Here is a 111,786-nt window from a genome sequence, read left to right as displayed (position 1 = left end):
GACGGACAGCGTGTCAGGCGTTTATCATTTGCCAAAAAAAAAAAAAAATGCGAAGCTAGTAAATCAACATTACACACTATTAAGAAGCGGTCAACACACTTGAAACACAGCTAGTCTGCAAACTATTACCACAGTCATCATACATAAAAGCAACAACAGGCACATACATGCAGCATGTACTGAAAAGGCGCGACCGATGCAAGTGCAAAACTGACGTTGGCCTCGGTGATCTTACGACTGCTAGGGGAAAGCTACATGCCTCACATTCACACTAAAAATTAATTCAAAGCACTTCTGACACAAACGTAAGCCTTCGATGTCTCTGTAGTCACAATGCCTAAACACTTTCAATGGAGCGCTTTATTTAGTTCTGCGCAGGCAAGCTCAGGACTTCGCTCAGACGACCTCAAGTGCAGCAAGAAAGTAACCTTGCTGCAATGTTGGGCAAGTTATACACAGTTAAACGTCCCGAAACAAATCGTTCCCAGCTAATTTCACACAGCGATTCGCTGAAGAATCGCGGCTCTAGCGCAGGCACCATGCTTACCAACATGGCACTCGAGTACGTTAATGTTTCACAAATCAATATATTAACTCATTTCCTTCCGACTTACCAAAGTGATGATCACCGTGCGAAGTGCGTTGCCTGTGCTGTATAAACACAGAACACAGCCATTTTATGGGTTGTTAGCATTAGCAACAAACAGATAAAGCGCAACACAGGCTCCGAAGAAGGAGAATAACCAGAGTCAATAACGCGTCAAACATTTTTTTAAAACGTTTCATGTAACGCGCCGCAACTCAAATAATTTAGCGGAGGAGGCGATGATGATGATAATGGCGCACGCACCATCGTATCTGAAATTGTTGCAAATGAAACTATACAGTTTCAGTTAAACAAAAGAGGTGGTGACGCATAAACTACAAGTGCGAATTTTAATTATCTAAAGGTTTCCTTTTACTGAATTAATTTTTGTTGGTATTGGACGTTTTCGCCACCTGCAGCGCTGTCATGGTAGAAGAACAAATGGTAGCGTAACTCCCATAGAAGCCTGCGTGTCGACTCTGAGCGAGGCTTTAGTTTCCCAGCGCCCCCTGCGAACTGTGAGGCACAACAAACACGTGACGTTGCTTGTGACGTCACAGTGACGTACTTTTGGCGGGGAATTTGATTGTCTTTTTACTTATGAACGAAAACAAGGCCAACAACGACGGAGGCAGAACGATGCTCGGATAAGGCAGAAAAATGGACACCGTAACTGTTCAGCCAACTTTAATTGACATGGATTTCTACTGTCAAGTTTTACGTTAACTGAGATGCTACGGCATCTTTAACCACCTTATCATAGCATCGTTCTTCCTCCGTCGTCGTTAGCCTAGTGTTTCGTCGCGCGTCATGTAAACGCATTCTGGGGCTTATTTCTTCGGGCACGTTTGTGAACAAGGGCCTCCAAGTGAATTCGGCAAGCACATGGATAGAACCACATGGCTTGAGGCATTTCACTAAGGGCATAAATGAGTGAAGCTGCGCTGCACAGAAAGCCAGGCTTTATTAATTCACGATTACTTACATAGACGCTTCACGACAATGAAACCTAAGTGTAGGAGAGCGACCACCGCTCATTCGTCACGGTCTTCATAAACTCCTCGTGATAACAAAATGACCTGAGCGTAGGTCTCCAAACGAGACGCGGTGAGATTATAAAAGGGTAAAAGATCTTGCTAACAGGCAAAGTATACATATCAGCGTCAAAGAACAACAAAAACAAACGAACGGAATAACTAACGCTAGCGCTAGAACGCCAACCTGTAAGAGCTTAGGTAAGCAATTCAAATTGGGATTGCTAGTATTTAGAAGTTAATGCGTCTGAGAAGTGAAAATATCTACGATATAGCTTCGCTCCAATAAATCTTGCCCTGTTCATGATTCTCATATTTTACTCGCGCTTCATTTGCCACTGAAAGGAGTCAATGTGAGGTTACAAATTTACAACTTAAGCATTTAACTTGTTCATGAGAAATATCCCATTGACAATAGGAACATCACTGTAATAACAGCTAAAGCACGTTCAGCGAACGTTGGTGCGGTAATACGACGCAGTAAGCAGCAAGGGGAGCGGAACGGAAGGCTTTGAGCAATGCGACACGCTTCTTGGGGGCAATAAAATCTCACCTTCACCGCTCAATTAAAACATGCAGCGATACTCCGCTCATGCAGACGTGTATCCGTAAAACAAGCCACCACTTTTGCGACGTGCCTGGGAGGCCAAGCCGAGCCGCCGAGCTGTGACGCAGCATTGTCCCATCGTCCGGAAATGCGCACATGCAGCGGCAATCAGTTTCTCATCGAGCACAGACAGTCTTCGCCTTGCAGTAAAGCTCTACCAAAACCAGCAGAATGAAATACTGTTTGTTACAGATAACCCACTCTGTACGCAGCACGCAACGATGAACGTTGAACCGGGGCCGACGACGCACCCATTCCGCGGATGAAAAAAGCTTTGGTCTGAACAGTCTGAACCATATCTGAGCTTTGGGCAACTACGCAGCGGATAATAAGTGGCCGAGAGAGGCCGTTAGAAACAAGTTAAAATATTAATAAAAACGTGACACGTTTTTTCTTACGCAAGAAACAAAAACTGCATTCATTCCTGAGCGCGAATATTATGTTTACTTTCTAGTTCTTTGGAGTTCTAGCAGATCTTATTTTCTGTGCGTTAGTAATTTGCCTCACAGTTCGCAGGAGCCTTCATCATCGAGTTGATGCCGCTGGCAGTAGGCAGCTGCACGCGTTTTCTTCCGAGTTGCGCGACCAGTTGTACATTGACCTTGGCGCTGTCACTCAACCGTTGCAACGGCGCGCCATTTGAACCGGCTGGTTGTACGGTGCTCGCACAAGTCTCTGCAGTTCTCTCAAGTTCTCTCTTCTCAGTTCAGCTCTCTCTGCAAGCCTTCCAGAGGCTGTATGACATTTATCTCGCACACAAGTAACTTTTAAACCACAGTTCAGCAATGCGACACTAGAGCCATTCAATGAAGGACTACACTTATTCCTAGTCTGGCATTTATTTCCTTTGCGCATTTTCACTCTGTCCATTCATAACAAAAACTTGGAAGAAACATCAAGTGGCTAAGTGGGCTTCCCACAGTGCAGTTACATATCTATAGTTATTTCATAAATTGGCAACAGAGTTTTGATTCATCATCATTGCCTGCATTAGGTATGCTGAAGGGAATTAATGGTCTGCAATCATCGCTGCTTCATGCGTTAGCTGCAGCCGCCAACCTTGGCTCATTGGCCGACATTATCTCTTCATCCCAGTGTCTGGTATCCCTTGCTTGTTTCACTCCCTCGAAACCTAATCGATTAGCTGAAAAGCCCTATTTCCTGGATTACATGTCCCACTCTAATGCTTCTTTTCAGTTTTCTGCATCTTCATACTCAAAGATGTGCACCATGTGCTGCAATCTCAACTGCAGGTACTCTACTGCAAGATGCCCAGCACTGTGTGTCATATGGTATGGTGTTGCGGCAGCATAGAAGTACCACCCACACAAACCATCAGATGAGGACCTGCTTATGCCCTCACCTTTTTGGACCAAGGACGCCACCTGCCCAGGGCAAATAGGGCCTGCTCATTTCAATAATAGCTGATTACCTTGAAACTGTACTTTAATCCACATCTGTGTTTGTCAAGGTTTTCCAATTTTACTTTCTATAACCTGCTGCACTGTCCTTTGCTTAGGTATTTTAAACTAATGCTTTAATATCCACTTTTCAGCCTTTCAAATGATCATACGATAGCAAGCTGCCTTTTATTACATTATATGTACAGCACCTTCCAAATTTACATTCACCTTTTTTTGCTCTTGGGGAAATGTTTCTCATGGTTCAGATTCAGAGTGACTACCTGGCTTAAAAACATTACTCCCTTCCTACGTCCGAAACCTTCCTACCTATGTGCAGCAGTGACTTTGTGGCTATGCATTCGACTGCTAATCCTAAGGTTTTAAGATTAAATACATGGCTACATTTCGGCAGAGGCATGATGCAAAGACACCTGTGGGCTATACAATGTCAGTGCATATTAAAGGACACCAAGCAGTCAAAATTAATTAGCTCTTTCCCATGCTTGCCGTCTTTCATAGACCGTATTAGGTTTTGGCATTCCCGATCCCTGTGTGCCATGTCAATACCTCTACCTGTTGTAAAGTTGCTCTCATCACAAAGGGTTGAAAAATAAACGTTCATCTTGTAGTTTCTTTAGGTCCTTGAGCATGTGCTGTTATTGAGGCAGTGGGCAATATTTGGCTGGGGCCTTAGACGTGCAATAGCCCAAACCAGATTCGAAATCGAGGAAACAGTTTAGCTGAAACAAATGTCGATTTCAGTCTCATCGACATCAACTGCAATGTCCGTTCTCTTTTTCTACAGGAATATAATGTAGACATGATGCAATGCTGTTCTCCCAAATGTTTTCCGATTGTCATGGCTACTACAGTTCAAAATAATGAGACCAAAGAGCACGACACACAAGGAATGCTTATTTGCAATGGAAGCATTTTATTGCAAGCTATGAAGTAAATACATCTGTCGTGAAGAACAAGCAAAAGATTGCAAGAAACCATCAAAACAAAATTTAAAACCCCATCTAGAAAAGCAAAAATCTAATACCATGTTTTCATGGAAAGCAGCCATTTTTCAAAAAAGGCTGCTAATTGAAGCTGCTCACAAAATTATTTCAGCATAAATGCTCATTTGCTACAATCCTCTTTTTTTCCAACTAGACGCAAAGTCTACAAGACCTTGTGTATAAAATGTCACCAACCAGCACGCAGCTGCCATGCCATCAGCAAAACCATGCGCCCAACTGCTCATTGCACACCGGCCAAAACTATGCACTGCCTTTGGGCAAGTGGAAAACAGCTGCAAAGCATCTTAAAACCCATCCACCTTTTGTTTCTATTTTAAGGTGCTATCATTTCTCCTGCTTCAATCATTCCTTTCGTTTTCAGGTGCGATTCCATAAACTGAACTTGTTTATGAACCACCCTAAATTCGAAAATGTGTTCAAACCTGCTGTCTATGAGGCAGCGCCTTCAGAATGCGCGATGGCCAAAAATACTTTTGCAGCAGACTCGTTAATAACAGAGCTACAACCATCAAAACTGGTATGTTTCTCTCCTTCCCTTCCATCACGAAAGAGTCCCTCCCTCCTCCCTGGTTGACTAGCCTCCACAAGAGACAATACGCGTAGGGCTGTACATGTAGGCTCCCTAAATACGCGAAATGCGGAGCGCCATCTCTTAGTGCTTTGAGAAACTATGCCCACCATGTTGGTTCGGTCAACAAAATGAAAACGCTGCCCTGTGCTGGGTAAAAACAGCTACGAGAACGCATCAAATGCAGTCATTATGGCCCCGACTTTTACAGGCATTCTTTTTTTTTTCTTGCTGGTTGGTTTGTGGGGTTTAACGTCCAAAAACGACTCAGGTATGAGAGACGCCATAGTGAAGGTCCCCGACAATTCCGACCACATGGAGTTCTTTCTTTAAGGTGCACTGACATTGCACAAACACTGGTGCCTTGCTTTTTGCCTTCCATCAAAAAGCTACCGCCGCAGCTTTTTTTTTTTTTCTTGCTTTCTGCTACCCAAGCACCACCTGTGACCTTAGTTTGAAGGTTGAGAAGTGAGCTTTGGCTCATCCAGCTACAATGCCAATAAGGAGGAGGAGGGGGAGAGGCTGAGCTCAATGGGTGGCCGAAGCATAGGTGCGAGGCCTCTGGCCTTTCTTAGGAAACCAAGCCCGTGCATGTATGGATGTTCTGTGTTTTCTGTATTCATGGTTATGCATGGTGTACCATGGCTGGATTCAAGTGGCGACGGTGCGCTCTTTACGACCTACGCATGGAGGGTGCTTCCTGTCTACTACAGCTGCGAAATCGTGGCACTGTGTGGCATTGACGCGTCTACTCAGTGATGCCGTCATTTGGTGTGCAACAAGCTGGAAAAAAAAAAAGCGGAGGCTGGCCAAGCCTGCGGCTGCAAGCCTGCACTTTCACCCGGTTGTGATTCTTGCCAACGAGATGTCATAAACTTGAGCGTTCAGAGCGACCTGCAGTGATTTTTGCCGCTGTACTGAGAGGTATAGATGATAGGTGTGCCGGCCATGAGCCATCCTTACAGGCTCTGGCTGTGTATCAGCATCTTGCCGAAGAGCCAAAACCAGGGAAAAACTCGCATAAAATATAGCTAAATTATTGGAACAGAGTTCTCTATCACTCGGAAATTGATGAAAGGAAACACCGCAAGTTTTTCAAACTTGCAGGCGTGGGCACGTCGTTCAGGGGAAATAAAGTTCAAATGTGTGGCAGAAAACATACGTATGGGTCCGGACCGAAGGAAATACCAAAAGCACACTGCGGCCGAGATGCTTAACTATTGTCATGAAGTTAGCTTCGTTACAAACTAGCCGCAGAGTTTAGCAACATAGGTGGCAGGCAAAGACAAGGGTCGGAAGGCTTTCCTACTATCCTTATATGAGGATGGTGATGAATGTCTCCTGTTATTTCGAGGTGATGTTGCGCACGCCTCAGAACAGGAAAAGCAGTTACAGTGAATGCGCTATTCAAAGTGCACAAAAAGTGCAATAAGAGCAGGTTACCCTTTTTTTTTAATTTGCACTAACAACTTAAAACAGGTCAACGACCAGCCTGACTTGCAGACACGTGAAGGCGCCCGAAATTTTGGTGCATGTGCAGAAGCAGACAGAAATGTGCCCAAAAGCGAAAAGATGCCGTCACACTGGCATATCATTTGAAATAATGCATGTAGGCAAAACAGGTACTCCTCCTTGCTCGGCCACTAATTTTAACAGGCCTGGCAGAACAGGCCCGAGAGGCCAAAAATGTTCATGTGATAAATTCCGTGCTTCTGTAGCCATGTCAATGCATTTTTGACAGTTCCCCTCATATCATGAAGGAAACAAAGTTACAGCAGGAAGAAAAAAATCAGCTTTTGTGCAGCATAATGGGACTGACCTACAATAGTATGCTGCTACTTGCCTTACTGCAGACTGATAACCCAAATCACTGTTGTATTCAGATGGTAATTAGCACATGTTGCGCACTGTAAGAAATAAGACAAAGTATTACTACGATCAAAATGTGCTAAATAGTACTGATGCCTAAGCCTACACTGCACCGCTTTTGCGCACACAAAATTGAGACTACATAATTTCTCTAAGTATTTCGCTCACTCCGTAAACTGAACACTTGAACGCTTGAAGGCGCGAACGCAGGTGCGCACCGGGCGCCGCCACAGAAGCGAGTGACCAGGGTTGGGTAAATCCTGCACACACTTCACGGGGAAGAGAGCACTGCTTGCCTAGAAGAGCTGCCATTATATCTGCGGCGAATGCGCAGGCTGTATGAAAGTGCGCGCCGCTGCCACTTGAGTCCAGCCGTTGGTGTATGAATAGCACAGTGCACAGAACACTCTGAAGCATGCATAGACAAGGGCAAGAAACTAAAAGCCTTCTTTCTTGTGTGAGAGTATGCATGAGTGAAAACGAAATGCAAGACAAAAAAGTGTGTGACATCAGCAGACCAAGTGCCATCCCTCGCCCATCAGTCAGAGAGAAACCAATGGATGCAGTATCTGTTGGTACCTCATCGACAAAGTTCGATGGCAAGCGCAAAGGATGAGGAGGTTTGGCTGTCTGAAAAGGACTATGAGAGCTTTGGTTTGCATTTTGTTGCTTTGCAGAGTGTGCATCGCTGCAGTATTTCGCAGAGACCATGTCCAACGCCTTATCGGGCTTGGTTAAAATGTCAGCCTGGTCAGTAGCCCTTGAATATGTAAGCTCTCTTAAATGAACAATCTGAAATAAACAAGGACATAAGTTGTGCTGGCCATATTGTGGACTGCTTTCAAGACAATGTGTGTAATGCCAAATAATCTGAGAAGTTGAATAAACCGTTTGGGGTGCCCTGTTTTGTTTTCTAAATATGCATTGTAATACCATTTAACATAGCTTGGCCACCCAACTTGTGCACACCAGCTAACACAAAGCTTTAGCTGCACTACACTAATCCCTCTGTCACATAAACACTTCCGATCCTCATTGAACTCAATCTGCATTCAGGCTTTCAAGAAGGATTGAAGCATCCGGTGCTACACGGGCGTTTTCAGTGAGCATTGAGAAATTTCTTACGTGGTTCGTCGTCTGCTGTCAGTCGCAATGAGTCTCAAAAAGAAATTTAAGATTGGGGTAATGATAGCACGATTTCAGTGTGCACAGCAGCATTCCGCTTTTGGCGCCTCAGGTCACCTAACCTATCTTCCCAGCGGTCAAGTGGTACAGTGCATTTTCTCTTCCGCTCCACAGTTTCCACGCTGACGTAGTCGAAGAGAACGCCACCTTAGCTTCCACTGGCAGTGGACTACAGTGTCAATATTATAAAATTAGCCGTTCTACGAATGTTCTATCATGCCTTTTAATATATTTATGTGTTATTATGTGCAGTTCTATTGCATTTATTCGTTTTCAAGTTTTAGAGCTCGTTGATGACGAGGTTGTCAATGACCACTTTTGAGTGTGCTTGAAATCTCGAGAGCAATTGAGGAAGCAACCTTGAGTCAAGCAGGCTCGAGCTCAACTGCACTTGACAGTTGCCGTGTGACAACCTCGATCTACAATGAGTTGAATGTAGATCCAGTTCAATGAGGATCGAAACTGTTCGTATGAGAGCAGTTTAACTCGCATCTTGCAGGAACAAGCAATCTATATACACCTTTCTAATAAGTTACTCGGTGCCACCATATTGTTCGCTCCTCCTCTCTGGACTGCTGCAAACCGGCTCTGCTTCCACTGTGCTTGCACCAAATGCACAAAGCAGTCCAGCAGGTAATATGGTGTCACCCTGTGACCACTTATTGGAAAGGTGCACACTACTATGACTATGCTACAGTATGCTAAGGAAGTGAACACACAAAAAAGCCAGGCAATCATGTTACTCTGGTAACGAATGTTTAATTGTGGCTGGCCTTGCATATGGCGGGCAGTAATGCATGTACCCCTGTCTTCGGACAGGACAGCAGGGTTGTAAGCATCTCCAGCAAACACTGTGCGGATGTTCGTTTTGTTATAAAAATTTAGGAGACACTTGAGATCTGTTTTAAGAGTATAGCATGGTAGCGTCAACAGCTCCCGTCTGCAGCTTCCCTCAAAGATCCTTGATCGCATACATGCACCTTGCTATTTTATAAATGAAGAGTTTAAAGAACTTTGCTGCAACCTACAAAAAAAAAAAAAAAGTAGGAAGTGCGTAAGAGCTCTAAGATCGCTAAGGCGAACACAACCCGGCACCAGAATTAGAATATGTGACTAATAGGTACGGTGCAGGGAATGCAGCCTTCTAGTTACACACGTCAAATGACAGATCGAATACCACACGCCCATCCTCCGAGGTCCTGTGTATAAGCGTATAAGTGGCCCGAGTATGCATGGGGTTGCCATTAGCCTCTTTGTCACCTCTCCACGGCGGTTTGCACAGCCAGGATGCCTCCTTTCCTCCTCTCTGCAACGCGGCAACAGAGCACGCACCTGCCAGAGCTCTTCACACGCAAGTTCCAGTATGAAGGACGTTTTTGATGACAATTTCTGATCACACTTTCTGTACATGATGCACATGAGCCAATTAAAATACAGCTATTTAAATGCCCTCTAAACACGTGAATATTGTGAATATAAGCACAATACATAAGATAAATTCTCAGCACTGGGTAAAATATTCACAAAGTATTGTCAAACATGAATATAAAAACAAGAAATTGTAATAAAATCTTGAGGATATACAAAAGGCAGAAAAATGCTCATTTCTTAAACTACAGCTTCAAAATGAAGAAGTCTTTTTTTTTTTTTGCCTCAACTCCTTCAGCACCATGTAATTTGTTTATTAAATAAAATATTTAAACAATCTTGCTATTAGATAATACTAAAATGCAGGTATTTTGATCCTCAATTAAATAAATGCCCATGTTTTTGTTTTGGCTTTATACATAACATAAAAACTTTTCTCCAAAATTTGCAGAAAAAATCCAAGAAGTGAAAGAAAAGGGGGCATGAATATCAAAATAAGACAGCAAGAAAAATAATTCAGGATACTAAAAATATGCTACACTGCCTCTTTTATTACTAGTAAAGATATGGTGCACCTATCGGCAGATTTCTTCTTTTTCATAGTGCTGTTCGGAAACAGTGGTCATTCTTGATTTCCTGCAGCAGTTGTTGAGAGTGTCATGTACCTATTCTCCAAATCACACTAAAAAAACGCAGCGAAGCCCAACCGCCAAGGAAATAATAATTTACGCTCTGAAGTTCATTTTGAAGGTGTGCTGTTCTCTCCGAAATATCGCTAAGTTGCTGAAAACACCCATTTTTAAGCTCTGCCTTCCTCTACTCATTTTACAGTTTATAGCATTGGCATTTCCAAACCTTTCACGATTTATGACTGGATTATTTGGTGATATGTTTTCCACAAGGTGGGAGAGTTTGCCATCAAATTTGAAAATCTGCAATAGGAGCTCGGTGTTCAAACTCCACTCTATTTGCTTGAAAAGTTCCACACTTGAAGTTCTGGAGAAGCCATATCAAGTGTACCAAGCTTTCATTGCTGCTGAAACCCAGCGAATGGAAACAGAACAGTGGGAACACAAAATGAGCACGTGTAACTAACCAAGAGTGATCAGAGATTGAAACTAAGCTTTTCTTGGCCACTAGCTGAAGTTCGAGGCTGGCATTTGACTGATTCATCATCTGAGCTGAACTGAGAGCTAGTAAAATTGTCTTCAAGAGACTTCGCTACTGCTCTCATAAAAAGAAAACTATAGTAGAAGCAGCAGAATCGTGTGAATGGAGCCAAAGACCTCTTTATTTCGAATATTTTTTTAAATGTCACACTGTGCCAGAAAGAACAAAAAAGAAAATAAAAAAATAAACAAGCTGCACACAAACAGAAACTATGGTTGTCACAATAGCCTCACTGCGGTAGTGCAGTGGTTAAGATGCTAGATTACTGTGCCGGAGTACCCATGTCCGAACCCGAACGCTGGCGGCTGCTTTTGATGCAAACGAAGTGGCACCCATGTGCTATGTGATGTCAGCGCGCGTTAAAGATCCCTAGGTGGTCAAAATTACTCCACAGACCTCCACTACAGCACCCATTTCTGTCTTTCCACTTTGACTCCCTCCTCCCTTCCCTTACGACACAGTTCAGGTGCCCACAGAAACAAGTGACAGATTCTGTGCCTTTCCATCCCTGTGAACTAGTTACTATAATTACTTTTGTCATACTATCTGCCTAAATGGGGCTACATGTTCCAAACACGAAAATTGACGTCTGCCAGTGTGTGAGAACCATCATTCATATATGAACGATTGGCTTAAAGCGGTCCTGAAAGGTATAAGCCCTAATCCCTTAATTTGTGCTGGTATAATCTCACACATAATCATCAGCATACAACCATAATCTACCACATTGTGCCTAAGACCACCCGACATGAGTATAAAGCTCTGTTTTAACCAAGCTGTATGAATGTGGAGTAGCACGTCTGATACTGGATCCAGGGTCTCTGAGGGTTCTATTCCACCTCACCCTCTCACCTCAAAGGAGCTGCCTGAGTTAGCAGCTCCAGATAGCATTGTCCTCTCTTTTCTCGATTCTTTGTCTCTTTTGCGCTTTTCCACAATATGAGCTCCAGCCAGTTCGGCCATATCATGTGGCCTCATGACATCGCAGAACCAGACAACCAATCAGTGCATGGCCATGTCACCTGCCAAAGGCATGGTTGTGATTTTTCTCAAGGGTGACGCCTTTTACGCTACCGCAATAAAGCAACCATTCTACAATAAGTCACTTCTTGTGTGCTCCACTACTGCTGCTGCATTGTATGATATGGGCAGTTCAAATTATGTCCCTTCTGTAAATAGCAGTTTGTTTGCACAGCCTCCTATCCGATGTGGATGTAGGCTACAATCCAGCACACAACAGCGGCAGGGCAGACACATTAAAAAACATGGCAGCCCTTACGAAAGCCAGCTGCTCTTTCAGCTGATAGAAAGTCCAAGATTTTCCCAATTCTATTATCTTGTAGGCAATGGACAGTAACCCGATCAGTTTAAGTTTGCAAGTGCTTGACAGCCCATTTCTTACAGATTATGGTACTGCTGGAATCCTTCCAAGATTTTAATATGCTTGAGGTCGTGAGGCACTACACACAGGTGTAAAGACTGGTGTATGGAACTTAACACGCAAAAAACGGTGCTTCTTAGAGTAACTCGTAAAAAGAATTTCAGTTCATTTCAGTATCGCTTACACAACTGTCTCATTTCCGAAGTTTCTAGTTATAAATATCTTGGCATTACTATTACCAATAATCTCTCCTGGAGTGCTCCCATTTCAAATATTTGTTCATCAGCTTTTAAGAAACTTTGTTTTATCAGACGTAAACTCAAAGATGCTCCATCCAATCTTAAACTACTGGCTTACACCACATACGTCAGGTCTAAACTTGAGTATGCTTCGATCATCTGGGACCCTCACACTAAAAAAGACATTTATCGAATTGAACAAATACAGAGAAAAGCGGTGAGGTTCATTTTTAATAAATATCAAAGAACGGACTCTCCTACTAACCTCATGACCGCCAACAACATTCCGCTCCTAGAAACTCGCAGGAAAATGACTCCTTTACTCTTTTTGTATAAAATTTTAAACAACCAAATAAACCTCAGTCCTCCACCGTGTGTAAAGTTCCCAACACTAGGCGGACACGTCATCACCACAGTCACTCACTGCAGCCAATTTATGCAAAATCTAAATCCTTTATGCATAGTTTTTATCCAAGGACAATTTCTGAATGGAACACTCTCCCAGAAAGCTTAATTCAGTCTCCAGACTTTGACCAGGCTCTACAGCAACATCTGTTTGGTTGACAGTAGGGTCGGAGTTTTTTAGGACATGTATTGTTACTTTGATGTCGCACAAAGGTTTTTCATGTTTTCCCTTTTTTTTTTCTTTTTCTCTCCGGCTGTTGGTCAACACATTTCATGTCATTACATTGCCTCTGTTTGTTAGTTTTTTCGGTGCTTCGTATGATTTATTGTGTTTCTTGTGCGCTGTATATATGTATGCCACTCCTGCTAGGACCGGAATACTGGTCTGCAGTATCTTGAAATAAAATAAATAAATAAAAAGCAAGCAGTTTTTCTAGCACAATCTCCCTACCACTCTTCAAAGATCTGCAGTTGCCTATCCATACCAGCCGATTTCCCCCTTTGCATTGCTTCTAAGGCTTTTTTACTTCCTCCATGACCAGCATGACGTACAACCTGCTCACATTACTGCCCGTCATCCTGACTGCTTCAGGGCAACGTCATCAGCAAATTGCAGATTACTGAGGTATTCTCCATCTACTCTTATTCCTGAAGGCATATCACCTAGCACATAGTACAATAGATGCTGTCAAGAGAGTACAAGAAGTGGCCGATTCCATGCCATGTTACCTAAGACAATGCCATGTTTTAGACACCATCACACACGGATAACATTTTCTCGGAGAACCACAGCTGTGTTACCTCCACAAGGGATCAAGTTTCCTTCTATATGACAAACTCTCCAATAAATGTCAGGCCTGTTCAGGTATTAATCTGTTACTTTAATTCGCAAGGCTAGAAGCTAGACTGGCAAAAAATTGCAGTCACACATTTGTGCTTCCCACCTCCCCCCACTGCAAATCATGTGTTCCAAACCACCCAGAATGATTTTCAAATAATAGCATATCAGCAAATTCAAGGGTGACAATATTACACAAGATTAAATACATTGCAAGCAAGGTGTTTTAAACTTAACTGGGAGCACGCTCTAAACCTGTGGAAGCAGTGAGAGTATCCATTTGGTCACACCAGTCGCAGCTCACTGCACTACTGAGGTGGCGGTGTAATCGAACTGACGGAGGGAACTCGTTCGTCGCCACCAAGAATTCGTTGCCTCTGCAGATGTAAATAAATGAGAGCAATACTGCAATTACATTTACTTTGCATAAATTCAGCAAACTCACTCACAATAGAATTTGGTTCGAGTAAAGCAAGTGAGTGTGCCTGCTGCAGAAGGAAAAAGGTAGTAATGAGACTGGCTGTCAATGCTAGCACAAATACAAATATTTAGAACACTTACAAAACACTGAAATAGCAACAAAGAGAATCTAAGTTAAATCACTTGTGCAGTAAGTGCCCAATATGCTGCGGCTTGCATGGAACTGCAATGGAGAGAGCTTATAGCAGCAACTGCCAAGCTCTGACAGGATTACGAGGTACTAGCAATGGTGCCTCACTCTCGCACAAAACATGCCAGCTCAGATTAATTATTGCTCTCTTTTCAAATAAGCTGTCAATGGCCTTGGCAGCAGCTTGAAGCCAAGCACTGCCAACTATTTATGTTGGAGCAGGCAAAAGATATATATATTAGGGAACTCTGCAGTAGCAACATGCATCCAAAGTGTTAAATCTATATAAACAAGCTCAGTGAGTTCCACCAATGCAGTTATTTCGGCAGTAAAAGGACAGATATTGTCACAGGCATGAACCTATGCTAGCTGAGGAGTAATGAAGTCACCCTCATTGCTGCATACACCGAAATAAGTGAGAGTACTTGACAGTGGAAGGTCTGAGAAAATAAGCACATGAATTCGGTCATGTATATAACTATACTTTTGTAGCCATTTCATGCTGTGCAGTAGGCTTGTTGCACTTCGAGGCTCAGTCCGCACAGGGCCTACTTACGTTTAAGCTATCTCTCAGCTGGCCAGCAACCCCCCTTTTAGCAGTGCGCAGATATTACTCATGTATTGCAGCACTACCACGTATGGTCTGTACAGATGAGTGCCACTTACCTTCCAACACTTTTCCGAAAGAAGCCAGACATTTTCTATGGGCCGAGCCGCTCCATCGGTTGAAGCTGCGAGGAAGGCAATAAAACCCCGATTATAAACCAGCGCGTTCACGCTGGCGCACGCAAAAATGCCTTATACTGCCCAAACAAATATAAGCGAACTCAGAAATAGTTTTACGTTATCTTTTAGTCGCCTCATATGTCCCAATACTCAGGACTGGAAGTTGTTCCAAGTGCAATGAAAGGAGATCGTGGACGCCATTACGCAGTCTCGTCTTCTTACGCCTTCGCCCGGAGACTGTCGCGCGATAGCGCCACGTCAATAATTGAGGATAACGCATGCTTGCGCTGCCGTGCAAAATCTCGTTAAAGAAGCTGCAAGGAAGGCGATGGCAGAAAGACGACAAATACTTTACTTAGAGTTCGCGGGCATGTATGTACGACTCACCGCAGTCAGTAGGATTGCACCGAGGGCTGCGCCCTTGAATTTAAGGCTATAATCCACGAACTGAATCCGCATTTCACCGAGCTTGCATCTACCGGGATGATGGCCCGCAAACTGCAGCAGACCGACGCATGAAAGACAACCTAGGGTGCCTAGGGCTCGCCAAGCGCAAATGCTCGTTGTCTGAAAAGCGCGCCAGCCTTCCTTTGGGCCATACTTTGGGCGGCTCAGTGAACATCTGGGTTTGAGGCTTACTTCTAGAAAAAAACAAGCACTAAAAGCTATTTGACGTCACATCCGTCCAGAAGAGCAACATATCCTCCTTTCCACTTTGGTCCTGGGCGCGCATGCGCAGTTCACGGAGCCGGCTCTCTGCAAGTTCAGGTCTCCCATAGGGCCCAGCGGCCCATTTGACTGTAGTGCACCAAGCGGCCGGCGGCAACTACATCCGGTCTTGCTGAAGGGCGCGCGATTTGAATGCTAGCCATGCGCTGCGCCCTTCCCTGCCCTTTTGGCGCATTATTTTGGTTTTAAATGGTCTGCTAGTGTTTCCATTTATTTTCAGCATGCATAACAACAGGAAAAATAGATTCCCAGTTCTCTAAACTGCCCATCAACCCAGCTGCGCCACAGCCTTTGCAAAACAGTAGTGCAGAAAAGACTCCAAGTGCTTCGTGAAATGAATTTATTTTGCTGCATATAAAACAAGAGATGCAACAGATGTAAACGGATGCATTGACAATACTTGACACACATTAGGCGATGTGCACAATACATAAAAATAAAAATGCACAAGGTGAGAAACAGCACTTAGGTAGAGACAAAAAATAGCATAACTGATTTCCGAATTATTGCAAATGATATGTAACAAAACAGGCATTATACATAAACTACACAGTCCCAGTCGCGGCTACTTTAGCAAGGGTAACTTGTATTGTCCAGGGCAGAGAGGAGAACTGACGCTTGAGGAAGGGCCACACCACTCACTCGTCGCATCCGCCATGCTTCGGCTGCAGTCCGTGGGTCCATACAGTGCTGTTGGAAAAGGAATGAACATGATGCAGAAGGTTGCAATGAAATGTAAGGCCACTGCACCGCGCACACATCTGTGCATGTGGGTGGGTACTGAAAACTTGGTGAGCAGCAGTTATGGTCCAGAACAGAAAAGCTGTCATTCGTAAAATTGATACAAAAGCTACTCTTGCAACGTAGAGGTCAGGAAATGCATTTCTACAGAGCGTGAAATAACAGCCACTAAATTAACAATATTCCTCAAGAGCACTGAACAGCTGAAGCAATGAAGCTTGCCGCATAATAGAACATTTTTCACTTTAACGTTGTCCTGTTAAATGTAACGCGACACCACGCAAAACTAGCCGTTCGCAAAACCGCGGCCGGCGAGCACGCCATGTTGGCTTGCCTTTCATACGCGACTTTGTGAAGCGGAGACAACCACGCTGTGCTAAACTGCCCGAAATGCCTCTCAGTTTTACAAGAATGCAACATTTCTCACCTTGCGGTTGCCCTGTTAAACGCGACACCACGCAAAACCTCGCGCCATGTCACATGTCATCGCGGCCGGCGAGCCATATTGGCGAGCGCCTTGTCATGCCTGTTGGCTGCCCTTCATGTGCGACTTTGTGAAGCGCAGACCGCCGTACTGAGATAAACAGCCTGAAATACTGCGTAGTTTGACAAGAAAATCAAAAATGAAACGTTTCTCACTTTACCGTTGCTCTGCTAATCGCGACACTCAGCAAAACTAGCCGTTCGGCAAACTGCGTCACCATGGCCGCAGCGGCCGGCGAACACGCCATTTTGGCGCAATGGCGTGCCTTGATGCCTTCACATGCCACTTTGTCAAGCGTTAATATTACACCTCACCGTGGTTGGGAACCGCCAGAGTTACGGCGTAACGAACTGCGCCTGAACAGCCGGTGCGCCTGTTCACGAGCTGCGAAACTTATTGGCACCAACCGGCATGGTCGACGTAAACTGCTTGAAATGCAGCGTAGTTAAGCAAAAAACGTTGCTCACCTTGCCGTCGTTTCAAACCGCTGTCGTTCTGCGCAGCAGCCCACGAGAGGTCTGTGCCGCACAAGCGCGGCGAGGCACGAGCACACAACCGCTCCCTTCGACTTCTTGTCGTCTGCTCCGGCGGGTTACCGCTGCAGCGAGTGCCGTCGCGCGCGCGTCCGCGCATGCGCACGTTGGTGCCGCCATCCATCAATCGGCGGCAGCGCAAAAAGTGGCGCGTCATTTCCTGGGGCCAGTTTTCGCCGAGTGACCGCTCTTTACCAATCTCTTTCTCTATGGCCTCGGCAGCATAGGCGGCATATAGGTCCGGATAGCGCGCTGCGCTTTTCACTGCGAAACCTGTCTCTCGACCGTTTAAGCGCTCTTTGTGTCTAAAAACAGTCTTGGTGGAAGACATTCACACCGTCCTAGTACTGTGCGGAGAAAATTATACGCTCAAATAGCGCTCGTGGAAGCGTTTAAAAAATACTGTCTGGTCCATGTCTGCTATATCTGTTTTATTTATTCAGCTGAACCGGAAGGTCTTAAGCAGAACACATATTGACTTCCTGATATCCAGCGAGAGAAGAAATTTGAGAAAACCACCTAAAGTTGACACGTTGGTTGCAATAGTTTGTTAGTCTTTGATTAAACGATCGAGTCCGGGCCGGATTCAATATATTGCTATGAAATATTCCGATGACGATTTTATTTGATCTAGAGCCACTCGATTGCGATCCACGCATCGCGATCGCGGATGTTGCGTATCGTATCTATCTTCCTTCTGAGTGAGCGCTCAGTCAGCTCATATCCAGGTGGTTGTCCCGAATTATGGCAACTATATTCTCAATCGCGATCTAACCCGGAACGGATCGACGACGACTGTTATTGTCCGTGTGACACAGGTATCAGAAAATGCCCTTAATATTTTACACTGTTCATTAATCCAACTTTGAATTTTATTTACTCTTCGGTCTTTTCTTATGGTCCATGGTATATCGCGATGCCGCAGTCAAGTGCTACGAACGTCAATACGTATACGGGCCTCATGCTTTCGGATAGGTTACGTCGACGTTTCTGCAATTCAGTCATGCTTATTGCTAAGGTGATATATATCAGGTTAGTGACGAATTATAGCGTCACATATATGCTACAGAAAAGAAGGGCGATCTTGCTTTTTATGTTTTCAAAGATCGCATTCGACAATAAACACAAGCAGTCTGAATCTGACTTCAGTTTTTGTTCTTACTCTTTATTCATTTGTTTTATTAGGAAGTCACTTAATTGTTGCTTCATACATAAATGATTATTATGCGGTGCGCTTTTTTTTGTAACAGAAGGAAAGACAAGAAACAAAAGTGGTGATTGTATCACTGATTCTTTTTTTTTTTTTACAAAGTCTACAATATAGTAAAATTTGAGCAAAAAGTCGCAGCAACAATAAACAAGTAAAAATATAGAAATGAACCGCTAAAGGTTTTGGAGAAAGGCCGCACATATGACACCGCAATAATTTTAAAGTAGTCTGATACCAATTTTTGGTTGTATTTTTTTTTTTTTCACTTGCTAATGATGCGCTAGATATTCCTGTAATTCTCCACGTGGTTTCTCGCTTACCACCGCTAAGTAATTTATAATTAATTTTACTTTCTTCACCAGTTTCGGCTTCGCGGTTTCAGCAGCCGAACGGTTGTTGTACGGTCACAATTGTCTAGGTCACGCGCGGGATTTAAAAAAAAAAAAAAAAGCTTTAACCACAGACTCACTTATTAGCTCCTCATTTTGCGCTTTCAATACAGCCACTTGTTCTGCGCTCCATGCCAGTTTTCTCTTAGCTCTTCTCAGAGCGCGAGAAATGTTGCAGCATTTATTTGGCTAGTTGCATGCTTTTTCCTTCTTTCTGCGCATCTTGTGTAAGCCTCCGCTGGTATTTGCATTAAGCGCAGCTAACCCCTTCAGAGTTGACGGTCAAGCGACACTTTTTCTGCAAAATATATTCCCATGAATGATATGTGCTTCCTGAATCAGCTGGTTGCAGGCCACATTCGGAACAAAGACCCTCCAGTGCACTCTGCCTATATAGCTCTATCTTCAGCTTTAGATATTGTTGTATTGTACGCGCTTGTTTTTTTCTTTTCCGAGAGTATACACTGTAGTGTCCACAAAACTGCGTTCAGGCTTCCAAAAGATATCACTTTTTCTATGTACAAAGTGACAAAGTTCTTTTTTTTTTTTTTTTTTAAATGCTCGATAACGCGCGTAGGCTACAGATCCAGCAGGTGCTTCGGTTAATTTGGTCCAAGTTGCAGGTATGTAAACTGAGTCAAACGGATCCCGATGCTCAAAGCTGCACGTCTGCTGCTGCGGGCATGAGTTCTCGCTCGGCTCTTCTAGCTGCTGCCAGCTCCTTGGAAGCATTGTCAAACATCCTTGACGGTGCGTGCATGGCTGTCGTCTGCACCACTGGCATTACGGCACTGCGTTTTTTGTCGTTTAGCGGCCGGTTGGTCACAGAGGTTCCTCAACTTTCTTTTAGATGTCTTCTTAGGCAGAAGATAGTTCGGATAATGGTCGAATAGCATTGGCACGGTTTCAGGATTAATTCGTGGTCTATCTCATGCGGCAAGTATAGTGCCTAGAATATACTGTAGAATGCAAAAAAGTGGTTATCTGAAGAGGCTTTGCAAATAGCTGAGGAAAGGAGGATGGCAAAAGGTATGGGGGAAAGAGAAATATACTGGATTTTCAGAAAATAGCAAGGAGAGATAAGAATGCCTTCCTGAACATGTGTCAAGCAGTTGAGGACAACAGCCAATTAAGGAACACAAGAGCTCTGTATAAGACAATCAAAGATATCAAAGGAAGCTTCTGTGCTAAGCTGGGCGTGATAAAGGACAAACGAGGCAAGGACCTCACTGAAGCCTCAGAGATAAAGAAGAGGTGGCAGGAATACACAGAAGAACTGTACAAGAAGGACCCGGATGTGCAAACCCAACATAGGACGGTTGTGATTACTGATCTCGAGCCAGGCATCCTGAAGAATGAAGTTGAATGGGCCTTAGCCAGCCTTGCTAAGAACAAAGCTAGCGGAATTGATGGTATTCCAGCTGAGTTGCTTCAAAACCTCAACCACGACGCTGTTAACACACTGCATACATTATGTCAAAAGATTTGGACAACCCTGCAGTGGCCACAGGATTGGAGGATCGAGGTCAATTTACATCCCCATTCCAAAGAAAGGCAGTGCCAAAGATTGTTCCAACTACCGCACGATCGCGCTTATTTCGCATGCTAGCAAGGTGATGTTAAAAATCCTGCAAGGTAGGCTGCAGCAGTATGTGGATCGGGAGCTTCCGGACGTGCAAGCTGGGTTTCGCAAGGGCAGAGGAACTAGAGACCAAATTGCCAACCTTCGCTGGATCATGGAAAAAGCAAGAGTTCCAGAAACCATTTACTTCTGCTTTATTGATTATGCGAAAGCGTTTGACTGCGTAGATCACAGCAGATTGTGGCAAGCTCTCCAAGAGATGGGAGTTCCAATTCACCTCATCTGTCTCCTCAGGAACCTTTATGAAGGGCAAGAGGCCACAGTCAGAACTGGGCATGGTCTTACTGATTGGTTTCCGATTGAGAAAGGGGTGAGGCACGGCTGCATACTGTCGCCCTGCCTATTTAACCTATATGCAGAGTGCATCATGAGGAAGGCCGGTCTGGACGAGTCTTCAGCTGGAGTGAAGATTGCTGGAAAACGTATCAACAACCTTAGATATGCGGATGATACCACTTTAATGGCAGAAAGTAAAGTGGAACTCAAGAGACTTCTGATGCGCGTACAAGAAGAGAGTGAGAAGTTTGGGCTCATTGGTTGTCCTGTCTCTCCGATGTACTGTTTATGACAAAAGGAGCATTCTAGAAGGTAGATAACGTTTGAAGATGTGCAGCTAAAGCCTGATTTTATGTGAAAAGTGAAATCGCTTGCATTGCTTTTAACCGTGGTGTTTTTTTGTATATGACTGCACGTCTTACATCTAGGTCGAGAGCAAGGGTGTGGTTGTGTTGGGTGCTTGTTGTCGAGTTTAGAATGTACTAGAATATCTCTGAGGTTCGCGTTACGTTTGTTTGTCACCCATGGTGCCTCCGGAAATATTTTCTTGAGGCGTTCATTACACGTTAGCATGGAATGGTATTTCCGCAGAATATTGTTTATGTTTGGAAGGGCATTGGAGTATTTAGTTACAAAAGAATTCGGCTGTCGTTCGGTGTTGGCCTTTGGTCGTTTCGTGAGCACATATCGTTGCGGTTTAAAGTGCTTGCTTTTTCGAGGGCCGTATTAAGGGAGTAGCTTCATGTCACTTTTGTGTCACGTGATTTCCCGTGCAGTATCCCCATCTTTACAGTACTTAGAAGAAAAATTTCGACCACCTGCATGGGGATCTTTAACGTGAGCTGACATCGCACAGCACACGGACACCTCTTCGTTATATCTGGATATATCTCGGCGTGGCCAAGTGGTTAGCGCGGTTAGCGCGGAACGCTACGCAACAAGACAAAAGGGCGCCACCAATACATCACGAAATGGACTAACAGAACCCGAAAGCTCAGATTTGTGTAGTTTGGAGATGCACCGCAGCAAAACAGCAGCATTGAAAAGCAAGTAAAGGAGGCAGAAAGGAAAATGTGGGAGGAAAGAATGCACGGAAAATCAGCATTGGGTATGTATAGAACTCGAAAACAGGATATAAAGAAAAAGTTTATTCGACAATTCTCACGAGGGAGCTCATTGCTGTCTGAGGCTAGGACAGGGGCCCTCAGAACAAAAACGTACAGGAAAAAAATTCAGGAAGTAGGTATATTATGCGCGGCGTGCGGAACTGAGGCGGAAACAACGGAACATGTTGTTCTAAGGTGCCAAAAACTTCGTTCTGCCCTTCCCGCGGGAAAAGCGGCAGATCTGAAGAGAGCGCTGGGATTTGCTGGGGAAGATGGACGAATGGATGAGGAACGCGTTTTGATAACGAAAGAGAGGTTAGAGGATTGGTGGAAAAAGTCAAGAGAATAAAAAGAAGAAAAAAAAGGGAGGGGGGCAGATACGGGCGAATTAGAAGCTAAAAATAGGACAGAGATAAATATATTTCTTTTAATTTTTTGGCTAGGCGCCGCAAGCTGCCGTCCGATACAAAGGGCAGAGCCACTATCATCCATCCATCCATCCATCATCCATCCATCCATCCCTAAGGCAACCATTCATCTATCTATACATGGCTATAGTGCTACATGGCAAAAGCGCATGGCAGCTGCCGAGCACGCATGGGTCTAGCATGAGTTTTTAATCCGGCCGTGTTTTTGTCTGCAACGTGAGATCTGCGTTTCGTTCGCTTGATTTTGCAAGATGCCATTGACGCACCAGTACCTTCGGTTCACCAGTGGACCCATATTCGGTGTGCTAGCCAGCGCCGAGGCCCGGGTCGCCTTCGTGCGTTACCAGAACACGGCGTCCCGGTACTACGCCGTGACCGCCTGCGAAAATGTTATCCTCTGGGACACCAAGACCAAGCAGAAGGTGAAGATCTTCAGTGGCCAGAAGCATTCCTCTACGTGCCTGGCCACCAGCCCCGACCACCGGCATGTGGCCGTTGGCTACACGGACGGTGCCGTACGGATTTTCGACGTACAGCAGGACAGCGGCGAAGCCGCCATCACTTTCCAGGGCCACAAGGCCGCCGTGACAAGCCTGGACTTCGACGAGGGCAGGCTGGCGTCAGCGGGTAAAGACGCAGTGATTATTCTGTGGGACGTCGTCGGGGAGGCTGGCATGTTCAGGCTGAAGGGGCACAAGGGAGTGGTGACGCGGTGCCGCTTTATGAAGCAGCGCAAGAACGTACTCGTGTCCAGCTCTAAAGACACGTTCGTCAAGTTCTGGGACCTGGAGACGCAGCACTGCTTCAAGACGCTCGTGGGCCACCGCGGCGAGGTCTGGGACTTCGTGCTCGTCCGTCAGGACACCTGGCTCGTGACTGGTAGTGCCGATAGCGAACTGCGCGTTTGGGAGATCGCCGACAAAGAGCGGGGACAGGAATCGCACGAGGACGCAGCGGACGCAAAGAAAACCAAGCAAGATGCTGAGATAACCGGAGAGCTAGGCGACGAAGAGGCGGAGGACGAAGTAGGCTGTCCGTTGACGTGCACCAAGTTCGGCAGCGTCATGCGGGAGGGCAGGGGCCGGGTGTGCTCGCTCGTCGCAGACCCGTCGGAAAGGGCAATACTGTGTCACGGCGTCGATGCCTTGGTCGAAGTCTTCAAGCTGAACGACGAGACAGAGGTCAAGAACAAGCTGCACAAGCGAGAGCGCAAGCAAAGAAAACGACTCCTCAGATTGACCGCTACAGAAAACCAGCCGAAGGAGGATGTCCACGCAACCGTAACGATTGCCGACACTATAGAGAGGTTGCAGACATTCAAGTGTAGCAGTAAGCCTTGCTGCCTCGACGTATTATCTGCAAAGAATGGCCTGGCAAAGGTGGCAGTCGGTCTCAGAAGCAACCAGGTTGATTTCTACGTCTTCAACATGGCGGACAAGGGCATCACTCCAGTGTTGGCCGACAGCATTCAACATGCAGGCCATAGGAGTGACGTCAGGGCACTGGCCTTCAGTTCCGACAACACAGGAATCTTATCAGTGAGCGGCGAGACTGTCAAGGTGTGGGGCCGCACCAGTCAGCAGTGTCTGCGAAGCATGACGTGTGACTACGGCCTGTGCTGTACTTTCCTCCCTGGGGATAGGCACTGCATTGTGGGCACAAAGACGGGAAGGCTGCAGCTCTTTGACATTGGTGCCAAGAGTCTCATTGAGGAAGTCAAGGCACATGACGGACCAGTGTGGTGCCTGGACTTGTACCCTGACCAGAAGGGGCTTGTCTCTGGGAGTGGCGACAAGACTGTAAAGTTCTGGGACTTTGACCTAGTCGAGAGGGAGGGTACAAAGAACCTTGTCTTGGTCCACGCCAGAACACTTGAAATGGCAGAAGACGTTCTCTGTGTTCGGATAACTCCCAATGGGAAGCTCCTTGCTGTGTCCCTCATGGACAGCACTGTAAAAGTCTTCTTCATGGATACACTGAAGTTCTTCCTGTCCATGTATGGCCACAAATTTCCTGTACTGTGCATGGATGTTAGCTACGACAGCACCCTCCTGGCAACTGGTTCTGCTGATCGCAGTGTCAAGATCTGGGGGCTTGACTTTGGTGACTGCCATCGCTCCATCCTCGCGCATGACGATAGTGTCATGTGCCTTCGGTTCTTGCCTAAGACACACATGTTCTTCACAGGCAGCAAGGACCACACCATTAAACAGTGGGACGCAGACAACTTCCAGAAGGTAGTGACTGTTTTATAATCATGGTAAAGTTGTAAGCTAGCAGCAAAGTTACTGTAACAGCTGCACAATGTTCTATGAGTAATTTAATTGATAGGTTAACACAGCAAGCTAAATGTGGCTACTGCCTTTTGAAGCAAGTAGTCTGTACAGTTACCCCCACCATATTCATCAGAACCAATGAATAATGTGAGTATGTGTCATTCAAAACTATGCTACCTTGCTTAAGGTTATGGTCTCGTAGCATAAGCACAAGGATTGTTGCCTTAAAAGTATTGACCATTTTTATGGTACTGATTGGCAAGAATTGCGCTACCGTTCAGCAGTTGCCTCGGCCGCTAGCCGTGTTCTGAGGGATAATAGTTGTGTCTTAGCTCAACTAAAATTAGCTCGAGGCATCCCAGCTGCATTTAAAGCTTTGCTTTTACAGATTGTCACGTTGGAGGGCCATCAAGCTGAAGTGTGGGCGCTGGCCATCAGTCCTGATGGCCGGTACGTGGTCACAGCATCGCATGATCGCTCCCTGCGCCTCTGGCTGAAGACTGATGAGCCCCTGGTGCTCGAGGAAGAACGGGAAAATGAGAGGGAAGCCGAATCCGAAGCCAATGCAAATCTCGAGGAAGCAGTCATCCCGAGGGAAGGTGGCAAAGATGAAGTAGGCCTTGCTGCCAAAAAGACAACCGAGACAGTCAATATGGCAGAGCGCCTCTTGGAAGGCATAGATGTCTACAGGGAGCACAAGGCAAAGCTGCTGGAATATGAAGCTCAGCAGAAGGCATCCCCAGAACCAGTTGCACCCCCTGCACCTCATCCGTTGATGACTGTCTACCAGACGACCTGTCCAGAACGGTACATGTTGGAAACGCTGAGACGGATGCGGTACAGTGAGCTGGAAGAGACACTGCTTGTTCTACCATTTGGCTATGTCGTGGACCTTCTCAAGGTTTGTTGTTGTGAAGAAAAATGTGAAAAATGCTTGCATTATGTTGGTGACTGTGGCCATACCACAAGAGTTATTAGTTTTCTCTGCCTCAAGCAAGTCGCTAGGACAAGGGACATTCAGTTTATATTCAAGGAATTACTGCTACATGAGTCTGAGAGCAGTGACCACTTGTCCTTGTCATACATCATTGTTTGTCATTATAGTTCCTACCTGAACCGCTAGCATATTTATAGTGAAACTGAGCATAGAGTTTGCATATTGTAGCAACTTCTGCCTCGTAAATTTGAGATCACAGCTTACTTGATTTGGCCGCGTATTATACAAACCTGTAACCACCCGAGTCAGAGGGGCGCCATGTGCAGAGAAAAGCATATTTAAAGGACTGGCGCACCTATTATGCTCTCCTCTTTGCCTGTTACACCTTTTTGTGCAAACAGCAGATGATGCAGCAGTGATTCAGCATTGACAGCTTCTGGTTCCTCATTCTCTGGCAGAAAATTTCGGGTTTGCATCATGTGCAGCCTAACCAGGTATCATTTATTACAGAGATGAAATTTACCACAATGTGCAAGCTTCGTGCGCAGTTTCACCTTGAATGGACCAGCAGTTGAGATGGAAAGTTTTTTTTTTTGTCTCTACGATAAAGGTCCACACGATAACGGGTAATTATACATGTAGCTTTTCTGTTAAAGCATAAGCCTTGAGGGTATCTTAAATGCAACGCCTAAGCAAGGAAAAAAATTGAGAGCACTGTGGAATCTACACTGCAGAAATGCGAAAGCTGGAGTTTTGGTGCTGCATACGGTGCGTTACGTTTGTTCTCAACATTATTATCAACTAAATGCACCGCCATTATCAATGCTACTGTCATACAGCTGTATAACATCACAACACCTGTGGCGCTCCTGGCGGAGAGAGCGGGAGTTAGGCCGCCGTTCATGCGCACCGCCGTCTCTCACGGACGGCGTGAGTTGGTCGCCCAGCTTTGAGGCGCGACGTCACACAGAGGTCATGTGAAAGGTCATTTCATGTGCACCGCCGTCTCACCGCAAAGGCTTGAAAGTGAAAGTAGTATTGCTTTCGCAATAAAAACTAAATACATTTCGTATCGAACACTGCTGCACTTTATGTAAAGTGAACGCACTCATTTCTGTACACGTTAGCTCAAAAAAATGCTAGTGACGTGTAGGGCTTGTTCGAGCTTTGCAAATTTAAAACAGAACCACGGTTACCGTATAAGCACTTTGATCACAGTCGGTGCTGCATGTAACGCTAGAGCACGTCTCAAGAAATATAGGTAGGAAACAACATGCAAAGTACATTGGATACCAGTGGCTAAAAGTACCTCGTGTACACCTCTAAACTGGGCCCACGATCAGAGTGATTTGAATTGGTCGAGTAGTGCAACTTCGCCAGAAACTGAAAACATAAACTATCTAACTGCCATAGGGACCGGATGCTGTTGTCCAGGGCTTATTTAACATCTGGCCAGCCACCTACTGTACACTGCTTACATGGCATACATGTGCGGCAAGCACCTACTTTATTTTAACACTTGCGTGCATCAGATCAGGCACGCAGTGTCTGATGCAAAGAACGGCGAAAAAAGGAACCAATAGTGGAGTGAACTAGCGAAACGATTCTAGGCAAGATTTGCTGCTTCGTGACCATAGTACCAGGTCTTGCACATGACTGTTTTACAAACTGCATGAAAATTATGCGACTGAGCAAAGACTTGTCTCATGGTGACCTATGGTGTTGGCGACTGTATATCTTGCACTTAAATACAAATTATGTGGAATGCTAACCCCATGTAAAATGCGTTCATTCCAGGCACTCGCCGAATTTCTCAGCTGTAACTGGGAGCCCGAACTGTGTTGCCGCTGCCTGTTTTTCCTGCTCCGAGTACACAGTGGACAAATTGGGGCCACCGCAGCCCTTGTGTCAACCGTGGACCAGTTACGACATTGCACAGTCGAGCAACTGGACCAAGCCAGGGATGAAATCGGCTTCAACCTTGCAGGGCTCAACTTCCTGCAGAGAGAGGTCGATGCACGAGAAGAAGTGGCACTCTTCACTGATGCCACGCGGGTTTTCAAGGAGCGGAAAAAAAAGAAGACAAAGAAAGAGCGTGCCATACTCTCGATTGTGGCTTCTTAAATACCATGGGTATGGTGCCAAATGCATAGGTGTGCTGATTGCCGGGGCACAGAACATAGTTCACTGCTTCTCCGCTTCATGAGAGCAGAAGTGGTGCTGCAAACAGTGCTCCATCACAAATTTGCACGTGTTATCAACTAGTGACACTGATTGATCCTACAATAGGGGCTGAGTTTGAGTAAATGGGATCTAGAAATCACATCTTACATAATAATAACCCGAGATAACTGCTTCGAGGAAACACTTTTGCTCCAGTCAATTGATAGTAGTAAATCAAAGGACTTGTCTAATTCGGTCTCTTGTGGTCTGCAGGCACAGGCACACAAAAAATAAAAACACGTGCTTTAGGATAATATAGAGGTAAGATAACTTTACTGCACAGTCAAGATAAGATTAGGAACCAGGGAAGAATGTGATCAATGGACAATTTAAAGTGAAAACAGGTTCCAAGAGCTATTTCATGCTTCTAATTTGGAAGACTGAAAAGTGTGTTTATACATATATATATATATATATATATTTTTTTTTTTTTTTAAGAAAAATACAGCAAACATTGTTTTGGAAAAGCATAAAATGCTATCAAATAAAACCTGGCCTGCGGGCTAATCAGGCTTTCTGCTTTTCTTTGCATTGCCGAGTGCCATGTTTCTTAAGAAATAAACCGCAATGTTTAATCAATGAACTGACCAAACACTTTTCTTTCTTTTTGATGAATGAGTTGGAAAGAAAATGGCCTTTAATACTTAAATTTCTCACCGAAACAACGATCATAAATATCGTGACGTACAAGTCTGTTCGAGCACGAAAAAATTTGCCGACGATTACGTTACTTCGTAATGCGAAATCTGAGCGTAGCTCATCAGCTGTTCCACCTTTTCGATAGATTGAGGCAAAGATTTCGACCAAGACATATGTACAATTACAGACATTTTAATTTTTCACACATATTCTTTCAAGAAACACTCCACTAACAGTTGTTGACTGTCACGAAGAAAGCTTTGTGGTCATCCGAAGCCTTCCACTACGGCACCTCTCTCTCTTTATTCACTGCCACCTTTCTCCTTTTCTTAACAACTTGGTTAAGGTGTCCGTGCAGAATTGTGACAGATACTGTGCCTTTTCTTTGATGTCAACCAATTTTAAACGCTGCTGATGCCTGCTGTACTGAGTCTATTTCTATATGCTCTGTGGTGTGGCGTTTGAGGAAGTGCCTAATGAAAGGTGCCGCACGGATGCCTGGATCGAACGCTCTGCGAGGTCAGCTTCATATATGCGTGAATGTCCTGATGATGTCATGACCGGATGTGACGTCATTATCACTTCTGGTTATTAGACATGGCCGGATGTGACATCTAGATGACGTCACCAGGTTACGAGGCCGACGACGACGCGAAACGCAGGAGCGGGTGCCAAAGAGCTGCGCTTTAAAACAAAACTGCCTGAATGTGGTTTGGCACAGAACATTGCACATACGTCGCAGCATATCACAAACAAAAATCTATGAATACAAAAAAAAAAAAAAAATCGGCCACAATCCAGCTTTACTGCACGCATTGTTGCTTGAGGAGCCTTTTCTTATGTCGCGTGTGCTCAGAAGCCAATACACTATAGCGCAGCAAAAGACGAGGACACAAGAGACGAGAGACGAACACCACGAGCGCTTGTGGTGTTCGTCTCTCGTCTCTTGTGTCCTCGTCTTTTGCTGCGCTGTAGTGTATTGGAATCATGTACCAACAAGCCCAAAAAACCACGCTTCAGAAGCCAAGTTTTTTTTTTTTTTTGACAAGGAAGTGGAAGCGATGGCATGAAATATTATGATGCTGCTGGTGACTGTGCTTTTCACATCCACTAGGCCTGGAGGTTTCAACTGCAGATAAGAAAATTCTGCAAGGCTTTCTTTCCGCAGCATGCTCGCATTGAAGCAGTGGGCGAAAGTGTTTCAATACGTAACAAGCTGGTTGAGAGTGCCCGACGAAAATGTCAACCCTCCATATTACGTGGATTGTCAGCAATGTTTTAAGGGGAAGAGGTTGGCCCAACAATGTTAACAGAATGCCTGAACAAGTTTCACACTTAATTTTTTTTTTGATGAACTTCCTGGCGACATATCCAGCAATGTAGAAAATGAGCCTCGCGTCACTCCTTCAGTTGCCATGGTACTGTGGTTGAAATCACAGGCACTTAGCACTTCGTGCGCTGCTTGTAGGTTCCCTAAGCTCATTAGGTCGTCCACCTTCCTCTGCCATCTCAACATCTGCTCCTTTCCATTGCGGACAGAGAATAATGTAGTCTGAACTTCAGCAGGCACATTGTCAGACTCTGGCCTCCAAACAGCTGTGCCTTTTTCAAGAGCGGATATGACGTGCCTTCTTACGAGTTGTATGAATAATGCTACAGCAGCTTACTGGGCCCAGCCAGACGCCCGACACATTCGTCTAAGAAGGCTCGATCAAACATTGAAATTTTATGTTCCGCGTGATATTCCGCGTCATCAGGCATGCTTGCTACATAGACTTCGTTTAAATGTGGCTTTCACGCACAAGTACTTACATTTAATTGGACAGATAGACTCGCCGGAATGTTCAACTTGTGGCATCCCAGAGACTGTGGACCATATATTATTGGTGTGCCCAGCGTATGCGTGTGGAAGAAGTGTGCTAGTTGCTTCCTTGAAGCGTTTGGACACGAGGCCTCTGTCGGAGGAACTGCTGCTGGGCGCTTGGCAGGACAAGGGGAAGGGTGTCCAGGCAGTGCGTGCTCTTTGCCGTTTTTTGTGCGCCAGTGGACTTGATTTGCGCTTGTAAAGCAAGCTACTGTGTCTGTATATGTATTTCATATGCCTTCTCCCACATCGTCACCCATCATGACCTTATTTCTTCTCTCCTTCTTCTTCCCCAGTGCAGAGTAGCAGACCAGCTTGAATTATTCCGGCCAACCTCTCTGCCTTTTCCTTTCAATAAATCCATCTATCTATCTATGGAGTTTTCTCCAGGTTCATGAATTCCAGCTTGTTGATGGAAAATAGAAACTGGATGGGCTCGGATGATCAGTGGAGCCGGACTTCTGACGCAGGACTCCAAACAACTGTTCCAAAATCTGGTCTTGACATCATAAGGTACTTGAAGCCTGCTTTAACAGTCTGGTGCTCAAGGAGGGCTAGTGTATTCGTCAGCGTGGCTCGCAAATCCTCAGCTGTGCTGGCTGATATGAACCCATGCTATTCAGTAGTATGTTCATATTTATCTAAATATTGGGAAGCTGGAAAGTTTCTCTGCTCCCGGCTTCGGCAGAGTTAGCAGAGAGAGCAGCTGCAGGGAACTTGGAAGTCATGATGCTTATATCTTTCATCAGTTTCACGAAAGGAGCAGTTGCATCAATGGTACCATGCCTTCACTCATGACGTCCTTTGTAGATAAAGAAGCCTCGGCGAACTTTATCTTTAAAAGAAATGCGTAACTGACTTTAATTTTTTCAAACGCACCTGCTTCACGACTGACTTGTGTGCCTTCGGCATTGCTTTCATGGTGACACTGCTTCTCTGGTCATGTTCCCATGCAGCTTCGATGTGTTTTATGGATGCTGTACTTTAGGATGTCGTGAATGGGCGCTGCAGAAAGTTGTTTACAAAGTTCTTAATCGTGAAAAATCTGAAATAAAATGGAAGTGATATCGGGAATCCATAGGATCCATAGCTTTGCAAACAACTTGATCTGGCTTTCCAGAGACGCCGAAAAGACGCCACATGGACTGGTTCCAGCTTGCGGCATCTGTTGTGATGAAGTCAATGGAGAGAGAAGAGCTTTTAGCCAATATCACAAACTGTATTTGCTTTAACATTCCCCTTAGATGCAAAGGTACCAAGAACTTGGTGCCACTTCCCTGAAAACGGTTAAAAAACAACGACCAAGGTGTAGTCAGCCATAACAGACTTTCTACTTTCCATTGAAAATTCTCCGAGGTCCACAAGTCTGTCAACCTGGCTGTATCGGTCAACAGACAAGCTTTCAGATGACTTGATTTTGTTCATCGGTACCCCGCAGGGGGCACCTGTTAAAGCAGGTGTTTGTGTGTTTTGTGCGACACCACGGACCCCGAGCACCCACGCTTAGCCGTGCGTGGCATCGTCGTGTCTGGGGAAAAGGGGATCCTGGTGGTTGAGCCGATGCCGAGTGTTTGGACCTTTAAGGCCCCTCGGCGGAGGCAACACACCACTTTGGCCCACGCTTCCCATAGACGGCACCTCCGGGCTGACCCACCCGGGGGAAATCGGCAGTCGCCTTTTCCTGTTCTCCCCTCCATCTTTCACTTTCCTATTTTCTTTCTTAGAACTGTCCTGTCCTCTCTTACCTTCTTCATTTCTTCCTACTTCCAGGCGGCGAGGGTTAACCTTGTGTGGCTAGCTACCCTGAGTTACGCCATATTGGGTTATAGTTGCGGTGTACAGCTGGCGTGGGCAGGAATAGACAATTTCTGTCCCGTCCCCTCGTTGGGCTCCATGGTGGGTGGCTGGCACTGCAGCCGAAAAATACACTTTTTATGGCATCTAAACACCTTAACCCCGATCGTCCTCCTTCTAAAAGGGGGCGCACCGAGACCACCATGTTCTTCTCAAAGAACATAAACAACTTTCCTCGTTTCCACGTGGTCCACAGTAACCACGAGGAAATCACTGCACGACTTGTGTCCCCATTTGTTGTTTCTCGAACGTTGACTGAGGCCATTGGCCAGGGCTATAAGATAAAGAAACTTGGAAACGGTGACCTGCTACTAGAATTAATATACAACCATCAGTATCAGAAGCTAAGTGCAGTCGAATCATTTGGAGAAATACCGGTACAGATTAGCCCGCACCGATCACTAAACACTGCCCGAGGAGTCATCTCTGATGATGACCTTAGGTACGTCAGTGAACAAGAACTTCTTGAAGGCCTGAAGGAACAAAATGTCACAGATGTTTACCGGATAAAGATCAGACGAGATAACAAAGAGATAGAAACAAAGCACATTGTACTCACCTTTGCTGCAAGCACTCTCCCAGAATCAGTCGAAGTAGGCTACACAAAGATAAAACTGAGGCCCTACATCCCTAACCCACGCCGCTGCTTCAAATGTCAGAAATATGGCCATGGCTCTCAGAGTTGCCGTGGCCAACTCACATGTGCAAAGTGTGCCTCGCACGAACACCCTACAGACAACTGCGAAGAACAGCTGCTTCTCTGCTCAAACTGTGAAGGTAACCACCCAGCTTATTCACGCTCATGCCCATACTGGAAAAAAGAAAAAGAAATAATTACACTGAAAGTCACCGAAAACATATCTTACGGAGAGGCACAAAAGCGGCTTTCTCTTCCTCAAAAGCCACAATACTCCGTTGTGACGCAGCAGGGCGCGGCATCACAGCGGTCGTTGGCACCTGCCCAGGAAGCACACAGTTCTTCCAGGGCAGCGCCACCTGCGCCCTCGGTGGAGTCAGCTAGCGCTACTCCACCACCACCCGCAAAGCTGGCTGCGCGGACCCCCAGGTCAGCCGGCCCAAAGGCCTCGACCCATGAGTCGAGGCCTAAAACTGACAATCCTGTGCTTTCTGCACAGTCGTCCACCGCATCTGAAGATGCGATGGACACAACTTCTTCACCCCAGCTGCCTAGGCGGCAAAGCTCACTGGAGCGAAAAAGAAAGGGAAAAGTCCCAATAACAGGTCCCAAGGACCTACAAACCTAAATTTAAACTTGTCCCTTAAATAACTTTTAATTATGGCGCTCCTCATTTATTGGAACTGCCGAGGACTCTTTAAAAATTTAGATGATATATATGAAATTCTTGCGGACTATCAGCCAAACATACTTTGTCTGCAAGAAACCCATTTAAAACCAGCAGACTCAAATTTCCTTAAGCAATATAATGTATTCAGGAACGACAGGCAAGGCAGCTCTCACTCCTCTGGTGGCGTTGCCATTGTAACACAAAAATCAATCCCCTCTCGAAACATCTCACTCAACACAGACTTAGAGGCAGTGGCAATCAGAAGCTTAGTTTATGGCAAAATAACAACCGTATGTTCCCTGTATATTGCTCCAACTTATAAGCTAAGTAGCGAAAGTTTTGAAAAATTGATTGATCAACTTCCGGAACCTTGGTTGCTGGTCGGAGACTTTAATGCTCACCACCCATTATGGGGATGTACAAGAACGGACTCCCGAGGTGTTCTAATCGAAAAATTCTTATTGTCCTCGGGATCATGCTTACTAAACACGAAACAGCCAACTTACTACAATATAGCTTATAACTCTTACACATCCATAGACCTAGCCATTGGCTCCTCGATGTTCCTGGCAGCTACAGAGTGGACTGTCATTAACAATCTATACGGAAGTGACCATTTTCCGATCTTAATAAAATATACTGGGAACGGAAATGAAAATGTGTCGAATCCCAGAAAATTCAAAGAAAATGCAGCCAACTGGAAGATGTTCAGGGAACAGTCATCATTGGCCAGTTCATCAGTTACTGACTTAGGCGTTGATGAAACTCAACGCTTAATCACGCTGCACATCATAGAGGCAGCAGAAAAATACATTCCACAGACGTCAAGTAAGCCACGAAATAAACGAAGACCCTGGTGGAATGCAGAATGTAAGACTGCTCGTGAAACTCAAAACAGGGCATGGTCGAAACTACGCCGATACCCCACAGCCGAAAACCTAATAGCCTTTAAGCGTGCAAAGGCAAATGGCAGGCGTATTCGACGCATCTCCAAGCGAGAAAGCTGGTCATCATTCCTGTCTTCAGTGAACTCCTATTCTGACGCACACAAAGTTCACAACAGGATAAGAGCACTTAAAGGATATAGCACAGTCCCAACGCCCCTTGTCAGCACCAGTGGTGACTCTCTTGAACATCAAGCAGACACACTAGGGCAACACTTTGAATACATATTCAGCTCAGCACACTATACAGATTCCTTTTTGCGGCACAAGGCAAGAGAGGAGAGGAAGCACATACATGATAAAAGGCCATCCTCAGGAGGATACAATAGCCCATTCACCATGCAGGAGCTGAAGATTGCACTAGACACATGTGGTAACACAGCTCCAGGTCCTGACAGGATCACATATGGAATGCTCAGGCATCTGCATGTGAACACTGTTGAAACCCTACTCTACCTGTATAATAAAGTATGGGCCACAGGACGCTTTCCTAAAGCATGGAAGGAAGCGATCATCATCCCAATATTAAAACCAGGAAAAGAACCCACACTTGCTGCTAGTTATCGGCCTATCACACTAACCAGCTGTCTTTGCAAGCTTTTTGAGAAAATGGTAAATCGTCGCCTTCTCCATTTCCTTGAATACAATGGTCTTCTTTATCAAAACCAAGCTGGTTTTAGAGCTGGGCGATCAACAGCTGATCAGCTCATTGCCTTTGAGTCTTATGCAAGGGATGCTTTTGCACATAAACAACATTGTTTATCTGTCTTTTTCGATCTTGAAAAAGCATATGATACCACTTGGCGCTATGGTATCATCCGCGACCTCTTCTCTCTTGGCATCACAGGAAACATGTTGAGCACAATTCGAAGTTACTTGTCTGAACGGACCTTCAAAGTTTGTGTTGGCAATGCGTATTCAAAGCAGTACATTCAAGAAAATGGTGTCCCTCAAGGTGGTGTTCTCAGTTGCACACTTTTTGTAGTCAAAATGAACTCTTTAAAAAGCGTGCTGCCAAAAACTATTTCTTGTTCTGTATATGTTGATGACGTCCAGATAAGCTTCAAATCTTGCAACTTGGCCATCTGTGAACGACAAATTCAGCTAGGTGTAAACAAATTGTCCAGGTGGGCTGATGACAATGGGTTTAAATTTAACTCTGGAAAGAGTGTTTGTGTACTTTTCTCTAAGCAGCGTGGCATCAGGCCTGACCCCAACATTACACTGAATGGCCAGAGCCTTGCCTTTAAAAAAGAACATAAATTTCTTGGCGTAGTTGTTGACGAAAAACTTTCCTTCATTCCCCACATAAAACAGTTGCGACTGAAGTGTCTCAAAGCGATGAATTTGCTAAAAATTCTCTCTCACCGGTCATGGGGCACAGACCGCGACTGCCTTCTGAACCTTCTGAATAGTGTAGTTCTATCACGCATTGACTATTGCTCGATGGTTTATGGGTCAGCATCATCCTCTGCGCTAAAATTGCTCGATCCCGTGCACCACCTCGGCCTTCGCCTCGCTACAGGCGCTTTCCGAACTAGCCCAATTGCTAGCCTCTATGTCGAGGCGAACCGATGGTCACTGCAACGAAGGAGACAATTTACTTCTCTAACTTATGCTATGAAGGTACTATGCCAACTGGACCATCCATGTCGTCGGCTCCTGCTTGACAAAACTGGCACAGCACTTTTCTCAAAAAAACCATCTCTAACACCACCATATCCAATCAGAGTTGCCACGCACATTGAATACCTGAATGTTTCGGTTACCAGTCTTCATACAACTTCCATAAAAGACCTAATTGCTCCTTGGGAAATGCACGGTGTTAATTGCGACCTGTCGTTTCTTGAAGTGGGCAAACATGCATCCCCTATTGCCATACAGCAGCATTTCATGTCACTTCAGGAGAAGTACACTTGTGATGAATATTACACAGATGCTTCGAAGTCTGCTCAAGTCTCCTGTGCAGCACATGGACCACAGTTTTCACAGTCAAAAACCCTGAACAGAAATACTAGTATATTTACCGCTGAATGCAATGGTATCCTTTTAGCTGTGAGACACATTATAGAAAATAAAATACAGACGTCGATCATCTACACAGACTCCCTCAGTGTTTTAAAGTCCCTATCCTTTTGGAAATGGCAAAATAAGAACCCAGTACTGAACTCTCTTTATAACACCCTTATGTTTGCCCATGAACAAGAAATTAAAATTACACTGTGTTGGGTGCCAGGCCACCGCTGTATACCTGGTAATGAGGCAGCTGATAGGCTAGCTGCTTCAGCTGCCCTTAGAAATGACACAGACATTGATAAGATAACTTATCATGACCTCAAACCACACATAAAAAACATGATTCGACAACAATGGCAAGAGGAATGGGACGCAGCATCAGAAAATAAACTACACACAATAAAGGCAAAAATAGGCAGGTACACCACAGAAAAACAACACAGATTTAAAGAAGTAGCCCTGTGCAGGCTGAGAATTGGCCACACATACATAACCCATACATATCTTTTAACCAACTCTCCTGCACCACACTGCTCGAGATGTGGTGATCGACTCACTGTCATACATGTTTTAATCATATGTGCACAACTGGAACCAGAAAGAAGACGTCATTTTCCCTCCTTGTTCACTCATCAAATACCTGCACACCCATCCATTTTTATTGGCGACAACCCAATGTTTCCTTTAAAACAGGTGCTTAAATTTTTATCACAAGTAGGCTTTTTACATGAAATTTTTTATCGACGTGGGTCTCAGCCCGCTCCTCCTTGAGAGGACGGATGAGATCTTTTAATACATCTACTTACACATTGCGCATCCATTATATATCACAAATGAATTTTAGGCCCTATACACCATTGTTTTTAGCGATATTACAGAGCGAATACATTTTTAGGCCCTATACACCAGTTTTTTATCCCTTCATGAAAAATCACAACTATTCCATCATATAAACTTGAGTGCACCATTAACCTTGAGTTTGGCGCTCTTTGGCCTGAGTCGCCCTTGCGCCATTAAAATCCATCATCATCATTTGTTCATCGGTAGACCATTACGGCGCACGGGCTCTCATGTCACAGTATTTTTCAACCCGGAAAGCACCCTTTTTGTTAAAGCCATACCCACTTCGAAAAGATCTACATACTTTTGTAAACGTGAAACCAGGCAGCAGCATAATTTCTTCCTCGCACTGGTGCTAACATGAGCGTTTACCGGTCATGCAAATTAGTAAGCATTCTAATATCCACTCAGTCCGACCATTGCAGCTTTTATGCCTGCAGGCATAATGAAGTGAGATATCCCATTTCTGAAACAGTTCCGGGTTCCGTGGCCGAAAATAGATGCGAAATCTTGGACCCATAACTTCAATGTCTGTAGCTGGACTTGCAGTTTGCTGCGATGATGTCCCTTCTATTTTTTTGCTAGATCATGAGCTGTTTCACTCGGTCCGGAGTCATCTGGAGGGTGTCATTGCGCTGAAGAATCCATTTCATATGAAACAAGTAGCCATAAAGCAAAAAAAAAAGAAAAAGAAATAGCACAACTACGAGAACAGCTGACTGTGCCATCGATGCGTTAGCAGACAATATGAATGCGTCATTTTGTCGTTCTGCTTATGCAGCATGCATATACCAGTTATGGTGCATCAGTTTCAATAAACTGTTGCTAATAAATCTTTTTTCTGTTCAAAACAGCATCTACGTAAGTATTTACAAGCATTTTATGAGAACGGCCAAGTAGCAGACGACACGCGCAGCATTGAGAGGGGATGGGGTGCCTCGACACTAGTGCCGCCGACATTCGTCGAGGCACCCTAAAAGGGGACTGGTCGCAGCGCCAATTTTGTCATTAAGCGTAGAATCCATGAACTACTCTGGTTGGCACATCTACTCACCTAGCCACCGTACTATAGGTGCCAAGGAGAACTTTCATGATCATGTGGTGGTGTGTGCCAGCGAATTGCTACTGCATGCTCGACTCAATGGCCGTGTGAAACAAAAATGCATTTTCAGAATTATTTTCTTGACAAATAAACCTGGCAGCTTTTGCTCTGCATTCTAAATAGATTCTTTGAAGGCAGCTTCACATTTTTGCAGGACAGTTGGGATGCCAATATAATAATCGAAATTACACATTTGCAAAGCTATGTAGCATATATTCTGCAAGAAAACTGACAATGGTTCTGAGCATTGCGCTAGAGACGGGAAAACGGACATCTTCAATACAAATCCACAATCATATTCCTACCACTTTGTGCACTTGGCAAACGGCATACGCTGCAACAAATGTTCTACACTGCCCATGACGAAAAGCTGTTGCTTGATTCTCGACAATGGAAACATATGAGAAAACAATCATCAACCGTTTTCCTGGGGGCATGAACAGATTTATTTATGTACAACGCTGTCCCCATACAAACACATTCACGATGAGCTCGGCAGGCCGAAAAGCTTCACTGTTCCAGCATCCTGGTCACGCTCCCCTTTGTCGTCACAGGCAAATGCCAGCAGGTGGCGCTTGGGATGCCAGGCTATTGTGAAGGTAGGCGACTCACATGGGACCTCGAAAATTTTCTCCCCTGCAAACAAAGTTGCAGGCTAAGTCATTACATGCTGCAGACCAGCAGCCGCATTTTGCAAAATCTGGCCTATGCTTTTTTTTGAAACTATGCGGTCACCAAATCTGGCATGCTAATTTGTGCTGACTACGTTCTCGCCCAAAAGGTGCTTCACTATGGTGCAAAGTTCAGCTCACAAGCTACCTGGTCAAGTCAAAGGCACCAATAGCCGAATACCCGGCTATTAACCACGTAAAAGCCTCCCGCTGTGACAGTCTGCAAGTGCCATGATTCACAAGACCTACCATTTCGTCCTGCATCCTGCCAGCGCCTCACTCAGAATCAGAATCACTTTATTCGACTTCCTTACAAAGGTCAGGAGCACACACAAAAAGCTGAGGAAGACACAGCTTGACAGGTTCTGTGCTTTTTTACAATGCATATGTAAAGACTGCACTGGCAGTGGAAATCTACGACAACAAATGCAATACAAAACATAAAAAAAATATATAATAGCAATGAGATAAAAATGCCATTAGTAGCAAAGTAACACTTTGATACTAATAGAAGGTATAATAACAAAAATATACAATAGGTAAAGACTGCAACAAAGAAGTGCGGATGAAATTCAGGTCATTTTAAAGTGCCAGCCAGACATGGCCGATCTGGCCATCCGAAGCCCTCTCCCATTTGCACTTTTTTTCACGAATGAGGGTGAGTACCAACTGAGTAGTGTCTTACAACTGAACAGCAGACAAGCTCGACAAAGCAGCCTAGGAGATCACCGACTGAAGCTGCTCCTTCTAAGTAGCACCACTTAATGACAACTCGCTAAACTAAAGCGTGCAACGTGCTTCCATTGAGAAGCAAGCGATGCCGCTGGCATTGAAAATAGAGGACCGTTCCCTGCAGCCTCAAGGAGGAAGACGTGCAGTGAACTCGTAGGCTTTGTGCTAGTTATGCACTGCATGCCAAATGTGAAACAACATGGGGATTTTTTTTCGTATTGGTGCAGATAAGAGAGGCTAAGAATGAAAACTAATAACAGGGCTACTGGTTGTCTTTCACAGCCCACATTTGTTAGCAATTGCACATCCTGTAAGCTACCTTTTAACAGTGTTTGCCCATGGCACCTGCAACATAAGTCCCTCACCAGGTGTGTAAACTGCGTTCAAGTGGAATTGTCGATTCGAACTGGCTCAGTTCAAGCTGGAGCATCTAAGGCCCCTCAACATCAAATGCGCTAAAGAGGCTTCCCTCCGCGAAATTTCACATAATGAAAACAAATTTGCAGAACTACCAGCACTTGACTGCATAACACAAAATTGCAATGGTAATGTATGTATACTCCATATAATGACCAATACCGTATTTGCTCGAATATAACCCACACCAAAATAAAAAAATAAATAAAAAAAAAGCGCTTAAAAACTGGGGGTGCAGGTTATCTGCAAATTTTTTCTCTGGGGGGACGAGGGGGCGAGGAGCGGGCATGGCTAGAGGGCAATGAGCGATCTCCCCGTGTCGTCCGTCATCCCCATCGTCATCGATGCTTGTCAAGCCGATAAGGAGCCAACAAAAGGCATAGAGCTAATACACAAACTCTAGAGGGAAAGCTGAGTAGGGAAACTTGCTTCCCACTGGCTCGCTGCCATCATCAAACTCATCACTGTGGCCAGCACAGTTTCTGTTCACTGCGTTAAAAATGAACAAAGGTTTGAACAAAAGTTTTAAAAACCGCTGCAGGTAACACAACTGTGGGAAATTTCTATACATTGTTTTCAAGCTTCAAGTATATTATATGATCTTTCAGGCACCTTCTTGGTCATAAAGGAATGAAGCAGAACGATCGTAAACCATGTTTGCGAGCAGACGTAGCAAATTAACAGTAAACACACACAAGCACCCTTTGACATTTACTGTGTGCAGCACTAGCCATCCCGGATAGATCAAGAAGGGCTGTTCCTGTGGAATTTGTCACTTTTTTTCTTAATATACTGTGGCCGTCGTCTGGCGCCAAAGCAAATTTCTGATGTGTTTTCAGGTGATCGGGCACAGAGGAGATGCATGTGTGCTCCACGGACGAAATGCATGCGAAGCGCGTAACAATCGCAGGGATAGCTGGCCGGATAACAATTCAGAAGAAGCAGGACACCTATGTGATGTTACATATATATTATGTTGAGGCAGAAAAGGAAAGAAAACAGTAGGTACATGACGCAACATACCACCAGAAATGCCCCAGACACGACGATTCTGCCGTTGTTTACAGCACTTACTCTACAGTAGCCGCCGGTTAACTGAGCACTGCCATCTTCCCACGATCTGCATTGCCAGCTTCAAACCATCTTCAAGTGCCAGATTTAGCAAGTAAAAATCATCTGGTAACCATTAAACAGTATGATGATGGCGGAAATCACGCGGTCACCACTCGAATGCATCGGCTGAACGGGCAGCTTTCCCTTAAAGTCTTTGTATTAGCTCTATGTCTACTATAGTCTGTTTATTCCTCACGCCATTGGTCACACTTTGTTCAGCCAGTGGTTGGGCCTTTTGTCAGGCGCAGTTTCAACATCCAGTCAACACAGTTTGCACTGTTGGCCTGCTTTGTTTTAGCGCCATGAGTGTGACTCGGTGGCACTCTTTCACAGCGAAAGAGAAGCTAAAGAGTACAGTTACTGCCGAAAACATCAACAGAGCTGCAGCAAAACGACATGACATCGATGAGTTGCGCATTCGCGACTGGAGGAAGAAAAAAGAGAGTCTTGAAACAATGAACTGGCACAGGCGAGTGTTTCATGGTCTGAAGACTGGTTGGTATCCCCACCTCGAGACGCAGCTCTCCAAGTTCATTGAGGAGCAGAGGTGTCGTGGCCACGCTGTTTCGACAGAGATGGCTCAAATGGAAGCCCTGAAGCTGACCCAGAAAGTTATGTGAAAGCCGTGGATGGCTTCAGCACTTTATGACACGACATGGATTTTCGATGCAGCGACAAACAACAATGTGCCAGTGGCTTCCTAATGCTTACGAGAAAACATTGTTGAGCTTTCAAACATATGTCATCAGACTTCGAAAGGAGCACAGCTGTTTGCTGTCTCAGGTAGGAAATGCCAGTCAGACGCCAGTGTACATTGAGATGCTGATGGACATGACTATGGAAAAAAGGGTTCCAAATCAGCCAGCGTGCTGATCGGCAGACATGCCAAGCTGCGCTGCACAGTGATGTTATGTGCTTTGGCTGACGGGACGAAACTGTGCCCATATGTAATATTCAAGCGTAAAATGCTACCTAGCACACTATTGCCCCCAGGAATTGTCATGTGTGCTGAAATTCTCGGATGAACACTGGCCTATTCGGTGACTGGATCCAAGTAATCTGGGAATGAAGACCAGGTGCCTTGCTGGCATGCCGGACGATGCTTGCGCTGGATTCCTTCCGATGCCACAGCATTGATGCGGTGAAGCCTCACCTCGCTGAGACCGGCAACGACCTCACTGTGATAGCTGGCGGTATGACGTCCATGCTACAGCCACTTAACGTGTGCATGAACAAGCTGTTCAAGGCACACGTGAAGCAGCTATATGCTCAGTGGATGGCCAACGGCCTTTACGCCCTCACGCCGGCAGGACGCTTGCGAAGGCTTGATGTTCCACTGCTTTGCCAGTGGATCGTGGATGCATGGAAAGCGATACTGGCCAACTTAGTGCGTAAGAGCTTCAAGAAAAAAAGTAACTGTGGTTTAGCTCTGGTTAAACCTGGATGGAAGTAGAAGCTCTTTTGCCTGGCTATGCCTGTGGCCACTTAACCTCCGCCTTTAAGCGTATGACTCGATAGCGTAGGCTAGTCTACCAGCCCACATATAAGGCCCTGCTTTAGCCAAGCCATATCAACATGCCTGCGTATCCTAGGGGTAACGTGAATGCAAGGGTCTTGGCAGGCCGAGTCTGATATCACCCTTCCATATGAAAAGAGAGGTCAAGTTGGCAACTCCGGCCAAATGTAACGTGAGGCAACCTTAAGTCAAGTAAGTGCACAGCTATGTCAGCTGCCAGCTACCGCCTGCCACTGACCCTACTGACACAGACGCTGAAGGCTTGAGCTGACTGGCGTAGTGAAGCCTCCGTTTCAAATTCAAAATGTGCTATCAGTAACAGCTTGGATGGTTCTGAGGACGACTACGTCTTTGAGACTGGCGATGAAGCCTCGGATGGTAGCAGTGAGAGCGGCAATGACTGATAATCGGATACCCAGTGTCGTTTGAATAAATGTTCTGAGAATGAAATGATCACCGAATGTGCAGCTGTATCTTGCTAGAGCTCGATTTTCTTTTTTGTCTTTTTTTTTTTTCCCAGAAAAACATGTGGGTTATATGTGAGGACTCTTTTTTTTTTTTGTGTGGAGTTCAAAGTTAGGGGCGTAGGTTATATGCAAGGGCAGGTTATAAGCGAGTAAATACGGTATCTCCAATAGTGGCTGCAATGTGATTATAGTTCTCTGCCTGGTCAACAAGACTGGATGTGATGAAAAGATGGATTTCATCATATTCCAATCAATCAAATTTAATGTCACCACAAGGCATGTTATTGCAGATCTATACTCTATGACCAAAACAGAGCACTGGACAGGAAAAAAAAATGTACACTATGCTCATACACAGTTACTCCTAACGCTTCACTAGCACATGTGCAGAAAAGGCCAGGTGGGGGTTTGCTTTTCTCTATTCAAGCTCTATTCAGAACAATACTTTCAAAACTACCAATTAAAGATGCCGAAGAGATTGCATCCATCCCTGCTGCCTTTTGACTCACTGCATGCCCTGCTGGCACAAAGCAGCTCTTGCCTTGAGCTAACTGCAAACGCACACTTGTGCCTCGAAGCATTAAACCGATTGGGCACTGATGCGGCAAAACACAGAATGTTGGAGCATTAGACTGGAAGCAAGCAACACTACCAACCTGTTTCCACGTCTGCAATGTCGATGAGCAAGTCCTCTGAGGCCGATGCTAGCATTTTCCCATCGTGGCTGAAGCTGATTGTCCGCACTGGCCACTCAAGCCTGGCATGGATAAGGACAAACACAAAAGAACAAGACCTTAGAGAGCCTCTCACGGCAATAGACTTTACCAGCTCTTTAACAAACATCACCATTTGCCTCTGATCCAAAACAAACAAAAGTTATTATACAGTCAAGTGCTTCTACAAAGAAATGCACGGAACCACAAGATTAGTTAGTATGTCATGATGATCGCACCTCCCTGCAGTCCCCAATAAAGTGGGATCAGCATTGTGACAGCAACCAAGTTTCACTCTCGGTGGGTATCAAATAAAGTAAGCGGAAGACAGCAATTTTTTCGTTTTTAGTGAAGCACTAAATGTGTCGCTTGCAAAAAGGCCGTTATGTCCGGGTGAAGTATCGGAGCCAGTGCAGGCAGCAGCGGGTGCGTGACATGGCTGGGCACAGACTGAGTTGTGAATGTCGAGCAACCCTAAAACACGACCGAGTTGGCATGAGCTGTGCCAAGTTAAAAAGTTCCTTTGATATGGGAGGATAATGGGAATCAAACCCAGGAGACCCTTGGATAGTCAGAAACCGCTACTTCTAGGCCACACAAGCATGTCCGTATGGTTTGGCTAGCTGCAGCCGATGAAGAGAGTGTGTGTCATAGAAGCTGTTACTTTTCTACTTTCTTTTTCAGGTCGCAGAACCATCGATTTCAAGTTCAGAGATACCCATCCACAAGAAAATTTCTTTCATTTCTTGCCCTGTGCTTTGCCGTGTGCTGTGTGGTGTAATGCGTGGGACAGCACTGCGTGCGCGAGTCCGTGGCACTGCAGTCACATCAAGCTCTAGCTGCAGGAGGCCAAGGAGGCTCCCAACAATGGCAACTCAGTTGACGGAGTCTCGCAGTCATCATGACTGCAGCGTTGTGGAGTTGTCATTTTTGTGTAACGATTTCGTGGTTTGCAGGGAATAATATAGGCAAAGTGATCAACTTTATTACCCACCAACTTGATCATCCCACTATATAAGCACACTAATGGACTTCCAAAAAGCCATCCATCCATCTTCAAAGGCCGCACTCGTTCCTAACCCTTCTTCCATCATTATTCCCTGATCAGAGTAGCATGTCAGCCCCATGCAGAGTAGCATGTCAGCGAACATTAACGCCGGCTAAAATCTGTTTTCATTAAAGAGCCTTCTCTCTCTCTCTATCTCTAGGCACAGTGGGGCCATGCGACATGCTGCGTGCCCGGCTGCACAATTGGTTATCGGAAGAACAAGAGCAGCTCAGACCAGCAGTTCTTTTTCACTCCAATCGAACGACAAAGTGCTTCTCGATGCGAGGAATAAAGCTATTCCACATGCAGATAAGAATCTTTCAGCCAAGTCGAGAGTGTGCGATGGTCACTTCCATGACCTGAGAGCTTAGTTCATGAGCTTAGTTCATGTTATGGAAGGCAAAACCGTAGAAATTCCTTGACAAGTGTAACCTTGCCAAAAATGCAGTGCCGCGCATTTTTCCTAACCTGCCATTTTGTTCATCCAAGCCACAAGCAAAAAGGCGCAGCAATAAGACACAGGGAAAGGCAGGAAAATGCTAGATGGGCACCCTTAGCCCAAGAAAAAAACAGTGGTGATTGCGTCCACTTAAAAGAATTCAAGGAGTCTCAAAAGTGAAACTGAAGTCTCAGTTCATCTTCCATAGACAACTGTACATTTCTCCCTTTATAGTAAAGATATTTTTGGTAAAAATTGGTTATAGTAAAGTGCACCTGGCCATGGCGACGACTCCATGATATGACATCGCCGCCTGCACACTACATAAAATCGCGAGGCAAAGTTTTTTTGTATTTGAAAACAGAAAAATAACAATGTTCTTTTAATAGGCTTTACCACTAGGCTTATCAGTATTCAGGAGACGCCTACTTTACGGAGGCCTAGAAGCCGTGAGGGAAAGCATGCAGCGCGTAGGAAAAAAAAGTAAAGTTGTCTACAAGCATGGAAAGAAGGCGGCGCGGTCCGTTCTGAAAGTAAAGGATAGTAAAAGTGCAGCAAGAAATAGGGAACGGGAAGAAATGAGCGAACATTCACAGCACTGTGCAGCATGAAGCACGAGGCAGCAGAGGCAAGAAGTGGAGATGCAGCGTGTGCAGTCTTGCAGCACTTGACTACCACGCGCATTTATCACTTATTGCCTCTTAAAAGACAGAAACAGCCAAAAGTGACACCGTATTCATGCAAAGCTTGGTTTTCCCATGAAATCATACTTGGCTGTATTCGTAGCTACGTTGTCCTCATGCTTAAGAGGTACTTCCACAAGATGCAAAAAAAATTGCGAGATGATAAGGGAGAGATGGAAGGTATTTCAGTGTTTCTTCCATTAAGCAACAATTTTTATTCCATAAGTAGCCATTTAACTACCAGACAGCACCTTCAGGACCACGTCATCACCAACAACTGGTATAGTAAAGATTTTTGCTGCTCCCAGTGACTTTACTATAAAGGGGTTCTACTGTATTGATATATTTGTGATAGAGCAAAGTGAGCGCCGGCTATTACCCTGCAGTCTAGTACATTAAAATGTGTCAAAAACAACCAAGCCAGAGTAAGAAGCAGGATGAACCCTGGCACTATCACGGCCACTTTATTTTGGCATTTTGGCTCTCATCCTTTCATTTTGCACTAGATTAAGTTATAAGCTCTACCAAGTCACCCAGCAAGACATATTGTATTCGTGTATCATTCAAAACTTGCAACTCTGCACACAATAAAGATTAGTACAAACTTCACTGTAAGAGGTCGCCACGCAGCTGCAAAAGATACTCTAAACACTACCTGCTGTACCCACCCTATAAGTGCAATAGGTAGTAGGTACAGTAGGTACTACCCTGTGGTGTCGTCACACTAACACTCTTGAGAAAATAGGTTTAATTTCCGGCCGCATTTCGGGGAGGCGATATGCGAAGGAGTGTGTCTGCTGTGCTTATAAGAAGAAACTCACACCAAAACGACTAAATATTCACGGTATCAGCGAGGCAAACAATATTGGCATTAAAACTTTGCCACTTGGCCCTCTCTTCATTAGCCTGAAGCTTGACCTTTTTAAGGCTTAAGGAGATGAGGATCGTAGCTCATATTCTTTGCGATGAAGCTGAAAATAAGGCTGCTGAGCAATGAAACCACTCATCTAACATGCAGACAGCACAAAGCTCTTGGAGCCCTCTACGACGTCCCCGCCATCTGAAGACAGAACTGAAAAGTGTGCCACTTCCTATGCACGGCTCGAATGGGGATTATGAAAACTAGCCTAGTCTAGCAACATTGACCATGGTGCCACATAGCACCCTGGTGAAACACCTAATGACATGAAAATGGTTTGGTTTAAATGGGTGAATATCCCAAATGTCAGCTCCAACGCAGCTGCCATGGCACTGATCCTGAATATTTCCATCATCTAAAGACCAACCAACACATCATTTGAAGCATTCTCCCCCAAAAATTGAAGACCAGCCTGCGCTTCATGTTCTAATGGAGGAAGTTCTTTTCTCTTTCTTCACCAATATACAGCCATATTCAAGAAGTCATGTTTAGCTTATTTGTGTGAGCTGCCAACAGTGCGAATTCGAAGACGATAGCTACCCTATAGAAGTGGCACCGTGTGTCAGGCAGTGCTGCTAGAACGTACCGAAATCGTGGTCAACATAGGCTAATTAGGGCAAAACCATTACCTTGATGTTACAGTCAAACCCACTTATAACAATATTAAGTGCCATGGAAATATCATTGTTATAACTGGGTTAGGCCAGAAAAATATATATAAATTACACATTCAATGAGGACAAGGTAGCTTACATTTTTTATTTCGTAGCGGGAAGAAACCCGTAATCTGTAAGCGTTGTCCGTTTCACGGCAATCTGGCCGACATCTTTCTGCAGGGCACTCAACTGCTAAACATAGTGCAGTGGAAGGTTCTTAGCAAAAACAAAGTCCCGCAGGGAGTCTATCATTCTCAAAGCCTCCTGGTGAGATGAAACCTGCACAGTTTCCATGCCAGTGACAGCTGCGACGATAGCCTCGTCTGTCAGCTCTTCATCTGTCGCGCCTGTTCATCGGCATATAAAAATTCCTCAAGTCCTTACACGTCGCAGTCACTACCACTCACTGTGGACCAAAATTTGGTCATTGCTGTGTCGGCAGGAGCTTTACAACCTTCTGAATCGCCTGCATTGCCAACGACTGCCTTGTAGACGGTTCCATGTCTCTCCTTGAACCACTGAACCTCACTAAGCTGATAATCGGTGTTGTGCAAGAGGTGTGCGAAGTCTTTCGCCTTCTCCGCTAAAACCGGGTCACTAATCGTCAGGTTTGCTGCACGGGTGTTCAAGAACCACTGGTAGAGCGCTTGTTCTATGTCTTTGTAGGCCCTCTGTCAAACCCTTTTCCAGCCGTCATCTATTGCATGGGCAGCACTGGCATCTCTTTCGTTTTAAATCTTGAGCGCGTTGCAGATGATTGTCGATAATGTCAGTTGCGTCAGGCCGTACTTGTGCACCAAGTTGCACACTTTTACGCCGTCTTTGCACTCAGGTACAATGTTCCGCTTAACTTCTAGTGGTATTGCCATTTGCTTTCTCTTCTGCGCCGGCTGTGTCGTGCTTCCTGAAGGAGGATCCTCCATTGCTGTTCACGGAAAATCCAAGGCCAGCAAGATCGTGGCAATGATGATGACACACTAGGAGAACTATACTAGAAAGATGCGTGCAACAAAGCTGCTGCACTCCTGCCACAAAACATGCATCCGCAAAGAGGGGGCCTGGACAAAACAAATAGTAAAGGATAGTGCAGCACACCACGGTCAGCGCACCCTCAGAATGAACTGCTCCACCATGCAGAGGCAGAGAGGACGTGATGGGGAGTGCTTAAAGCTCTCCCTCAGAACGGCCATGCCTAGCAGCGCCTTAGGCCTTCCCTCCTCCTCCGCATCAGGAAGCGTTCTGCCTTACCTTGCGTCTCCGCGGCATGCAAGCTTCCCCGGCGCACCCAATCAACGTGTTGGCTCGACGTGCTCTGTCCCGATTACTTTTTTTTTATTATTATTGTCGGTGCATTGGTGTTTTCAGAGTCTCCGCGTACGCAGGCGCTTTTGTGGTCACTGCATTTTCGCGTTTTTGTTGACTTCAGTGACCATATTAGGTTGTTATAACCTATAATATAATATGACACCACTGTAATAAGCTGTTTATTTTACCATAGAACACATGGCAAATCTGATGGTGCAGCGGCTGCCCATTATTATATCCGATATATTGTTATAAGTCTACATTGGCATTGTCAGAGTCTCCGCGTACGCACATGCTTTTGTGTCGCCGCATTTCCGTGTTTTTGTTGACTTTCAGTGACCATATTTGATTATTATAACTGATAATATAATATGACACCATTGTAATAAGTGATTTATTTTTTACCATAGAACACATGGCAGGTCTGACGGTGCAGCGGCTGCCCATTGTTATATCTGATATGTTGTTAAAACCTGTTTGTTATAAGTGGGTTTGTAGTAATTTCAACAACTACCACCTCTGAAGTGAAATCGCAGTGAAGCATCGCAACGGCACACAGCATGTTTCAGGAAAACCGAATCAGTCTCCCCCCCCCCCCCAGGGCTAAATTGCTCTAAAAAAAAAAAATACTATAGGAAGCTTTTCTTTGCTGCCAGGTGAATCCTGTCAATTTCTCTCAACATGGAGGTAACAAGTCTAGCTAGCTTTTTTTCTTCAATGAAAGAGAGCTATATATTGCAGATAGTTGTAAAACTGGGCACGGTTAGTCACCAGCAAGCCCTCAAAAATGCATTTCTCTTGGCTAAAAAGATTACACACGTGCAAATGAGACACTGAATCTTGCTCCAAGAACAAAAGTAAAAATTACACCACATTCCCAGACAACTCTAGGAAAAATATTTTGATATGCACAGATGCAAAAAGTAAACAAAAAAAGAAGGGGGACTACACGAGCAGTGGATGTGGCTCACCATTCCCATAACGACTTAACTAAAGAAAGAAAACAAAGATGACCACTTCCTGCCTCAAGCCTACACATACCAGTTTCAAGCAACAGATCTAAAGCAATTGGTACAATCCCCCTCCCCTCATAACAGCACTGCTGCTCACCGCGAAAAAGTTCTGAGGCAGGCCAGCTCCTCGACGTCCCAGAGGCTGACCAGGGCATCCACACTGCCTGTGGCAAAGTACTTGCCCGTCGGATCAAACTCGATGCAGATGCAGTTGGCTGGGTGGGCATTGAGCACAGTCTGCAGCTGCAGGTCTGGGTAGCTGCGCAGAACAGATGGTAACATGACTGACAGACAGCCCCCGTGCAAGCATGTTAACTGCCAGGTTTTTTGTAAACATGTGACAGAGTTTAACATCCCAAAGTGACATGTCGGCTATGAGGGCTTAGAGTTCATTTAAACCACCAGAGCAATTACTCAACATGCCGTGATGACTAAAACCCCTCAAACTTCATAAAGTAAAGACAAGCTTTGAAGATTGCCGCACCTCACTCCACCTTCCGGCCATCCTTCCCCCCAGCGCGGCACGAACCTTTCCGACGCCTCCCCATTGGGCGATCAGCATCATGTGGAGTGAACCAGTCAGTGCGCGCTTTTTGCTTGCATTCTGTTTCTCACTAAAAGAACGCCAAATCTCTTGACCTTAGGTCCCTGTATATGTTTCAGAAAGAACCCTCAACGTGCAGGGGTGACAGCCGTTGGCGGGAGTCTCCTCGGCTGTGCACGAATTTGCAGCTGTTTGCGTGGTTGTGCACTTTGTGTAGTTCACGGTGCCAACTCGTATGACTTCTAGACATCGGGCACTGCTGTGATAAGCTGTTGCGCTTATGGATGCTGAGAGCAGGTTTGGCGAACAAAATGTGGTTAGATGGAAGTTCTGGCTTCATCTCATAAGTCGAGCGCATTTCCACTTTAAGTCCGCCATTCGCCTGTGTGAACTAAGTGTAGAGTGTTTCAATCTGCAGAATTTTCGTCTCACAATGAGCTTGATAAGTTTACCCAATGCCCTGTTGTCATTTTGTCAGACGCGTCGATATTTACACCATTGAGATTACTTTACGTCATTGTCTAACTTGGCCCGGAGGCTACCAAGGCTATGCTAAGTGCAAATACACGTGCTGTGCTTTAGGAATATAGGAACGGCGGCTGAAACAGAAACAACTTTGTCATGGTCACAGTGTCTTTGCGTTCGTGTAGTTAGGCAGTGGTGAGCTACATTCTTTGCGATTTCTCTTTTGTTGTGCAACGTCTGCTGTCACGCTTGCACTTACACTGTAGGTGAATTGACAAAAAAAGAGAAAAGAATGGAAGTATTACTTTGCAATGTTTTTAACCTCCGATAACCTTGCGATCACAGCCTCAATGCTCAGCTGGTAAACGGCTCATCCGCATGATGCATCAACAAGTTATGTCACCACTGCCGTTTCGAGAGGTTTCCAACCGATTATTGGGATTTGTTTCAAAGGTGGTGACAAAAAAATGACGTGGTGAAACAAACTGGCTTCAAAGCACAAGGTTCTTGAGACGGGCATTGCGGTTGTCTACCCCATCTGTATGCCTACTTGCTTACAAATCTATTGTTCTGCCTGCCTTAGATTATGCTGCAATCATTTGGGACCTGTTCACACAAACTAACATGAATAAATTAGAGAAAGTTCAAAAGAGGGCGGCATGATACATATATAACAATTACCAGCATACATCAGTAACACACCTTTTAATTCAAGCTGGCCTTCCGACAATAACTGAGCGAAATCGTTGTACAAGACTTAAATTTCTGTACCAATTAATTAAAAAACACTACAGATCAGAACTCATCGATTTGCTTGTTTTTTCGTCCGGATACGCAACCCGACAACGACACCAGCTAACTTTTAACTCCTTTTCGCGTTCTAAATAACTGATTTAAGTATTCATTCCTTCCACGAACTATTTCCGATTGGAATAACCTCACTAACAATGAAGTGCTGCAGCCATCACTGCCGTTGTTCGCGCAACATATCATCTAGTTTCTTTTTATTGCATTTGTTATTTCACTGCTGTGTTGTATATGTTTGGTTTTATTCCTAATTGTGCAGAACAGCTTCAACTTGCACTGAAATTATTGTTTGTTTTTTTTTTGCCTGTTTTATTAAACTGCTTAGTTTGTATTCCCACCTTGCTAAAATCCCAACACTGGGATTGCAGTATCAATAAATAAATTATAAATAAATAAATAAACACACGTGCTAGTTAGAAGCGCCCGCTAAACGGCAGACGTTTCTGCTATTTCACTGACCCTTTTCCTCACAGCCATCATGCGTCTTTCTGAATTCTGTCTGCTCTGCCAATGTAACTGGCTCGAAGTAAACGGCTTTTATTATTGCGAAAGCAATACTGCTCGCAGTTTGAGCCGTCAGCGTGGCCTGGCGGTGACCACCATTGACCTTTGACCTTTAGATGATCCCAGTAGACGACCCCAAGCTGCCAACTTGGGTCTCTCGTTTCACATGAGACGGTTATGTCAGAATCAGCCTGCCAGGACCCTGGCATTCACGTTACTCCTAGAGCCCAATAAGGCACGTTCATACGGCTTGTTTAAAGAGGGGCTTTATATGTGGGCTGGCAGGAGTTGCCAACTTGGGTCTCTCATTTCACATGGGACGCTTAGAACAGCCTGCCAGGACCTTGGCATTCCGTTACCCCTCTAGGCCACTAAGGCACATTCATACGGCTTGGTTAAAGCGGGGCTTTATGTGTGGGCTGGGGAAGAAGAAAAAGAAGAAGAATCAGAAGAATGCTCGGTCACCCACAGCTATTGCTTTCGCTCAATATTTGGTTCAGCAGCGTTGAACTCTTCTAATTTTTTTTGTTTCAATGCCTGCCACTTGTAGTGCAAAACATCACGGGAAATAGGAAGTGTTTGTGAAAGAGGGCTGCCTTCTGCGTTTTAAGATACAGATTCATTTGCACACAGTCCTACTTCTTTTGAAACAGTCACATTTTGCAAGGCTTCATAGCAATCTAGAGCATGGTGCCCAAGCACTAGATGTGTGCCCAGTATTGCCACACTTTTTTGCCTCTCCAGGACACTTCACGAATGGCCAGTGTGAGCCTCTTTATCTTCAGCTGCATGGTGAAAAGAAGCTGAAGCTGGACGTCATACCGAGCATACTCTTTGTGCGAGTACAATGACAGCTGCCGCTTGTGACAGGTACAAGCGGCAGCTGTCAAGTGTGCACCAGTCACTTTGAATCCACAGTTGGTGCAGGCATCACCCAAGTTCGTTTGATTCCAACCAATCTTCTGGATAGCTGAAGAATTTTTGCAGACGCCAGGTCTAGTGCAAAAGGCAGGTTCGGCTGTTTACCAAATAAGTTTTTGAGTAAGCTTTTTGGCCGGCACAAGGTTGACATCCATGGCAATAACGAAGAACAGGAGATGAATGCTACCTCTTTTCATGCTGCCATCCTGCCATTGCATTGGAAGGGATCAACCATAGTCCAGTAACACATCTTACTGAGATCCGGCATGAAGGTGTAAACGTCACAGGTAGAAAAGCTGCAAGAAAGTTTACACTAAGTGGCAACAAAGATCGCACAATAGAAAATGACATTGGCCTTCAGAATGGCTAGCACACAAGTGCGAGCATAAAGCGCTTAGGAACAAGACACAACAGAGGCATTTTCCCACTCTGCAGTGGGAAAATGTGACGCAGCAGCTTGGCGGCGATGGCAACGTTGCCATACTTTTTGCCATGAGTGATCTCATTCAACTGATCTGCCCAAAAACTAAAAAATAAAGATATGGAGGTTGCAAAAGACACCCAAGGGACAAGGTATGATTCCCAAAATTTTGTATTTCCGCGAACTACTTAAATCTTTATTTGTTCTTTTTCAACAGCAACTGGCATGCGGCCTTACCATTGTGATTCTAGCACACGGATCAATTCTGTATTTTATGTTTTATTCATGATCGTTGTCACGAGATGATGCTTTACCATTTTCTTTGTCACCCAAGATGTGAGCCACTCGCATGTGTTTTTACTATGTTCCAGGTCATGCTACTCCCAGTTTGCGGCTTTATCTAGATCTTTCCTCGCCGCCTTTAAATCCAGCACTGACAAGTGAAACTGACATTCTTAGTTCGACTCCAGACGAGCATGTTCGCTGTTATCGCCGCTGCCAATTGCTTAGTTCATTTGCAGGCGCAAGTCAGCCCAATAATGAGTTGATTCCTGCGAAGATCATCTCCTCATTTGTTGCCAATGGCATTGTCACCACCATGTGACATCTGGTGGAGGTGCTGAATCCCGACACCATGATGTACCCCCGACCATGGTACCCGTCAAACAGAAACCACTCCTGGTTTTTGTCCAGCCCCGTAAGCCCCTCTACTTCCAAGGACGACCAGATGAGGACGCGAAAGACTGGCTCGATATGTTTGAACGTGTGTCAACGTACAACGCCTGGAGTGAGGAAACGAAGCTAAGGCAAGTCTGCTTTGCTCTTCAAGATTCTGCCCGAATCTGGTTTGAACACCAGGAGACTTTTTTGAAGGATTGGGAGACATTTACGAGAGAGTTCTTGACGACTTTTACGCCAATTTCGTCCGAAAAGAAAGAGCCCAGGCCCAACATAATCCCAAATTAAACTCCCTAATGAGTCAGTCCTCAATTACATAGAAGAAATGAAGCGTCTATTTCACAGTGCAGACAATGAAATAACTGAGGAAAAGAAAGTGAATTTTTTAATGCGAGAATTCCTTTTCACGTGCCTCGTGAGAAACCCACCCCAAACAGTGGCCGAATTGGAACGAGAAGCATCCTTAATAGAACAAACCCCAGATGCCCGGACTCAATAGTACAACCGGCCTCTTCAAATGTGCTCTGCAAACAACTGCGACACCGCAGCTACAAGTGGGGATAATCTACATCAGATTATCCGTGAGGTTGTTTGAGAAGAGCTGCGCCGACTCCTCCCATTAGGTTGTGTCGCACGCGGAAGTCGTCCACGAAGAAGTCAAGCAGGCACTGGGCGTCCCTCAAATGACAGCTCCAATGGCTCTGATGGCTCTGATGCAAGAGCCCACTGCAATGAACTACGCTGCTGCAGTAAGCCGTCCCGCGACACGACAAGACCCCCCAAGCCCCCGCCCGCCAAGCCTACGAACGACCCCCAAGCCCCAGGAAGTGCGACGCCTGAAAGACTGCGAACAACGAGCTATTATGCTTCCACTGCAGTGAGGCCCGCCACAGTCTACGGCACTGCCCGTACCAACGAATCGGCTTTCGCGGGTTTGGAGTCGACGCCCCACGAGGTTCGTCACAAGCTCAGGTGCTGGTGACGAACTTCACCAAAGGATATCGACACCTTAACAAGGGCACAATGATCACTTTCCTCGACCCACTAGCAGAAATCCGAGATGTCCTCGCCTTACCCGGCCAGCCCACAGATGATGCAACCACACAAAGAACTCTAATGACGTTCGACATCAACCCAGCATTACCCCGGTGCAGACAAGATCAGAATCGTAGTCTTTTTAAATGCTACAGCGAGTGTTTTTCATCAGCTTCGAAAGTGCAACAAACTCAATTGGCAAAGATTGCATTATCACTGACGAACACGCCCGACCTCTTCGTCAGAGCCCCATTGAATATTGCCACGGGAACGTCAAGCCATACGACAGCAAGTTGATGAAATGCTTCGTGACGACATCATCCAGCCATCTCAGAGCCACTGGGCAGCACCCGTCGTTCTAGTGAAGAAAAAAAGACGGAATACTTCGTTTCTGCATTGATTACTGACGCTTGGATAGCATAACAAAGAGGGATATTTACCCGCTTCCCCGCATCGATGACACACTGGATCGGCTCTGTAAGGCTAAGTACTTCTTGCTGATAGACCTGAAGAGCGGGTACTGGCAAATTGAGGTTGATGACAGAGACCGCGAGAAGACTGCATTCATCACGCCAGACAGCCCTTTCGAGTTCAAGGTGATGCCATTCGGCCAGCGCCATTCCAGTGAGTAATGGATACCGTACTGGTCGGCTTGAAATGGCAAATTTGTCTGGTATACTTAAATGACGTCTTCTCTTCGAACTTTGAAGACCATCTGAGAAGGCTTCGAACATTGCTTGACGCAATCAAGTTGTCATGTTTAACGTTAAAAGCAGAGAAGCGTCACTTCACCTAAGAATAGATGTTGTTTCTGGGACATATTGTTAGCAGGAAAGGAGTACACCTCGATCTACAAAAAACAGCTGAGTTTCCAAAGCCTAGTGACAAGAAAGGCACATTTCACATGCAGAAATTTTTGCCCTGCGACGTTGTGATTCTCATCGTAGAGCCGAGGATGTCTGGTGACGTGAAATGAGATGACGCTGCAGAGCCACGGCCAGTCTCGAAGGAGAGCGCGCGTGTGCATGCTCTCCCTTGAGACTGGGCATGGCAGAGCAGAACTATATTAACTACAGTCGAGCCCGCTTATAACGAACCTGAGCGTCACGTGGCGTCCGTTCGTTATATCCCGAAGTTCGTAGTAACTGGACCACAAACTAAAAAAGAGAGAAAAAAAAAAAGTTGGCGGTCAAAACACGAAATTTATTTCTTGGCAAAAAAGTCTGTGATGCTCGTCTGTTTCTGCAGTGCAGATGCGATGAGGGCGGTCTCCAGTTTATTTAAAGCACTAGCGTGCTCTTCGCCGAGTCCCTTGGCATAGACAAATTGTCTGAGGCCCTCTATATAGCCCATTGCTACAGATGTGCTTACGGGTGCTGGCTCAGATGTTTCATCTTCATCTGATTCTTCCGCGTCGTTCTCGGCCCGCACTTCAGAAACGATGCCTTCGTCCGTGCACGGTTCCGCAATATCCACGTCTTCATCCGCAGAAATAAAATCCTGCCAACCAATGCCAGGGCCTCCCATGTCAGAGTCGACGACGCGCTGCCACAAATCGCCGCCGGAATCATCATTATCGAAGGCATCAGGCCCGACGTCCGGTACTGCGTCTACGAAGCCGGCCTTACGGAAACAGTTTCGCACGCAAGCGGTCGTCACCTCCGCCCAGGCCGCCTTCACCATCTCAAGGGCTGAATACAATGAAACTCGGAGCGGCAAGTTAGCGGCCGGACGGTCAACGGCGATGAGCAAGCGCTGCACAATGCAGCGCCTATACGATGCCTTAAAGGAGCGTATTATGCCCAAATCAAGAGGCTGCACTTTAGAAGTGGTATTGGGCGGCAGGAAAAGTACAGTCACTGCCGTCAGAGACGTTTGCACGTGGTGCGCTGAGCAATTGTCGAGCAACAGTAGCACGCGCCTGCTTTGCCTCTGCATGTCGCGGTCAAACTCGCCCAGCCACTCTGCGAATAAATCCCATGTCATCCAGGACTTAGTATTGTGCCTGTAGCGCACGGGTACATGGTTCCGAAAGCAACGTGGCTTCTTGAATTTTCCGATTACAAACAGCATGCGCCGGTCGCTGCCATTCATATTAGTGCACAGAAGAACTGTACCGCGCACTTTACTGTGTTTACCGCCAGCGCATGACTCCCCTTTCATGGAGTGCGTCTTGTCTGGAAGCATCTGATAAAATAATGCAGTTTCATCTGCGTTATACACATCCTGCTCCGCGTAGCTTGCAATAATGGCTCGGTTTGTTGCAAGCCAATTGGCAACGTCCTGGTCACTTACCGAACGCGCCTCACCGACAATCGATTTAAAAACAATCCCATGCCGCACTTTGAACCGATGTAGCCAGCCATTGCCTGGGCAGAAGTCGGGAAAATCTAGTAGGAATGCGAAGTCTTTGGCTTTGCCCAGCATCATTGGTCCACTTATCGGAATGTTGCGAGCCCGTGCGTCGACGAACCACTCCAGCAGCGCATCCTCTACGTCCGCATAGGTGGCCTTACGCAGGCGCTTTCTGTCCGCTGTGTTGGCGTCGGAGCTGGCGATCTTTTCCTTATTCTTCAGAATTGCCGAGATGGTTGATTTCGATACGTTGTACTTCTTCACCAGCTCGCAATTTTTAGCACCTTGAGACAGTTCCGACACAATTGCTCGCTTCGTTGCCATGTCCAGCGCTTTTCGTTTCGTGACCGCTGGAGGCAGGCAATTCCCGTCCGCCATCCCGAATTATACGACTCAGGCCCGACAGACGAAGCGCTCACACCACACACACGAAAATGACAACAAAGCGTCGCAACTGACGGAGCACGTACGCACATGCGAAAATCACGCGAGGCAAGCGAGGAAGTGCCTAAGGAGTGGAACGGAACGGAACGGACACACAGCGGGGCATGGTGTGCAGCGGGGAGACCAATGAGAGTGAGTGAGTGAAAAACTTTATTAAGTATATTTAAGGGAGGGGGATGTGTAGGTGGGGTCCCTAGTCCGGGACTCCAGCGGCCAATGAGAGGCATCCCTGAGCGTCAGTGCTGCCACCTGTTGGCTCCTACCGTAGTTGCTTTCAACCGCCCATGGCCTCCGAGATTACCTCCGCAAATCTTGGAGGCCATGAACCGTCACCGCCGTACTGAATGCAGCGCCGCGCGCCGCTGCGCACTCAGTCAACGCCTCCTATAGGAGGCGTTGACTCAGTCCGCCCGTGCAAACAGTACAACCGCTAGCGTATGGAGAGGCCTGCCTCCTGGCGCCCCGCGCCCCTGGCACGGCCGCTCAATGGAACACTGTTCGGGGACAGCCGCGCGCGGAGAGCTGCGCCTGGCTGCGCTTTGAGGGAGGCGTCTGCGTGGTAGAAGCGTTTTATTTTAAGGATATACGAGCTCCGCTTAATACAGTTTGGCAACAAGAATTAGTATATACTGTCATGTCTAGTGTGACCATGTCAGCACTTAGCGCTTGCTCGGCAAGGATGTATACTGGAGTGTACCCCGAAAAACTTGAAAAACTTATAGTCACGGTGGTTCAAGGCCACTCGAATGGAGAGCTCGCATTACCGTGATGTTTCATCGAATCCAGTTGTTCGTCACATTAAACTGTGACCCGGCTGTGAACAATTCGAAGCTGTTCAGCAGCCATGGTAGCCTAATGCATAACCACTTAACTATGTCGCGAATTCCATGTGTTATTTTCATACCATTTACTCATTCCTGCATACAGCTTTTATACACAAATTGATGTCAACCTGTTCTAAGCTGCCAGCGCTATCCAATAAAAAAATGTCCTACTATGAGCAACCTCTGTGAAAATGCGACATGTAACCAACCTTTCTATCTCATTGTGACAAATTTTACGGTGAAAATATCGATGTTTATTAGGGGTAATCTAGATGATAACCTGGGATCTTCTACTCAGTTGGAAACCTTAAACTTCTTACGCCAGAACGCTATCTGTCATGGCTTCCCGCATTTTGCATGACCGGACAAAGTTAGCACGCTTGATAGAGCCGGTCTGCCTCAAGGTGCTATGTATATGCGCCGAACGTTTTTATTACTATCTTTATTGGCTGCTCGCAAACCCATACAATTTTGCTGGTTCGTAATTTTCAATGGAAGAACGCGCATCGAGTGTTGCTGTTGTGAAACTCTCAGCTGTGATCACAAGAATGTTCACGCATCAAAGCGCAACTGCAGCCGAGATTCAGCGAGCAGCCGAGTACGCTTATTTAATGGCCACACAAAAAAAGGAAGAAAATTACCAATCGCAGACGGAAAACTTTTCTTGGGAGAGGTTTATGCCATAGCCATACAGATCGCTCCACTGTTGAGTTGACATTTCCAGCCCAGCTCGCTATCAGCGGGGGCAGCAACTTAACGATATCTTGCATAGCGCCTTAGCATGGGCACGATCATTGTTTTTATAGATTAGCTGCAGGTACTGTGTACAATGAGAAAACAGTGATGAAACCAAAAGTTTACACAGCTTGCTTATACTTCACCGGACCTCTTCAGGCTTCATCATCCTGTTAATGAAGGTGCTCGTAAGCTGACAAAGCTTGATTACTTCCTTTGCGGGGTACATCAAGCCTGCATTGTCCTTGGTTTTCATTAACCTGTAACTGGTCCAGTTGACTATATTTCCTGCAACAGGCTCTTGCTCGACTGACATGTCGCCTCAAAACCATTACCAAATATCGCATAATTTAAGCAACAACCTGGTAGTGATAAACAAAACTTGGGGTTCTTAAGTCTCCTTGAGGAGCCTCGTTAGAGTGCCCGCACTTTGCTACCTGCTTATTCACCATATCCCGTAATTGCTGCCTCTGTCACATATCATTAGAATACAGCCTTAAGCCACCGCATTATATGAAATAGCACCCTACACATAGCTATATAAAGCCCCTCTTTAGCGAAGCCGTACGAACGTGCCCTATAGGAGTATAGTGTGCCTGACTTGGCATCTAAGGGTCCCGCTTTCAATAATTCCCATTTCATCCTTACATCTTATTGACTCTCTCTGGTTTGGCAGCTCCTGCCACATTGAACATGTCATGTGTTCTCATTGCGCCAAAGGCGTCTGGCCATATCACCAACTAAAGTGCCTCTTACCAGAGAGGTTTTTCTCCGACTGTTCGCCAACAGAGCGGGCGCCGGATTTTCTGTGGAACGTGGCTTTTCATTTTATCGCATCGGCTCAAACAGTCTCAACAGTATAAACAAATGTATGCACAGGCTTCTTTACTTGCAAGGCCACTCAGACTAGCGCGGCAAAATTTAGAACAAATTGCATGCTTATATAAAAAAAAAACCTTCGTAGCTTTTTCTGATATGTCCTTGCAACATAACCTGCGAGAAAAGCTTCTGGTGCTACCTCATCGTGTTTATTTGCTTCATAACACATCGTTAAAAATCCTAGTTCACTGGCCAGCTCCCTGGTAACTAAATAGGTTAAACAACGTGACGGGAACACAGGAAAAGAGGACGACACAACTACAACTACTCATTTAGAATCAGCAGTGGTCATTACATGTCGTTTCACATATTGGTCATTTCGTAGTCATTAACAGTAATGATGAGACATGCCTAGCTATTATAGTCATTACCACACATCGCTAAGCACTTTTGCTCATTTCTAATCAATTGCGGTCAATACATGTCGTAGAGTGATATACTGGTCATTACAAATCATTTTAGTCATTATTAACCCTTATTAGTCATTAGCATTAGTCATTACCTCTATCAATGTCTATAACATTTGTTGATTACCTATTACCATCAATCATTTTCATTCTTAATCTCCCTCCTTGCACGTCCGCTTTTGCGACTGGCACACCAGTGCACAGATGCGACGCACAGATAACAGGTACAGCTTCTGCGCATAGATTTTCGCTCCAAGAGCCTAGAACGGCTTTCGCCTTAAAAAACAAACGCATCCAGTCTCAACGTTAACGTGCTTGCACACGCGCACACAAAATGTTTGCGTTTACCACGCAGACGCGAGGCGAATGCACCCAGAACGGAAGCAAACAGCGCGCTCAGAGCCGGCGACCCCAGCGGCGACGTGTCCCCGAACAGTGGCGCCCTCAGCAGAAATAGCGGGCGCAACTGTAAACTCCCCAAGGACGCGCTTGCCCATTGACGGCGGCGCGACGCAGCAGGCCGTACCCAGTGCGCTTCCATCGAGCGGCCGTGAGCCAGGAAACGAAACGACGAAACTTCGAAGACTATGCCGGCGGCCGGCGCCGTGGAGACAGGCGAAGACGAGGGAATGGCGAGAGGAGAGGGGGAGCGGAGTTGCGAGGAGGGGCGGCAGCGTGGCCTTGGAGGCTACACCACGCGCCGACACTCGTAGGCAGCGCACGTCAGCGAGCAAAGGGTAGCTCGCTTGCGAGGAGGATTGCGAAAACAGACCAAAAGGGATGGGAGCCCATCGTTATCTCGTATCGGGGCGCAGGGTTTACGCCGTCCGTTCGCTGTAACCGATCGGCAGCGCTCATGGACGTTCGTTATACGTGCGATCTTGTGCCATTGAAGTAATGTATATTTTGGCGGTCGCTCCGGTCTCGTTCGTTATAAGCGAAAGTTCGTCTTAAGTGGGGCCGTTATAAGTGGGCTCGACTGTATATCGACGTCTAGGCAGCCGGTGCTATTTTCACGTCCGAGTGGTTCCAGTAGGCACAGCAGCGCACTTTTTGCATGCTGAAAGACTGCCTGTTGTCGTAAATACCTATGAATTTTCTCTTAGCATCTAAAAATAGCTGTGAGTATATAAATTAAACACACTCTGTGTACGCATTCTCTACAAAAATATCAAACAACCCTGAGGGTACCTCTCACCGAATCACATTTGGGTTCACTGCATGTGAAAGTACTGTGCAAAAATCGCACTACAGCGTCACCGACAGCATCGAAAATTTTCGCTGCAGTCGCAGCATGTGAAACAGGCCAAAGCTGTATGCCGATTCCTTGGACTGTGCGCACATTGTACTGCGGCAGAAGTCGCCTAGTTCTTCGTCGAACGCATTCTGCTGCGACACGGCGTCCCTGAAGTGCTCATCATGGACAGGGGGACATCATTTATGGCAGAGCTGACGCAAGCCATCCTGCAATACAATCTGTATATACAAGCCATCGACGAACAACTGTGTACCATCCTCAGACAAATGGACTTATGGAGAGTCTCAACAAAACAACTGCGGACATAACTGCCATGTACATCGATGCTGAACCCAAGACCTGGGAGGCCATCCTGCAGTACGTGATCTTCGCATATAACACGGCCATCCAGGAGACAACTAAGGCAATTCCGTTCAAGCTTTTGTACAGCAGGGAGTCCACTACAACGCTCGACGCGAAGTTGCCGCAAGTGACGGAAGATAACCTCGATGTAGCCGCCTACCTTCAGCGTGCAGAAGAAGCCCAGTTACTCGCCCGGCTGCGTATAAAAGACCTGCAATGCACCGACGCCCAACGATACAACTTGTGACCACGCGACACAGAGTACATGCTAGGAGAACAAATGTGGGTTTGGACACCGATACGCCGACGTGGACTGAGTGAAAGGCTCTTGCGGTGGTACATCGGACAATACAAAGTCCTTCGGCGCATCGGACAGCTTAACTATGAAGTCGTCCGTGATGGCATGACCATATCGTCGTGGCGCTGGGTGCGCCCAAAAATCGTCCATGTTGTGCACCTAAAGCCTTATTACGCACACCAAAGGTCCTAGTTACTATTTTAATTTATTGTATTTTGTTTACCTTTCTCTAATTATTTTGTAAGCATCGAGGCGACGCCTCTTTAAGCGGGGAGTAATGCCGCGAACTACTTAAATCTTTATTTGTTCTTTTTCGACAGCCGCTGGCATGCAGCCTTATCACTGTGACTCTAGTGTGCGGATCGATTTTTTATTTTGTGTTTTGTTTATGCCCGTTGTTGCAAGACGACGCTTTATCATTTTCTTTGCCATGCAAGATGCATCGGGATGTATCTCGAAGATTCCAGCCGCTCACGTGTGTTTCTACAATGTTCCAGGTCATGCTAGTCACCGTTCGCGGCTTTATCTAGATCTTTCCTTGTCACCTTTAAATTCAGAGCTGACAAGTGAAACTGGAATTCACAGATCGACGACCGCTGACCACAACTGTTGCTATCGCCGCTGACGATTGCTTAGTTATTTTGCGGGTGCGAGTCAGCCTAATAAAGAGCTGATTCCTGCGAAGATCATCTCATTTGTTGCCAAAGGCATTGTCACCACCAAGTGACAATACCCACCAACCAACATTAATTAGAGGCCATGCAAACAACATTATGAACCCCTTGAATGCCTTTTCGTATTTTCAGGCTAAATTATTCATCCAAACTGAGTTCTATCCGAACTTGGCCCTGTTGTGGCGTATTTTGACTCATTTTCCATCAATACTATAGTCTTCTTTGCAATGCTGGCCAATTAGGTTTGGTTTGTGGGGTTTAACGTCCCAAAGCAACTCAGGCTATGGGAGATGCCACAGTGGCGGGCTCTGGAAATTTTGACCACCTGGAGTTCTTAAATGTGCACTGACATCGCACAGCACATGGGTGCCCTGCTTTTCGCCTCCATCGAAAAGCGGCCATCGCGGCCAGGATTCGATCCCGCATATTTGAGCACAGCAGTCGAGCACCCTAACCACTGCATCACAATGGCGAGGCCCCTCCCCGAGGACAGATTAGATAATTTCTACAGAGAGAGCGACTGAAAGACTGACTGCTACCTTCCAATGGTGGTCAGAAGATTGGTACCACGTGACACCAAGCAAAGAAGCGTTAAGGTAGGCAAGCTAATCACACACGTGAAAACCTAGCTCATCCGACTTACTGTCACACAGCTACCTATCACAGCCACTATGGCCAAGAATCTGCAATACAGCCTGAAGAAAAAGAAGAACAGAATGTAAATACACCCTTGATAGCAACCTTTCTTCAATCTGCTGTAAAATTTGCTTTCACTTTATTGAACTTCCATCAAAACCTGCAAATGCCATTAACAAACATTTCATGCTCCCCCAAAACCATGCAGAAAAGCCAAAGAAACAAAGCTGACAGGAAGAAGGTTCACTTACACCTGAAAACACACAATCCAGAGAGGTGCAGAGAGGAAGGGAACAAGGAACAAGTAGCCAAATAAAAACGATGGCTAGACTCCATCTCCTTACTACTGATTGCACTTAACACAGTGCCTGCACTGTCCACGACATTCTTTCTTTGTTCACCATGCCATGTACAAATTAATTTATCAAAGGTAGAATGAATTTTCATGCTATAGAATGGTTTGCCTAAAGCTGTGCCTATATGTAGATTCACTGACAGAATGAGTGCACACACAGTTTGCCCATTTCCACATTCAGTGGTGAGTAAACTCCTTTGGGCAAACTTGGTGCAGTGCTCACCTCAGAATGTGGATGCAGCCTTGACCGCTTGTTAGGAAAAAGTGTGTGTTGATGTTGTTCCATGAAATCTCGTTCACCTCAAACTTGAACTGCTGGTCTGTGCGGACCTTGTGTGACCGAACGTCGATGAAAGACACCAGGTCTTCTTTGTTGCCCACAGCAATCGTCTGTCCATCAGGTGACCAGCAGATGTTGATGTTCTCTCCTGAAAAAAGAAAAAGTGTTGTCAACAAACTGTAGAGCCTAGCCTCACAAATATCAACTAGCATCGTCACAGGGAAAAAAACAGTTCTGACATCAAAAAATATTGCAAGCCATCTGGCAGTAAATATTGAAACAGAGCTTCGGTATGCAGTTGACATGCTCCATTGAAAGTGCCATTGCAACAACTACTAAAGAAAGGATGACATCATCCAGTGAATTCAAGTAATGACTCCACTTGAAGCAACAGTAGCATACCTATAGTGTGCAGTTACAATATACAAATCACTCAAGTCATCAGTTGGTATAGCCTATGAAACTCTCCGTACCGAATGACTGTCATCAGCTGAAACAATTTCATCACCTGAAAGCGTGGCAGAAGATGTACACCAGTAGATGCAACACAATGCAAGATATTCTATGCTGTGGAATATCTTGCAAAGGAGCTTTTTTTTTTCTTTTACATCCTGGATGCAAGCCCAGGATCTAATGGTGTACCATAAATCTAGAGCATTCAGACTTGGGATGAATGTGCTTATATCCTGCACTGTGTGTACAGCTGCCAAGGAGAGCAAAGTGTTTTCGCTGATGTAGCCCTTCGTAAACTTCTGACTGCGGGCATAAATACGACACCGAAGACTGCTCCATGCCATGAGTCGGCCTACGACCATGTGTTCTGAATATAGTACTGTAATATTCAGAAGACACAGGAGTACAAAGGATAGAGATGGGCAAAGTGAGGGGACAGAACAGTACTCGTCCCATCCCCTCACTTCACCCGTGTTCATAAAGTGCACCCCTGTATGTGTCTTGAACATGCACCAACAAGCGAAGCATTAAGTATTGCACTTGAAATAATGCAGGTAAATTCATATGCACAGTACAAATAAGGATTTGCAAAATCCCAGATGTAGTACCTCATGCACTATTAGTGCACGGACGATAAGTCTCCTGCAAGAAAAAATGTATTTAAATATTCATAAAAAGACAGTGCATTTGCTATTGAAACTAAGTTCAAGGTAGTGACCTACACCCGTTGATCCTAAACAACTTAAGGCAGCCTCACAAAAATAAATTAACGATGGGTACAGACACTCAAGAACATGTAATCCTAAATCTATAAAGATGATACACTAAAGGGCTCTTCGATTTGGCTGCACCAGCTGCACCAGTGCAAGGAGAGCAACATTGCCGTCCTTGCTTTGCCGGTGCCACGCATGCAGTCTGCACTTCTCGTTTTGTCAAAGTGCAGAACTAGTTCTGCACGACTTCTCTCCTATCGTGCACTCACTCGGGAGGAGGTGCAAAAGAAGTGCAGCATTGCATACGTGCCGCTTGACCAAGAGCAGTCGAAGCTGCTCATCGTTCTGCAGAACTTTGTCATGTCCATCTGCTTCAGAACTAAGAAGGTTCATCGCTAACGGATGCGAATGGCTACGTATACAGGGTAGTTATACTGCATGCAGGTGATTAACGTTTTGTTGGTGGTCAGGAGCAATATTATATATAGTTGTGGCTACATATGTAGCAGTGGCCATGATACAGCACCTTTGAGCACGCTTTCCTATGTAGGTTTTCACTTTATTGTCTGGTCTTCTGGTCTTGACCTAAGGAGACCGGCAGCTGTCAACAAAAACCAGTTGTGATTGATTCATTTCCGTACTGCCGTATGTGCTAGCATGCATGACTTGGCCACTAAGTGATGTGACAGACCAGAGTCACAAGCATCCGCAGCAACTCTGTGACATCAAACATGGTCCACGGAGTATGGAACATACATGTTTGTGAGTCAATGTATACACTGCGCAATGAGGCACGTCTGTCTTTTCAGCAGCGGAGCTTTTGTACTGAAGACCGCAAACCTGGATTTATTACTGCTGAACCAGTCATACGTCTCCTTAGGCAGTCTGATTTTAAATAATTTAAACTAATATTTGTAGCAACCACTTACAACGTTCTCTCATACCCAGGCACATGACTGGCATCTTTGCAGACCAATATAACGTTCGTACAGCCATGCGTATATGTTGGTGAACTTGTCACTGTCAACGTCACTATCGCCTTAGTCGTCACTTTCAGAGTGCAGTATGTCTACGGCACAACTAGTGCAGCCAGTGCAAGCCAAATCAAAAAAACCTGAAGGGTTAGCACACAAGACAGAGCTTCCTTATGTCAGAGTCAAGCTACAGAGCCCTGTACTCTGCCATAACCATTTTCTGGCACTCAAGGTGAAGCTACGGAGCCAGAACATGTCCCTCTACCTATGCAGCAGAATACAGACCCTGCTTAAGTCATCAGTTTCCTCTCAACATTGAACACAGTGAACATTCATTGTTCAGGGCACACTATAAACACAATGTCAATGAAAAAACTTGTCTTGACGAGAAATTTACCAGGCACGTCTAATTACAAGCTTCAATGGATGGCACCAGTTGTCTTTAGCAACGGCATGAAGTTACTTCGGGAAGAGCTCAGGCAGCACATGTCACTGGCCCGATATTAGGGATTGACTGGTGATTCCTGGCCCCCAAGAGACAGTGTTACTAATGTGCTATCAATAATGGCACAGTCATGTGATAACATATTCATTCATGGCCCAGTGAACTTCATGTGCCCCTGATGTTGGAATTCATCTGCATAACTGCTTATCAAACTGCCTACTGACATTGTATAGCCAACTGCATATGTTGGTAAATATTTCGCAGTCAGTTGCCATGTATTTCCAATATTGTGCACATCATGTCTGGCACACATTGGTAAATATTTTTGTGCTAGTGTAGACAGCTTGTCAACATTCATTATATATTGGCATACATCGGTCACTATCGTCCCACCAGTCATGGCAGCGGCCAACATTGCATACATCTTTTGTGGTTGATGTTGCCCGATAACCTGCGGTGGCTAGCCAACATTATGCACACCATGGCATACATTGTTAAATATAGGCTATTGGCCTGCCAAAATGCATGCTTGCGAACACTGAATATATCTTAGCACCTATTGGTCAATCATCCTGCCAGCCATGCGGGCTTGCCAAATTTCCATACATCTTGGGTTATGGTGGTCCATATTGCTTGACGAGCTTTGACGACCACCCTGCATAGCAAACATCATGGCATAAGTTGACCAACATTGTCCTTTCATTAGATGGCTTGTGAACATGAATATTGCTTGGCATGAATTGTCGACCCTCCAGGCATGATGGCATCCCAATATTGTAGATATATTGGGTTTATAGGTCAATACTGCCCAATGAGCTGTGATGACAGGCTAACATTGTACACATCATGAGATCGGTTTGCCAATATTGTCCATCAGTGACAACATGTGACCGAGAATATATACTGGCATATGATGGTCAACAATGCCCTGCCAAAAGGGATGGCTTGCCATATTGTATAAATTATGGGGATATAGTGGTTGACATTGCCCAGCCAGCGATGACTTGCCAGCATTGTGTACATAGGTCAATATTGTCTTGCCAATATAGATGGCTTGTCAACATTCAACATAAATTGGCACACGCTGGTCAATAGCCAGTCATGATGGTTTCTTAACATTGTATGCATCTTTGGTTATAGTGCCCGATATTGTCAGATGAGCTCTAATGGCCAGGCAATACTGCACATATCATGGCACATCTTGGCCAATAAAATATTGATGGATTCTCAACATATATATTTCTTAATATATTTTTCTAATTTCAGGATAAATACTGTCCTTCCCTTTGCGATGACTTTCAAAAAGATATATGTTGGTGCTTGCAGAAGTGGCGATCAACCATTACGAATCGTGATTTTTTTTTTTTCAATGAACATTTATATATATATATATATATATATATAAGGTACAAATTTTCCACAGAAATTCTATGATTTTCCATGAAAAAAACCCTATACCGCTTCAAGTAGAAAATAAAAAACGTTTTGACATTTCTGAAATTGCAGCTAAGTGAGCATTGCTGCATGCACACTATATTTTGTTGAGTATTTGTCTTTAAATGTCTGAAACTTGTACCCTGGATATGTTACAAGAGACTTTTTTTACTAGCAGTTTTTGAAGAAAAATCAGCGAACTTGCTCTGGGAGCTATGCGCTGCATTTTTTCCTCTCCTTTCTGACAACAGGTCTGAGGTCTTTAATAGGGCGATTTAAATAAGGCGCACCTACTAGGCTGCAATTTATATGCTAGCAATACAGAATGCTCATACGGAAGTGAGAATATGTTCATCGCTGTCTCGCTGGCTTGTTGTGAAGCTATGTACCTGACTCTTATATTGCCTGAAATTTTGCGACAGAGCTCCTTGCGTAGTAAGAAAGATGATCTTGAAGAGAGTGAAATTGAACAGCCAGCGCTATCAATATTACGTGCTAAAATATGTTTGGCTATACCCGATACAGTCCGTGGAAAGATTCGGAATATAGCACGCACCAAGAACCTGAAGCTTCAAAAGCTTGGAGCAATCCTCAAGTGGTAGCAGCACTTTTTGGGCTACATACTTAAGTTTTCGTGCCCCCATAGGGGAAATAACCTGGGCCAGAGGGTGGTGCGCCAGCGCCCTGCATGGAGACATCTGCAAAACCTCTGCACAGAGCGGCCGTGTCTGCTCCACGCTGCATTGAAACGTATGTTGCCATCCGCTCCGCGCTGCATTCGTGGGCATGTGCGCATGCGAGGTTGTTGCTCTTCTTCTGCCACATTCTGCTCGCCATCGCGTTCCAACAAAGGGGACAAAAAAATTTTACAATTAAAAAATTATGCCGTGCTTTTTCATACAACTCGTCTGGTAAACAATAACGGGGTGGTTGTTGGCCCTTTTATTTAAAAGTAGCTCATACTGCTCGTATCTCGCACCGCTGTTTGTCCCTGGCAGTTCCGCAGTGGCCATCACGGAACCGAGATCTCAAACAACAGATATGTCAATCATTCTGTCCTCATATGCAATCCTGCTTTAGGAGCTCAAAGCTGTGCACTAGTTCAAGGAGACAACAGAACTAGGGATTGCACAGACTAGCTGCAGAACTAAGAAGACAGGTTTCCGTGGAGAAAATCCTCGTCTGCATGGAATGTGTTTTAACCAATGAATATTTACTGCCATACAATAGTCAATATTCTACTACTAGTGGAGATGACCTCCCAATATTGTATTCATTGTCTGGTTGATATTACACAGGCAGTTGCGATGGCTTGCCAACATTGCACGCATTACGGTAAGTATTGATCAATATGGTTCTGTTAGTATAGATGGCTTATCAACATTTAATATGTTTTGGCATACACTGATCGATGCTGTTCCACCAGTTTTGGGCGCTTCCAACAATGTATATTGTGAGCCTTCCAAGGATATTCTTCTTTCACGTGTACATACCATCATCAACTTCATCTTCCCACGGTGCCACCGGTGGCACGCGCCCCGGTTGTTCATCGGAATAAACGCCAGACATGGCATCCCTTGCCTTGACATCTCGACCTGGCCTTCTTGCACAAGTGGTGGAGGTGAGACTCGATCCCCTTGCTGTTTTGTGCCCTGCCTCTCGTTGGAGCTACGTTCCAGTCGCTGTTTGCCGCCTGCCACCATCATTATGTCTACCGAGAGTACCCACGAATCGGCAGGACCCTCTACCTCAGCTGCACCGCCCCCTCCGACTGTGCCCACACGACAACGCGACCCGCCGCTGTTCGCTGGTCGTCGCGATGAAGATGTCGATGACTGGCTGGACACCTATGAACGCTGCAGTAACTACAACCGGTGGGACGATGCTCTATTATTTCTGAATGTTTCTTTCTACCTCACTGATGTCGCCAGAACCTGGTTTATTAACCGTGAACCCCACTAACTCGGCCACATTCAAGCAGCATTCCGCCAATACTTCGCAGACCCGGCAGTTCGAACTGAGGTTGCGAAGAACAAGCTCGCTTCCCGCTTACAAGGTCCCGATGAGTCTTATGCGTCTTACATAGAAGCCGTACTTGCACTTTGCCGGCGTATTAGTCCCACCATGCCGGAACCTGAACGCGTACACCACATCTTGAAAGGAACTAATTCTGTGGCTTATAACACCCTAATTGCCCAGAATCCTTCTACTGTTGACGCCATTATTGCGACCCGCCAACGCATCGACCAACTGCAGTCCTCCCGATTGCAGCCCGGCATCGCTACTGACCCGACCTCTGCTGACCTCGATCTGTGGGCACAGATTCGAGCCATCATCCGGGAGGAGCTCCAAGCCCTCAAGCCTGTCTGTCGACACGGGTGCGATCATTCTTCCATACCTTCTAATGACGCCGGTCTCCACAGTATCATTAAAGATGAGCTGGCAACAATCACCCGACCTATGGCGTCCGATCCTCCTGCACCCCACCCAGCACCGACTTACGCGCACGTCGCAGCATCACCCCCTCCTTTTGTTCCACCGCCCTACAATCACATCAATGCAATGGCGACGGCTCAACCTGCATCACCCTATTACATACTTTGGCGCCCCTCCCGACCAGTCTGCTACTACTGTGGCATTAGAGGACACATATCCCGCTTCTGTTGCCGCCGCCTTCTGAACGAGCGCCGTGGTTACTACGCCTTCGAAACTGATCTGCCTTCAACTTCATATTATCAACGCCGGTCTATTCCCAGCTCACCTCGTCGGTCTTCTTCGCCTTCAGTGTCCTCGTCTGGGCCTAGTGAAGCCCATTTACCTCGACGCCGCTCCCCATCCCCATAACGCCGCTAAAAGTCCTTCTGATCGCCCGTACAATATGATTTCTGTTTTCGCTGAAGGATTATTGGTCAAAGCTTTGATTAATACAGGGGCTACAATTTCTGTTATTCACGGTGATTTGTGCTACCGCTTACGAAAAGTGACGACACCATATGATGGACCTCAACTATGTGGAGCCAATGGCGTTCCTCTGTGCCCTTCAGCAAAGTTCACTGTGCGAGTTGTTATCGACGCTGTCCGCCACCATGTGCAGTTTGCTGTGCTCTCGTCTTGTGAGCATCTGATGATTTTTGGATGGGATTTTTTGTCAACTGCTTGAGCGTTAATTTCCAGTGGCGACCGTGTCATCCATATGATAGACAGTGATTTTGCATCTGACTTTTCTGAACGACATTATCCCCTCATTGCCGCAACTGATACTGTTTTGCCTCCTCAGTGCGAAGAACTACTTACCGTTGTTTTTGACCATATCACTGACTGAGACATGCTCATCGCACCGTCTCATCGTCATCTTGCACGCAGCATCGCCTTCCCGTCAAGTCTTGTCCGGTTCCGCAACAGCTCAGCGACAGTAGCGGCCACTAACACCTCATGTGAATCCCTCGTGCTCCCAAAAGGAACTTCTCTGCCTCTCATGGTGGATGTTCAACCTTTGTCGCTGATGGTGCTCACCGCTCCTCTGCCTCAGCAGCGAGTTTTGACAGACATCTCTTCCTGTTCTCTCAAAGACTATTAATCCGAACCTCAAGCCTAACCGCCAAGAACTGCTGACATTGCTTCGACATCACCAAGCCATTTGGATTCCACTTCCCCATCACTGGGACAGACTAGTGCTGCACTGGCTCGGCTCAAGAGGTTGCAAATTTCTTTTTGCGATATATTGTATTGCGGCATGGCGCTCCACGGGTGCTCCTAAGTGACCGCGGAACGACCTTCTTATCAACACTCGTTGCCGAAGTTCTCCACGCATCATCCACCCTTCACAAGACCACTTCAAGCTACCATCCTCAGACTAATGGTCTGACGGAACGATTTCATCGCACTTCATCGGATATGATCTCAATGTACATCACACCGGATCATCGAAATTGGGACACTATTTTACAATTCGTCACATTCGCCTATAATACAGCAGTACAGCGGAATACCGGTTACTCTCCATATTTCCTCGTTTATGGCCACCCTCCCACCACAATTCTCGACAGTTCATTCTTCTCTACGTCCGACTATTCCTCCACATCAGTACCTGCCCAGTTCGTATCCTGTGTGACCAGATGCCGTCACCTTGCTTGCCTCAATACCGAAGCCTGCCAGGAAGATCGCAAGGGTCGCTACGGCTAATCGTGAGGTCTCCTTCTGTCCTGGTGACGAAGTACTACTTTACGCACCTCTCCGCACCCCTGGCCTTAGTGATAAATTTCACCACCGCTACCTTGGTCCATACACGGCCATCGCCCAAACTTCCCCAGTGAACTACAAAGAGACACCTATTCATCCTCCAGCCGATCGACGTCACCGTGGCCCTGAGATAATTCATGTGTCTCGGTTGAAGCCATTTGTGTGCCGCGATGCAGCAGTAGCTTAAGAGCGGCCAAGCTGGCCGCTTCCGATCCCCAGGAGAAATTGTGTGAGCCTTCCAAGGATCTTCTTCTTTCACGTGTACATACCATCATCATATTCCCGCGGTGCCACCGGTGGCACGCGCCTCGGTTCATCGGAATAAACGCCAGACACGGCATCCCTTGCCTTGCCGTCCCGACCTTGCCGTCTCGACTTTGCCTTCTTCCACAATATGTATATGGCTGAGTTTGACTGATTTTGCAGTTTAACGTCCTAAAGCGACTCAGGCTATGAGAGACTCCATAGTGAAGGACTCCTGAACTTTCGACCCTCTGGAATTTTGTAACATCTCGATCGATATTGTCGTGCCCTTCGTGGTGACTTTTCAACATATTTTATACATCATTACTAAAATATTAATAGTAGTTGATTGCAAACTTTATTACTACCAATTAGTAGGTTCATCTATTCCCCCCCCTCAGGTATGCAACTAGAATTAGTAGAGTAGTAGAGTCTAGTAGAGTCCCTACCAATTAGTAGGGACTCTGCAACTAGAAGCGCGCAAGATTACACTGATTCTTCACGGCCGCAGCCGCCAGGCGGATGGCTTCTCTTTGGGTCTCAAAGTCTTTGCTTTGGAAGTACAGATCATTTATTCAAGAAAAATGGCTTAGGTGGCAAGGGTGGTGTTGGTAGGGTCCTCACCCGTGGCTCCGTTGGTTGAGCCTCTGCAGGGGTATGGCTTAATTTTTTTGTCAAGCTCATGCCATGAGATAAAGGCTGACATTCTAGAGCCAAGAAGGCCCCGAAATGCAGTGGCGCTATGAATGCATGTAGGGCATGCTTCGCGCAATGTGCCATTGTCATTGCCATAGAGACAGGCACATGGCTTATGCCGTCTATGAAGCACTTGACTGTTGCGCCGTTCCACTATAACTACTATAGGAGTTACTATAAGGTGGAACGCGCGGTCGTTACAGGCCCTACCATTACTTCGATGCGTCTTCAGCGTGATGCATGCGGCAGCCAATCATATGTAAATTAGAGAATATTTCATCGCACTTCTCGATAAAATCGCAACAAAACAGGCACATAAATGTTGCTTTTCAGACTGACTCCACCCGCTGTCTATGTATAGAAACAAAATACTGCGCATAATGCAAGCATTTGCTTCTTCAATCTGCAATGAGGCAGTTTAGACGTAGCACCTACTAGACCATAGATACTACAGGCTGCCCACGTGGCTTAGTGCATAACGCATTGTTTCTAAATCCGTATCCTGTAAATTTGTGCCCATGACTGCACACACATGTAAATACTTTATTTATGCAATTTTCATTTGAGTGGTGAAAGGAAATTAAGTATGATCAAGTGCTGCAAAACTGAGGTCGAAAGAAAATGCTGCACCATTTCGCCATGAACACTATAGCTGCCTCCGCCACTCGGCGGCACCACCTACTGTATTGCGCCTGGATATTAGCTGGTCTTGTAAGCATAGAAGTTGAGCTAGTTGCGGAATCTTTTGTCTTGTGTGTGGGGATTCACAATTCCCTTCCTCCATTATAATGCCCGTGCGTAATTAACACGCGTGATTACGCCCGCTAGTAGAGAGGTTGGTGGAAGAGAGGGCACGCTGGCCACCCCCCGCTGCCTCCCGGTCTCCTGGTGACGCTGCCGCGGGCTTCCCTTCTTGCTGCCGGCGTAACTGGGAGACCTCCTTTCCCATGTCCGAATCGAGGAGCGCATATGCCACACTGGCTCTGGCGTTCTTCAGCGGCTGAGCGCGCGCGCGCACGGTTTATGATTTTCGCCGAGGACACAACCGCCATTACCGAGAATTGCCCACTCGCCATACGAACTTACCACAATGGGATGTGGGCGCGAAGCCGCATCAGGTGAGCAGACTCTTCCTCTCACCTCCTACGCGTGCTTCCCCATTAGGTGGTTTTATTTCACCCCCGTATGCGGCGTTCGCTCGCTACATGGCAGTTGTATTTCTGTGCTGTTGATTTGCCGTGTACAACTGCTCGGGCAAATTAAAGCTTGTTTGAAAGCGCAACTCATGTTTGTCCCCTCTGGCCCGAACCCACCACAGCGACGACTTCTCGCACCGCGGTTTGGTGGTCTCAGCTCTGTCTGCTAGGGCTGGCACGTCGGGGCTAGAAGGCGACTGTAGCGTCTAGCCCCCCGTGGCGCATTCTTGCGGGAATAACCCCCCTATGTGATATCTACCAAACATAAACTTGCACTTGATTCCTATATGCCGGCACGCTCTACATTAATGTGCGCTTCAGCAAGGGGTGAACGATGAACAAACCCTTTAGACTGTTGCTGCAGCATAGTTCACAGTTATAATTAAGGTATATCGAACTGCCCACAGAAAAAAAATATAAGCAACATTTTCCATACATTCTCTACCTTTGCCTGACAAAGAAAGAAATCTAGCTTTAGCTCTCTCAGCTTTTCTGGAATGAAGTGTATTTAATTCATTAGCATTGTAAGCTACCAAATGTTTTACTATACGCTGTGTAAATGTTGTGGCAGATGTTTAACTAGTTCGGACTTAACGTTTGCCGGTAAAAAAGATTTCTTCCATAATAGAAAACATTGAATAAACTGTAGCATAGCAACCCCACTATCGGGGACTGGAAATACGTGGCAATGAAATTTTTGTTAGAAAGAAAAAAAAAACAAAAACAAATAATGAATACGTGTTCAGGTGACCACCGAAACATTTGCCATAAGAATATTGTTACCTGGTCATGCTGCTCTTCAAGGAATTCATTTTTCGTCCGAAAGCTGTATAAGCGGATGCATAATTCTCGTGGAGCTGCTTTCGAATATCTTTACAAAGTTAGTTTAACCTCAAGCGTTTAAAAGAGTCTTTCTATGCAGTGTTCGATGAAGTTTCTCCATGCTTTTGTTAGATTATTATCGAAACATATTGCGACCAGACCGTTTCAACCTAGAAAATACCTATACGTTCTCTCTAACAGTGTTGGGCAGGCGCCTATTTGCGACGCAGCGGCGCCAGCCCTCACTGTGACAGTGAACGCGTGCTTCGTTCCCATGTATAAGCAGCCGTGCTGTAAATCCGGGTAGAATTCGAACTCAAGGTGCCATATGAAACCATGCAGACAGCACTGCCACGATAACGCGACTGGCGCTCCCTTCGCTTCTATCCCCTCTTCTCTCTAGCAGCGACAATGTGCGCCTCGCGGGTTGCCTGCAGCAGCTCCGCTTCCACTCAAGAGAATAAACGGTCGAACCACCGACATGCCTTGTCCTGTCTTGCGAATCTTAGAACAGTCTGTACCTCAGTGAGTACCACTGGCCGTTTTTATGTTCGTAATGGAGCAGGTTTTGGGGAGCATTTGTTGCTTTATTTGCTTGCCATGTTGCTACACTTCCCTGCCGGAATAAAGACACAGGATCACTAGGATGGACCCTCGTATGCCAATTTTCTTTTTTACTGCTTCGGTAGAGTCTGCATGTAAGGCTGTGATGACCGAATGGTAAGATATCCATTTGTTTGTATACGGTGCGGAGCATTAACTGGAAATTAATCATTTTGTCAGTCATTGGAACCTGATATGATTGACATAACGTGATTATCTGCTGTTTATGCACACCGAAAATCAGAAAAGCTTTTGCTTTAACTCTACTGCACCGATCAGAAGATATACGCTCTCCATGAATTCCTTTTTCGGCACACTCACTTGGACGCATAAACTGTTGCAGCAGTGGCATATTTTATGGCTCACGAACAGTTTGCCCAAATTGTACTGAGAAGAAAAAAATGGTTTCGTATTGTTTTTACATTCAAATGTTTTCTGCAAAAGAACAGATGGTAATATTCAAGCTGCACAAGTATACATCGACAAGGACTGTTGGAAGCTGCTGTCCATATAACCGAAAGTAAAAGGCGCATGCTAGAGATGCTAGCTCGGCAGACACCTGAAGCTGTCATTAATTTGGAGTCTTTCTCGGATCTGCTGACACCTTGTCAAGGGGCTCAGCCACAGGTGAAGTCCTGGAAGACTGAAAAAGTCCTGGCTACCTGCCTAGAGGGTTTTATTATTATTATTATTATTTTTTTCACTATGTACCCCATGCGCACCTAATATCCATGCAATGAACCATTGTTTTTTGTTTTTTTTTTGTGTGTGCATGTATACTTTCAGCATGGTGTATATATATAATTAGCTTCATGTAAAATACCTCTAGAAAAACGAACTCAATCCTGTGTTTGGCGCATGATGGCCTCAGTTTCTTCTGCGCCATAACACCCATCAAAGCACAAAACAGCCACAAATAAAAACAAACATTCAACAATAATGGTATTGGCTGGATTCCAATGATGCAAATCCAGCGAAAAAGCAGCCAATGAGCCTAGCAATGAGTAAGCTTGGTTGCAAGTATTGAATAGCCGCTGAGAGTGGCTGGATGTCCATTGTATACCAGCCAGTGGGTATACTTGGTAAGAAGATATTGGGTAGCCATTGACAGAGGCTGTATGCCAATAAATAAGCTATTATGCAATTGGTGGCCATTGTAGTAAAGCCAGTCTAGATTAGATCAAATCTTGGATCGGATAACGCCCCAATGAAATGCCATTACTGACCCATTATTGATGCCGGTTTTTCGCGATTTTGAGCTGGCGGAGGCCCATTGACGGCACACCACTTGGGTAGTTTAATGTCAAGTGTTTAAAAGCGTTCTCTTAGGCACAGTTCAGAAAACATTCTTCGGGCTTTTATCGTGTTATCATCAAACCATCTTGTCACCCGACCGAAGGTGTTTCACTTGAGAGAACTACACTACTTCCTCTTCCACTGTGTCAGCCAAGTGGCTAATGGAGATTCATATATTAAAGGTAACTGTGTATTTGGTTTACCAGCTTTTGCGCACATTTAGTAAAGATCAGACTCAAAGCATTTAATGTGAAATTGAGACTTAGTTTTTCTTTCTGAAATATTCAGTCAGCTTCGTATCTTCCACGGGCTAATGGATGATTACCGCACCTCCCTCTCCGGCACTATGCGTTGCCCCAATTTCCTCTTTCTTTCTTTGCTTAGCTTATCGCATATTTTGTATTTCTTGTTCTTGTGTATATCCACGTTTAGTTCTTTGTAGATTTTTTTTCTTGCTTTAAGTGTCAGCCCAATTAGAAAAAAAAAAAAAACAATTTCCAACTTCGCAGCACCGCTGGTTAAGCTCGCTTTTGCTTTTCTTTGCCTTAATAAGGAATACAGCAAGTAGGTACTGCTCCATTGCTCAAGGTTGCATGACGACATTTGAAGAAAACTAAGCCATGAACAAGCAGGCCAAATTAGCCGGCAGGCACCGGCCTGTCTACCACTTTACTAAAAAATACCCATTTGTTTCAACCAAAAACGATTTTATGAAAAATGTAGAATGTTTTACGTAAGTTATAAGGCTGAGGTAGACCGCATTTTGCATCAATAATGAAAAGTAGCAGAATTCTCATGTCACTAAAAATGTCGAGGCTACCGAAAAATGCCATCACTTCTAAGGCGTAATAACAGAGCAACATGCTTCCACCTGAACAGAACACACTACAGACAACTGGAGACCCTCTATTTGGAGTGCCTGCGTGCAGTCACAGGAGTGCCGCCTTTGAATGCCTTCATCAATGCGTATAATCAGGGCTGTGAAGTGTGACGACGGAACACAGTGGCAGGGCATGAATTGCTCAAACTACTCCGGAACAATCTCCGACCTGATGCAGCAACACTGCATCAAAGTAATGAGCCACCAATCCCAAGACCCTTTGAGCCATGGTGGAACATGCTAGGAAGGATGCCCAAACCGCCGACTCGGAAATGCAATGCGCAAGACCCCCAGAACGAATGCGAACTGGCAGCAGCATACTTGGACAAAACAAAAAACGCACTGTTTACAGATGTGGCCTGGGATCCGTCAACAAAACTTGCAACGCTTGATGTGGTGTTGCCTCATGGCAACCGCAAAATTAAGCATCAGTACGACCACACTCCCAGCTCCACTCAAACTGAGCTTTCAGCGATCTTGGCCACAGTCCAGAAAATAAGAGAGGAGGCATTACGCGGACTGTGAGGATCCAGAGGCCGAGCAGTTATATATACCAACAGCCGAGAAGCCCTAGAGGCACACCTATAATCGGCACAATGGGAAACATCAAAAGATGGAGCCACATACTCTCTCAAGACCATGGCTTGAAGGTGAGAGTGGACTGAGTACCGGGACACGCGAGCAGCGTCGGCAACAAGGTTGCGCAAGCATTAGCAAGCGAGATAATAGACGACGGCTGCTCCTGTTCCGCCACACTCAGTTCGGCCAGCCCCGGATGACCCCAACCCAATCGCATGTATAAGCGCGGCCAGACAAGAAAGATGACGTGCCCTGGAGGCACACACTCCCGTTAACCTCAACCCCCTACCACTTGGGCTTCTCTGCGGTGCCCAAGTTCTCATACATAGGGCACACATGGGCTACGCACTCACCGAAGTTGTGATTGTTAGATGGCCATCAAATTCAAAGCCCAGGCACCATGACCTCGCAGCCGAGCCAGAAGGTCGGCGACAATACAACGAACACGCAGCCACAGTTATATGCAGAAAATGCAACATGGACGCCCACCCAACAGTGCAAAGCATGTTGTGGGACTGCCCTCGTTACCACAGCATCAGAAAAACATACCGGTGCATGGGCAGCACCGAGCAACGACGACACTCAGGCCTGACCCATGCTGCTATCCCTCTGGAAGTTCGCGCTTGAGGCAAGCACCGACGTCAAAAAGTGCCCTCCCTGACCCTACTTCCCCTCTCCCTTAAATAGGCCTTCGTGCCAGCTCCATTTACTATTAAATGTTACCCACTCACTCACCGAACATACTGCTCGTTGTTTTAGCAAAATGAAGGGCAAAGCTGCATACAGCTTTGCCCTCCACAAGCTTTGCGCGGAGAACATATGGTTTGCATTGCCTCTCCGCTCCACGGTCTTTACTAAAACAATTTTCCAAGCCACTTTCTCATCTTGCAACCTTTTCTCCTGGTGACGCTGTCTTCACAAAAGGGCAGCAACCTGCACTGCTCAAGGCTCTATTCCTTGTTTACCCAGGATAGGTATGCAATGCTCACAATGCACCCCAACTCTACTTTCCCTCAACTCTTCTTCCTCCCCACCAACTTTCCTGGCAGACAAGCTTCTTCTGGGCTAGCGTGGTTATACATAACTCTTTTCTTCCTTTCTCTCACCCTCTTTTGAGCTTTACGACTACTCTTTCGACAGCATCTCAAAGCAAGAAAAAACAGAATTATCCCCCCCCCCCCCCCCCTTCCCAAGCCAAGAAACTAGACTCAAGTGGCTGATTCAGCGTGACCGGCCGCACAATCAATGCTTACACGAGCTGGTCAGGCTAGAGCCATTTTGGCCAGCAGAATCGAAAAGTCAAGCCTTATTTCTCGGAAAAGGGCTGATCCGTTTCAGTAGTCGCACATGAAAGTGGATATTTTAGAGTACAATTGGCCATTTACGTTATGTTAGTAACTGAATAGATTTCTGGGACCATTTCTTGCTTCGTCTGCCTGTCAGGTCGCTACTTTTTCTCGCCAGGTGAAAAGAAACAAACAGATAACTGGGATGTATTTTGCGTGTCAACATTCATTTTGAATTGTTGCAGCTGATGTGTGCAAAGCTGTGCTGGCCAAATGGTAAGATATTCTTCTTTCTTCTTGAACGTCTTGTCTATCATTCAACTGATATGCTTGCAAGAATTATGTAGTCTACTGTTCATGCATGTCGCGAAAAAGAAAATCTTTTATTTCAACCGCACCACGCCAGTCAGAATATGCTTCTTAGTTCTGAACTGAATTTTCAGCAGATTATTTTAGATGCATACACAATGGTCGCAATGAAAAAATTTACAGCGCACAGTTTCCCAATCTGTATTATGCAGGAAACATGTAACCTTGTATAATGTGACGAGCGTGTTATGTGGTTTGAGTTTACAACTTCATCCCACGTGTGTCATGTATCTGAAGTGATTGCTTTCCTTCACATACTATATTCAAAACTCGGAGCTAAGTTCAGCTTTCTTGGACACCACTTTTAGCCGCGAGGTGAATACTTAATATTGAAATTTGCCGTCATGAACGCACTATTGGGAATAATCAAAATGATGCACAGCTTATTCTTGTGTTTGAACTTTGTCCTGCTCCAGTCCCGAGTAGGTAGGAGTGCCATAAAAAAGTAGACGGGTGCAATTCAGAAATCAACCGTAGAAAACTAAGAGTGTCCCAAAAAAGGATCTACTGATGTACTTGTTTTCATATTGAAGTTTGCTTATTTGCAAAAATAGTGCATTCATAAGTAACTTCTCGTTGAAAAATACACTTATCCCCAATTATGGACTGCTATACTGTGCACAGAAAGGAAACTTCCTTGAAACGTGCCACTTTATCTTTGACATGCAAGAGTTTCTATCAACCACGCCAAGACTCCATGAATAAAAATGACAAAAAGAGAATTCCTAATTTAGAATCAGCTACCCTAGTTCTTATGTTTCACATCAAACCTGTTCTCACAACAAATGTGTATGTTATTTTGAAAACCATGAGGACACGCTGACGACATGGAACCGCTTTGTCACCGAACTTAAACAGTGTTTCGGCGATTCGTCAGCACGCAAGAAGCAGGCCGAGCAGACACTAGCCCATCGTGCCCAACGACCTGGCAAGACCTGCACTACCTATACCGAAGCGGTCCTCAAATTGTGCAGAACCATGGATTCTCACATGTCCGAGGAGGACAAAGTTGGGCATCTTTTGAAGGGCATCACAGCTGATGTCTACAACTTCCTCATCGCCAAAGATGATATCTCGACTGTGTCCGCTGTCCTCCGTCACATCCACACATTCGAAGCACTAAAGACCCGTTGAGTAACTCCTAAGTTTGGAAGGCTTGCCAATGTGACAACCGTCACCAGCATTGACGAGCATGTTCCTCCGGACCTTACTTCAGCTATCCGGCAGATCACCCGTGAAGAGTTACTCCGCCTCGATTCCCACTGCCGGAACACGTCACCAGTGTCCTACCGCCCATCTTTTCACTGTGAACCTCCCTACAATCTGCAATCGCAGCCCAAGTTTTCTTCTGTTCACGCAGCACACCCTGCTCTTTTGAAGAATGCTCGTGGCAACATTTCGCAAGCCCTGTTTCTTCTAGACATCTTGATCAGCGTAACGACCTTTGGCCACGAAGACCTAGGGGAGCACCCTGATTCACAGATCAGCGCGATCCTGGCTTTTACCGACAGCATGACATCGAATCCTTTCAGGACCAACCCCTTCTTCGACTTACTCCTCTCTGTTACCGATGTGGCATCCCGGGCCATATTTCAAAACAATGCCGCCATCGTCAACCATCGCGGTATGACCGACCAAAGTATCCAGACCCGACCAGTGATCACCCAGTTGACTCCCGTTGGTACTGGCAGTCTCCTCCGCACGGCCAGTTTCAGCCCGGTGGCGCACGCAACCACTCCCCGGCTTCCGACCAGAGTCTAACTCCACTACCTGGTTTTAGTGCCCGCCGTTCGCCATCCCCGCGGTGTCGTACCCAGTCCCCTCCTCCGGAAAACTAGGCGCCGCGGCCGATTGAGGTGAGGCTGCCGGTGAAAGCTCACTATTTGCAGAAATACCTCCTTCCGTGACTATGCTAAAAATTAAGATCTGTGTGTCTGTTGACGGTACTTCTACAATGGCATTAGTGGACACTGGTGCGACAATATCGATTATGAGTTTAACATTTAAAAACCTACTGGCACCAAAAGTGGCGATTTGGTGTATCCCGTTGGAGTGTGCAGTGCCAAGGTGTGTCTTGGAGGAACAGTGTTTTCTGCGGAATTCGCCGTGCTACCCCACTCTACAGATGATGTAATTCTTGGTAATAGATTTTCTGCACATGTGTGGCGCAACCGTAGACTGCCGCACGGGCGAGATCAGTGTTGACGGCTGCCTACCGCCAGAGTTCTTCGAGGAACCTCTTGTTTATGAAGATGTGCTGTGCGAGTGCGACGAAACTGTAGTGCCTCCGATGTCTATGCAGTACATTCCGGTTTCGTGTTCTCGTCGTGCGATCGAAACGTTTGATGCGACCGTGACACCTAACTATTAGAACTGAGCAAAGAAATCTCTCCTGGTTCCTAATTGTTTGGTGTCAGTAACCAAAGGCTGCACGCGATTGTGGACTATTAATTGCTCCACGCAGCCAGTTCTTTTAGCAGCTGGCATGAAGCTTGCCTCTTACAGTTGACATGCCAATATCAGTGGCTTTGGTTACGGACGCACCTCAGCGGAATGTCGCACCATCCCAAGTAAATGCTCAACTGCGTGGTATGATTAGTAATTCTCTGAACGCCACAGAGCATGATGCTCTGGAAGATCTGCTGTTGAAGTATTCATCCTTTTTTGACTTCTCGAAGCCCATCAGTTCACACTCCTTTCCCGGGTCTCGCACCAGTCATCGAATTGACACCGGCTATGCACATCCAATTCGCCGAAAACCGTATCGTGTGGCGCCGTCCGAGCGCAAGGTTATCAATGAGCGAGCAAGTACGTGAAATGTTGGAGCAGGGTGTCATTCAAGAATCGTGCAGTCCCTGGGCGGCTCCAGTAATTTTTGTGCACAAAAAAGATGGCACATGGCGATTTTGTGTAGATTACCGCCACTTGAATTCAGTCACTAAAAAGGATGTCTACCCGCTTCCCCGCATTGATTACGCCATTGACTGCTTGTATTCTGCATCATACTTTTCCTCCGTCAACCTGCGGTCAGGATACTGGCAAATCCCAATGCACCCAGCAGACAAGAAGACTGCTTTCATCACTCCCGATGGACTGTTTGAATTGAATGCTATGCCTTTCGGCTTGTGCAATGCGCCCCGCAACATTTGAAAGATTCATGGATTCTATACTAGGTGGTCTGAAATGGGAGGTCTGTATGTGCTATCTGGACGACGTAGTCATCTTTGGTTGGACATTCAAAGAGCACAACAACCGCCTAGTCCTCGTGCTGGACTGCTTGCGCCAAGCTGGACTTGTTCTCAATTCAAAGAAGCGCCGTTTTGGTGAGCGACAGGCGTTGGTGCTTGGTCACCTCGTCAATGGTGACGGCGTCCGGTCTGATCCTCAGAAGACCGTAGCCATTGCTGCGTTTCAGCAACCTCGGAATGTGAAGGAGCTCCGCAGTTTTCTTGGCCTTTGCTCATATTTCCGACGCTTCATCCCTCGTTTAGATGTCGCCTACCCGCTCACGTGCCTACTATATAAAGACGCTCCATTCCTGTGGACATCTGAATGCGACTCATCTTTCCAAAAACTGAAGTTCCTCCTAACATCACATCCTATCTTACGGCACTTCAACCCTTCTGCTCCAACTGAAGTACATACGGACACAAGCGGCACAGGCCTCGGTGCTGTCCTCGTTCAGCGCTATGACGACCGTGAACATGTGATTGCTTACACCAGTCGGACTCTCAGCAAGACGGAGTGCAAATACACTATCACCAAGCAGGAATGTCTCGCGGTTGTTTTCGCCGCGCAGTGGTTTTGCTGCTACCTGTATGGACGGCCTTTCGTAATAGTAACCAATCACCATTCCCTATGCTGGCTACTCAATCTCCATGATCCGTCTGGTCGCCTGGCCCGCTGGGCACTTCGCTTGCAAGAATACGACTACAGCATTTCATACAAAAGTGGGCGACGGCACAGAGATGCGGACTGCCTCTCCCGGTTGCCACTTGCCACAACGGAATGCAACGCGGACAACTTCAACCACTACGTCGCTGCTTTATGTCCGAAATTTCCCGATACTCACACCTTTCGAACAGAGCAACACAACGATCAGCACCTGGAGCCGTTCTTGAATGCTGCTCAGAACCCAGCCTCGAACAGCCAGTTTTGCCTCCGTGACGGCTGCTATACAAGAAAGTTTACTCAGACACTGGCCATCAGTTCCTTCTGGTAGTACCTGAAAGCCTTCGTCTTTCTATTTTACGCGTCATGCATGATGATCCAGCTTCGGGACACCTGGGATCTTCGAGAACTTTGCACCGCACTCGGGAGCGATTCTACTGGACGCGGATGCGCCAAACGATTGACCAGTATGTTGCCAGCTGTCCTCAGTGCCAGAGTCACAAAGGTCCTACCGGTGTTGCACCCGGAATGCTTCACCCTGTAGCGCCGCCCAAGGCTTCTTTTGAGAAAGTCGGAGTCGACCTTTTGGGTCCCTTTCCAAAGTCGCAAGGGAGCAATCGTTGGATTGTTGTATGTGTGGACCATCTTACTCACTACTGTGAGACAGCCGCTCTTCCCGCCGCTACAGCATATCAAGTTTCCCTGTTTATGCTGCATTTAGTAATCTTGCGACATGGTCCTCTAAGAGTTATAATTAGTGACAGAGGTCCTCAGTTTACTGCCGACGTAATTGAAGAACTTCTCCATTTATGTGCATCTGATTTCAGACATTAGACGCCTTACCACCCTCAGACAAATGGTTTAACTGAACGCACCAACAAAACTCTCATGAATATGCTTTCAATGTACGTCGCATCGGACCATAAAAACTGGGAACTGGGACTGTGTTCTTCCGTTCATCACATACACCTTCAACACTGCCAGGTATAAGACCACAGAATACAGTCCATTCTTCCTCCTGTACACCCGCTCTCCTCGACACACCCTCGACACCATCCTCCCATTTTCCACTGAAGAGGACCCGTGCTTAGCCGAAACCCTTTGCTTGGCCGAAGAAGTGCGGCGAATAGCCCGGCTGAGCACTATGGCAACACTAGAGCGATCGAAAGCTCGCTATGACGACCATCGCCAGATCCTCTACTTCCCCGGTGACCGAGTCTGGCTTTGGAAGCCAATGAGAAAGCGCGGCTTACACTAGAAAATGCTGGCACGCTACACTGGACCCTACGTGATCTTAGAACGACTCGGCGAACTTAACTACCGGATTGCACGCCTTACGGCCAGTGGACGACGTTCGGCAAAAACTGAGGTTACACATGTCGCCCGTTTTAAGAAGTGCCACTCACGTGACAACACTTGACTCGCCCAGAGGGCTTTGTTTGCGAAAGGGGGGCAAATGTTACAGTCTATATGATAAATGAACGTGAGAAACTCTGTAGTAGTTGGATGAAGAAGAGAGTGGGAGTGAAAGTGCCGCCTGTTTCGTGTGCACCATTTCTTGGGCTCAGAAAGGTTGATTACATAGAGACAACAGTGTTACAATAGTGAGCTTAACTCAGTGGAAGCATTAAGTAGCCACTGATTGTGGTTGTATGCCACTACTGACCACGGTAGAAAAGCCAGCTCAGTAGACTGGCTTAAATCTTGGATTGGATGGCGCCCCAATGAAACACCATTACTGTCATCAGTTTTCCCGATATTGGGCTGGTGGTAGTCCAAAGCTAGCATGCTGCTTGAGGCAATGCCCCAGGTGCATTGTAAAACAGAACAATATAGTATGACAAAGGACACACTTGCAGATGATCCGTACTTGTAGCCATAGTTTCAAATAAAAAAAATAAAATTAAAAAAAAGTTCATTGAATGTTCCAAAATTCAGAGCAAGTTACCTTTTGTGCCCACAACAGTGATCGATTTCTGTGTACGCGCATCCCACAACCGAACAGTCTTGTCTAAGCTTGCTGTTGCCAACTGGTCCGGGTTTGAAGGGTGCCAGCACAGCTGGTCGACACTGTCTCCGTGGCCTTTGAAGACGTGGTCTTTAGCCTAGCAGCAAACATGAGAAAAAGTAATCCTATCAGAAACAAACAATTCAATAAAGTGAGCAGTGCAAATAACTCTTGAAACAGTAATAATAACAGGGTTAGGATGAACAGGACACAGGCTTTGAAATGCAGGAGCTAAGCACAGCCTAATACAGTATGTCTTTGTTCATTCAAGCTTGCTGAGTTCAGCCTTACAATTCATTCATACTAAAATCTGGACCCATGATCAAAGTAACTAACATGGCTCTGTTCAAGGCAAACACATTTCTGGCCATCATTTAATTTCGAACTGCAAATAGTTGACTTTACATGCACTCTCCTCTTGAAAACACAAAAAAACATGGAAGCCAAAACACTCAAGCTTTGAAAATCACTGCTGATAAAAAAAAATAATAAAAAAATATGATGTTTAATCTTCAGTCGTTTGCGGGGTCCTAAGTGTGTTGCCATTTGTGGAGAATCGTAATACAATGCCACACTTAACTCTTGCGTAGTGCGCTAGAGTAACGTGCACCATGTAACCAAAATTGAATAGAAAACCAACCATGTCATCTGGGCAAACTGCTCGCGCCCACATTCCTTGCAGGGCAGACCAAACCTTGCCTCTAAAAGCTAGAAACTGGTGAGGTGTCAAATTTATTGCAGAAAAGTGCACCCCTCGAGCCCTCTACACGAGAATGACGCAGACTAATTACATGCGAACAGAGAACGCACAGGTTGGCAAAACAAGTGTCTCCGACTCCAATGCATGCCTCAAAAATTGCATTCACCACACCACTTTTGCTCTGATAGGAAATTATTTTCTGTTCATCCCTGACGTGCACACTTTCGCTTTCTACTTTCACTCGGCCTCGCTCACAAGCAAGAACAATCGCATAGTACGAAGGCATGTGCTGTCCGGTGTCTTCCGACTTCCCGCATCTTGTTTTCACCCCTCAACAGTTGCAACGTATCAATTTGCACTCGACCTCCACGCTCGGCGTGGTATGTTTCTGACGGAGCTCCCGGCGTTGGATACTTGCCATGCGATCCTTGTCGAGGACAAAGATGCTGACCGTCTTATCGAAGCTTCCGCATGCAAGACGGCGGCCATCGCAGCTCCAATTGACGGAGTGGACTTTGGACGAGTGCGCCTGGTAGTCTTTGACGCGACTGTTGGCCTGGAAAAACGCAGCGAGCTCTTGAACATGGCGCGACTGTAGCTGCTGCGCCCAACTCCTGTTCGGCGCCATGACGCTTTGCTTTGAATGGCCACGGCATAGCCACGGCTAGAACAGCTACCATGGCTAGAGCACGGCCGGTCTCGAGGGAGCGCTCGCGCTCTACCTCGAGACCGGCAATGGCAGGGCCAGCTATCATCATCAAAACCCACTAACGTCGTTTGATGTCTGATGGTTTGATTAGTGTTCTAGAACACTGTAGTTTGATCCATGGTTTGATCACCATAGTTTGATCGTTTGGTCACTTCACCTAGGCCATGGAGGAAGAAAACAACTTCCTCCTAGGCAAATGAGCGTTGGGTATATTTTAACACGGCCGGTCTCGAAGGAGAGAGCGCTTCTCTTCTCTTACGGCCTCTCCAATGGGGGTCTGTTTCCACCGCCCCACTGCCGCTCTTCCGCTACAGCCGTTCACGCGCAAGGGAAACGCGCGCTATCTTTTAGCTTCGCCCGCGTCAGTTGCAACCGGCAGGTCCTGACATTTCGCCCCTTATGGTTTATACAAAGTCCGTAGTGAACATCGTACATTTATCGTGTACTAGGAATAAAATGCAGTCAACAGTCCGCTAACGCACGCGCTCCTTCTTCGGTGCGGCCGTGCACGGTCGAATGGATCGAGCTTCGGGTACACTTCAACATTTTTTACCCCTAAGTTTTGTACAAAAATAAACTTACCAGGCTATGCAATGTGCTTTTGAATGTTTTAAGCAGGTGTAGCGCGACCTGACGTGAGTGCATGGTGAACAGTTGGGTGGAAATTCTGTCAACCGCTACCGTTTTCGTTTAGATCAAAGAGGCACCGGCAAAAATTCGTGGCGCGTCTCAGATTCAGAGTAAAGAACATGCTCACATAGTAAAAATTTCACTTGTCTAGTGGAGTGGGCTGTCCTAGCTTCGTTCAAAACATATCAGTCGGTTGAAAGACCGAGGATGTATAGCGTGTTGCACAATTAGAGACGCGATGTAGAATGCTTCTCTCAGCTAAACTGCGGAATCCTCGCAGTTCAAATTTTGTACAGAAATTGTATTTTGTATTTTTTAATACCAAATTTGTTTGGGATACTTGCCTGATTCGATCAAAAGAAGTCAGATGTTAATTCTCATCATATGCGGCGGCGACGACGCCAGGCGAGCCGCTGACCCAGCGATGGTACTGGTGGCGCCACCTCATGCCGCTTACAACAACTCAAACTTTCTGCCAGAAACGTTCGCCCCCTCTTTTCCTGCTACAGAGTTGTTGTAGCAGCATGAGGTGGCGCCACCAGTACTATCGCTGGGGCAGCGGCTCGTCTGGCGTCGTCGCCGCCGCACAAGATGGGAACATTTGACTTCTTTTGATCGAATCAGGCAAGTACCCCAAACAAATTTGGTATTAAAAAATACTAGCGACAATATGCCCTTCCTGTGCAAAATTTTAACTGCGAGGATTCCGCGGTTTAGCTGAGAGATGCATTCTACATCGCACCTCTAATTGTGCAACGCGCTGTATATGTAGTCTAGCGACTACTTTTAATCAAGGAAATGGGCATAAACAGTTAAGCAGAATCAAAAAGAGCGGCAAACAATAAAAAAAATTGTCCTTCAAAGTTAAACATTGCACTATATATTCATCAATTCATCAAAATACGACCTGCGTCTAGAAGATTCAGTCTCAAAATCTTCCTGTATCGGCTTGTGCACATGAGGAGTTGGCCTCTCGCTCTTCTCTGTCACTTTCCTGGTATAATTAATTGAGAAGAAGAATTCTGAGAAATTTTTCAAATATCAAAGAAGCGGACCTAATGACCTAATAATTAACATAGCTGTTGTCAATTCCTTTCGGGCAACATCAGTGTTGAATTTTGAAATGCTGACTGAATCAGGATATCTTAAGTACTTCAAGAACATTGTGTGTAGTAGGTGCACGGCAGCTTTTTTGAAAAAAAAAAAAAAAAAGCTTGTCCAATAGGGCAACAAGCTCTGGTTTCGGATAATGCAGTCCACTAGAATATTGTCCTCGTAGAAGAGCGTACTACATGGGGTTTCTTCTTTCGCTAGTTTCAAGGAGAATAGCGCAAGCGTCACACCCGAAGTTGATTAACTAAACGATATATCCAGCGACGTAAGGTAAACCGGAATATGTGACAGTGGGAAATGGAATGGTAGGGGATGTCATCACTTCCTTCAGTGCCTTGATTTTGCTCTCAGATGAAACGTCCGTCTTGACAATGTAGTCACGTGCCGCTAGCTGTTACGGCCCTCGCATCTAGCATATGTCATTCCCTTCCGCACATTAACCTTATACTTTCACGAAGAGATCGAGCCTCAATGGGTCGCTATATATAAGGCTTGAAATGAGTCCTCAGTGAGAGTGTCCTTCTTTAACGCTTTAGAAGTTTCTTGCATATTTTCGATATAGCAGCTAGGTGAACTCATTTAATTGTAAGTCACTGCATCGAGTATCACCTTCATCATTTATTGGCCTCTTTTTACCCCTTCGAGCACAAGTGGTGTCATGAATATCAAACCATTTTTTATTGTTTTCATAATAAGCTTAATATCATGTAAAAATTTCATTAAAACAATGTTTTTTTGCAAAATGAAAATAATGTTTATAATACCACACATTGGCTAATATATGAATTGTTATAACATTTAAAACTCAACCCTACAACGTTTACTTTGACTGTTATACTAATACTTTATATCATGCAAGCATTTTGCAATTTACATTACATTTTTATGAAATTATTTTCATCTTCGGTGCTATACATGAATGGTTTCGCATCTAGCGCTGAAAGATGGTTTTGCTGTTGCAGACGAGTTGCTGTCACGTTAGCCTTGAAGAAGCTTCGATGTGATCACTGCTCATTCAGTTTTCTCCTTTTTTTTTTGTTCCTATTTTTGTACAGGCTTGGGGAAAATTTGGATTATAATGGACAAAAGTAGCTACCATGCCGCAATGTATGCCATGCTTGTCGAACGTTTGCTGAACGACAGTGCTTTTATTATCCGTTCACGTGTGTAGTACGTTGACGACATGCCGCTGCAGCATCTACCTTCTGTGTTCTTTAATTTCGGGGCAGCACAACCACGAAACCCGCGAGCGACAGCGCGAAACCAGGCAAAAACCACCCGCCGCCGCTGAAGCAGACGCGGAGCGAACAGTGAGCAGGTCGCGCCGCTTGCGGCGGCGGAGAGCGCCACTCAACGAGAAACGTTCCCATTGTTCCCGCGGCGTTTGAGAAGGCCGTAAGAAAGAGCGCGCGCTCTCTCTCGAGACCGGCCGTGATTTTAAGTAGGATGAAAAACACAAAAGTTTACAAGCTATGATGTGAGCTGCCACTGCCTGTACTATTTTTTTTTTTTTGCCCATCTCTGTAGCCTGCAGTACTGCAGCTGCAGTAGGCGTCGCTGGCGTCGCATGCTGACTGTTCGACTGAGCTATGCTGATGCCGCCGCATCGTGTTCCCGCGCTCGCTTTGCCCGCGGTGCTTGATTCGCTGTGCGCGATAGGTGGTTTTCGTAGTCGTATTTTCCAACGGCAGAAAATGTGACGATTTCAACGGGCATGTGACATGGCGCCTGTGAGCAGGTGACGCAGCAAGGACTGTCCAAGCTACAACCGCCTTGGGTTCGCCAAAATGGACGTGACGGGCAGCCGCAACCAGGATGGCAATTCCTCGAGCTCAACATCGAGCAGCTCGCCTCGCTCCGAAGGCCGGGAGTGGAAGTCGCTTGCTAGGTGGGCGATGACTAGATCTTCATCTTCGTCAGTATCGTCGTCTCTCAGTTCGGGGTTCTTAAAAGAGAAAAGTGATCGGGATGTCTCCTCTAGTCGTCCCGAGCTGTCACCTTTGAAGCAGCCATCGCCAAGAAGGTAAGCATCCTGCGCCTCTCCCAAGTGAAAATCTTACCTGGTCTAGCTGGTTTAAGGAACAAATTCCCAGTTGATCCTAGTTGAATTCCAGTTGGGGATCCATTGTTATCCAACTGGGAACCAACTGGGATGAACTGGAAATTTGTTCCTTAAACCGATTGGACCACAGAATCTTTTGCTTGCCCACTTAGGCGACATGTACTGCATGGCTTTTTGTTTTTTTTTTTGCCATCTGATTTGCACCGGCAGGCGCCATACGCAGTGGCTTTGAGTGCGAGCACGGTTTGTGAAAGTATTCATAATTATACCTGCAGTCGACAGCTGTCAGATTAGCTACCCTCTCGTGGCTAGTCACTTTCGTGGCAGAGCACTTTACTGCAACTTTCTTTTTATTTCCCATCGATAGCCCTGCACAAAGTATTGTGAGCATGAGTTGAAAGACACAGGCATGAAATTTTGAGGCATTTATTACTATAGAAAAATGACGTTTGTGCCTGCTGCATGCATTGCTGTCACGCTTGATGCTCAATATTTCTTCCACATGCAGAACTTTCTGGGGACAAGTAAACAGTGAAGAATCCAGGTCACAAGTTGCAAGTGCTGAAAGGAAGCGGCAGCCAGATTCAAGCCCACCTTCACAACCATCACCAAAGAAGATCATTCATGCCAAATCTGAACACAAGGCAGAACGTCAGAGTCCCAGAAAATTGTCATTCCTCATTCCTCCTGATAGTCCAGATAGGACGCCTCGAGAGACTCTTCGATTGATGCCTCTAGCGACACCTCGACCGACACCTCAGCGAGCACCTCAGCAGGCATCTCCACGGACATCTCTGCATGAAGGCACTGTTTCACAGCTTCGCGGTGCACAGGAGAGAGCGACTCACTCACCTAAGAGGAGCAGTAGAGCAAGCCGGGAACACCGAATTTTAAGTCCACAGCTTCCAGCAACACCTCATGAGTCACCGCAGAGATCCCTTCGCCATGAAGAGGCGGGTCAAAAGTCTCGTCAAACTGCTGCCTCAGCCGCACCATTGTCCCAAACTGTTCAGAGAAGCACAAGGAAGGCATCCAAGATAAAGGCTGTTGGTAGGCACAGTGCGCACCAAACTTCTGCCTCACAGGAACCATTGGCAAGTCCAAGAAAACAGGTTAGTGCATGCAAAAGCACAGTAATTGCATGAAAGCCAGCTGACACTGTCAATGGGAGTGCGAGCAATTATGAGTTTGAGAGGATAGTACCCTGAATGGAGGTGAGCATTCGTGAGTAAGTAAATGATGGGAGTGAGTAGATATGAATGTGAGTGGTCAAAAGTGTGAGTGCCCACGACCGTTCGTGAATTTGGGTGAGTGGATATGAGAGTGAGTGAGCATGAGTGGGTGTACCATTGCATGATTACTATATAGGCTTAAATCAGTGTTAGAAGTAGTTTAGCTGATACGAAGGCACGTCTCCGCCATGCAGCTGCCGCGGAGAACATTGGAATGCACTTCCCAGCAAGCCAAGAAAGGGCGCTACCTTGAGTCGGGCCTGCAACTTCCAGCTGCTGCACTACATCTCCGTGCGCAATGCTCATGTCAATTGCTAGCCAGCGCTTGTTGTTTGAGGGGCGGACTGAGTGAAGGTTGTTTAAAATGGGTTTAGATATTGGCTGTATGGGCCAAAAAAAGAAATCTAAAAAAGACCTCAGGCCATCAAGAGGCTCTGCGAGCAGCTGTTTTCTTCCGCTGCCAGAGGTAGACTCCTGTTCACCATTGCTGTCCGCATATAGAACACTGCGGTCACCTGACTCAGCCATGGGCTCCAGGAAGAGTCTCTGGGTGACCCAGTCGGCGCCACCTCCGTGTTGCAATGCAGGAAGATGAGAAGGCGACAGTCTCTCTTCGTGGCCCTCATAAATATGTCAAGGTATCCGAGCAAGGCGCGAGCACCGCGCCCTCGTCGAGGCTGGCACCCCTTGGCACGGACAGTCGGCTGGTGCGCTTGTGGCACAAACAATTTGTGGCGTTCGCGGGCACATATGCCACCAGCGTCTCAGAATCGCGGTCCTTCTAGCACCATGCTCAGAACGTGACATCTTGCTGTGGTTATCATTTGGCTTCACTGTCGTCCTCTTTATGGGAATCAGCTTACAGAGGAGCGATTTTGTCACCGATCATTGTGCGATGGAAAAATGACGACGTGGGGGAAAATGCTTCATTCCTCGATGTAACTCCGGTTACAATTAAGACGTGCTCTGAGAAGGTGTCCATGTTCGCTGCTCCAAAAGATGAGAGCCGCTTAAAAACATTGGCATGCCATACCTTGCAGGGACCGCTTGCTTCAGCCGACTATGTCTGCGAGAAGCTCTTTGAATTGAGTTTTGTAAAAATGACGGGCTCATTACAACGGGAAGGTGCTTGCTAGTGCGCCACAAATTTCTGTTCTGGCTGGAGAAGCCGTTTCGACGATTTTTCCCGGTTGCCCTGAATACTTGTCAAAGAAGATAATACGAAGAAAAGAACTCATGGACTGTCAAAGCCGTTCCGCTCCCAAACATCAGCGCAGTGCAGAGGACTACCCGCAAACCTGTTTGCAATGACGTCCGCTTTTGCTTTTTATTGCTGAATAATAGGTTGCCAAGAGATGATAACGAGTGTATAGGACTAAAGCCTGTGCACGTCATCAAAGTTGAACGTGAGAGGAATGCTCAAGGTACCAGATCATGTTAGAACACAATTATTACTAGTAAACATGCGAGCAAAGGTCATGAGATGTTCCAACTTTGATACGAATTATTCATCAGGCACTGCGACAGAAGTGAACGTTTAAGTTGGGCTGCCAGACTTCACCACAAGTGCAGACTCTGATGCCCTCACTGGGCTTAAAAATATTTGATTAGTGGGGGCTTACAACAAAGGCATGATTATTTGTGCTTCACATGCAAGCTACGTGTTCCCTGCATAAAATGTTGACAATTCTGCCTTGTGTTACAAGTCATTCTGACTAATTGTTTATTCTTATTTATTTGTATGATATGGCCGCCCTACAAGTCAACAATCTTAATTTTTTTGTGAATTGAAGGATATACAGAAGTACTTTTACAGCACATCATTGCCGTGTGTCCTATCTTCTTTCTGCTCCTACTGTAAATATTTTGTTAAAAATTTCTTTCACTACAGCATGTCACTACCATCTTTATCACTTTTTAAGAAGCGCTAGCATTATTGATAATTACTCCGCTTCACTGGCTTCCCTCAAAATATATCATGTGCATGCCTGACAGTGCCACTTGCTTAATTTCCTCTGCTCTGCAGAACCGCATATGCAGCTTATATGCCTTCACATAAGTACCAGGTCCACTGAAATGGGTCACCAAGAAGGGTAAACAGCGCCATAACACTGTTAGATATTGAACCACCCATCATTCTCCCGCAAAAATTCTCTATCTAGCTTCTGCAACGCCAGAGATATCGGCGATTAAAAATGACCCTTCCAATTTTCCCTCTCAACTCGTACACTGAAGGGAGCCATAAAAAAAAAAGTTGGCAGAGGCTTAGCTTGGTTAAGCCCAGTAGGTTGCGAAAGCATCCTTAGCAGTAGGCGGCATTGTAGTCATGCGCACCGCCGTCTCTCACGGACGGCACAAGTCGATCGCCGCTTTATACAGCTGTATATCGTCACAACACCTGTAGCGCTCCTGGCGGAGAGAGCGGGAGTTAGGCCGCCGTTCATGCGCACCGCCGTCTCTCACGGACGGCGCGAGTTGGTCGCCCAGCTTTGAGGCGTGATGTCATAACACCTGTGGCGCTCCTGGCGGAGAGAGCGGGAGTTAGGCCGCCGTTCATGCGCACCGCCGTCTCACGGACGGCGCGAGTTGGTCGCCCAGCTCTGAGGCGTGACACAGAGGTCATGCGAAAGGTCATTTCATGTGCACCGCCGTCGCACCGCAAAGGCTTGAAAGTGAAAGTAGTATTGCTTTCGCAATAATAAAGGATACAAGCAAGTTCAAAGCTCCGCCCAGAAATACGTCACTTCGACGAACTTCCAGTTGGCGCGCGCTCGCTCGCTGGGCTGGCGTACTCGCGTCAACCCGTCCTCGCTCGCACACGTCAGTTCGCGCAGCGACGGTCAGTGTAACCACGAACAGGTGGTCAGCCCATGTTACATGGCGGACCAAACCATGGTTACACCACTAACCGCGGTTATCGAAAACCGAGCTTGGCGACCTCGGTTTGCGTCGTTAACCGAGGTTATGGCAGTGCCCGAGTGCGCGAAACGTACGAGCTGGTCTGCTTCACAAAGTTATTCATTTGCCCACTGTATCATGTTTAAAGATCGATGTATAGAATATGGTGCCGCCCGACGCCTTTGATTACGGCCGACAGCGCAGCGACTGCGTACTGAAGCCTTGTCTTGCCTGCAGTATCGTTTGAATGGCTTGTTGCTGAGCAGAACGTAAAAAAATGCGCGGCCTCAGCTATCAAAGTACACGAGTTTGCAACGCTTGCAGCACAGGATGCTGCGAGCAGGCTGAAGTACGTTACACAATTACCGCGGGGGTGGGGCTCGCGAGCACGGCGAACGACGGCGCCGTGCGTGACCGTTCCCAGTCATCGCTAGGCCTAAATAGTTTCGCTTCGAAGTCGCAGCGGTCGGCGCTTTGGAACTGATCAACGCTGTCGTAAATGGTCTACTTATGAAACTGCCTTATAGTGAATCCTGTCCTGCTATAGTCAAATAATTATAGGATTAACTCTGGTGACGCATTAATCGCAGAGCTAGTACGAGCAGATCGGATGAGCCGAAATCACCAGCGGCAGCTGGCTTGAGCAGAAACTTGCTTGTATCACGGCTATCGCTCTTACCAGCAATTTGCTGCTGGTCAGTGATCCTCACGAGGGCTTCTTACTTGATATTCAGCTCAGTATTTCAGATGCCAACAAATTTTAGCACGTTTTATTTCGGACATTGGTGCTAACGATCCGCTGTGTCGTTCGCGCACGGTATGCGGGAGGAGGGGCCACAGCGGTGTTTATGGCGGTCGAGGAGGTGCTGCCATCGTGCGGTGCTTGACCGTGCTGTTGACGCCTCGTCGGACGACACTCCGGTACTCCTGAAACCACGTTATATAAATAAGATATTTGTAAATGCAGCTTCGTTCTGCCGATCACTGCGTTGCTTCGGTTGTTGTACTTGATGGGCATTGGCTGCCTAACCGATAAGGGCGGCGAGCTGTGTAACAGCCCGCACAGAGTTCGAGCAGTGCACGAGCAGACGACTTTCGCAGCTACCGGAAGTGTATCCGTGACGTCATGGCTGCAGTGGCCGCAGCGAATGGCAGCTTCTAGCAAGCCTTGCCAGTCAACTCACCCATGACGTCACGGTTTAAGGAAATAGTTCCATGCGATACCGCCAAGCAAAGACTTCTCTGCCCGCGAATTTCAAAAAATGTTGTTTTTAAAAATTAATAATAAATCGCTGGCTTTGTTCCAAGGAGTTATACTTTGGGTTAATGCTCAAAAGGATTTGTTCTGCACACTGAACATGTTTATCAGTGGCTTTTGGTGGCCATTTCAGTGGACCTATATTATCTATATTATGCAGCCTCATGAAATCGATATACAGAAGTACTTTTACAGCACATCATTGCCGTGTGTCCTATCTTCTTTCTGCTCCTACTGTAAATATTTTGTTAAAAATTTCTTTCACTACAGCATGTCACTACCATCTTTATCACTTTTTAAGAAGCGCTAGCATTATTGATAATTACTCCGCTTCACTGGCTTCCCTCAAAATATATCATGTGCATGCCTGACAGTGCCACTTGCTTAATTTCCTCTGCTCTGCAGAACCGCATATGCAGCTTATATGCCTTCACATAAGTACCAGGTCCACTGAAATGGGTCACCAAGAAGGGTAAACAGCGCCATAACACTGTTAGATATTGAACCACCCATCATTCTCCCGCAAAAATTCTCTATCTAGCTTCTGCAACGCCAGAGATATCGGCGATTAAAAATGACCCTTCCAATTTTCCCTCTCAACTCGTACACTGAAGGGAGCCATAAAAAAAAAAGTTGGCAGAGGCTTAGCTTGGTTAAGCCCAGTAGGTTGCGAAAGCATCCTTAGCAGTAGGCGGCATTGTAGTCATGCGCACCGCCGTCTCTCACGGACGGCACAAGTCGATCGCCGCTTTATACAGCTGTATATCGTCACAACACCTGTAGCGCTCCTGGCGGAGAGAGCGGGAGTTAGGCCGCCGTTCATGCGCACCGCCGTCTCTCACGGACGGCGCGAGTTGGTCGCCCAGCTTTGAGGCGTGATGTCATAACACCTGTGGCGCTCCTGGCGGAGAGAGCGGGAGTTAGGCCGCCGTTCATGCGCACCGCCGTCTCACGGACGGCGCGAGTTGGTCGCCCAGCTCTGAGGCGTGACACAGAAGTCATGTGAAAGGTCATTTCATGTGCACCGCCGTCGCACCGCAAAGGCTTGAAAGTGAAAGTAGTATTGCTTTCGCAATAATAAAGGATACAAGCAAGTTCAAAGCTCCGCCCAGAAATACGTCACTTCGACGAACTTCCAGTTGGCGCGCGCTCGCTCGCTGGGCTGGCGTACTCGCGTCAACCCGTCCTCGCTCGCACACGTCAGTTCGCGCAGCGACGGTCAGTGTAACCACGAACAGGTGGTCAGCCCATGTTACATGGCGGACCAAACCATGGTTACACCACTAACCGCGGTTATCGAAAACCGAGCTTGGCGACCTCGGTTTGCGTCGTTAACCGAGGTTATGGCAGTGCCCGAGTGCGCGAAACGTACGAGCGGGTCTGCTTCACAAAGTTATTCATTTGCCCACTGTATCATGTTTAAAGATCGATGTATAGAATATGGTGCCGCCCGACGCCTTTGATTACGGCCGACAGCGCAGCGACTGCGTACTGAAGCCTTGTCTTGCCTGCAGTATCGTTTGAATGGCTTGTTGCTGAGCAGAACGTAAAAAAATGCGCGGCCTCAGCTATCAAAGTACACGAGTTTGCAACGCTTGCAGCACAGGATGCTGCGAGCAGGCTGAAGTACGTTACACAATTACCGTGGGGGTGGGGCTCGCGAGCACGGCGAACGACGGCGCCGTGCGTGACCGTTCCCAGTCATCGCTAGGCCTAAATAGTTTCGCTTCGAAGTCGCAGCGGTCGGCGCTTTGGAACTGATCAACGCTGTCGTAAATGGTCTACTTATGAAACTGCCTTATAGTGAATCCTGTCCTGCCATAGTCAAATAATTATAGGATTAACTCTGGTGACGCATTAATCGCAGTGCTAGTACGAGCAGATCGGATGAGCCGAAATCACCAGCGGCAGCTGGCTTGAGCAGAAACTTGCTTGTATCACGGCTATCGCTCTTACCAGCAATTTGCTGCTGGTCAGTGATCCTCACGAGGGCTTCTTACTTGATATTCAGCTCAGTATTTCAGATGCCAACAAATTTTAGCACGTTTTATTTCGGACATTGGTGCTAACGATCCGCTGTGTCGTTCGCGCACGGTATGCGGGAGGAGGGGCCACAGCGGTGTTTATGGTGGTCGAGGAGGTGCTGCCATCGTGCGGTGCTTGACCGTGCTGTTGACGCCTCGTCGGACGACACTCCGGTACTCCTGAAACCACGTTATATAAATAAGATATTTGTAAATGCAGCTTCGTTCTGCCGATCACTGCGTTGCTTCGGTTGTTGTACTTGATGGGCATTGGCCGCCTAACCGATAAGGGCGGCGAGCTGTGTAACAGCCCGCACAGAGTTCGAGCAGTGCACGAGCAGACGACTTTCGCAGCTACCGGAAGTGTATCCGTGACGTCATGGCTGCAGTGGCCGCAGCGAATGGCAGCTTCTAGCAAGCCTTGCCAGTCAACTCACCCATGACGTCACGGTTTAAGGAAATAGTTCCATGCGATACCGCCAAGCAAAGACTTCTCTGCCCGCGAATTTCAAAAAATGTTGTTTTTAAAAATTAATAATAAATCGCTGGCTTTGTTCCAAGGAGTTATACTTTGGGTTAATGCTCAAAAGGATTTGTTCTGCACACTGAACATGTTTATCAGTGGCTTTTGGTGGCCATTTCAGTGGACCTATATTATCTATATTATGCAGCCTCATGAAATCGAGTGGGAGGTGTTGGGCAGGGGAAAAATAAAGACTATAATGGTGAAAACTTAATATATTAAAACACAATGCGCCACCCCAACAGCACATGATTGTTGCGACTGTAGATCAGTACATCATGATTAACTGCGATTTCGCGTTTAAAACCGCTTATATTCTTTTGGCATGCAAACCAAGGTGTCAGCAATGTTAACAGTGTCATGTTGTCTTAATGGTATCCGCTTAAGGTAAATAAATCTAGAGTAAATCAGTGCAGCAGCGGTAGAGTGTATAGTAGACTGGCGAGTGAGCGGGAGCGACAAACGTGCTGATACATAACACTCAAAAGAGAAGCGCCATGACGTGCCTGCTTCCAGTCGCTACCATTCATCGCCTTCAGGAAGACACAGAACCACAAAAAAGCAAGTCGCAAATACTTCTCACGAATAACTTCGCACGCTCGCATTCTCAAGTTGTGCACACAGTCCACAAAACAAATAGGGCACAGCGTGGAACAGGTCAGGCAGCAGGCGCGGTCGGCCCGACTCCCGCTAGCGCCATCTTAATGTGGGCGAGGGAATTAGGGACAAATGTGTCTCTCCTCTGGAGGCGTCGTCGTATCACCTAAACTACTTCTAACACTGTGGCTTTGTATTAACTCTAGGTGTACATGGACATGGGTCTAATTCAGCGGATGTGAGTGTACGGGACATGAGTGAGTTCTAGTAAGTGGATGTGAGCAGGCACATGAGTGTGAGTGAGTGAATGTTAGTGAATAGGGATCAGTGTGAGTGAGTGGGTGAACTGTGAGTGGTCATAAGTGGGAGCGTGATAATGTGAGCATGAGAGCTAGGGCGTGATTGTGAGTGCATGGATATGTATGCGAGTAAGCACTAATGTAAATGCAAATGAGTAGATGTAAGTGTGAACACGGATGAGTGCGAGTGAGTGGATGTGAGCATGAGTGCTAGTGTGAGTGAGTGGCCATGAATAAGTGAATCTGAGTCTCATTGGGGATGAGTGTGAGTGAGTGGATGTGATTTTAAGCGGGCATGAGTGTTAGTGAGTGGGTGTGAATGTCAGCGGCGATGAGTATCAGTGCGAGGGAGTGAATTTTAGTCTCAACGGGTGTTAGTGAATGGGGGGTGAATGTTAGTGGCAATGAGTGTGAGTGAGTGAATCTTAGACTCAACAGGAATTAGCGAGTGGATGTGATTGTGAGCAGGTGTGAATATCAGCGGCGATGAGTGTAAGTGCGAGTGGATGTGACTGTGGCCGGGCGAACTTGAGTGCGAGTGAGTGGAGGTGAGTGTCACTAGTCATGAGTGAGCCCCTCCTCATGGTGACGACCTATACTTATGTGACGACTGCTTTACCTAGTGTAGTGACTCTTTCGCTTCAAAAGGTAGGGCCCGAATCGCAGGGCCGGGCATGAACACCTAGTTCTACACTCTTAACAGATAGCAAATAATGGCATGCATAATACACTGCAGTTTTCGGGGGCTCTGAAATAACATAGGTAACATAAAGGATATATTAGCTACACACTCACCTGTCGCTTTGTGTTTGCAACAAACCTGGGTCCTAATCACAAAATATACTAAAAAAAAATGCAGTCTTTCACCATGACAGACAACAGGCTAGTAAGCGCTCTGGTGAAGTTGCAATTGTAATACATGGTGGAGTTGAAATTTGTGAACTCAACATTAAAATTAAATTAGAGCAGTAGCAGCCACCATACTTACATTCAAATCAGTTATAGTGTGTTGTGCATACCTTTAGAAGAGCTTTTAAACCTGCTACCAGAACCATCCTAGGTAGTTAGAGATTTTAATGCCCATTCATACTTCTGGGCGATACGAGAAGCCAAGTTATGAAGGATTTTATATTAAGTAATAATCTTTGTCTGTGGAACACTGCTCTCCGAGGTCAGGGAAAATAAGTTGTTTATATTTATCTTTTAGTCCACCTTCCCTTTTTACCGATTTAAGTGGGATGTTGTGGATAGCCCCTACAGAAGCGATCACTTACGTATGGTATCCAACTCATCACCTTCGCCAGAAGTCATCCTAGCTAAACTGCGGCGTTGAAAGCTGCACCTAGCAGATTGGCCACTTTTTCGAAAGAAAAAAAAGCCAGTCTGGAGGAAGTTTACTCAGGGCATCTTAGTGTTCACAAACTAAATGAAATAATTACAACCTGCATCATTACTGCTCCATGCCTAACCGTTCCTCAATCATTGGGAGCTGGAGGGAGAGGTCCAAAGACAGTGCAATATGTAGAAAGTTCACAATTCAGGACAGATGGGAGAAAATAATCCAATTACCTTAGTGCTCATCATTTTTCACTGCTGAATGTTATGTCTTCTTAGTAGCTGTAGAAGCAATTTTAAAGGCATACTGAATAAAAAAATCGCTTTCTAAAAAACTTTCTAATGTTTATGTTTACCTTTTCCTGTTATTCCTTGAACATCAAGGCAATGTTTTTTAAGAGGGGAGTAATGCCGCATACCGTTCAAATTTGTATTTGTTACAGCCGCTGGCTCTTTGTTCATGCTCGTTGTCGCCAGATGCAGCTTTATCATTTTATTTGCCGCGGAAGATGCGCCGAAAAGTATCTCGAAGATTCCGGCATCAGCGTGTGCATCTACCATTTTCCAGGGTATGCTAGTCACCATTAGCAGCTTTAGCTAGATGTTTATTCACCGCTTTTAAATTGAGCTTTGACGTGTGTGACGGTCATTCGTAGATCGGCGATCGCTGAGCATGCTTGTTGCTCAGCCGCCGCCAATTGCTTAGTTCTTTTGCGGGCGCAAGTCAGCCCAAGAAAAAGTTTATTTCAGTGAATTTCAATCCTCCTCATTTGTCGCCAACGGCATTGTCACCACTGCGTGACAATATTATATGAAGAGCACCTGAGGAAAATGGACTGTAACAGGTGAGCAGCTAAAGTATTTAAATATTTATACATAAAAAGCATTGACTCAAAATGGAGGAAACGAACTAAGAAACTAGCCACTAAGTATGCAGGGCACAAGGACAGAGGAATAAAGAGCATTAAGCAACAGGTGAAAAACACAAGGTAAAAATTGTATAAATTCGATGGAGAAGAAACAGAGTGTGGAATTATACCGAAAGTGGAAAATGCAGATCAGGAAAGAAGCTTTCTTTGATAACTCAAGAGGCAGTGCCCTACTTTTTGAAGCTAGATCAGGGTGCCTTAGAACACGCAGCTACAAAAAGAAATTTAACCATTAAGATGACACATGTGCAGTATGTGGTAAATCCATAGAAACAACCATCTTATACTCGAATGTGATGGTATCCACCCAGAAGTCGATGCAGGCCCTAAGGCCCTAGAGTTTAGAGTCACCAGTGGTTGGGTAAATGAGTCTGCGGTGCAAGTCAGCAAAAGGCGATAGGAAGATTGATGGATGGAAAGTAGAAAGATGACAAAAGGGGTCAGGGACCAGGCAGGTCACTTATTCCAGACGTAGAGGCGTCACTCACACAGGTGCTTATACATCGTTCACGGGAAATAAAGTTAAAATGTGTGGTAGAAAACATAAGTCCGGACCAAAGGAAATGCCAAAAGAGCACTCTCGCCGAGAAGTTCAACTGTTGTCACCATGTCAGCTTCGTTACAAACTAGCCGCAGAGTTCAGCAACGCATGGTGTTAGGCAAAGACGTGTCAGGAGGCTTTTCGGCTATCCTTTTAGAATGTCGTCTGTTTCCCCGAGGCAATAAGCACACCTCAGAACAGGAAGGGGGCTATGTTGAATGTGCCAACCGAAGTGCACAAAAAGTGCGATTAGAATAGATTTTTTCAGCTTACGCTAGCAGAGCTTACGAGTCAATGACCAGCCTGACTTGCAGACAGACACGTGAAGGCGCCTGAAATTTCAGCACATGTGCGGAAGCAGGGAAACATGACCGAAAGTGAGAAAATGCCATCGCTCTGGCATATATCCTTTGAGATAATGCATAAAGGCGAGACAGGTACTCCTCCGCACTCGACCGCTAATTGTAACAGGCTGGCAGAATTTGATGAATCGCAACAAACAATGGATGTGATGAAAACAGCATACCACGCGCTTGCTCAGTTTCCGAACAGACCTGAGAGGCCAAAAATGCTCACATGGTAACTTCTTTGCTTCTGTAGCCTTTTCATTACATTTATGATGAACGCCAGTTCCCCTCCTATCATAGAGGAGTTACTGCTGCAGAAAAACATCAGCTTTTGTACAACATAACGGGGTTGACCTTACAATATTGCGCAGCTGCTTGGCTCTGTTTGCGACACACAGAATAACCACAGCAGAGAATTGGGTTTTCAGGTGGTGTTTAGCACATTCCGCGCGCTGTAAGAAATATGACAAAGTAAATATCGCTATTGCCCGAGTCTGTACTGAACCACTTTTACAGACACAAAGCTAACACTACATAATTTACCTAAGAATATTGCTCATTCCATAAACTGAACACATGCCAAAGGCAAATGGGATTCATGTTTAGTTGAATGATTAGCAGCTCATACCAATCACCCAGTTTTAAAAAGAAGTTTATTGCCAATTTTAAATGTGCCACATGAACTAACTTGGATATATTGCTTCCTGCGCTATTCACCGTTAATAGAGGGTGTCCAAGATAACTTTAGCCAAGAGTTAAGAAATGAAATATTTGAGGTAGGCCAGAGAAACCACTTGTATAGAGCTGTTGCATTTAGACAATAAATGGATTTGCAGTGTTGGAGAGCGCCGTCTAAAACCCCTAAAAGTGTTTCCTAACAATACAATTATTGCTGCTGAGAAAGCCTTAGCACATCCAAGTAGCCTCAAAATTGAAGCTACTCAGACGAAACAATGTTTCTACATTGTTTCAGGCTCATCTTCAGCTAAAACCTTGAACTCACTCCTCTTACTTTGTGCCACCACACTATTGGTGAATTCCAATCGCAGGGCTGGAGCACTTCCAGAGCAACATTTTCTGCTCCTTTCGGAGCAATTGTCTTCCAAACGCATGCGGATCGCGTCTTTCAAACACAGATGGGGAGCGATCGTTGAGTCAAGCTCGCTCCGTGGAGCAGTCAAAAGTGCTTCGCCGAAATCGGCAGAACCAGTCGGAAGTTTGCGTAATGTACTCCTTCAGCGGCGCTCTTCATTTCCGCTCGCTTTTCTCGGCTGCGCAGGCTCTGCCCTTTGTGCTTTTTAGCAGACGATCAGTACTTGCCGCCACTTTCGATCGCGAACTAGTGCTCTCTCTTGAGGGCAGCGGGTTGGAGAGCAGCGTCATTTCAAAGGAAGACAGCAAAACTGTCTGTATGTGCTTCAATTTCGTAAACTCCAAGCCATTTAATTACTGCTATGCTTTGGGCGGCTGAAAACGGCGCACCGCGACTGTTTTATTCGAAAAACTGCCGAGGAACGCTTACCTTGTGCAGCTGCGTTGATGTCAACATTTCAAGAATCAGCGGGAGCAACGTTACAGGTTTGAAAACAGACGATACGGTCCGTACGTGAAGCGCAGACAAGCACAAGGAATGACAGGTTTTTCCTCCGTCAGTTCGCGAGCGCCACTGACTTGCTCCAGCTGGAGCATGAGTGTTCGAAAGGCAGAGTCGGAACGCATGCTCTCCGCTGGATTCGGGCGCTCTTTCGTGGAGTGTGCGGGCCGCTCTGGTTCTGTGATTGGAATTCACCGTATGTCACTTTCTTACCTTTCTTACCAAGCATTCCCCATGCTGCTCTGGCACCTTATTCATTACTGTTTTGACCAGTGCAGTGTTTGGATTTCTTTGTTGTATGTTACCACCTGTGCCTGCAATTTTGTGACAGTCTGTGTTGTTCTTAGCACTGCACAATGATGTGCAGCTTATTCCTGGGCCACCTAGTGTGGCATATTGTATTATCAGCGATCTCTGTGCCCCTCAGAAGCTTAGGACATTTATTGGGGTAATAAGGCCGCACTTAACGGTTAAAAATCAAACCCCTCGGTTCGTATATGTGTGACAAAAGCTGTGCCTTGCCTACTTTTATATATGTAATTTTTTTTTTATCTTGCAGTTACTGTTTATTTCTGGAATTTAACTTCCCCTCACCTGATTTCCTGCCAGGTTTGTTTGGTGTAGTAGCAGGCTAATCAAACCTTCACCTCCCTGCAGGGTGCACCGAAGAGACACAAACGGAGGCCTGTGGGATACCAGGTACGTCGTGAAATCAAGCTATACCGAAGCTCCACGAAGCCCCTCATCCCACGACTGGCCTTCGCTCGAGCAGTGCGCGAGATACTGTGGCAGGTGGGCGGTGCAGATTACAGGATGCAGAAGCTTGCGCTTCAGGCACTGCACGAGGCAGGTGAGGCAGTGATTGTGGGACTGTTGGAGGGTTCCAACTTGCTGGCCCATCATGCTCGCCGCGTGACAATCATGAACAAGGACCTGGCTACTCTGCTTTCTATCATCCGAAGTTATGGCGGTTTGCAGCGTTGCTTGGCATAGAGGCTGTGCTTGTTCTAGAAGTGCTGCCAATTATGACCTGCAGGTGATGCTTTGTTCACCTTCAACGTACAGAAAGTGGGTTTTGTCACTAGGGAATGAACAAACAAGCATTTGTGTGAAAGTGAAAAAGAAATGTGATGGGTGCTGGCTAGATCCATCGTCGCCAAGTGCTCAAGTATTAGGCACCACATTTTTTATACATTATCAACTAGATAGGTCACATAAAGTGCATTGAGCCAGTCTGTCCACAGCTTTTTTACTCTTTTATAACTCCATTTTTATCTTGGGGCATTTATGTGCATTGTGTCACCCATGTGGTTTGTGTGTTCCCAGCTGCTGTTGAGTCTGCCATTCCCACCGCCTTGCACAGTCACCAAGTGCTGAGAGTTTTGGGGCATTTTAATGATTTTCTGCTTGTTTTAAAGACCAATTACATATTGTCATACCGTGGTGCAGTAAATGAGCTGAACCAAACTAGTTTTATACATGGGAATGGCCTATCTACCTAGAAGCACCCTGATAAAGGGCATTTACAATTTTTAGGCATCACTTTTGTCCTGTTTGAGAGAGCTTTTGTGTGGGCCCTACTTCCTCGGGGCACAGAATGGATTGCTACTGCACGGGTTCTAAAGGCCCTTAAAAAAAGTGTAATCGCTGCTCTGTCTCGAGTATGTGCCTTGTTCGCATTCAACATAAAGTGTGTTTTTGTCACTGCTGAACTGACAAGCAAGCATTTGTGTGCTGCCAGAAAGTGAAAAGAAATGCGGCTACATACACCATCGTCGAGCATCGGGCCAGTCTGTTCACAATCTTTTACTCTTTTATAATGTCATTTGCATTTTTATCTCTAATGATCGGGCATTTATGTATGTTCACCTCTGCCCATGTGGTTTATGTGCAGTCTGTTTCCAGCTGCTTTCGAGTCTGCCATTCCCACTGCCTTGCACAGTCACCAAGTGCTGAGAGTTTTTGGGCGGCATTTAATGATTTCTGCTGACTTAAAGACAGATAACATATTGTTTTATCTGGGTGGAGTAAATGGCTGAACAGACAATTTTGTACATGGCGTGAGTGCACGTTAAAGAACCCCAGGTTGTCAGATTTTATGGGTCCCTCCTTTATGACGTCCATTGCCCGAGTCACTTTGGGACATTAAACCCCGTGAACTAAACCAAACCATTTTTATACATGGGAATGGCCTTTCTTTTACTTACAAACACCCTAATAAAGGGCTTTCTCAATTTTTAGTCATCACTTTTGTTCCTTTGAGGGGGCTTGTGTGTTGGTCCTACTTCTGCAGGGCACAGAATGGATTGCAGTAGCTGCGACTCTTAAAAAAGAAATACATGCCTTGTTCATATTGAGCATGTATGCAAAGTAAAGTGACCTTAAAGGCCAGTTGGTAATTTGGCATTTCTTTCTGTCGTATTTGTCTTTTGCTCTGAGAGCCTGAATGTGACGCAGGATCGTTCTTTGCTCAGTTATGGGCGCAGTTACTGCGCTCACAAAAGGTCAAAGGTGCTACAAGTGCGTCTTACCTAGCCGGCTGGACCTTAAGTGGTGCCATACCTGCATGAGGTAGTTTCATAACCAGGCCGTGTACTTTTTGATAGCAAAAACCTATAAAGATGCGCATGTTAGAAAAAAAAAAAGTCTTAAGTCTTGTTCTGGGAAAGTAGTGTGATGTGACTACGATGACTAAGACGGCACTTGATGAGGGTGAAGAGATGAATTGAAGTTTAGACACAAAACTAAGGTTGGGTAAAACACGAATCTGGCTACCTCAGCCTAGCTGAAGGTGATGCCTTAAGCCATAGCTCAGAACTCTCAATCGGGCTTTTGGGCTCAGTTTTAATGCCGCGGAGACCCAGCCCGCACTCGAGAATCGTAGCCAACTTCAGCAAGCATCATCGTGATTGGTTGTTTGCTGCCTACCACACCCCTTTTGACTTTACCAGTCTTAATAACTCTCTCCCAAGACATCTGCGCAAGCGAAAAGAGTTAAAACATGCAAATGGCAGTGGTCCAAGCGACCACAATTAGCCTGTCAAACTAAGGCTCTGCCACATAAGTTTAACCTGTACACGGGTCCCTCTCTTAGAGATATAGGAAAAACAAACAGACACGAGAACGTAACTTTTCCTTTTACCCCTTGTCGCCTACATGTCGACACCACAGCTGGTCACTTCAACGCCACGGTTGTCAATGCTAATTTGGGTACCATTTCGACGCATCGTTTCCATTCTTCTTGGCGCCATGCACTGCAATAGGTGGCCGTCATCATGACCTGTTGGTTCTTCCAAAATCTGCACTGTCAGTGACCTGCGCCGTTGCAAGCGCATTATTGTTGCTGAAACAAAATGCAACCGATCCCCAAGCAGGTGCATTTTTCTTTTCTCATACACGGGCCTCAACTCACCTGTAGTTCACTCTCGTTATCACGCCACTGTGATTCGATCATCGGTGATTGAAAAACTTCAGGTTCAAATCTCTGACTAGTGCTGCAACAGACTTGTTGTGCCATCTGATTTGTACCTCGGACACTATACTTCTGTTTTCGGTGGGTTTTGCATTTTTTTCTGCTTGATGGCTATTTTTCAAATGCCTTTGAAGTTCAGGTTGTTGCGTGGAATGCTCCCAACATGGTATCAACTTCAGGAACAGCGCTCACTCGCAAAAAAAGGGTTTCAGGTCAATTTGTTCCTGGAGCAGAGTTGTTGGATGTTGTCAGTAGCAGCTGCTTAGAAGACAATGTTGCATCCTCGGATTTTGGTTCTAATATTGAAAGTCAAGAACAACAGCCCAGAACGTTTGCGGCTGCGCACGTGTACGCTTCGACTTTTGTCTATCATTTGTTTGTTCTTCTTTGGAGCTTGTTTGCTCGATGTCATGATTGCCTTTTTTGTCATCAGTAGTGCTGCCATTGCAAAGAAGAATTTTGTTTTGACCGAATATTGCTCTGGGCATCAACCATAGATTGACGCTCCATAGTAATCTGCTACGAAGCATCAGTATAAGCTTTTCCAAAGCAGCGGGCTTCTTCAAACTTTTTCCTGCGGTAGTTATGTCATATGTTTGAATAACATGTATGCATTTGCAGGCACTGATTGAAAATTTTGATTCTTGATTTTGCAGTTGTGCTTAGTTAATCCGTCATTTTTGCTGCACCGTGATATGCTCCATAAAGCTAAGGTATATGAGCACCTGAAATTTCGGATGTATTGTGACTGACTACTCGATTTTTCCAACTTTATTCACCACTATTTGAAAATGCTTCACCGCAGGAATTCTAAGGACGATGCGGTGAAGTATCCACAAGAGCAGGTTCGCTTTCATATGTGTACATCGTTGAAACGCGTTCGTCCACAATGTGTCGACGCCAGTACAGCCATTGAATGCTTTGTGAACAGGCGTTTGGCAAACAAAAGATCTGCATATTTTATTTGCTTTCACCGCGTTGTGTTTCTAATTTTCATATTAAGAGTTTGTCACAAATGTAGGGTGGCTTTACTTTTTGTTTTGCAATTTTTTCCAGCGTTCTCAAAAGCGATTTGAAACTGAAAATTATTTAAATTTTATCAGCATCTACTTAAATAAAAAAATGAGCTTTTAATTTCTTTCTTGGCGATGAACATTAATTTCATATCGAAGGTTGAAATTAGCCTGTTTCAGGTAGTTTAAGGAAAAACATTTTTACCTCAAAATGAATTTACGTATAGTTTTAAGATTTTGCTGGCAAGTTTCAAGAAAGATTTAAACCATTTTGTATGTTTTAGGATTTTGACAATTTTCTTCAAGAGTAATTATCTTGTAAACTTAAATTTTTATTCCCATCCAACTAATTTTTCCTTCTTGAATTTTGCATTCAATGTTAACACTGAGTATTTGTGTTAAAAGAAATGTTTTGCGAATGAGCATTCTATTTCCACCACTGGTGTTTATTTTACCTATATTTATCTTGCATATATTTTCCAGCAAAAAAGATGATCAGAAATCTATGAAGAACAGCCATTTTTTCCTGGTAACGAAAGAGTTAAGCTTGGTTACGCCTGTCATTCCAATGGCCTCCGTAGGTGCCATTCACATTGCACTGCGCAAATACCTCAGTGCCAACAAGTGTCTTTATATACTAAGTACACACAAGGAACCACTGCAATCAGGAGTTGAGACTTGACAGAGTCTGCCGGGTTACTGCGTGCTAACACCAACCTTTACATAAAGGATCTGTGAAAGCTAAAAATTCTGCTCCATTTCAAAGCACAGGGTCTTCGTTTACCATCCTCAATGGGCTGTTTATGATTTATGGGCCTTCTGCTGGTGTCTGATCCTACTTCTTTAAGCAAGACAAGTTATGCACTAAGACGGGGTTATATTTTGTATATGAGGTTATTCTTTAGCTTGAGAATCTTCATAGACTCAGGTAATGACAGAGGTGTCTAGTATATTCTCAGATAAGTTTGTGTGAATATTCTATAGCCTGGATTAGTGCTTTGAATTTTTGGCTCCTCTCTAAGCAGTGCCAGTGCTCCTCAAAAGATACAAAATTGGGCACCCATGTTTAACATTGACGAGAGCCTGATGAAAACCAAGATGGGAAACTCATTCTGGAAGGCTTCTTTCATTAAAAGCTTTGTAAATGATCGAGAATGTTGCATTTAGTGCTGCAGTTTCTGCCAACTCTTGGTAGCAGCCATGCTCCAGTACTCTCCACAACACAGCTAGTGCTTTTTCACATCTGCTCGCCCTAACCTAAGCATTCTTCACTGC

The 111,786-nt window shown here is 45.9% G+C and overlaps 4 protein-coding genes and 1 long non-coding RNA gene across 6 annotated transcripts; 2 read left to right on the top strand and 3 right to left on the bottom strand.

Annotated features, from left to right (window-relative positions):
- Positions 1-11,611: 11,611 nt before the first annotated feature.
- LOC146175391 (uncharacterized) lies at positions 11,612-15,777 on the bottom strand. 2 transcript variants are annotated; one of them, XR_014701383.1, is made up of 3 exons: positions 15,402-15,777; positions 14,955-15,019; positions 11,612-14,055 (listed from the first exon to the last, which is right to left on the bottom strand). It is a non-coding gene; the product is annotated as an uncharacterized LOC146175391 (long non-coding RNA). The 2 variants fall into 2 exon arrangements; XR_014701384.1 differs by having other exon boundaries at positions 14,955-15,777.
- Positions 15,774-17,676, bottom strand: LOC146175390 (uncharacterized). Its single transcript, XM_084581731.1, has 2 exons — positions 17,436-17,676; positions 15,774-16,433 (listed from the first exon to the last, which is right to left on the bottom strand). Exons 1-2 carry the CDS (start codon positions 17,656-17,658, stop codon positions 16,309-16,311), a joined length of 348 nt encoding a protein of 115 aa, XP_084437857.1. The 5' UTR covers positions 17,659-17,676; the 3' UTR covers positions 15,774-16,308.
- Positions 17,677-22,652: 4,976 nt separating this feature from the next.
- Positions 22,653-28,412, top strand: LOC146175389 (WD repeat-containing protein 3). Its single transcript, XM_084581729.1, has 3 exons — positions 22,653-24,789; positions 25,217-25,729; positions 27,563-28,412. Exons 1-3 carry the CDS (start codon positions 22,804-22,806, stop codon positions 27,887-27,889), a joined length of 2,826 nt encoding a protein of 941 aa, XP_084437855.1. The 5' UTR covers positions 22,653-22,803; the 3' UTR covers positions 27,890-28,412.
- A 10,564-nt stretch (positions 28,413-38,976) lies between these two features.
- On the bottom strand, positions 38,977-88,647 carry tex (THO complex 3 homolog tex). The gene is made up of 6 exons (XM_084581728.1): positions 88,354-88,647; positions 87,176-87,332; positions 65,052-65,256; positions 50,344-50,505; positions 44,127-44,227; positions 38,977-39,190 (listed from the first exon to the last, which is right to left on the bottom strand). The coding sequence occupies exons 1-6, from the start codon at positions 88,561-88,563 to the stop codon at positions 39,036-39,038; spliced, it is 990 nt and encodes a 329-aa protein (XP_084437854.1). The 5' UTR covers positions 88,564-88,647; the 3' UTR covers positions 38,977-39,035.
- Positions 88,648-91,894: 3,247 nt separating this feature from the next.
- Positions 91,895-111,408, top strand: LOC146175387 (uncharacterized). Its single transcript, XM_084581727.1, has 3 exons — positions 91,895-92,410; positions 92,958-93,561; positions 106,684-111,408. The coding sequence occupies exons 1-3, from the start codon at positions 92,175-92,177 to the stop codon at positions 107,017-107,019; spliced, it is 1,176 nt and encodes a 391-aa protein (XP_084437853.1). The 5' UTR covers positions 91,895-92,174; the 3' UTR covers positions 107,020-111,408.
- The last annotated feature ends 378 nt before the right edge of the window (positions 111,409-111,786 follow it).

Source organism: Amblyomma maculatum, chromosome 10, assembly GCF_055883805.1.
Source record: "Amblyomma maculatum isolate TAMU_Amacu chromosome 10, ASM5588380v1, whole genome shotgun sequence".
NCBI classification, from domain to species: Eukaryota; Metazoa; Arthropoda; class Arachnida; order Ixodida; family Ixodidae; genus Amblyomma; species Amblyomma maculatum.
This window is presented reverse-complemented; position numbering and strand designations above follow the sequence as displayed.

Excerpts from the sequence above, each read along its gene's own strand:
- LOC146175387 (XM_084581727.1), top strand. The coding sequence starts at position 92,175 with ATGGACGTGACGGGCAGCCGCAACCAGGATGGCAATTCCTCGAGCTCA. Across the intron at positions 92,411-92,957 it reads AAGCAGCCATCGCCAAGAAG|AACTTTCTGGGGACAAGTAA; the intron begins GTAAGCATCCTG and ends TTCCACATGCAG. Across the intron at positions 93,562-106,683 it reads TGGCAAGTCCAAGAAAACAG|GGTGCACCGAAGAGACACAA; the intron begins GTTAGTGCATGC and ends ACCTCCCTGCAG.
- LOC146175390 (XM_084581731.1), bottom strand. The coding sequence starts at position 17,658 with ATGACGCGCCACTTTTTGCGCTGCCGCCGATTGATGGATGGCGGCACC. Across the intron at positions 16,434-17,435 it reads CGGTTTGAAACGACGGCAAG|CACTGTATGGACCCACGGAC; the intron begins GTGAGCAACGTT and ends CTTTTCCAACAG.
- LOC146175389 (XM_084581729.1), top strand. The coding sequence starts at position 22,804 with ATGCCATTGACGCACCAGTACCTTCGGTTCACCAGTGGACCCATATTC. Across the intron at positions 24,790-25,216 it reads ACGCAGACAACTTCCAGAAG|ATTGTCACGTTGGAGGGCCA; the intron begins GTAGTGACTGTT and ends TTGCTTTTACAG. Across the intron at positions 25,730-27,562 it reads ATGTCGTGGACCTTCTCAAG|GCACTCGCCGAATTTCTCAG; the intron begins GTTTGTTGTTGT and ends CGTTCATTCCAG.
- tex (XM_084581728.1), bottom strand. The coding sequence starts at position 88,563 with ATGGCGCCGAACAGGAGTTGGGCGCAGCAGCTACAGTCGCGCCATGTT. Across the intron at positions 44,228-50,343 it reads TGCCTCAGAACTTTTTCGCG|GCTTGAGTGGCCAGTGCGGA; the intron begins GTGAGCAGCAGT and ends TATCCATGCCAG. Across the intron at positions 39,191-44,126 it reads CATTGCAGACGTGGAAACAG|GGGAGAAAATTTTCGAGGTC; the intron begins GTTGGTAGTGTT and ends CTTTGTTTGCAG.